Below are 112,725 nucleotides of genomic sequence, written 5' to 3' on the forward strand. Positions count from 1 at the left end.
CTTAAATTCACTGTGTAGCCCAAGCTAGCCTTAAATTCACTGTGTAGCCCAAGCTGACATTGAACTTGCCATCCTCCCGTCTCCAACCTCCTTCTTGCTGGGGTTACAGGTGTGTACCTGGTCTATGCAGAGTTGGAATCAAACTCAGGGCTTCACACTTGGTAGGCAAGCATCCTACTAACTGAGCCACATCCCTAGCCCCTCCTTTAAAGTTTCTGTTTGCTTATTTTATGTAGAGCTCTGAATTAAAGCTATAGCGTACTATCACTGAGCTAAATTCCCAACTCAGAATTTTCCAAGTATCCAGGTATCAAAAGTAGAGGTCGGTCAAGGTCATCGTGACTAGTTAGTGAGTTGGAGGCCAACCTGGGCTACATGAGACCTCATCTCCAAAACCAAAAAATAGTATAAGTAATAGACACTCCTTCTAAATGGGATATGCACCCTTGGAGAGAGTCTCGCTCCCCAGCTTGACTGCAGACAGACCCTTGTGATGTGTCAGAGTAAGTAATGGCTTACCAGCTTTGCAGCTGACCTGGGCCTTGGATCAGTGGCTCTCTCCCTGATGGTGGCCATGTAACAGTTGGCACCAAGGGCCGAGGAACATGCCAGGCTTCCTAGGGCAAGATGGAGGTCTCACGCACTTCTGTGGGAAGCCTCAGGGCTGGCTGCACATGAGGAGATGGGGTGGCAGATGGGGTCTGAACTGCCCCCAAAGGAAAGGAAGCACTGATGCCTAGCAGCTCAGCAGGGTCCGACCCTCAAGGGCAGACTCCTGGGGGGGGGGGGTCACAAGTGTGTCTGGCAAGGTCTCTCTGGCCTTGATACAGCAGCTGTGTCTGTGATTGAGATGCCGAGTGTCATGTCTAGGCCAGTGGCCGCTAGGATGCTGAGATGTTTAGACTGGAATGATTACTTTCTCACTCTGCTTTCTCTCTGCCTTGCCAGGGTGACACCTCTGGAGACTTCATGAAGGCTTTGCTTGCTCTGTGTGGCGGAGAGGACTAAAGCTCCTGACCTCAGAGGGCCCCCTCTGCCAAGCAGTGGCCAACTGCACCAGCCGCCGCCATGACCTGACCAAGCCATTGCTCCAGCTTCAGGGTCTAAGGAAGACGAAAGGGGTGGGGTTGGACTGTCCATCCAGCTGGGGCACTCTCTAGCCATTGAGGGTCCCAGGCGGTCCCTTCTGTTATCCCTCCCACTCATGGCTAAGTGGCTGGTGAACCACGGCCATATACTGCATTCAACTCTGATCCCCTCTACCTACTCCTCCGCCCGCCCTGGTTTCCATCCCTCCACATAATCCCTGCCTGACCTGAGCTTTGTCACATCTCAAAACATACCAAACCTCTGTCTATGAAATGAGTGACGTGTGTGCTTTAAAGGGCGGGCTGTGGTACCTGGTGCCAGGCAAGCAGTCTGGGATAATAGAGATGACAGATTAATTTGACTGACGGGTGATCATCCCCAGCTGTCACCGTCCAATCTGATAAAAGTACCAAGCTAGGAATTTCCACATCCAGGTTTCATTTTGTATCTATGACACCCTTGGCCTCAGACCTTGGGCCCACCCCTTCCCTTCTCTAGACTCAGTTTTGTTATCTACAAAACAAGACACTAAAATAGCTTTGGCTCCCCTTCTAACACTGACCTAGACTGAGCGGGCATCTCAGCCCCTTGAACTGTATTCATTCTTTTAAAAGGGAAGAAACAGGGCTATGGAGATGGGTCACTTAAGCAAGCCCCGCATAAGCATATGAGGACCTGAATTCAATCTCTAGAACCCATATAGGCCAGGCATGGCGACACACCCCTTTAATCTCGGCACTAAGGAGGCAGGGAGGCAAGCAGATCTCTGCGAGTTCAAGGCCAGCTTGGTCTATATATTGAGTTCAGACCAGGCAGGGATCTATGGCAAGATCCTGTGTGAGAGCAAACATACAAAACCAAAAAAGAGAATATGTATTTATAACCCCAGTATTGGGAAGATGGCGACAGGGAGATCCATGGGACTTAGTGGCCAGCCAGTCAGACAGGCTAAATCACTGAGTTCTGGGTTCAGTGAGACCCTGCCTCAGAAATAAGTCGGATGGCTCCTTGGGAATGACACCCCAAGGCCCCCACACATGTTCACTACCCCCTAACACACACACAAAAGAAAACTCAGAGGCATGCAGTCATTTGCAGCAGGAGCCTCTGTGTGCAACCTACATTTCCCTTTAAGGCTACGTGTTTCACCTGCTTGTGAGTGAGTTCTGTCTTCTCCTCCTCCTGCTTCTAGGGAACCGGCCTCAAGCCTGGGAAGTCCCAGCCTCTCTGTGACTTAGGTTTCCCAACCCTTGCTGCCTGGACCCCCATCATAACCAACCCCACACTTCTCTGATCTCCTCAAGGGCACAGTAGATTGTCTTCTGGAGAGGCAAGTGGAGGTGGGCCATGAGGCTCCATGGCAGCTCCTCTGTCCATCTTCCCACAGCCCCTTGCTATGGAGACGGAGGTAACCTGATCCTCCTGCCTCTGCTTCTGAGTGGTGGATTGCAGGCGTGGATCACCAACTCCCATAAGCTACATACAGTTGGACTTCCTGTTGTGCTGCTCTGCGCTTGGATCTGAGATTTTCCAGGGCCTGTGATGGGAGACTGTCCGCTGGGTAGAGGGTGTGGCCCCGCCCGCTCAGCGGGGCCGTCCCTCAGATGGCCCCGCCCATCAGATGGCCCTGCCCCCTCAGCGGGCCCATCCAGATTATTGCACTTATTTATGGTAGAAGCTGTCCATGGAGACAGTTGGGAGATCCTGGGTCTGGTCATTCCCTCACTGGGGGGCCTTGTAGCTGTTATTCACTGACTTCACTGGGCTTCAGTTTCCCCATTTGTATAGCAAAGGGTTGGACATGATGGATGAGAGGAGGCCTCAAGCTATGGGGATCAGGAGTGAAAACAGCTAAGCCCCCTGTTTACATGGAGGGGGGCACGTTTCTGACGCCTCTGCATTTAATTTCCCTTCTGTCTCCAGATGAAGTGAATCTCCCTTCACTGATTGCTCACAGGAGGGAGGAAGGATTTCAGAGTTTATAGGCTGAGGACATTGGGACAGAAATGGGGGTTGGCTTCCAGACCCAGAGGGCCTGAAACGTTAGGATTTTTCTTAGATTCAAGGAAAGTCTTTAAGGCTGGTGGGGTGGGGGAGTTATCCTTGTGCTTGGAGAACAAGCCATATCTTTTCTCCCTTGCTTCCCTCCCTCCTTCCTTCCTTCCTTCCTTCCTTCCTTCCTTCCTTCTTTCCTTCCTTCCTTCCTTCTGAGTCTGGATCTCACAATGTAGTCCAGGCTGACCTCAAACTTGGTATGGAGACAGAGATAACCTGATCCTCCTGCCTCTGCTTCTGAGTGGTGGATTGCAGGCACGGACCACCAACTCCCACAAGCTATACTTGGTTTCTTTTTGTACAGAGGTCAGCCATTATGAATCTGAAACAGCTTGTTCATCAATTCATCATTCATTCATTCATTCATTCATTCATTCGCATGTACTTACTGATACCTGCTGTGTGGTAGGTGCTAGAGCTATGAACAGTGATGGTTCTAATCCTTACAGGGCATCAATGAATGCCTCTTCCACCTGATTCTCTCCATGAGAGCATTAGAGATTGCTCTCATGGACCCAAGTTCAAGACACAAAATTGATAGGGGTTAAATTAAAGGAGAATGACAACCGTTCAAGCCACCCCTGTCTCATAGTGGGAGATGGGGAGGATTGCTTTAAGGTTCTAGGTGCAGAAGGGCCTCAGAAATTCTCACCTCCCTCAGTGACAGGTGAGGTGACCATCACTTGTACAGAAAGGAAATACTTGGCCATCACAGCAGGTAGAACGGGAACCCCACAGTCCCTCATCGGTCTGGGGTCCTAATAAACTTCCGTAGCCTCAAGCATCTGGGTCACCCTTGGAGATGGGCTTCAAGGCTGGACTCACCTCCCCTCTAATTCCTCACTGCTCTTTTTTGTTGTTTGTTTTTATTTTATGTGTTGAGGTTGTGCCTACATGTCTGTGTGTGCATCACATATATGCCTGGTACCTACAGAGACCAGAGAGGACATTGGATCCCCTGGAGCTGAAGTTACTGTGTATGAAGAACCAAATCCAGGTCCTCTGCAAGAGCCATACGTGCTGTCTCTCTAGCCCATTTGTTTTTTAAAACAGGGTCTTATGTAGCACAGGCTAGCCTCAAACTCTCTATGTACATAACTTAAGAATGACCTTGAACTTCCCATCCTCCTGCCTCTGCCTCCCAAGTGCAGGCGGGTCCCACCATATGCAGTTTATGGCATGCTAGAGCTGGAACCCAGAGCTTTATGTCTGCAAGGCAAGCACTCTGCCAACTAACTGGCATGTCTACATCCCTGGACCACGCATTCTCCCTTCAGGAAAGTGTTTTGCGGAAGCCGTGGTCTTTGGGACCAAAAGGAAACACCTGAAGGAAGTGGCAGCTTGGAAGGGGCTTGCCCTGACCAGAGCAGAGTCCGGTATCTGCTCACACTTCTGCTAACAGACAGCAGTGAGGTAGCTGCTGGCCGCTTTGGAATTCCTGATGTTTTCTTGTCCCAGCCCAGTTGGGGCCAGAGTTGAAGCCACAACAAATCCCGCTGGAGAATCTTTACCCGAGCCGCCATGGCTTTCTTTGCAGGACTCACCTGTTACATACAGTAAGACAACTGAAGTAAGTTTCTGATTGGTAGGATGGCTTGCCTGAAGACTGCATCACAGCAGGACTGCCAGAGAAGACTTCCTCATTTCACATGGAGGTAGGCTGCAGAAATTCTAGCTATACCACAGCTTCCATCTTGGGCTGCAGGCGTGGGTTCAAGTCCCAGTCAACCATTAGCAAGAGCAAATTCATTGACCTTCCTATGCTGTGTTTGCCTTCTCTCAGGGAAGGGGGGCAGCGAAGGTGTGTCTACCTCAGAGTATGTAATTAAAGCAATGTGTGAACATCTCCGGGAGTATTGTCCATGCCAGAACACCAACTCCACGACATCAGCTCCTCACTGCTAATAATTGACGTGCTCAGAGGGAGCCTCAACAGCTCCTGGTGTCTACTGAGTTCCTCCCAACTCCAGTGCTTCTCAACTTGTGGTTCGAGACCCCTTTGACAAACCTCTTATCTCCAAAAATATTACAATTCAGATTACAAAAATATTACAATTCAGATTCATAACAATAGCAAAATTACAGTTATGAAGTAGCAACATAAAAATAATTTTATGGGGCCGGAGAGATGGCTCAGCAGTTAAGAACACTGACTGGTCTTCCAAAGGTCCTGAGTTCAAATCCCAGCAACCACATGGTGGCTCACAACCATCCGTAATGAGGTCTGATGCCCTCTTCTGGTGTGTCTGAAGACAGCTACAGTGTACTTACATATAATAATAAATAAATCTAAAAAAAATAATAATTTTATGGTGGGTGAGGAGGTGTCACCATAACATGAGGAACTGCATTAAGGGATCATAGCATTAGGAAGGTTGAGAACCGCTGTGTTACACTGGGCCCCACCCTCAGAGAGCTGAGTGGAGAAAAAGTATTACTATAGAGAGACTGGCAGTATAGCTCAGTGATTGGAATGTTGACCTGGAACGCACAAAATGCCTGAGTTCAATCCCCAGGAAGTTGGAGGCAGACCTGGGTTCAGAGTCCAGGATTGGAGAGATGTTTCAGTCAGTGAAGTGCTTGCCACACTAGCATGAGGACCTGAGATCAGATCCCCGGCACCCACATTAAAAAAAGAAAAAAGACTGCCGGGCGTGTTGGCGTACACCTTTAATCCCAGCACTCGGGAGGCAGAGACAAGCAGATTTCTGAGTTCAAGGCCAGCCTGGTCTACAGAGTGAGTTCTAGGACAGCCAGGGCTACACAGAGAAACCCTGTCTAAAAAAAGAAAAGAAAAAGAAGAAGAAGAAGAAGAAGAAGAAGAAGAAGAAGAAGAAGAAGAAGAAGAAGAAGAAGAAGAAAGACAGGCAATCAGACAGACAGACAGACAGAAGGTGGACAGACAGACATAGAGAAAGAAAAGCCTGGTGTAGCAATGTGAGGGTTGGAGGTGGAGACTGGGGCATCCCTGGGGCTGGTTGGCTGGTCTGGCTGGATCTGTGAGTTCCATATTCAGCAAGAGCCTCTGTCTCATGTAAGATGGGAAGAGACTGAAGCAGCAAACCCTGTCTCAAAAAGGGGTTGGGGGTGGGGGTTTGGAGTGGAGGTGGGAAGCAAATGAGAGGGAGGGGTGAGGAGAAGAAAGACACACCCTGCTATGAATTCAGGAAGAGATGGAGACAGGAAGCCAAGAATCACTCTACCTGGAACCTAGAGGTGGGCCAGGGTTGGGGGGAGTGGGTGAGGTGGGCAGGAGGGGCTTTTGAAGGCAGAGCATGAGGCTAGAGTCCTCATAGAGGTCATACCACAACCTGTGTAAGGACAAGTCCTAACTATCAGGCAGTGGGCCCCTCCCCCAGGCCCAGCTGTTCTCAGAGCTTCCAGCACATGCATTTCCTCTTGTGAATGGTCCCACCCCTTCCTCTCAGCTATCACCATCTGTCAGCGATGCTGCCAGCTAGAGTAAAATCCCCTCCCTGGCACCCAGCATAAGAGCCCTGGACTTTGACCTGGGAGGGCCCGGAAAAAAAAACAAAACAATAAACAAAAAAAGCAAAAATCCAGGGGAAGAGGAAAGGGACACTCCAATTCCCGCACGTTCCCATATATACCCAAGTCCCAATCCTCACAGGGCATACAGAAAGCCAGGTCACTGCCAGTCATGCCACCCAGGGACAGACCAAAGAGAGCCAGAGTCAGATGCATGCTGTTCCTGAGCACGCAGGCTATGAGAAGACAGAACCTACTGGCACGCTTAGCTCATTGTTGACCACATAAAGAAAAAAAAAATGAATTGATTAGGCCCACAAGCACACCAGAAGTACATCATCCCTGGCCACATGGGAAACACCTAGCCTAGCCCTCCAAAGTTGTTTCACACACACACACACACACACACTGGCACGCTCATCCACCCTTTCCTTGCTGTACCATCTTAGTGAACCATGTACAACTTCTGATCCTGAGGATCTGCCTTATTGTGTGCAAGTTCTACGGAGAGACACTTAGGCTCCCTGAGGTGCCCAGTAGCTGGGGATTGCTCTCTGTCCTCCCAGGCCAGCCCCCTGGGGAGCCAGGTGGTGTGTGGGCCCAAACCTAAGAAAGGAATGAAGACCTGGATAGGGTCTCCCTTCCCAAGGAGGCCTAAGACCTCAGGTGAGAGACTTACAGAGACCAGAAAGATGCTCCCATTGTAGACACTATGTCAGAAGTGTTCCAGGAGGGGTTAACAGTGTCTACCAGGCTTTGAAAGCTCCCACGAGGCCTATAAAATAGAACACGCTGGGATTTGCCCAAGGTGAGTCAAGGTCACTACCTGCCTCATGCCTCCGCTGTTCCCAAGATAAAGTTCCCCAGTGAGTGAGATGAAAACCTAAAATGAAACTGCTAAGCCTTCTCGGACTCTGAGCCTCATTTCTGTCACCTTCGTCAGCAGTGGCAGCAAGTCTATAGTCATGCTTATCATCATGGCCACTCTCCCCGTGGTCTCCGAGGAAGTATAGTAGGATACACTTTAGCTTAGGCAAGGACTGGATTCCCGAATGAGCCTCAGCACCCCTCCCTGCCCTCCTCCCCAGTCTTCTACCCAGGGAAGATGCTACAAAGACAATGAGGTGAAGCTTTCCAAAGAGCCTCGCAGGGTGCTGGACCCCTAGGGATAGCCGGGCCCTATACCCTCTCCAACTTTCCCAGGAGTCCCTCTTCTCTCTCTCTCTCTCTCTCTCTCTCTCTCTCTCTCTCTCTCTCTCTCTCTCTCTCCCATTCTGAAGTCCAGGCTTATGGGAGCTGGTTATTTACATAGACATGCGACCTCGTTGGGGAATTTCCCCAGACACCAGGCTTCCTTTCTGAGGTTAGGCCACCTCATTGCACTGCTCCTTCCTCTCCCATGTACCCCAGCCACCCTCAGGCTGCAGCCCCTGACATCTGGCAGGTGTAGGTCCCTGGCACACAGATTTAGTCTCAGTCTTTGACCTTGGAACGTGCCCCAAGAACCTGGGGCAAAGATATCAAGGTACTACACACGTGAAAAGAAAATGAAAGGAGTAGGGACAGGAGCCCCAGCTACCTCCTCAACAGCTCCCTGCCTCACCCTGGGTCCTCACCTTCCCCTTCATGAGCCTCAGCCCTTCTGCCCAGTGAGAACGTTGGTAAAGATCACTCTGATTCTTTGTTCGGACCTGATGGGCTAAGAAGTCACTTCCTTTGGCAGCACAGCCTTGCAACATCTGTTCTTGGATCCTCCTCCTTTAACAAAACATCTTTCAACACACCCCCTTTGTGTCTGTTTCCTTGGAAAGCACCACTTTGCAAAACTCATCCCTGAATCCCAGTTTTCAAATCCCGACAGGATTACGCATACCCCGTTTCCTCGAAATGACTTTGAGGTTTAGTTTTTCCTTTATATATCCAGTCTCTGACCTCGATCTGAGATGGTACTTCCCGAGTACAAAAAGTGAACAAAGATGGGAGATCAGGGTACTTCAACCACGAGTTTCTGGGACTCCTGCATCAGAATAAACAATTAAAGGGGTGCTTCCAGAGCTGGGGGTGTGGCTCAGTTCATTGGCTACTTGCTCAGCATTCATGAAGTCTTTGGCTGGATCCCAGCACTGCCTAAACCAGGTGAGCCAGGTGATTCATATACTTGCAATCCCGGCATTTAAGATGTCAAGACAGGAAGACCAGGAGTTGAAGGTCATTTTGGCTATGTGCAGAGAATTCAAGAATTCAAAGCCAGCCTGGAATACAAAAGACTCTGTCAGACAGAGAGAGTGAAAGAGAGAGAGAGAGAGAGAGAGAGAGAGAGAGAGAGAGAGAGAGAGAGAGAGAGAGAGAGAGAGGAGACAGAGAGAGCAATGAAAGAGAGTTGCTATTAACTCCCCACGAACCACAGGTCTAGATAATCTAGAAGAATGTTGAAGCTGAGCAGCCCCCTAACCAATCATCTCTTTTATGAACTCCACCCCATTATGTTCTATGTATGCACATATACTACATAGACTACTATACTATTCCTAGGTTTCTTTCTCTTTCTTTCTTTCTCTTACTCTTTCTTTCTCTCTTTTTCTTTCTTTCTTTTTTTCTTTACGAGACAGGGTTTCTCTGTGTAACCCTAGCTGTCCTGAAACTCACTCTGTAGACCAGGCTGGCCTCGAACTCAGAAATCTGCCTGTCTCTGCCTCCCGAGTGCTGGGATTAAAAGTGTGTGCCACCACTGCCCGGCTATTCCTAGATTTCTCTCTCTCTCTCTCTCTCTCTCTCTCTCTCTTTCTTTAAAGATTCATTTATTTATTGTATGTTAGTACACTGTAGCTGTCTTCAGACACACCAAAAGAGGGCATCAGATCTCATTATGGATGGTTGTGAGGCACCATGTGGTTGCTGGGATTTGAACTCAGGACTTTTTGGAAGAGCAGTCAGTGCTCTTAACTGCTGAGCCATCTCTCTAGCCCCTACTCCTAGGTTTCTAAAAACATCAAGAAACCTTTTGGGGGGGGGGGGGAGAAAGGTGAGAGACAGAGAGTGGCTCGGTCATGGGTGAGTCAGACACAACTGTAGGTCTGGCACGTAGCAGGTTCACGGGTGCATGCAGACTCAACTCGGATTTGGATATCTGTCCATCTGTTCAGAGTCTGGAAAAGTTTGCTTGCAGCTCCCCAGGGCAGCTCCAGGTGGAGGGGGGAATACTATGTGGATTTGAGTGGTGGCTCTGTCCCTAGCCAGACTTCTTTCTCAAGACACACCTGATGCCTTCTCCATCTCTCTCTCTAAGGCACCTACTGAATCAGCTCACTTCCAACCTCAACAATGTCTCAGTAAGGCTATAGATGTAGCACAGTTGGTACTGTGCTTGCCTCTCCTGCATGAGGCTCTGGGTCCTGTCCCAAGTGCTGCATGAAACTGGATGTGAGAAAAATAAATAAAACTGGGGATGGTGGTGTATGCCTGAACCCCCAGCCTTGTAGGCAAGAGGATTGGATCACAAATTCATTATCTCCCACTACATAGTGAGTTTTGGGGCCAGCATGGGCTATTTAGATTCTTATCTCAGGAGACAGACCTGTTCTTTATGTAAATGAGAGCCAACCCAACTAGGAAGCAGGTCCCCTTTGGGACTGTTTGCTCTCCATCACTATTGAGTATAGATGGGACTTGGGCACCGGACCAGTGAGTATCAGCGAGTGTATGATTCCATTCTAGAAATTGAGATCCCAGTTCTGATAAGAATTTTAGCTGGACATGGCTAATCCCAGCACAAAGAAGACAGAGGCCGGTGGATTTCTGTAAGTTCGAGACCTTTCTGATCTATATAGTGAGTTCTAGGACAGCCAGAGTCACACAGTGAGACCCTGTCTCAAAAATAAATAAATAAGCCGGGCGTGGTGGCACACGCCTTTAATCCCAGCACTCAGGAGGCAGAGGCAGGCGGATTTCTGAGTTCGAGGCCAGCCTGGTCTGCAAAGTGAGTTCCAGGACAGCCAGGATTATACAAAGAAACCCTGTCTCAAAAAAACAAAAATAAATAAATAATAAACAAACAAACAAACAAACAAACAGGTTTGACAGCTGCTGCAAGTCTTTTCAAAGCTTTGGATCTATGGTTGGGCAACTCCGCCAAGCAAGAACCACTCTTGTTCTCCATGGCTACATGGCTGCTTGACTCAGTTTGGTTCTTGGTTGTTGTGATAAAACACTTTCTAGAAGCAGCTCAGAGAGGAAATGGTTTATTTGGCTTACATACTCGGATTGATCACAGTCCCTCATTGAGGGAAGTCAGGGCAGGAACCTAGAGACAGGAACTGAAGCAAAGAACATGAAGAACTGCTACTTTCTGGCTTGCTCCTCATGGCCTGACACTTTGTTTTCGTACACCACCCAGGACCACCTGCCCAAGGGTGGCAGTATCCACAAGGAGCTGAGCCTTCCCACATCAATCATCAATCAAGAAAATGCCCCGTAGATATGCCCCCGTAGCCCTGTCCCATAGAGGCAAATCCTCAGCCGACGTTCCCTTCCCCTAGAAAATCTCCTAAGACTCTGGTGGTTTGTGTCAAGTTGACTACCTATGTATAAATAGACAATTCTCACTCTGAGATTTGAAAACTCATCTCAGAAAGCTTGGGTCTCTCAAACTCTCCTAATCCCCAGGTGGCCCCTAGCATCATACTTAAAGTTCTCCTTCTAGGCTCTACTGGGCAGAGTCTGATTCAGTGGGTTTCTGGAAAGGCGGAGAAACCTGCCTAACGCCAGGTTCAGTGCTAAGGGCAGGAGTAGCTCTGTCTTTCAGGAACTTTCAACAGAACTGGTGACCAAGCGAGCACTAATACATGAGCCTGCGGGGACATTAGATATTTAAACTAACCCCAAACTACTACCATCTCATCTCACAACACACACCACATTCATTCAGTCTGTCTCCAAGGGTTCCCTACAGTCTTAGTAATGCCAGCATTATCTGACGTTCTAATGCAAACTCAGGAACTCAAGGCAAACCCTTAGCTATGAGCCCCTGAGAATCAAAGAGAACATTACATGCCTTCCATTCCAGTATACAGTAACAAGGAGCAGGCGTTCTCATGTCACCGTGTGTTAGCTAGATGTCTGGTAAGTTCTCTCTTCTGAAGGAAAAGTAATCTTTCAATAAATATACTGCTCTACAGAGTGAGTTCCAGGACAGCCAGGGCTATACGGAGAAACCCTGTCTCGAAAAACAAAACAAAACAAAAACAAAAAAAACCCCTTTACAATCCTAGTCTGGGCTAAGAGGAGTCTGGGCAACAGCTGAGGTACCCTCAAAGCTTCTTTCCTAGTACCCCAGTACAAAGTGTCTAGCTCTTTTGTTTGTTTGTTTGTTTGTTTGTTTGTTTGTTTGTTAAGACAAGGTTTCCCTGTGTAGCCCTGATTGTCCCTGGAACTCACTCTGTAGACCAGGCTGGCCTCCATCTCAGAGATCTGCCTGCCTCTGCCTCCTGAGTGATGGGATTAAAGACATGCACCACCACTTCGGGGCAGTTCTAGCTCTTTGTAATGGTGTCATTCTTTTCAGAAACAACTTCCTTAGCCCCAACTTTACATGTTTTTTTCTGTCTAAACTACAACTTCTAAAAGTCTTTCTGCCCTATTTGTCACCATAAACTTGGCTAAAAGCAGCTAGCAATAACCGCACCATAGCCTGAATGCTGAGTTCTGTCACATACCTGAGTCAACCCATCATCTTTACACTCAGCCTCATTTGAAGTCTCAGGACTTGTGTGGGTAAAATGTAGAAAAGTCTTTTTTCAGATGTTATATGAATTGCCTGTTGCAGGATCACAAAGTGAACTGCAAGATTGTATTATTTACTGGGGGAAAAACCCAAAACAACAACCTGTCTCCTGTTGTGGTGTGGCTCAGCCCTTAGCACACACCTTTAATCCCAAACAATGAAGATAAAGCTAGTTTGTAGAAGGAAGAAGGAAGCACCCCTGTTTAAAGTGATGTCTAATTGAGTGGCAGACAAGGTGACGAATCAGAGAAAGATTTGACAGAATTGAACCTGCACTACTCTCATAACAGAGAGGAGTTTGAGACAGAACAGCTGAGCTGAACCAGCCACCAAAATTCAGAAAGAGCTAGAAAGGCTGAGCTTGCTCAGCAGCAAGCTTTGGAGGCTCAAAACATTCCAAGCCTAGATAAAATTGTATGGAGGCTAGAAACTTCCAGGAATAGGCCTAGATTAGCAGACAGAGGCAGTAAGTCTCAGAAACGGTCATTACCACAAGATAATAAATAATACTTCTACAATGGCCTCTAATCTAGTCCACAACAGAGACCTCACTCCTGTCTGAAACCTCATGAGGCTGGCCCTCACTGTGTTCCCATCAGTATTCGGGATTTCTGGGCTTCATCAGGATCATTCATGAAGCTCTGCTGATAACATCCTAGGCTTTCTTTAGCCTACATCCCTGACCTCTCCTGCATTCTTTCTGCAAAGGTTCCAAAGGTGTAAGGACCACACTTAAGCTTATAGTACACATCCACTCTCCTCTGGGATTAATTTCTATTATTTTTCTTCATACCTGACATGAACAACTTAAGGGAGGAAGAACTTCGTTCTGAAGGTGATCTCAGATTTTTGTTTTGGTTTGCTTTTGGTTTTTTTGAGACAGAGTTTCTCTGTGTACCCCTGACTGTCCCTGGAACTCACTCTGTAGACTGGGCTGCCCTTGAACTCAGTGATTTGCCTGTCTCTGCCTCCCAAGTACTGGAAAAAGGCATGCACATCTGTGCCGGGCTGATTTCAGAACTTTAGTTCATAGTCCTTGACTCTGTTAGTTCTGGGCCTGTGGTGAGGCAGAGCATTTTGGAGGAAAAAGCATGTGGAGAAGGCAGTTCACCTCACTGCAGACTAGAAGCAGGGAACCACAGGACAGAGGGACAGATGGACCAGGTTTGACCTTCAAAGTCACACCCAAATGTGATCTACTTCCTCCAACTAGGCTCCACCTCCTCAGATTCTTCTAAAATAGTGCCACTGGACACCAAGCACTCAACAAACAAGCCTGTATGAGTATCTTATACATTCAAACTGGGTTTATTAAATGTATCCTGCTGTCTGTCTGTCTGTCTGTCTGTCTGTATGTATGTATGTATGTTTTGAGGCAGGGCCTTATTATGCAGAGCTGGCTAGCCTGGAACTCACAGAGATCTGCCTGCCCCCACCATCCGAGTGCTAAGATTAAAGGTGGGCACCACCACACCTGGATATTTTGGTTATTAATTATGTGTGTACATGTGTGTCTGTGTGGTATGTATACTTGAGTGCAGGTGCCAGGGAGGCCAGGGGAGAGTGTTATTGCATCCCTAGGAGCTGGAGTTACAGTGGTTGTGATACGAGTGGGGGCTGGGATCTGAGTATGAGTCCTTTGTAAGAGCAGCAAGTGTTCTTAACTAGGGAGCGTTTCTCCAGATCTTCATCTGTCTTTTGAGTTCTATCATGTCCTACCTCCCAGTGAGGATAGAAGACATTATAGCCAGCCCTTGGTGTCCATGGGGGATCACTTACCTGCTTAGACATTAAAATGCAGGGACTCACAGTGTTTGCTCATAGTCTACGCCACGCATCCTCCCGGGTACCAAAACCACCCTGGGTTCCCGATTATACCTAGCATGGGGTCAATGTTATGTAAAAGGTTGTCACACAGTACTGTGGTAGGATGACAGACAAATCTGCATGGGTGCCGCAGACAAGCAAATTTTCTTCCTGCATAGTTTTCATTTGAATTTATTTGAATCCACAGGTGCAGAATCCATGGATACTAACTATGGATGGATACTAACTATACACTGGAGCTGTGCCTCTTGTTCGTGGGTGTCTTTGACCCTCTAGAAGCCTCAGAAGGGTTCTTACTAGAGTTCTTAGGAGGTGTTTGAGAAACAAGGCTCATCACTTCATAGCAAGAATCCTTGGGCTGGAGAGGTGGCTCAGGGGTTAAGAGCGCCATCTGCTCTGCCAGAGGTCCTGAGTTCAATTCCCAGCAACCCCATGGTGGCTCACAACCATCTGTAATGAGATCTGATGCCCTCTTCTGGCACGCCGGCATACATGCAGATAGAGCACTCACACACATATACATAAAATAAATAAATCTTAGAAGAGAGAGAGAAACCTCAGAGTAGTGACACTGAGGCAGCTTTTTGTTTGTGTTTGTTTACTTTTAACTTGCAAAGTCTGGAGCCAGCCTGAAGAAGCCCGTGGGGGGAAGCTGTCTAGTATGACAGCGTGGTGCCAAATAGAGGTTTTTATATTCCTGATTGCATTTCTCTGCCCCCTGAATTCCTCACTGGCAGAGTTCTTCAAGGAAGTACTATCTCTCCTGTATCTAGTGTTACCCCCTCTCTAAATCCCCTATCCTACAGGTTCAGGACATAAAACTTTATCTCATGTATACCCTGGATTTCCAGAGTCCCTCCTTTTCTGATATGTGGCCAGGGTCCTGTAGCAGAGGCCCCTGCATGTAATTTTTCCAACCTAGGATGAACCGAGAGTGTCTACCCAGTTAGGGAAGACAGGAGCCTAGGGCTGTTAGCGATTTGTGATTCACTAATAAGCTTTCAATGCACCTCATACTAGAAATGGACCATAATGAATTCTTTTTCACAGAGGCACATGAAATAATTCATTTAAAAGAGTCTAAAAGCCAGACGTGGTGGCGCACGCCTTTAATCTCAGCACTCGGGAGGCAGAGGCAGGTGGATTTCTGAGTTCGAGGTCAGCCTGGTCTACAGAGTGAGTTCCAGGATAGCCAGGGCTACACAGAGAAACCCTGTCTCAAAAAAACAAAACAAAACAAAACAAAACAGTATAAAGCTGGACATAGTGGCACTTGCCTGTAATCCCAGCTCTTAGGAGGTGGACTAAGAAGATCAGGAGCCAAGGCTATCCTTGGCACACAGGGAGCTGAAGGTCAGCCTGGACTAGGTGAGACTCTATTGAGTGGGGGAAGGAGCCACTAGTGATAGTGTTTCCATCTTGCTTTTTCTTTCTGTACATTTTCAGACGTCCCTGGGTGTCTGAGTGGAATGTCCCTCCATTTGTGGGTATCTAGCCTGATTCCTACACATTATAGAAAAGAAAAGCTGAGGACCCAAGAGGGGAAGGGACGTGCCTGGGGCCACATGTCAAAGCCAGGATTCAAACTCAGTTCTGGTCCTCAGCCCAAGCACAGCCTGAAAGGGGTGGAGAAAATTCAGGCTGGAAAGAGGGAAGTGGTGTGGGTGGAGATTGGGAAGCTGACCCGCATGTCAGCACTGAGGGACTATACTAATCTCCCGCACAGTGCAAGCCAAGAGCCCAGGGTGGTTCAGCTCCTTGAATTTCCCAGTCCTTTCCTGGATAGGCACTCGATAGGCAGGCTCAGGTGGATAGGCACTTGATAGGCAGGCTCAGGTTCCTCATTATGTGGCTGTGTCTTACCAGAACACTGAGGCCAGGTGACACATGTTTTTATTCCCTGTTGATGAGAAATTCTATGCCCAGGGAAATCTACTGTTCTCTCTCTGGTCTAGCAGGACTTCTTGGGATGTTAAAATTATCTGGACAGCCTATTATAGTAGCTACTTCTATGTGAACCTTCTTGTTGCTGTTTTGAGGGGATTTTTGTTGTTGTTGTTGTTGCTCTTTGTTTGATTTTTTAAAAAGATTTTACTTTATTTTTAAATGTGTGTGCGCACGTGTGCATGTGTGTTTGCATTCATACATGTTCACACATGTCTTTGGAGGCCAGAGCTGTCGAATCCGTCTAGGTCTGGAGTTACACACAATTGTAAGCTTCCCCTAACAAGGAAGATGGGAACTAAGCTCTTGTCTTCTACAAGAGCAATGGATGCTCTAACCGCTGAGCCTTCTCTCATCCCTTTGTTTATTTATTTTTTAAAGATTTATTTATTACTATAAATAAGTACACTGTAGTTGTCTTCAGACACACCAGAAGAGGGCATCATAAGAGATCTCATTACAGATGGTTGTGAGACACCATGTGGTTGGTGGGATTTGAACTCAGGACCTCTGGAAGAGCAGGCTGTACTCTTAACTGCTGAGCCATCTCTCCAGCCCCCTTGTTTATTTTTTGAGATAGGATCTCACTAGGTAGCCAGACTGATCTCAAACTCACTTCTGCCTCAGCCTCCCCCGTGCTGGGTTTACAGATTCGCACCACCCAGCCCTGTTCTTGACAGTGCCCAGTGCCTTGAGGAAGAGAGTATGATGTGGGATTGAGCACTGGACTAAGAGTCTGGAAGGCCCCAAGTTACTCAGGGAGAAGTCACTTCCTCTGTCTGGCCTTCACTTCCTGCTGCAATGGAAGTGAAGTGATGCAATAGTCAGAGGCTCTCCCATCCTTCCCTGGGCAATCCCAACCTCAAGCGCACAGAAGCCACTAAGAAGAGAATTCAGCAAACTCTGTCCCAGCTCACCTTCCCTGTGCCTGGCCTTGGCCATGGGCTGTGTGCAAGCTCTGTGCCTATATCTTCAGTTCTCCCTTCTTCAAACTCCATGTCACACTTGGGACGAGTGGTTGCCAGTATTTTGTGCAGACACTTCTCAGTACAGAGTCTATTCCCTTTGTGGTGAACACCCTGTTTTGTGTTCTTCCTTGATTTCTTTCAGGTCTCAGCTGAGAAGTCACTTCCTGCAGGAAGGCTGCCCAGGCTCCCAAATCCCAACTAGACATCTGCCCTGGTACCTACAGCTCCCTGCAATATTTTTTTCTGACAAAACACATCTTTTCCAGTGTTTACTGTAACTATCTGATCATATGCCACAGTCTCCAGAACAGTGCCATCCAACAGCACCCTCTGTAATGATGCAGGGGATGGACAGACTTGTAGGTACCGTCCAATAATACCATCTGCAATGGTGCAGGGGATGGACAGACTTGTAGGCCCATGTGGTAGTCAGAAACTGAAGACCAGACAGGAGAAATGACTTCTAAGTGAATTTAGTTAGGGGTTCCTGACTCCCAGTCTAGTACTCTTTTCTACACCATACCCTCTTCCTCATGGCACTGACTACTCTTCAAGGGCAGCTGTCATCCTGGCTATACATCACAATGAAAGGTGCCTAATACTATTAAGGAACTGAATTAGTGTGTGTGTGTGTGTGTGTGTGTGTGTGTGTAGGACATGAGCATATATGTGTACATGTGTGTGTGTGTGTGTGTGTGTGTGTGTGTGTGTGTAGGACATGAGCCTATGTGTGTACATGTATGTGGAGCCCAGCAGTGAACCTCAGGTGTTACTCCTTAGGTGACAACCATCTTGTGTTTTATGACAGGTTCTCTCACTGCCTCAGGCTCATCAGTTTAGCTAGACTGGCTGACCCACAGATCCCAGACATCCTGTCTCTGCCTCCCCAGCACTGGGCTGTGTGTGTACTACACCAGACTTTTAAATTTGGGTGCTGGGGCTCAAAATCAGTGAGCACTTTACCCACTGAGCTATTTCCTCATCTCCTCAATTATTGCTTTTATTTAAGTTTAGTTAATTTACATTTGATCCACCATATGTGGATAATGGTCACTCAATTGGATAGGACAGTCCTGAACTAGGGATAATCAAGAAAGCCTCTCTTACCCAGGTGGCCTCTTCCTATCTCCTCAGACATTTTTGAGGCAGGTAGTGAATGGCAGTGGGTAACTTTATGTATGTAGTCAGTGGTTTACAAGGGATGTCTGCAAAGCATCTTTTGGCTTCTGGTACAGTTGCAGAAAGCAGACAGAGCAAGACTCAGTTTCCCACTTTGCAGTGGGTGTGACAGTGAGTGAGATGGGGGTGGGTGACACGTGCATGTGTGAGCAGTCATTGTTGTGACAAAAGACTGACAAACAGCATCTTAGAGGAGGGGTTTATGTTGGCTCCCAGTTTGAGGTGACACAGTCCACTCTGGTAGGAAGGCCTGGCAGTGTGGGAGTGGCTCCAAGTTGTAGTGGCAAGTGCATTCGGCAGCTTGCTCACATCTAGTGGATCAGGAAGAGCAGAGAAAGCAGAAAACAGTGCTTGAACAACCCTCTCCTGATCCCCCACTTTTCATTCAGTCTGGACAGTGCTGTCCACATTCAAGGTGGGTCTCCCTCTTTTGGAAAACCTCTCTGGAAAAGGCCTTACTGGCACACCCCAGGTGTATCTCCTCGAGACTTCTAAATCCAGTGAAGTTGATCATAGAGAATAACCATCACACAAGGCTCAGGAGGAAGTGTCGTGTTCAGACTGCAGCTGGCAGGTTCAGAATGGGCCAAGGGTTTCCAAGTGTGGCTGGACATCCAAGTGAGACTCAGCAAGACTCAGCATCTGGGGAAGAATGAGAAACTTTTCCTCCTCTGGAGAGGATGCTTGGGAGCAGATGAGGCAGGAACAAGGCAGGAGGATGTGAGCAGGATGCCTGGAGATTTTCCCCAAGGCCACGCACATTGGAATCCCCTACTTTGGACAAAAGAGGAAACATATATCTCCAGGCTATCCCAGCAGGGCAGCCCAGGTGGCCTGTGCCCTTGTATCTGCCTTTGCTTGATTCCCAGCCCAGCTCAGGAGCCAGCAGGCTCTCAGCTCTTCTCCAGAGCCCCCTCCCCTTCCTGGAATCTACCACAAGTGACAGGCAGCCTGGGGAGCAACAGGTGGAGGCTGGCAAAGGGCCCTCTGCTCTGCCAGAGGGCGAGATGGGGCCTCAGCTCAGCCTTGTGGGGCTGCCTGGTGGCTGGCTTCTCCATCATGGGGGAATTCCCCTCCTGCCTCAGAGTCAGCTCCGCCCAGCCCTCCTTCCTGCAGAAGCTCAGAAAGCCCAGCAGCCTTCACAGGGACACAGGGAGGCATGGCCGCACTCACTGGGCACATCTTCAGATCATCTCGTGCATTCTCGGATGAGTGACCTGGGCTGAAGGTAGGTGTGACAAGGTAGATTCCAGGAGCATCACACGGTAATGCCAAGGCCACCAGACCTTCCCAGCTGTGTGTCAGTAACTGCTTGGCCTCCTCTTCTCTGCCAGCTGGGGTCTTTTGCTCACCAACCTAGCTTGGTGGGCCCACCTAGGGCCTTGAATTCTATGCCTTTGTTCTTTTCTGAGCCTCCTTTGCCCTCTGACCTCTGTCTCTCTCCCTCGTACTTGTTCTGACCAATCTTCTCTCCGAATGTCTGCAACTTTTTCAAAGGAAAGAAAAGAGAGACTTTCTCTTTTTCTGTACTATCCCTCTCTCTGAAGGATGAGGGAGACTTTTCTCTTTCTTGTTCCCATATTTTCTGTGTGTGAGAGGACATGTTTGCATTTGTGTCAGGCTCCCAGGAGCAGGTACATATATCGGTCCATGGGAGTGTTTATGTTTGTGGATGGTCTGGGTGTCTGTCTGTCTCTGTGTGAATGTGAATTTTGAGGGGGATGGTGTGGGATGAGCTGGGCAGTTTGGAATTCTAAACCCAAACAAGGAACGTAGGTGGAAACCCATCTTGCTCCCTGGGGGACACAATAGCTGTTGAGCCCCTCCTCAGCACTGGAATGAAGGAGCCCCTCCCCTGTCTCCATACTTCTTTGCTCTGAGGCCCACTGGCTCCTTCTGAGGGTGAACCTTTCACCGAGAACTTGAGGCCCTGGGAGTGGGGCCAAGGGCTGGCAGATGGTGGGGACTTCTTTTTTAATCATAAGCAGTCCAGTTTTTCCGAAGCTGGTCAGAGGGCCAGCCTAGGGAAGTCCCTGGCTGGGGGAGGTAAGGGCCAGAGGCTGGATCTGACTTTTGACAGTGACCTCTGGACTGCAGAATGAGGGAGGAATGTGGCAAGATTCTAGAAGACATGAGAAGGTATGGGGTAGATTGAGAGAGAAATGCTCTTGGGGCCTGGTAGGGCTTCCCAGGATTGGGAAATGTTCTGGTCCTATGGGTCTGCCTCCCATAGGGACTAATCTCTTCCCACTTCCAGGAAGATGATGAGGAGCAAGCTAGGATCCCAGTTTGGAGCCAGCTTGATACTCTGACCTGGAGTCAGGCGGGCCAGAGGGAGAGAAGCCAGAGGAGAGACCCAGGACTCCTCGAGACCGTGGGAGGGGCCTGGCAGGACCAGTGTATGAGGAGCTGGGAATTTCCCTGGTGTCATTGTCCTAGAAACCAGAGAATAACAAGCAGGTTAGGGACACAGGAGAAAGAGCCGGGGAGGAGAAAGAGGAGGATAAGGCTGGCGAAGAAGCCAGCAGCTGTGGCCAGAGGCCACCTCCTCAGACAGCTCTCAGTGAGATCCAGGCAAAGTGAACCCCAGCAGTAGGCCTGAGATCCCCTGAGAGAGGAAGATCCACACTCCCTTCTGCCCCAGACCACAGTGACCATGCTTCTTAACACGAGGCTCATTTCTCTCTGTGTGTGCCACAAACTGGCCCTGCTGTTGTCCCCATAGCCTTGCTTAGAAGATAGGTTACAGACCAGGAGTGAGTGTCAGGGCCAGAATCAAAGTCCAGACTTCAGGAGGTGGGAGGTGTCCTGGGAAGAGGGCAAGTTGTGAATGCAAAGGCTTTCCTTCCTCTTGAGAAGATGACTGGGGGATGAAGAGATGGCTCAGGGGGTTAAGGAGCTTGTTGCTAAGTCTGACAACCGAGTTTAACCCCTGGGACTCAAGTAGTAAGAGATACAGGATTCCTACATACGGTCTTCTGAGCTCCATTACATGTGCTGTGACATGTGCTAGGGAGACATACACACATGATACACACTTGTAATAAATAAATAAATAAATAAAAATAAATGTAAAAGATGATGTATGAACACAGAAAAAAAAAAAAAAACTGTGGCCTTCATAGCCTAGGAAGGTAGGTAGAATTAAAAATGCCTTTTTAGGCTGAGGGGAGCTGAAACTACAGACTCAGTTCATTTAGTGCCATTTTTGTTGTTGTTGTTATTTGTGTATGATTTGATGAGGAGGGGTTGTTTTGAGACAGAGTCTCATGTAGTCCAGGCTGGCTCTGGATTCTTGGTCCTGCTACTTCTGCCTCTGTAGAACTGAAGATTGGGACAGTCATCCAGCTGAACTGCCATCTTTTCCTTTTCTTTCTTCTTTCTTCTGGATGGGTCTCATGTATTCCAGGCTAGCCCCAAATTCCCTATGGAACTGAGCCTGACCTTGAGTTTCTGATCCTCTAGCCTCCACCCATTGACTGTGGGGATTACAAATGTGTGCCATCACAGGCTGTTCTCTGAGGTACTAGAGATCGAATCCGGGTCTTGAGTAGGGTGGGCCAGCACCCTCTGTAATCATCACCAGCACTCAAATCCCATTTCAGTCAGGGTCACATGTTTGACATTCCTTATCTCTGTTAACCATCACCCAAATCTCTCTTTCTGATAATCACACACCCAAGAGCAGAAAGTACCTAGATCCACACAGGGTTTTGTGTTCCGAGGTTGCCTCAGGCTGAGAGTCCAGGAAGAGATCCAGGATTGCTAAGTGCTCCCACCCCCACCTCTCAGGTCCTCTCTCCCCCAGCCCAGGCTCCTTATCTTCCATTCTAAGACAATAAGGCTCATACTTCTTTGATTCAAAATTCTATTTCCAGCCTGGGAATGAACCTTAGCTCAGTAGGCAGAGGGTAGCTTATCACACACGAAGCTAAGTCCCCAGGAGAGTTGAAAGGAGATGTGGGGCTACATCCCAGAACTCAGGACAGGGAGTCATGAAAACCAGAAGTTGAATGTCTTCCTCAGTGACTTTGAGGCCAACCTGGGCTACATGAAACCCTGGCTCAAAAAAGTAAAGAAGGGGTGACAGAATAGCTCAGTCAGTAAAGTGGAGGACTTGAGTTTGACCTCCAGAGCCCACATAAGAAAAAGCCAATTGCAGTGATCCACACTTTAGTCCCAGCACATGGGTGGAGGATTAGGGGGAGTGGAGATAGAGATGAGTGAATCCCCAGGGCTTGCTGGCACCAGCCTAGTCTAATTGGTGAGCCAAAGGTCCTAGCAAGAAACCTTGTCTCAAAATACAAGGCTACTGAGTAATGACACTCAGGTTGACCTCTGGCCCACACACACCTGTGTGCTGCCCCACATACATATGCATACTCGAGTACACACACACACACAGAGGCAAACAGCTGTGCTTTTCATCAGTTGGGGTGTGTATCAAAAGAGAGATGCATGGGAGCCCAGGCACTGGCATCAGTATTAACCTAAAATTCAGGGTCATACCTGCCAGAAAATAACTAGACTTGCACTGGCCCTAAGAGCAGCTCCATCCACAAACAGAAGTCATCTTTCTTCCCTCTTGCTCATATTTCAATAGCAAGTTTCATTATTTATTTTGAATAAGACTGGGGGTTTGATAATTTCTGAAGACCATTTTGAGACTGGCATTCTGAGTTCTGTGTCCTGTTAGCTGGTGAGATGTGGTGATTCGATGCATAAGAGCCTGACCTGGCTCTATATGAACTTCTGAGAACATCCATCTACCCGATCTTCACAGACTGGATGGGAGATGAATTGTGTACAAGTGCAGGCCTAGCACACACTCCACGTTCTCCCTCTCCCTCTCTCTTTGTGTGTATTGTTCTGATTGTATGCCCATATGTGTGGGTGGATACACACGTGCCTAGAGTCCAAAAGAGGACATCATGTACCCTGATTTATCATGGTCTGCCTTCTTCCTTTGAAACAGGGTCTCTTACTGAACCTGGAGCTAGGCCAGTTAAGCCACAGCAATCCTCCTGCCTCCACCCTCCCCACCCCAACAACATACACACAGTTACACCTGGCTTTTTATGAGTGCTGCTGTATTCACACCAGGCCCTCACTCTTCTGCAGCAAGGGTTCTTCCACTCCAGTCCTTTCTCCGCCCCTTCATGTTATCTTTTAAATGCTTTAATAGCACAGCCTCCACTTCCTCCTTCTGCCACGTGATTAGGCACTGTCTTTTCAAGGTATGTTTTTAGAAGTGTGCCCTTGGCTCCTCTGGAGCCTCCCTAGTAGAGGTGGTAGAGGAGGGAGTGGCAGAAAGAATGGGAGGCTGTCTGCTTCAACACAAAGCAAAACAAAACCCAGGCAATGTGGCTCTCCTCCCGGGTGGGGCCTTTTTAAGGGTGCTTGTTGACACTCTAGAGGAGTAAGTGGTTGCCACCTACTTGAGTCACCCAGGCTCCCAACTTGGAAACTCCCTTCCAGGCTACAGGGTGACAGAGGATGGCAGGCTAGGGCCACCTGCCTCTCACCAGATCCATGTCCCAAATCTAGGGGATGGAATCAGAGAAGGCAACGTTGCTGGGTTTAGCAGTGAGGTCTAGCGATTCATGTAACCCACATCTGGCATTTTTCAGATGCCTACTGTGTTCTGAGGATCTGTCTATATCATATTCGTCTTCACAAACACTTGAGGGGGAGTTATACTTTTTTTTGTTGTTTGTTTGTTTTTGTTTTTTTTTTTTTTTTTTGAGACAGGGTTTCTCTGTATAGCCCTGGCTGTCCTGGCACTCACTTTGTAGACCAGGCTGACCTCGAACTCAGAAATCCGCCTGCCTCTGCCTCCCGAGTGCTGGGATTAAAGGCGTGCGCCACCACGCCCGGCCCCGGGGGAGTTATACTTATCCTCATTTTTTTTTTTCAGAGCTTCTGTAACTGAGAAAGATGCGGAGGTAAAACTTGATTGAGTTCCCTTAGCATGCAAGCTGGAAGCCCTGCCTTCACTCTCCTGTGTTACAGAAACGGGGCAGTGGTGGCGCATGTCTGTAATCCCAGCACATGGGAGGTAGGGGCAGGAAAGTTAAGAGTTCAAAGTCAACCTAAATAGAAAGTTTGAGGCCAGGGAAGGAGAGGGAGAGAGAGAGAGAGAGAGAGAGAGAGAGAGAGAGAGAGAGAGAGAGAGAGAGAGAGAGAGAGCAATCGAGAGAGAGAGAGCAATCGAGAGAGAGCAATCCTGACTTCTGATAAAAGGTAGACAGGACCGGGAACCAAGGACCTGTGTTCTGGTTTTGGTTGTGTCAATGTGTGTGGCCTTGAGCAATGCTTAGGTTTCCGCCATCTCAGATGGCACAGTGTTCTGGAGTGAAACCAAGTCTTACAGGGGCAAGAAGGGTAATGACCTCGAATGGATGAATGCATGACTGGAACTGATAAGAAAGTTCTGGATGTGATGCCAGCCTGGTCTACAAAGAGAGTTCCAGGACAGCCAGGGATACACAGAAAAACCCTGTCTTGAAAAAAAAAAAACCAAAACAACAACAACTTATCATCAAGTGAGATGTCCTCACTTGAAGCTCAGGCAGGAGGATGGAGGTCTAGACCAGTTTGGGCTACATGGTGAGGCCCCTCACCCACCCACCTCAAGAGAATCATCCACTTGTAGCAATCAATTTTCTCCTCCTTTCTTGTGGGTCCCAGGGATTGAACTCAGGTCCTCAGGTTGATCACCAAGCACCTTTACCTAACTCTGCCTCATCTCACTGGGCCCTAGGTAATGTTTTAATGTGGTGGTGTGGTCCTCTTGCCTCTGCCTCCTGAGTGCCAGGGTTAAAGGCTACAGAGAAATCAAGGGCATTTGGGAGAATGAGATGCCCAACTTTCTGAGGTCAAATATCTTATAAAACAGTATGTAATCAGAATGGAAAATATTGGAGACTTTTTTTTTTAAAGGAAATCTCAGTGCTGGGTAGTGGATTAAGCGAAGAGCTGGAAGAAGATTAGGAAGTGAAAATTCCAGGAAGAGGTGAATTGGGAAGTGTGGGGAAGAGAGACTGAGAGACACAGAACTTTGGCGAGTTGAGGGGAGGGACCAAGGACCCACTTCCTCCTGCAGCCTGCCGTGAGGGTGATTGTTCAGCCTCTCTTGCTGTGCCTGGTCTTCCTCCAATCAGGGTTAAGGTATATGCACACGTCTTTCCATAATGTGATCTAGAATGTTGTTTTGAAAATCTGCCAGCTCCTTCGAGGTAACTGGGACACAGGTGGCACTGAACAGAGGGTCCCTGGGGAAGACATATACTTACGTAGGTCCCTATTCACATCCCAGTTGATAGTCTCTCTATGTAAAATGAGGGCATGTATGAAATAGTACCCTAGATCCTCATTGCCAGTCCTTAAAATGGAAGACCTGTCAGCGTTTTCAACAATTTCACTGACAGGAAAAGTTTCAGTCTTCCTCCTAAAAACGTACTGTCCTCCCTGTTTAAAGAGCTGGCCTTTATTCCAAGGTCAAGGCTTTCCAACTTTCAAAATCATGTGTGTTCACGTTTGTGGAACCCAGAGGTCAATGTTAGGTGGATTTCTTTCTTACCCAGAGGTCAATGTTAGGTGGATTTCTTTCTTTCTTTCTTTCTTTCTTTTTTTTTTTTTTTTTTTTTTTTTTTTTTTTCCGAGACAGGGTTTCTCTGTATAGCCGTGGCTGTCCTGGAACTCACTCTGTAGACCAGGCTGGCCTTGAATTCAGAAATCTGCCTGCCTCTGCCTCCCAAGTGCTGGGATTAAAGGCGTGCACCACCACGCCCGGCTAGGTGGATTTCTTAAATGCTTTCCACTATACTTCGTGAGCCAGGGTCAATCTCTCTCTCTCTCTCTCTCTCTCTCTCTCTCTCTCTCTCACACACACACACACACACACACACACACACACACGCATGTGTGCAAGACGTGTGTGTGTGTACGTGTGTGTGTGTGTGTGTATGAATCTTTCTGGTGGGATGGGGTGGCTGGGTGTGGGGGTGGGACAGCAGGTCCTGCAGCTGGGAACTAAAACAGAGCCGGCTCTTGCTTCGCTGCGGACGCTCAGTGCTGTCTCGCTGGGAGGTCCTCACCTTGCCCGGAGGCCCCCTAGGTTTGAGCCCTCAGTCGCTCCACCCAGAGGAGCCACTGCGGCTGTTTACCTCGCAGACCCCGCCCCGGCGCCCAGCGCGCAGCGCTATTGGACAGATGGTACATCGGTCTCCGGGGACTTTCCCAGGGGCGTGGCGTGGCCCTGGCATTTCCTGGTACCGACCGGAGCTTAGATTCCGCGAGTCTGGCCCTGGCCCCGAAGCTCTCGTCCTAGGGTGAGCGGAGCCGCTGCGGGGGATGGGCGGACGGGAGGAGACCGGGGCCTGCGCGGGGCGCGTGGCCTAGTAGCTGGAGTCGCGGCACAGTGAGTTGTCGCCATCGCCAGGCTTGGGGGACTCCCGGCCGGAGGAGCCAGACAGGCGCGCATGCGCACCTCCTGCGGCGCTAGCTAGGGACGGGCTTGCTGACTTCAATGAGCAAAGTTTTGGGTAGCGGTGTGCAGACGTCGAAATGACGAAAATCATCACCAAGCCCACGCTTATTGGTCGATTTCCAAATAGTCTTGTTTTGAGACAAGGTTTCTCTGTGGAACACTGCTTCGCTATATAGAGCAGGTTGATCTCGAACTCACAGAGACCCTACTGCTTTAGCATCCCGAGTGCGAGGGTAAAGAGCGTGTAGCCAAATGCTGATCTAATCCATCTGTGACATTCATTCTAAGCATGACCGTTACTTTTTGTTTGTTTGTTTGTTTGTTTGTTTTTCAAGACAGGGTTTTTCTGTATAGCCCTGGCTGTCCTGGAACTAACTTTGTAGACCAGGCTGGCCTCGAACTCAGAAATCCGCCTGCCTCTGCCTCCCGAGTGCTGGGATTAAAGGCGTGCGCCACCACGCCCGGCTTACTTTTTTTTTTTTTTCAAATTATATTTGTTTATTGTTTGCAAGTAATAAGGTTGCCGACAGCTTGCCTGGTTGCTTCCACCTGTGGGTTCACGGAATCGAACTCAGGTCCTCGGGCTCAGTGGCCAGCGTCTTTACTGGCCATCTGGCCAGCCTTTCTCCATGAATGTTACTTTATATTTTCACCTCTCAAGTGAGGAAACCCAGGTATTGGGGATTGGTCTGGTGCTGTGTATACAAATGCTAAAATCTGAACCCCAAGATCTGGTTATTTCCCAGACTTGTGTTAACCTTGCTCTCCAATTTAAAGCTATTGGTTGAATAAAAGTGGCAACAGATAATTACTGGTTCAAAGAGAGGTAGGCGCACCTTCAGGGGTCGCAGGTAGGGACCTAGACGAGAAGAGGAGGAAAAGAGAAAGCAGGAGGTCTCCATTAGACATGATGGACCGGGAGCATGTGTCAAGTAAAATGCCCCTGAAGGACAGACTGATGGAGCAGAAATAAGCTGAGACTCAAAACAACAAGTACTTGAGGAGTGCAGCTGGGAATTAGCCTGTCTAGCTTTAGACAAATAGATCAGGGGCTAATTCGACCAATAATTGTGCTGAAGCTGATTGGATACATCTGTTTAATCTTAAATTATTCAGTCTTAATTATTGGGGGCTGGTCGGGTCAAATTAAGAACTAATAGAGTTTTTGATAACATTTAAAGCAACACCAAGCAACTTGCAGATTGGAATCACATAACTAGTGAATTGCAAAGTCAGGATTCCAACCTGGTAGTTGGCTGCAAAGCCCCCTGTTCCATCCCCACTAAGCTTGTTTTGCAAGGGGCATTAGTGCACACGGGTGATGGGTAGATACAGTGAGTTTCTGGGAATAATTTAGGAGTGGTTCTTTTTTCTACTTTGGGCTGTGTTTAACAGCCGTGCACCGTGGGACGGTTCTATGTCTGTGTGAGATCACGTGTGTGGAAGTGGATTGTGCTGTGCCTGTATTCATCTTGTACCCGGCAGTGGGTGGGAATTTGGTGCTGTCTCTGAGGAACTGTTTTGGTAAAGGGGAGGGAGGGACTTTCGTGGATGAAGCAAAAGTCTCTGCAGCAGCCGTCCCCACGCCCTTGCTGAATGGCAGTGTGGGAACCATGTGGATTCCCGATGCATCATTTTGATTTCACAGTCAGTCAGAGTGGGATTTGATCAGCTCTTACTCACGGTGCCAACAATGAGGGGTGTGGTAGAGGGGAATTCACACTTGTGAGTGGACCGTCGGAGGAGGACTCACAGAATTGTTTTTTGGTCCTTGAGGGAGGACATTGTGTTGGGAGAGTGGAATATTCACACTAGCTAAGCAGGCTCAGCGTTCCTTTTTATCTAGTAAACGGCCTGTAAAACTCACGCATAGTGATAATTCTAGGAACCTTACGGTGAGAAGTTATGGATTCTGACCTTTAAAACTGCTCTTCATGTTGTGGTGACTCCTAACCATAAATTTTGTTTGTTTGTTTGTTTTTGGTTTTTTGAGACAGGGTTTCTCTGTGTAGCCCTGGCTGTCCTGAAACTCACTATGTAGACCAGGCTGGCCTGGAACTCAGAAATCCGCCTGCCTCTGTCTCCCTTCCAAGTGCTGGGATTAAAGGTGTGTGCCACCACTGCCTAGCCTGAAAAGTTTTTTAAATGTGTAGTTTTTACATTCAGAAATTACTCTTTTGCGGGTTGTTTTTTTTTTTTTTTTGAGACTGAGTTTCTTAGTCCAGGCTGACCTTAACCCTGCAGCTGTCTGTGCCTACTGGCACTACAGGGGTGTTCCACCATGCCTGGTGTCCTTTATTCTTTCTGACCTGATAGTGTCTCATATTTTAGCTGGACCCTCTGTCCGATTTCAGTTTTACATGTATTCATTTGTACTTGGAGGTGAGCGTGTGCCAGGGTGTCCGTGCCCGAGTGGAAGTCAGAGGACCACTCTCACTAGTTGTCTTTTTCCTTCTATCATACCAGTTTCTGGACTTGAACTCAGGTTGTTGTGACAAACACCTCTACTCTCTGAGCTATCTGGCCAGTTCTAAATTGTTATTTTGTTTTATTTTGTAATAGGGTTCTTTATAGCCCAGGCTGGCCTTCAAAACTTCTGATCCTCCTGCATCAGTTTGAGTGCTGGCATTAGAGGCATGCACCACTATGCCTGGTTTATAGGGTACTGGGGGGTTGAACCCAGAGCTTCATTTATGCTAGGCAAGCCCTGTACCAAGTAAAGTACACCCCTAGTTCCAAGGGCCATGTTCTGCTGCTGGCTTAGTCATGACTGTGTCCTGGGAAAATAGTTAGGTGTTAGTCCTCTGTGGACACATTTAATCTTGACCCTCTGGGAGCAACAGATGGGAGCATTCAGTATTTTTATTTATCTGGTCATGTTGTCCCCTCCACGTGGGTGACCTACGGGTGTGGGTGCCTGTCCCTGGATGCCCGTAGCAGCTCCCTTGGGGCCCCAGGAAGCCATGGGTCTGACTCATTCCTTCACCCCCAGTGCTGTGTCTCTGGCCCGGATGTCCCGGCTGGGTCAGACGGACCTGGTTTGAGTATGGTGGTGCTCTGAAGGGTTATTTGTGTGCCCCCGTCCCCTGGGTGCTGGCTCCCTTCTGTGCCCACTGTGATTTGGCAGGCCCTGCTACCTGCTTTTTCCCAGCCGTGTGTGTTCTCAGCCTGTTCTCACGCTGAGCCCTTATGCCTGCCATCCCAAATGCCCTGACTGGTTTCTAGCCCTTCCCATGGCTGCTTTTCCCTTATCTGTCAAGTCTCAGCTCAAATGTCACCTCCTGAGAGGGGGCCTTCCCTGCTCTTCCTATGCAAAAACACACCCCTCTCACTTTCTGTCATGCTACTACTTTGTTCATTCATTTATCATGATCTAAAGTAGATTTATTTGTGAGCCAAGTATGGTGATGCAGGCACTTACTCCCTGCACTCAGGAGACAGAGGAAGGCAGATCTCTCTGACTTCAAGGCCCGCCTGATCTCCAATCGTGAGTTCTAGGATGGATCGCAGGAGGAAGTGTTTCAGCTGCCTTCAGCTGGGTGGTGGTCAGGCTGTATCTGTATGTGAGAGCTTGTTTTTGCCTTCCAGGGCTCCTCTTGGCTGGGAGCTCTTCCTGACAGTTATCAGGAGCCAGGGGACAGGCTAGCCACCGTGGATGTGGCTTGGGTATAAGGTCATTCAGGAGCACCTGATTGATTACGAGGGATTTCCAGAAGTAAGTGATGTGGGCCCTGGAGAGATGGAAGGTACAGAGTAAGACCTAGGCCTTTTAGGGGGCTGGATGGACACAGCAGATAGTGTGTAAGGTTGTGCTTAGTTGGGGAGCTGTTAACTGGGCTGGGCAAGACCCCCCAAAGATCCCAGGCATGGGAATGTCTGGACACTCAGATGGCTGGGCTGCAGCCGAGCTGGTGGGTTTCAGTGCTAACCGTGAGGCTAGAACTGTCTTCTATACCCCTGTGACTGACAGCTACTAGTGCGGACCAGGTAGGTTCTGCACACAGCTCCAAGGGATGGCAGTGTCACCCCTCAGCATTGTGGGAGATCTGTCTGCATACTGGCTGAGGCTGTTAGAGTCTTAGTCCCAGGCGGCAAGTGACCCCACTTCCCAGGCCTCTGGATAACTCACCTCAAACCCTTTCCTGACCTGTGTTCTGTGCCAAGCCCTCTCTGCGTTGGTCCTTTGCTCTGTCCCAGATGTTGGGTGTAGGGTATGGCTCAGTTAGTGGAGTGCTTACCTACCATGAGTGAACTTGGGTTCTAGTCCCAGTATCACATAAGTCAGGTGTGTTGGGGAACACCTATGATCCCAGCACTAAGAAGGTGGTGACGGGAGCCAGAAGTTCATGATCGCTCTTTGCTAATGTTTTGAGTTTAGGGCCAGCCCCTGTCTCAAAAATCCAAACTAAATGAATTCTTCAAATGGTAAAACCCAGCCATTGGAAACCCCCCCCCCCCCACTTGTCCATTCATTGGGTGGTCTCCATTGACTCCAGCTGGGCCAGGCCTTTCTGTGCCCTCTGTTGATAGCTCTGGCTTGCCCCCTCTGCTCCCTGTCTACCTTGAACCCAGGAGGGGTGTCATGTCTCCAGCTATAGACAGACCTAGGCAGCCACCAGGCTGTTGGAGGAAATTAGTTCTCTGTGTTCTTCCCGTGACCTCCACAGAATGATCACACCGGAGACTGGAAAGGGTGACTGCTGAGGACTGTCTGTGTTCTTTCTGATGGCTGTCCCTGAAGGGCTGGCTACCGTTCCCTCACTAACCTTGTCTCCAGGCTATTCCCTGAGCCCTGGGGCACTTTGTCTGCTAAGCACAAGGGTGGACACAACAAGACCTCAGCCTTGGCAGGCAAGTGGGGATGAGGGAGTGCTGGCTCTGGGGCCCAGTCACTGGACCCTGAGATTATTCTTGTAGGATGGAGGAGGCCCTGATTCAAGGGCCTGTAGTTCCCTCTGCCCTGAACTTCACCTGGCTAGCCTTGGCTCACTGCCAGTCACTGTTTTTTGAGACAGGCTCTCTCTTCCTGGCCTAGGACTCACCAGTTAGGCTACACTGGCTGGTTAGTCAGTTCTGGGAATTTCCCTGCGTCCACCGCCTCAGCTCTTGGATTATAGAGTGTCCCCAGGCTGGCCTTGCATTCATGCTGGAACTGCAGGTGTGAGCCACTATGTTTGGCTTCTGGCTTTTTAAATTTATTATTACATTTATTGTGTATCTGTGTGAAGGTCAGGGGACAACTTATAAAGGAATGGGTTCTCTCCTATCATATGGGGTCCTGATGTCAAACTCCAGTTGTCAGTTTAGGGAACAAGCACCCCCTTCAGCCACCTCATTACTCCCCCGACCCCTGCCCCGCCATCTCTAAATGTGTGTTCCGGGGCTCAAACGTAGGCTTTTGTGCTCGTGTGGTAAGCTCTTTACTGACTGAGCTATTTCCCCAGTGTTCTCTTGTATTTCTCCAACTTTAATGTGAATGTGAGCATTCCTGACCAGTGTGTAACTTTGTTTTGGATGCTGTCAGTGTGTTCTGAGATGTCACACTGTCCAGTTCTAACATGACTTGCATATGAAAGCGTCATCCACGTCTGTACCTGCTTTATTCCCTGAGACATCTCCACAGTGTATCGACTCATTCCCCGCTTTGGGGGATCATTCGCTGCCCTTTGAGATGAGCATCTGAGAATCTTCCTGACTTAGCCTTACTCTTTCTAGCCCCTTTGTAGCCACTGTGGCTCCAGCTTGGGTTTCACAGTAAGGTTCACAGACAGCTCTTTGGCTCCTGTTTGGTTCACAGAGTCAGGCTTGACTCTGTAAAATTCTCTTCCCACCATATTTGGTATAAGGAGAGTTCTCAAAACCTAGCATCTTCCCCTGAGAGGGGAGTTACAGGGTTGCATAAAATACTGTGGCACACCCTTAATCCCAGCTCTTGGGAGGCAGGGGCAGGCAGATTTCTGAGTTTGAAGCCAGCCTGGTCTACAGAGTGAGTTCCAGGACAGCCAGGGCTATACAGAGAAACTGTCTTGAAAAACCAAAGAGAAAGAAAGAAAAAGTAAAAGAAAAAGAAAAAGAGGGAGGAAGTTAGTTGTGGCATTTGGGCTCTGAGAGATAGGCTACCCTCTTGTCCTTCCTCTTGTCCTGACGTTGGCCTCTCAGCTGATGGTCAAGGCCACCCTGGCTCAGTGATGCCTAGTGTCAGTTCTGGGCTTTAGCTGAGAGGAGGAATGTGGGTATGAAGGACAGTGGGTGTGGTAGATAGACTGCCAATCAACCCTTTGAGGCCTGCTGGTGACAGGAGCTTTGGGACTGTGAAGTGATACTGTGATTTAAGCCCCACTTTGATCCTGGAGGACTAGTCTTGGGTTAGGCCTTGCCCTCTGGACTTGGCTTTCTGGGTGCCGGGATCGTGTTGGGTGTGAGCACCCAAGCTTTGTGCTTGTTCCTGGCCTGGGGTACATACAGGCAGTCTAGATTTTCTCTTCCCCTTTTTGGCCTCTGTAAGTACCTGCACTTGTGAGGTAGAGACCAAAGGGTCAGGGGTTTAAGCCATCCTTGGCTACTGTCTCAGTCAGGGTTTCTATTCTTGCACAAACATCATGACCAAGAAGCAAGTGGGGAGGAAAGGGTTTATTCAGCTTACACTTCCATACTGCTGTTCATCACCAAGGATGTCAGAACTGGAACTCAAGCAGGTCAGAAAGCAGGAGCTGATGCAGAGGCTACGGAGGGATGTTCTTTACTGGCTTGCCTCCCCTGGCTTGCTCACCCTGCTCTCTTATAGAACCAAGACTATCAGTCCAAAGATGGTCCCACCCACAAGGGGCCTTTCCCCCTTGATCACTAATTGAGAAAATGCCTTATGTACAGCTGGATCTCATGGAGCTCCTTTCTCTGTGATAACTCCAGCCTGTGTCAAGTTGACACACAAAACCGACCAGTACCGCTACATAGCAAATAAGAGAACAGACTGTGTCTCAAAGACCAAAAAAAGGAAAGATGGATGAGCTCTGCCTAAGGTGAAAGTTGTCCCCTCTGCCCGACCTATTGTATAGGAGTCTAGATCTGCCCTACAGACTTGAGAAGACAGCAGCCCTCAGCTGGGCCTCATCTAGAGTTGTTAACCAAGGGGGTTTGGCATGTATTCTTCTGCCCTATTTGTTGTGTATATTCAGGGTATGTGCCCTGTCACACAAGATGTACACTTGGCTTTTCATTTTATGTGCATTTTTCTGTGTCTTCACAAAGCAGTGAATGTCATGGATTTGATTGCTATATAGTGTTCCACAGATTGATGGCACCTTAGTCTATTTACCAATATCCTTTTGATGGCCACTCAGGATATTTTTGCTCTTATGAAGCATACACCAGTCCCACTTTTCATCCAGCCCCTATTGGGGCTGGTGCAGAAATCTCTAGAAGCCTTGATAGAGGTGGGTTGTGCTCTGCACACTGGAGAAGGGAAATAGCCTCCAGCTTTGCTTCTCTATGAGAGGGCTTGATTCCTGATTCTCAGCATGGCCTGCAGACACACAGGCTGGTTGGTGACATCATTGATAAAGGTCACTGTCATCCTGAGATCACTTGAAGGAGCACAGGTCTTGCCACTGCTCCATAGTCACTTGTGATTGCCTTGGTCCTGTGGTAAGACAGCATAGCACAGTGGGAGCACATGTGGAGAGGTGGAGAGCAGAGTCACCCACCTACTCAGCCAGAATGAGGCACCCTGGGAACAAGCTTTGTAACATGTAGGGCCCTGGGAGACAGTCACTATCCAACTATAGCAGCTACTTTTTTTTCTATAGGAGACCCAACTGTTAAGAAACACATGTGAATACCAGGGCTCTGTCAACAAATATGCATATACATATACGAATGAAAGTGTGGAAGCAAAAATCCCTGTGTTCACGAGGCAACACCTGAGTGTTGTGTCCAGTCCTGGGCTGGCTGCAGCTAGGGTAGTCGATTGGCAGGTGGTAGGGCAATGCCAGGAACAAGACCTGGTCAGCCACCAGGGAAGCCTTGAGCTTCTAGACCTTACTAGCTATGGCTAGCATGAGAAAAGTGACATCTTGTTCCTTACCCTTGGGACCTGAGACAAACAGGCCATTGGGAGCAGTGCAGGCATCGTTGTGCCAAGTGCCAAATTCTCTCTCTCTCTCTCTCTCTCTCTCTCTTTCTCTTTTTTTTCTTTTTCTTTTTTTTTTTTTTTTTTTTTTTGTAAGTTGGAAAGCAACTTTATTTGTTCTAGGGCATTGGCCAGAGTCCCCTTAGAACTTCTGAAACTGCATTTTGGTACCAGCAGCCTTGGTGACCTAGAGAACATTGAATGGACACTCCAACAGTGACAATGTCTCCGATCTGTACATCCCTGAAACAGGGAGGCAGATGCTCAGACATGTTCTTGTGACGCTTCTCAAAGTGATTATATTTTCGGATGTAATGGTGATAGTCCCGGTGGAAGACAATGGTCCTTTGCATCTTCATCTTCGTCACGACACCAGACAAGATCCGACCTCACAATAGGCTGTGTGTCCTCAGACAGATGACTTAACTCCTCTGAGTCTGCCCCTGCAGTTGTTTAGCCAGGTGGATTGGCCTCCTTGTTGGAAAGCAGGGATAAGCATAGTCAACTCTGGGTGAGGTAATGTGTGTCAAGGTTCAGCCAGGACCTGGTACATGGTAATGCTGAACTAGTCATTTCGTGTCATTAATTCACCCTTCTGAGCATCCTCGAGAATGTCATTGTTACCCAACTGAGTCCCAGCTCGGGTGTCAGGCAGTGTGACATGGGTACAGTAAGAACTCCTTCTGTAGTGTAGCACAGAAGAGGGGAGAGGCCTGGGGAGGGATATGTGCTGTGCTAGAGGGACACAGTCCCCAGCTTCAGCTGGAACCCTGCCTGTCTTGTAGAAACTGGGCCTGTGAACAGCCATCAGCCCAAGGCCTGTGCTTCCCTGAATAAATTCATGGCCAGACTGATGAGTCTAGAATCCCTCAGGCTGTAGAGGATGACCTGGGGATTGATGACAGCTCTGTTAAGGCCAGAAAGGTGGGCTGCAGCAGTAGTAATCCTGGATTGTTAGAACTAGAAAGGACCTTTGAAAATGTCCAGTCCAGACAAGCATGATGGAACATGCCTAGGATCCAGCACTAGAGAAATGGAGGCAGTCACATCAAGTCCAGCGTTGTCCTTGGCTGGATGTGGTTGTATCCCAGGACTCAGAAGCACAGAGAGGTCTGAGTTTGAGGCTAGCCATGTAGTAAGATGCCATCTCAAAAAACTAAGAACAACTGGGGATATCACTGAGCAACAGAGTACTCAGCTAGCACGTGGGTTCCATCCCCAGCACCACAGTCCATAAATAAATAGCAGGGGCCTGGGGGAGAAGCAGAGTAAAGTGCTTGGTCCATAAATGTGAAAGGGACTGAGTTTGGGCTGGAGAGATGGCTCAGTGGTTAAGAGCATTGACTGCTCTTCCAGAGATCCTGAGTTCAATTCCCAGCAAACACATGGTGGTTCTTAACCATCTGTAATGAGATCTGATGCCATCTTCTAGTGTGTCTGAAGACAGCTACAGTATACTCATATAAATCAAATAAATAGACAAGAAGAAGAAGAAGAAGAAGAACAACAACAACATTAACATTATCATCGTCATCATCCCTGGGCATTTCTTGGCTACCCAGCCTAGCCAAATCATTGAACCTGAGGGTCCCAGTGAGAGACCCTGCTCAAAAAAGATGGTAGATGTCTCCTGAGCAATGACACACAGGCAAAATAAAAATAAAAGCCAACCAAGGATGGAGTGTCAGGGGTGGGTCTTAGGTCATTGCACATAGTGGAGGGAGGGCCCTCTTGCCCTTTTACTGAATGCCTGCAGTGTGCCACATACTGTGCTGGCTCCCACCTGCTCCCTGCTCGCTGTATTGGATGGTTCATTGTGAAGCATGTTTCTTGTTGAGTAAATCATGTTTAGGAAATAAAGTCTAAAATGAGAACTCACCTCAGTGCACAGAGGCACTGTCTAATGTCTTCACCTTAGCCTAGGTAGGTTTTCTTTATTGCTTTCTTTTTAAAGATTTATTTATTTATTTTATGTATATGGGTACACTGTAGCTGTACAGATAGTTATAAGCTTTCATGTGGTTGTTGGGAATTGAATTTTAGGACCTCTGCTTGCTCCGGTCAACCCTGCTTGCTCAGTCCCTGCTTGTTCTGGCCCAAAGATTTACTTATTATTATACATAGTACACTGTAGCTGTCTTCAGACACACCAGAAGTGGCCATCAGATCTCATTACAGGTAATTGTGAGCCACCATGTGGTTGCTGGGATTTGAACTCAGGACCTTTGGAAGAGCAGTCAGTGCTCTTACCCACTGAGCCATCTTGCCAGCCCCTCCCTGGGTAGGTTTTCATATTCCTCTTTTGCAGATGAGCAGCAGAGGCTCAGAATGAATGAGTGACTGGCCCAGCATCCCATAGCTTCAGGGTGGACAGAGTTGGGCCTGGTATGGGTGAGGCCTCAGGGTGCATTGTAATATACAAGACTGTGCCAGTGTGTGGCCTGTTCATTTCACCTTTCCTGGTCCTAGGTGGAACCTTCTTCATGATTCTACGGCTGTACATCTCTGCTCCTTGGCCTGCTCTAAGTCATGAGGCTTGGGTCACTCCCAACCTTTGGCCATTGGACAGCATCCACATTTATCTAGTTAGCCAGCGACTCTAAGTCTCATTCAGGCTTCCTCCTCTTGCATAAGAGGACTGGAGTCCAAGGTCATATCACCAAGGAGGGAGCAGGCAGCTTCTGTTCTGAACTTTCTTTCTCCCTATGTTCTGACCACACCCACTGGCATGTCTTATAACTCTGCCTCTGCTGGGGACATAGAACTTTGCTACCATAAAGTGATGTCCTGGGGCTGTTCCCTTGGAGCCAGGTGACTGTGCTGTCTCCAGGCCTCTCCCCTGATACAGCCAGAAACCAGAGACAATAGTGAGGCTTAAGCCCCCAAACTGGGCTTGGTAATCTTGTCTCTCACCTATGCCTTCTTCCCAGGGCTTTTGGGACAGTCAGGTGAAAAAACAATGCCTGAGATGTAGTACTTTATAAATGCTAGTGGCTATGCAAATTAGCATGACTTTGGAGTCAGGGAACTCTTCCCTGTAGTCCAGTACCCTGTTGTTCATGGTGCCTGATCCCACCTTCTCAGCCACGACTATGGCAATGCAGACTCAGACAGTCAGGGGCTGAATGTGAATTTAATGTGGTTCTGACCCTTCCAGCTCTCCTGGAAGTGGGTCAGGGATGGGTGGGGGTCCACTCTCCTGCCCCAAGCACACCCCTAGCTGCTCCCCAGCCATAGTGAGTTCAAAATCACAGCATCCCTTCATCTGCATGCTTGGTATTGTTGGTTGATCAGTGAGTGTAGGTCATTTTCTGTCCTCAAACCGGACTTCTCTAGTTCCATCATGTAGCCCTGGATCTAGTCCAGGGAAAGGCATGAAGAGCTGCTTACTCTCAGCAGCACAAGGCCTGCTTAGGTCTGCTGGCTGCATGTCTACCAGTGTCTGTCTCTGTTTTGGGCAAGGTGTTGGTGTCTCCCTGTAGGAAGGTCCCTTGCTGAATGGTGGCTTCTGTATAGGTGGCTTCCTCCTACTGTGCTCTGGTGAATGGAGAGTTTGGGGGTTTGGTCTGATGGTGTGTATACAAATGCTAAATTCTGACCCCCAAGATCTAACTGTTCCCAGATGAGGGAATTCTCACGTACACCAGCCTTTGTTGTATAAACCTTGCTCCCCAATTTAAAACTATTGGTTAAATAAAAGTGGCTACAGCTAATTACTGGGGAAAATAGAAGTAGGTGGAACTTCTGTTATTGGGCTTGTGGTGGCAGGGAGGGATGGACAGATGGACAGAATGGAAGAACTGTGGATAGAATGGGAGAACAGGAGAAGAAGAGGTTGCCATAAGGAGATGGAGACTCGAGAGTCTAAGTTATGGGACAGTTTGGTCACTTTCTGTGTGACTTTGTCAGTAGGTAGAAACTTCAGCGAAGCAGGGACCAAGCCCACGTTTGTGCCAGGCTCCTTCAGAAAGCAGCAAGGGCTGAGGTCCGATATACATCCATGTCAAGGCCCAGAGCCTGAAGGGAGCCTGGCCCTTCCCCCACCTCTTGTCTTCCCCCCAAGGCCATGGTGGGGGTCATCGCCCTGTCCAGTCTCCCATGAACCCTTGCTTGTCAGTCCCTGCATGCCAGTGTGCCACCTGGCCTTGGCTGGGTGTCTCTGAGAGACAGTAGCAGAGATCTTAGAGGTGTTGGGTTAGCACTCTGGCACTGTGCACAGCAGTGATGGCTGGTCTGGCTGGGTGCTTTAAACACGGCCTCTTGGGAGGTAGGGTAAGTCCCTCCGGCTCTGGGCCTTGAAATGGATGTGTATTGAACCTCTACATTTAACTGCTTTCCGAAGGAGCCTGGCACAAATGTGGGCTTGGTCTCCTCTTCCCTGTAGCTTCCGTCTACTGAAAAAGTCACACAGAAAGTGACCAAACTGTCCTATAACTTTGACTCTGAGTCCGCTGTGGACCCTAAGGGGTGGGGGCTGGGAACTAGGCCACCTGCAGCTACTTGCCACTCAGGATGTATCCAGCCTCCATTTCTTCATTTGTGAACTCTGTACCTCCCTTTGGGATGACCCTCCATCCTGTTCTGATGACTGGAAAAGCCTATTTCTGCCCAGGAAGCTATTAGGCTAATGGACAGATGCTGGCTCCAGCCGGGTGCAGTCACATGGTGACAAGCATAGGTGAGCAGAGAGCATGCTGGGTGGAGGTCTGAGCGCCCAGCTGTCTGCTGGTCCTGCCTGGCTCTTCACCTACACTGCCTCCTTTTGCTAAGGGTACATCAGTGCATCTGCAGTGCATGCTGAACTTTCGAGTTAAAAAAAAAGTCCAACCTAGCCAGCGATATGTGGGTGTGTGGGCAGCTAGCTGTCCTTTACTTCACAGGGCCCAGCAGGGTGTGGGTATCACTTGCAGTGGGTGTTCAGCTCTTGTTTGTCAGCCTTGGGGTGGGGGTGGGGCACTTGTTATAGCTTTGTTTTTCCTTCTGGCCAAGTGTGTTCTTCCAACACTCTTGGTGAAGGGGGTCTGCTGGCTTTGGGGCTGTGGTGTGGCTATGTTGATAGTGGTATACAAGGCTTTCATTCCATCTCCAGCATAGAAGGTTCTTAACACTGAAGGAAACAGCTAGAGCGACAGTTCTTAACATACAGATTTTAACCCCTTTGGGGGCAGTCATGTCAAATGACCTTTCACAGGGGTCACAGGTACTCTGTATATCAGATATTTACATTATGATTCATAACAGTAGAAAATTACAGTTGAGAAGTAGCAACAAAAATAATTTTATGGCCGGACGTGGTGGCGCACGCCTTTAATCCCAGCACTTGGGAGGCAGAGGCAGGTGGATTTCTGAGTTCGAGGCCAGCCTGGTCTACAGAGTGAGTTTCAAGACAGCCAGGGCTACACAGAGAAACCCTGTCTCGAAAAAACAAAAAACAAACAAACAAAATTTATGGTTAGGAGTCACCACAACATGAAGACCAGTATTAAAGGTCACACCATTAGGAAGGTTGAGAACCACTGAGCAAGAAGCTATTTGATGGTCTGGGCCTACCTTACAAATGAGTTTGGACTCTGCCACTCTGGCCTGTATTGTGGGAGCTATGGGTTGCCATCATGTATATCTAACAAGGGTGACCCTTGCAGGCAGAGCTCTGCATCTGATGCCTGCTTGCTGGCCTCTGTTGTTGATTTATAAAATGAGCATTTCTGGGTTGCTGGGCACCCAACAGAATGCATCAAAGACAAACATGCAGGTAATGAATGGCGGTGACATCACTGTCATTAACCCTGCTGCATGCCTGTCTTTAATGGACAGTGAGAAGGTCATCATGGCCATTGAGGCTCCTGTCTGAAGCAGTTTTTACTGAGGGCTGATGATGTTGGGATCTCAGTACCCCCAAATCTATGGTTTCTCCATAGATTAACTCTCTTTGGAGTTAATGCTCAGCACCCCAGACTGGTGCCCAGCACCCAGATCGGTATTCTGTACCCAGACTACTACTTAGCACCCAACTTAGACCCGGCCTTGTCTAACCCCAGAAGTTGTGGTGGAATGAATGGACGAAGGCTGCTCAGGACCAGGAGACTGCAGTGTTTGCAGGATGGCTTCAAGTGAAATGAAGCAAATAAACAATAGCTTAAGGCAGAAAGTGTGCCACACGGTGGTTTGCTGGGAAACTCTCCTGCTTAGAACCAGATGGGACAGAGCAGTCCTGACCTGCGACCTGAGGAGGAGGTTGGCTGTATTATACCCTAGCTGGGGTTTCCTCCTCACCTTAGAGATCATTGTTTGAGTTTCAGGCTTTCATTCCCCCTCCAGGAGAGGAACAGGGCCTCATAACCAGTTCATGACCAAGCCACTTAAATGCTGTATGTTTGGGGTGTTCATTACTGGTATTGTGATGGGCATTATGAAGGACCAAGCAGGCAGGAACTCGGGCCTCTCATGACTCTTTCTCAGATTCTTTCTCACACCCAACACTTGGTTTTACTGCCATTGCAAATGAGCCACAGTGCAGTACACCACCTAAAAGAAGTGGCTGCTGCTCTGGTTGCACTAATAGAAGCAGGACATAGGAGGTGTCTGCTGTACTGTGCAATACTGCGGTTAGACCAGGCTATGTGAGTTATTCTGCTCTGGGTCATGGGGAGTACTTTTTAGAGCCTTGGCAGACTAGAGCATCATCCCCAGATGACCTAAGGGCCTGGCCAGCCCTCTGATGTCTGCCGTTGTCCCTACAGCTAGCCGGCCATCACGGCAGGGGTTGAGCCACCCTCATGGAAGGGAGAGGACCCTACCGGATCTACGACCCAGGGGGCAGCACGCCTCTGGGAGAGGTGTCCGCAGCTTTTGAACGTCTAGTGGAGGAGAATACTCGGCTGAAGGGAAAAATGCAAGGGATAAAGATGTTAGGTAAAGCAGACCATGACCCTCCCTATGTTGGCCCTCTTCCCACAGCCTGCAATGCCAGCCCCCTCACAAAGGCGGGCGGGTACCTCTGCCCGTCACGCTGCTGTCCCTGTGACCCAGCGTTGGGTCCTGGCATTTGTGTGCAGTTCTGTAGCCTGGTGATGGCATCCCCAGCCCTGACTTCTCCCTCTCCAAAGGGTGTCCTTGAGGGATCAGGAGGAAAACATGAATGGGAAGAGGAGCAGAAGGCCCAGTTTGTAGATCTGGAACTAGAATGATCTCCTGTTGGAGAAATGAAGTGTGCAAGATAAGGAGAGCCAATGTACAGGGCAGCCCCAGTACCCAGGGCTTGGATGCCAGGCCAGGAGCAGAGCTGGCTCAGAGCTCAGTGCAGCAGGGCCCTTGGCCTTGTTCCTCCAGCTTCCGCTCAAGCTATCCCCATTGTCCAGCCCAACCCTCCCCCGTCCTTGCTCACCCCCCCCCCCCCCCGACCGCTGCACTGCATGCTTCCCCTTGGTGCAGGGCCTTCACTGACTTCCTCACTCTTCTCACACTGTATCTGGAGGTCACTTTCTTTGTGTTCAGCCTTGGCGTGGAAGGCCTGGCACCCTGGCTTTCCAAGCGTTTTCCCCTGCTTGGCAGAACCCACTTGCTTTGGCAGTCGGTGGGAGTTGGGAGTTTTCCTTTCTCTTGCTGCAGAAGGGAAACTGAGACTTAGAATGCAGGCTGTCCCTTGAGAACCCTTTGCCTTCTGCAGGGGCGATGGGAGTGGCCAGATGTGGAGAGGGGTGGACAGGGATAGGAGGCCAGAGGTGGGAGGTTTCCTTAGGTCCCACTGCCAGACTCTTCTTATGTTGACCTGTTTGGCACAGGCTTGGACTGCACACAGCCACTGCAAGAATGAAGTCAGTCCGTAGCCAGGTTTAGGGCAGGGATGGGGAGAGCCGCGTTGGGCTGGATAAATCCTGTGCTTCTCCGCCTTGTCTCTAGGGGAGCTTCTGGGGGAGTCTCAGATGGAGGCGTCCAGACTCCGGCAGAAGGCAGAGGAGCTGGTCAAGGACAGTGAGCTGCCACCACCAACATCTGCTCCCTCCTTGGTCTCCTTTGATCACCTGGCTGAGCTCACAGGTACCAGAAGAGTCCAGAACCCCTGCCTTCTCTGAATACGGCCTGCCCAGGCCCTGAACACCACAGGGCCTACCCATTCCCATGCAGACCTTTTCCCTGTATACATCTTTTGGTTACAGCATCCATAGAAAGTCAGATCTTCTAGGGACCGCAGAAGACTGCAGTGACTCAGCACTGCTGGTGCTCTGGCAGGCATTAGTGATCTATCACAGTGATCCACGGCACCTAAGACAAACCTTAGGGTTTTATCAACATGGAATCCACAACTGCTATGTGGCAGGCCCAGCCCCACCAGGCATGGGAGTTGAAAGTCCTCTGTCCCCTTCCTCCCTTCTGTTTTATAATCAGGAAGACTGAGGCCCAGAGAAGAGTCTGTCCTTGCCTGTGAGCTTTTATCCGTGCCTATGAGGTCTGCGTAAGGAGAGGGTGACAGTGACCAGAGTTCGTTTCCAGTCCAGGGCAAGGTCTGGAACCAAGAGGTCTCCCACACCAGACTTGAGCACTTCCCGCTGCTAGTCCTCAGGACTCATCCCAGGCCCCTGTGAGAGCATCCTTTCTGAGAGTCATGGTACTTACTGGACAGATGAGAAAGGTAGATGTGTCAGAGCCCGTGGCACCGTTGTCAGTGCGGCGTTCTTGAACTCACTGGCCCAGTGCCATGGAGAGATAATTCTGCAGCAGTGGCCTCCAGTAGTAAGGAAATGAGTGCATTTGAGTCCAGGTTTTGTTGTTGTTGTTGTTGTTGTTGTTTTGTTTTGTTTTGTTTTGTTTGTTTGTTTGTTTTTTCTCGAGACAGGATTTTTCTGTGTAGCCCTAGCTGTCCTGGAACTCACTTTGTAGACCAGGCTGGCCTCGAACTCAGAGATCCACCTGCCTCTGCCTCCCGAGTGCTGCACGCCCGGCATTGAGTCCAGGTTTTACAGTTGCTAGCAGAGTGACTAGTCAAGTTGATGACCTTGCCAGACCCTGGTTTCCTTTCTTTAAAACAGGAATGCTACGAGGCTGCCATGAGAACACCGTAGGGAGTTAAGGCTCAGTGGGTAGAAAGCCCACCTAGCGTGCATGTATTCAGCTGCTCGGAGTAAACTGCACGGTGGCACATGTCTGTAACCCTGGAGTTGGGAGTTGGTAGCAGGGAGATAAGGAGTCCGATGTCATCCTCAGCTGCGTGCTGAGTCTGGGGCCAGCCTCTGAGCTGCATGAAGCCAAGTTTGAGGTCAGCATATGTTACATGAGCCTCTCTCAAAACCCGAAAGAAAGCACTTGGTTAATTGAGAATTCTTTCTAGATCCCTGAGACAGAGAACCATGACCACCTTGGAGTTTTCCTAGTAAGGTCTGCAAAGAGGTCTCTGCCCAGGCTCTGGCCTCCATTACCCAGGCCAGGCATTTCACATGACTTCTTGTCTTAAAGGGACAGCCTCCCTTTTCTCTAAACCAAGAGAGAACTCAGTCAGAGGGCTTCCATCTTCCTGTGGGCTGGGTTCAGGCGTCTTCCCTTCTAGGTTTCTTTAGCCACAGTCTTGATTTTCCAGGACAGGATACAAAGGTCCAGGTACATCCTGCTACCAGCACTGCCGCCACCGCCGCCACCACCACGGGAAACTCCATGGAGAAGCCTGAGCCAGCCTCCAAACCTCCATCCAATGTAAGTTGCATTTGGAGCTGTGACTGGTTACCTAAAGCTCTTCCCACCACACATCAATCTGGAGCGCTGGGATGGGACCGCTTGCCATTTTGAGGTGAAAGTCATGGTTCTCATGACCAGGAAGGTCCTGATCAAACAAGGAGTTTTCTCTCATTTCCTGAGCTATCTAACGTGACCATGCTCACTAACCGGGCACAGACACACAAGATGCTCAGAAACCATGCGCTGCAGGCTCAATGGAGAAGTGTAGCCTGGCATCATATGGCCAGGTCCTTCAGATGGTCAGAAGGTGGGCCTTTTCCAAGCTGAGACCACAGATGGGGTCATGGTGGCTCTGACTGGTGGCCAGCTGGGCTGGTTTCTCCCATCTGTTCTATCCCATCCAGGACAGGGAAAGCAGGTCAGGAGGGTGTTTTTGTTTTGGGGTTTTTTTGGTGGGGTATGAAGGAAGAGGTACATGCATGGAGTGTGTGCTGGTGAGGACAGAGGAGGACATCAGGCCTCCTGCTTTACTGCTCCTTGCTTTATCCCGTACATCTCTTCACTGAACCCAGAGCTTGCCATCTCCAGATAAGCCAGCACCCCAGGGATCCTCTTGTCTCTGTCCACTCCCGTGCTGAGTTAGGGATGCCCAGCTGCTGTTTATATGGGTGCTGGGAAATCCCAAGTTAGGTCTTCCTGCTGGTGTAGCAAATGCTCCACCCACTGAGCCATCTCCCCAGCCCCAGTCACGGCCACATTTAAGGCTCTCTTAGAGCCAGGTTCAGATGAACTCTGGGCCCCTCAGCTGATTGAACAGCCAGTGAAGTCTGCGCCTTGGTTGGTGACACATTGCAGAGCGTCCTTAGTGTTCTCAGGTCAGTCCTCTCCTGGGATGACCTCTGGAGTTGGTGAGGCTGGTGTAGGGCCTCCCTTGGTGGTGGCTGTAGTAGCTGCTGTCAGCCAGGGTGACTAGAGGCACCTGAGCCCAGGAGATAGCTTGGTTGCTTTGGCAGGATCTGCCAGCTTGTGCAGAGTCTTGGCTTATGTGTTGACTCTGAACTTGGTTTCCTCATCCGTTCTAACACACACACATACACACACACACACACACACTGAGCAAATAAATAATACTGGTTCAAGGTTGGCTCTACCCACACCCCTGTTTCACTGATAAATAATGGTCATGGAGGGGTATGACCTCAGATCACAAGGAGGGTGATGGCAGTCGGTGGTTCTTGGGTGATCTCATATGAATAGTGTGTGACTATTGCCTCTAGGAACTGCACTGTTAGCCCTTCTGTCTTCCTTGGGGGCAGGGTCCATTTCTCATGGGCAGCTGCTAACTTCCTTCTACCTAGGGCGCCTCCTCTGACTTTGAAGTGGTCCCTACTGAGGAGCAGAATTCACCCGAAACTGGCAGCCACCCTAAGAGCATGATGGTGAGCAGACAGGCACCCCTGCCCCTGCCCCCGCCCCCGCCCCAGCACATCCTTTTCTTTCCTCTCTGTCTGTCACCTGCCCCTTCGTGACAGGCCACTCATATCCCTTGGGTCCCCTGTAGTTACATGGGGGACACAGAGGGGCTATAGCATGGGGTGCTTCTTACTCTCATATGCAAATCCCCTGCTGGTGACTTCCCCAGCTTGGGGCACACAGGCACCCCACTGTTGTGAAAGCCTGGGCCACTTGCCAGTCAGTCCCACTGGCCTCTGGACCAATCACCTTTCTGTCAGTTACAGTGACTCAGCCTCTTGGGTCTGTAGGTGTGGAAAGGGTCGGCCTGGTGCTGATGGGAGGGGTGGGAGTGATTTACCCTTTTGTGCTTGTCCTTGGCTCCTCCCAGGGGCAGATGGGCCGGAGGTTACACTTTCTGTTCACATGTGGGGTGCACGAGTTTCTCCAGCTTCGGAGGGGCTGCTCAAATCCACATTCCTACCTTGCAGTGTTTAACTTTAGTCCAACCGTGCAGTCCTTCTGTTCTTTCTTAAAATGCCAGACTTGGAGAGCTATTGTGAAAGATCTTTAAGATTTGTCAGAGACCTTAAAGTCCTGTCTTTTCCTCATCCCTCCCTCCTTCCTTCCCTCCCATTTAATGTTTGCTTTATTCTCTTCTGTTTTGTTTTGTTTTTGTGTGAGACAAGCCTCTTGCCTCTTCTCCTAAGTCCATACCATGAAGCATGCCCCACTGTAGACCATTAAACTGTTGGTATGCCAGCTCTACTTGGCCTTCCCTTCACCTGCAAACACCACCCCATCTCACACCAGCATTTAACCTTCAGTGCTGAGAGGATCGCCCTGTCAGGATGCTCTGTGTTTTTTCTCCTGGCACCATATGCATCTTGTCCTGTTCTGTCCCTGAGGACTGAGACGTGACTGAGAGCAGGCGAGGTTCCCTAGCTCAGAAAGGTTTCAGCGTGCAGTCATGGGCTGATAACTTACCTTTTCCATTAAAGTCTGTCTACGCCAGCTCAGGAGTACAACCAACTCCTGCTGGAAGCTTGTAGGCTACTTGGAGAAACCTGAGGCATTCGAAGCACTTGATACACCTCCAGAGATCAGCCCTGGCCACTCCTAGTCCTTTGTGGTAGGGACAGGATGCGCGATTGGAGACTGATTCTGCTTCTTTTTTTTTTTTAATTAGAATGTGATGCTGATAGGAAACAGGCCGAGCATCCCAGTGCCCAGAGCTCACTAGCAGGTCCTAGAGCCCTGGGTTACAGTGAGAAAATCCCACTCTGCCATGTACTGACTGGGCTGCTATGAGCAAGTTCTCTGTCAGGATACATCATTGTCTCAGCCTGAGGGAACTGTAGCTCCCTGGGGCTCTGCTCTCTGATTCCCTGAAGTACTGGGGTTTGGGAGGAATCTGCTGGGTGATTCCTTGCCTGAACTCTTGGGGGTTGTGGTTGGGGGTAGGAAGTGGGTGGGGGGAACTGCTGGGTGAGTCTCTGAACTATTTTAGAGGAAGGGATCCACAGGTGATGAAGTGTGTGAACATTTGGGGTAGATCAGGATATATAGAAATGAGGTCCACAGAACCCTGGGGTCTTGCAGGGGGCCTTGGGCAGGAGAAGGTTGGGAGGCCTAGCTAACCCCTGTCTATGAGCCAGGATTGAAAGGTCCCACTGAGATCCTTAGGACTGATGTGGGTATGACCAGGGCTGTGGCTTCAGTAGCAGTGTTCTAGAGAGAATGGAGAGAGCAGTACTGAACTAACTACTCTGCCCAGGCTGTTCTCTCTTAAATTACTAGGTTGGGGTTCTCTGCAGTATTAGAGCTGTGATTCTTAGAACCATGGTGTTTGGTCCTCTCCCAGGCACAGCCCCCTATGGAGAGCCTCCCTGAGCTCAGGAAGCAGTGCATTACAGTTAGAGACACCCTCTCTGCCTTCCCTCCTGTCAGTTTTGCTGTGCAATGAAGGACGGAAGTGATATACATACACATACTGCTGAAGGATGCCCAGCCTGGGGGAGGGCGAACTGACTATCCTCGGGCACTCAGTAAGACTCAGCGTAGGAGGAAGATAGCCTTGGTGGTGTTAGGCCAGCCAGTGGCCTGGAAGTCCTAGGTCCTGCCCTGTGAGTCAGCTCCAGATAGGGAACCTGTGTAACTGGAAATTTTCTCTGGGCTGAACAGAGGCCACAGGGGAAACTGAGTCATGAAGAATGGGGAAGCAATAGAAGAATCGGCTGGCATTGCCGCCTTAGGCTTGGTGAAGATCATGCTCTTGCTCCCACAGGAGCTGGGGCCCCCACCCCCAGGGGACGGCAACCTGAAGCTCCACCTGCAGCGCCTGGAGACCACCCTGAGTGTGTGTGCAGAGGAGCCAGACCACAGCCAGCTCTTCACCCACCTGGGCCGCATGGCCCTCGAGTTCAACAGGTTGGCCTCCAAAGTGCATAAAAATGAGCAGCGCACCTCCATCCTGCAGGTGAGGCCAGCAAGAATCTCCCCGCGCCTCCTGCCCTGCTGTAGGACCTAGGGGTTAGCTATGGGGACTTCTGAAGGCTGGATTTTAGGCCTGTTTGGAGCTTTTTGTTCACAGTGGTGACTGCAGTAAGGAATTTATGGGAAGGTGTGTAGAAAAAGAAGGAAATGAGGAAATGGGAGGTGGGCCTTGCAGATTCACAGTGAGTGTCCTGGGGAGTGAGGCCTGGTGGGCTGGGTATGGCATTCTTTGTTCTTGTTTGTTTTCTTTTTTTTTTTTTTTTTTTTTTTTTTTAAGACCTGAGTCTCGAGCCGGGCGTGGTGGCGCACGCCTTTAATCCCAGCACTCGGGAGGCAGAGGCAGGCGGATTTCTGAGTTCGAGGCCAGCCTGGTCTACAAAGTGAGTGCCAGGACAGCCAGGGCTACACAGAGAAACCCTGTCTCAAAAACCAAAAAAAAAAAAAAAGACCTGAGTCTCACTTTGTATCCCCAGCTAGCCTGGAATTTACCATGTAGACTAGACTGGCCTTGAATCAGAGTTCTGCCTGCCTCTGCCTCCTGGGCACCCCCTGTGGCCTGCTTTGCTGTCACTGCAGCTCTTTGTATGTTCTGTCCCCAGCAGGAAGTGTTTTGAGACAATCTCACTCATAGCAACCTCAGACTCACAGCATCCTCCTGCCTCAACCTCCTAAGTGCAGGGATTCTAGACATGAGCCACTTTACCCAGCTTTAATTTGTCATATTTAAAATCTCAGACCCTTAGCCACGCTCCCTCCCTCCCTGCCTCCTTTCTCAAATCCCTCTTAGAAGGCTCCCTGTGCTGGGAGAACGGTTGATCCTCATTACTGTATGGTCTTGAACAAGTCACCAATCTCCTGTCCTGTAAGGATTTGAACTACCAGTGACCCCCTCCTGGGACACTGCATCAAAGGAGGCCTTTGTGTAATCTAAAACCCAGTGCTCGGAGATGGGTGACTGTTAGCTTTGTTTTGATGATGCTCATCTACTCTGGGTGGGCCATCTTAACTGCGAGGGCTTTGCAGTTAAGTATGATCCGCTTACATTAATTGGTAACCATTTCAAAGATGATGAACATGAGGCTGCCTGAGGCCCTGCTCAGGATTTGAGTACCCCTTCCTTCTGGGTAGAGCTCTCACATTAAGGCTCCCTGCTTCTGGGTAGGCCCTTCTCCTTCTGTGCCAGTTGGTCTGTGGTCTCAGTTGTGCCAGTAGACCTTGATGAAAGGAGGGAATCCACGGCATGTAACCTTGAGCAGGTGAGTTCTGCTCTGCACGTATGACCAGGAGTACACAGGGCATCCTCTCACTGGAGACTGGAGAGGCAGTATGTGGTGGAGAGCCTACAGAGCCAGGTTCAGGGAGGGGACCTCTTTGAGAGGCCACCAAGGCTTTGGAGTTCCCACCCGAGCCCTGAGAGAGAATAGCTGACATGGCCCCAGGGCTGGGATCACTCTGAGCACCGACCTTTTGTCACTCACATGCAGATAGATCTTTGTTCCCTGATGTCCCCAGGCTCTTACATCAGTCTCCTGTTTATTCCTTTCTTGGTTCTTAACAGTTTGCAACAATTCTGTTTTATTGGGTAGTGGTAGTTTGTTTGGTTAGTTTGTCTTGCTACTAAGTGCTGTCTTCACAGGGAAACCGTACCCACCATTTTGCTCCAGTGCCTGGCACTTCATACATAGTTGGTGAGAGAATGAGTGAGCATGCCAGGAGTGGAGGCTCTACCCATAATGCCTGCTCTAGGGGATCTCAAGTTCAAGGCCATCTTGGACTGTGTAGCTAGACTCCGTCTCAAAGACCAACACGAAGCCAGACAGTGGACTCATGCCTGTGGTCCCAGCATTTAGGAGATAGAGGCAGGTAGATCTCGAGGCCAGCCTGGTCTATGAAGTGAGTTCCAGGACAGCCAGAGATGCACAGAGGAGCCCTGTCTTGAAAACAAAGCAAAACAATAACAACAGAAAGACAAAGTTGGAGAGATGACTGGCTGCTTTTGCAGAGGATGGGGGTTTGGTGCCTAATGCCCACACAGCATCCCTCTCACAACCTTCTCTAACTACAGTTCCAGGGGATCTGATGCCCTCTTCTGGCCTCTGTGGACACTGCACGCATGGTGCAGGAAAAACATTATACATAAAATAAAAACAAACCAGTCTTTCCAGTGGGCTCACAGGTGTGCTCTTAGACTCTCTGATAGAGGGGGTGGTGATCTTTGGCTGCTGCTGATCTTGTCCAGCATCTGGTTTGTACCCAGGGCATTTACCTAGAGGTCCCAAGAATAGTCTAACAAGTGAACTGTCATTGTGGCCTTCCCTTAGGGCAGGAGCAGGACAGTCTTGTTCCCTGGTGTCCCCGCCCAGGGCCACAGCCTCTCTCTGTTTCTCAGCCTCTGGGCAGAGGAAGCTGGGTTCCGTTCCTCCTCATTGCATCTCTGATATGTTTCTTGGTTCACTCAACAAACATTACAGACTCATACCTGCAGTCCCAGCACTTAGGAGACCGAGGCAAGAGGATTGCTGGGCATTCAGTGTTGAGGGATATAGTAACTTTCAGGCCCAATTGGGGTACAGGGTAGGACCTCACCTAAAAAAGAAAAAAATTAAATATTTTTTTAGATCAAATGTGGCACAGGGCCACCCGCTGGGCATTGAAAAACAATAACAATTTTTCGACTTTTTCAGCCTTCAACCCAGAGTTCAACAACTGCAATGCAAGGCTGTTCTTCCATCCACCCAAGCTAGTCAGAAAGGAAGCCAGCAGTTCTGGAGTCTCCCTGTGTGACATGACACAATTCCCCTCATACTCTATGTAGCAGTGAATGTGGGACATCTACCTTGGTTAGGGAAAGAGATGAGATGTGAGCCTCGGAGGACTGCCAAGGAGGAAGAGTCTAGGCAGGGATGGCTGTTAAGGGAAGAGGAAGGATTGTCATTGAAAGGACCAGGACCCAGCTCTGAGTCTCCATCAGGCATCCTTACCACTGGCTCCCATGGAAGCTTGGGAGATGGACCTAGTGGCTGTAGCTCGAGCCCCCCTGTCAGCATGCCTTGGGATGTGCCCCTTCTAATCCTCACCGCTGTCTGTTCATCTACCCCACAGACTTTATGTGAGCAGCTGCGCCAGGAGAATGAGGCCCTGAAGGCCAAGCTGGACAAGGGCCTGGAACAGCGGGATCTGGCTGCTGAGAGGCTGCGGTAAGTCCAGGCCACTGGAGACTGGCAGAGGGATAGGGCAGGAGAATAATGTAACACACTGGTTCCTGGAATGAAGCCACATCTGAGAGCTCTGTTCTGACAGCAGATCTCATGGCCCTTCTCCTTGGCTTCTGGTATTTTCTCCCTTGCACTGTGTTTATCTTGGGGATGGGAGTGTAGACAGCATTGAAAGCTGCCTTCCCCTGGAGACAACTGCTGACATTTGTGTAGGAGCTGGCTCAGGATTCTCCTGCCCCCTGGTGGTCACCATCATTCCCTGCTCACTCTTCCTGGGATCTTTGGAAGTCCCTCTGGACTGAGACCTGTGGGAAGACATACAGGTTTACCCCAGCCTCTCTGTCCTTGGCAAGACTGAGTTTGGGTGTCTTAGATGAGCCGTAGGGTCTACTTGTCACCAAGGATCTCTGACCACCAAGGACCAATGCCTCTTGTTTCTAGGGAAACAGGAATATGTGAGTGCTGGATCTCAAAGGGCCTTTGCCATCCGATCATGCAGACTAACTCGCATTATGCGAAGGGAGATGGTCCCTGAGAGAGGCAGGGACTTCCTAAGAGTCTCTCACTACACTGGTGTGGTGGCGCACACCTTTAATCTCAGCACTTGGGAGGCAGAGGCAGGCAGATTTCTGAGTTCGAGGCCAGCCTGGTCTACAGAGTGAGTTCCAGGACAGCCAGGGCTACACAGAGAAACCCTGTCTCGGGGGAAAAAAGGGATACCCAGGTCGAAGGAAAGGAATCGGAGTCCTTGCTGAGTGGCCTGAGAAAAGCCATTTGACTCTGTGGTGTTTCTGTAATTAAATGGAAGCTGAGGGGCTGTGTCCACTCTGCAAACATCCTGAGTACCCAGCACTGCCTACCTCTTGAACTTTCACTTATTATTTCTGCTTGCTTTGTTTGGAACGGTCTCATTCCATAGCCCAGGGAACTCACTGCATAGCTCAGGCCGCCTCAGACTCCATAGTCCAGCTTCTGCCTCCCAAATGAACGTTGGAGTCATAGGTGTGCGTACCCACACTCAACTTTGCTGGTAGCCGTTCCTGCTGTAAACAATAAAGGAGGTCTCACCCAAAGCAGCGCCTGTATTCAACACTCGAGAACCATGAGAGCAGATCCAGTGGGATTGAGTCCCTGGTGGGTGGGAGGATGGTTCCATCAACCCCGGCTCTGAGCCAGGAGCTTGCTCTTTCCATGTTAAAGAGAGGGGGTGCCAGGTGCCGGTGAGTGAGCATGACCTACGGCACCACCCAGGCCCTGTCTACGTCAGCTGAACCAGGACACTTGACTATAACGGGAGGGAGGGGCGGAGCTTTCTTAGAGAACAAGATCATAGGACCGGAAGGTGCCAGGTGTGGAGACAGCCTACAGATGGGGGAAACTCTGCTGTTAAGGATTCCCATGCAGCCTGCACACCTTCTGGGTGGCTTACAGACACCCTTTTGGTCTGGTCGCCCTCCCCAGGCAGTGCTGCGGTGCAGTGCCTGTGACAGCAGGTCCTTGGCTTTGCAAGTGTCTTAACCCAGGGCTGACATTTTGACATCCCCACTTGTCTCTTATTCAGGGAGGAAAACACGGAGCTCAAGAAACTGTTGATGAACAGCAGCTGCAAAGAGGCACTCTGTGGGCAGCCCAGCTCCCCAAAGCCAGAGGGTGCTGGCAAGAAGGGCGTGGCTGGACAGCAGCAGGTGAGTATCCCAAGCTTCTCAAGCCCAGGATCTGCTCCGCTCCTCGCTGAGTGAGCACATCTCCTCCTACACACATTCTGCCTTCACCCCACGTGGAGTGTCCCATTCTCTGAGACACGTGCTCAGAGCTATTGGCCGTCAAATCACATGGCTCTGCAGCCCACCCTGGCTGCTTGCTTCTCCCGCTTGCTGACTTGGATTGCCCAGCGGCTGCTCATGGGAGCTGGGTGTCAGTGTTTTGCTCATTCTGGGTACTAACACCTTGTCAAAGTCTCCTTCCCAAAAGTCAGTTTAGTCTCTAACGTGTCAGGACTCCTATGGGGATTGTATTAAGCTTGCGAGATTGCAACTTAGAGCCTCTGCATGGAGAGGAAGACTAGTCTGGGGATGCCTCAGCACTGGCCCACACCCCCACACCTCCAGGCCCAGCCCTGCCACACAGTGAAGGCCAAGTGTGCCTTGCTCCACTCTCACCGTCCCCCAGGCTCCTGTAACCCAGTTGTTAGCAGAGCATACTTTTACCTCCTCAAGTGAGTTGCAGTCAGTTGCAACGTAAGCCCTAGTGCCAGCTTTCTATGCACTATAGTAACTACCTTGGTCACTCACTCCCCACCCCGGGCAGTGATGGACTTTCCCTGCAAAGCTATGGGCTCACTTGGGCTCTTTTGCCTGAAGGGATGTCTCTTCCATGTGCAGGGCCAGCAGGAGACTTGGAGAGGTCATGTGCCATCATACAATTAAGATTCTTCTATCACCTCTCAAGCAGATGTGGGGGTGGCCTGCTGAACAGCAAAGCCTTCTTGCTCTGCCTCTTGCTAGCATTGTTGTTCACTGTGGTAGCCATGGTTGGTCTGAAACACACTGGGTAGATCAGGCTGGCCGCCAGCTCACAGAGAACCTCCTGCCTCTGTTAGGATTAAAACTAAGTGACACAGCCTTTAGCTGTCGCTGTTGACAGTGAGCTTCCTGGGGCAGGCATCTGCCATTTCTGAGGCCACCTTATCAGATAGATAACCTCTCTTCTCCAGGTGGCATGGTATGTTTACAGGACATAGCCTGTAGGGGGCACCAGAGGCTCACAAGCTCTGCTTCCAGCTTCTGCCCAGCCTGTGGTAGGGCATAGAGAGTGGATGGGGCCAGTGCAGAACAGCTTCTGGTCTGAGCAGACACTGGCGACAGTCACTGCACGTGCACTTCTTGCCTTGTCCTGTGGTTCTCACCTCAACACCTCAATTGTTTAGTTTTAAAACATTTTATTTTGAGGTAACTTTAAACTGAGGCAGAAATAGTGTGGAGTTGTGTTCCCGTACTCCCTCCGTCTCCCCTGGCTGGCTTCCATAACCGCAGACCTACCTCACCAAGCATCTTACATAACTGTGGTTCTTACCAGACTGGGCACTGCCGTCAGCACTGCAGCGCTGTCCAGATGTACCCAGCCTTCACTCCCTCCCTTTCTGCCTTCCAGAATTGAATCCAGGATCCCACGTGGGATTCCTATCACAGCTCCTTAGTCTCTGCATTTCGGCGACGTGGCTCAGCTGTCCTGGTTTCCATGACCTTGGCATTTTTGAGTTATGCTGGCCGGTTGTTTTGCAGAATAGGTTTGGGTTTAGATTAGATTGTGGTTGCAGAATTTGGAAAGAATCTCAGAGATGGCATGCTGTGTACACACATCTGCACATGCGGGCTCTCAGCACATGTGTCTGGGCTCGTGATGTTTGCCAGCCTCCATCACACTTTTACGTTGTTTATTTTATGTTGGGGGTTGCATGCGTGTATGGAGGTCAGAGGACAGTTCTCTCCTTCCCCCATAGGCTCTGGAGATTGCACTCAGCTCATCAGGCTTAGAGACAATCATGTTCACTCACTGAGCCACCTCACTGGCTCCTCACAACTTCCACACCTTTTAGGTTAGGGGATCCGGAGTTGTTATGGGGGTTGACCAGCAGTGCCTCAGAGTTAAAAGTGGGGAAGATGGCTGTGGAAAGAGCTGGTGAGAGGATGTGAGGCTGGCAGGCACAGTATGCATCAGCAAAGGGGAATGTTCTTCATGGGCTTCCAGAAGGAGGAGGTCATGGCTGAGACATGGCTGCTGGGTGGGAGGAGCAGGGAGATTGGAGACAAGGGACTGGGGCCCTAGGAGAGCACTGGGCTGGGGAACGAAGTTTTATCTGACACCTTGGTGAAGGCTCTGTCTCTCCCTAGGCCAGTATGATGGCGAGTAAAGTCCCTGAAGGGGGGGCCTTTGGAGCAGCTGAGAAGAAGGTGAAGTTGCTAGAGCAGCAACGCATGGAGGTAGGTGGCCAAACTGGGAGGTCAGGGAATACCCTTCTCCCCTCCTGGGACTACAGGGACGAAGGCCCCACCTGGCTCTCTGGTTCCTGTTGGTCCTAGATCACCTTAGAGAGTTATTGTGGAAACCAACCATTGAACCATCTGCCCATGGGATGGATGTCTGTCCTCTCTGGATCAACCACAGGGATCACTGAGGATACTGAGTTTGTGGCACAGGCTGAAATTATTTGGGAACCTTAGGGAGCTGGAGAGATGGCTCAGTGGTAATGGTGCACGCAGAGGACCTGGGCTCAGTTCCCAGGACTCTCACATACCAGCTCACCACTGCCTGTAACTCCAGCTCCAGAGAGTCTAACCCCTTTTTCTGCCCTCCACGGGCATCCACACTCACCACATATAGATGCAGACCCATATTATAAGGTAAGCTGGACACAAGAGAGGTGGTGGTCAGTCTTGCCAGTCGGCATTGGAGACACATGCTGCAGTGGGAGTGGCTAACAGTGAAGGAAGCGCCCACACCCTTGACAGCAGCATTCTCTGTCTCCCAAGCCCCTCCCCACCTCCAGCCCAGGCCACTAGACTGTCCTTGTCCCTCCTCTGAGCCTCTTCACACAGTTGGGGCCATTCCACCCCTCTTCACACACATCTGAAGTCTTACTTACATTCATATTCTAGATTGACTGATCTCTCAGAAGGAAAAGAATGTTCATTATGTAATGAACCAAGAGTCTCCCTCCAGATGGCTGCCGCTGACATCAGCTCACTGTGTTCCCTTGGGGTTGTTTGGTTTTCCTTTTTTCTAAAAGTGGCACTAGGAACTGAACCTGGGGCCTCACTGAGCTGCCTCTGCGACCCTTGAACTCAGCCTTCTTCCCTCAGCCCCCTAAGTAGCTGAGGTTACAGACATGTAAACCCTCTATTCAGGTTTTTCTTAATGCAGAAAAAAAAAAAAGACTTACTGCTTTTCAGATAAGTTTTTCTCTTTTAAAATTGTCTCAGGAAGTCTGTTCAGATCTATAGCATAAGCCAGTTCTCCCGTGTTTAAGTACTTTTGTCATTGGTAGTAATCTGGAGTCTGAATATCTTCTCCCATCTCCTGTCCTTTTATTTATGGTGATGTAGAGTTGTTTTTCTTTCCTGAGTAACTGCTGTGTCAAGAGTATGGCTTATAATTAGCATTATCTTAAGGCTGAAAGGATGTACTAAGTGACTTATTAATGGCTGCGTGTGATCTGTTTATGATGTGCTGTAAGCCATAGCCTACACTAAGCTGACACACACAGAAGGAGGGTTTATTTTTACTTTTGGTTTTGTTTTGAAACAGAGCCTCTTTATGTAGCCTTGGCTGTTCTGGAACTCACTATGTAGATTAGGCTAGCCTCAAACTCACAGAGATCCTTCTGCCTTGCTTCCTGAGTGCTGGAATTAAACGTGTAGCCACCATGTCTGGCTGATTAGCCTTTAAGTATGTTTGAACACTTGGCTAAAGTGTTTCTCTTCTTTTTTCTTTGTATACCAGGGTTTGTTTTTTTTTTTTGTCTGTGTGCTCATTTTTTTGGTTTGTTTTTGTTCTTGTTTTGTTGTTGTTGGGGTTTTTTTGTTTTTGTTTTGTTGTTTCTTGTTTGTTTGTTTGTTTTTTCTTCCTATACCAGAGATTGAACATTCTCTTGTACATTCTTGACAAACACTCTCCTACAGATACACTCTCCTGCCTCAGCCCCTGGTTCAGTATTTCCATTGGTTAAATTTTCAGAGTAGAATACTTTGTGTTAAAGTCAGTGAACACCTGGGATTGTCACACCCTTTCAAAGAGCCCTCTGAAGAGCCATGTTTGTGCCTCACAGTAACTCTCTCCAGGCTTCAGTGTTCCCTGTGGCTTGCCTAGCAAGGATGAAGTGCAGCTGGAGATCAAGGTGGAGCAGCAGGGAGCACCTGACCAGTGGGGGACTGAGGCAGCTCAGATGGCAGCTTTATTAACCTGTGCTTTGGGTGCCTGGGAAGCCAGGGCACTTGGGTATCTGGCTGTCCTTCCTTCCTCCCTAGAGTTTCTAACCCCAGTTTCTGCCCACAGCTGCTGGAAGTGAACAAGCAGTGGGACCAGCATTTCCGGTCCATGAAGCAGCAGTGTGAGCAGAAGGTGATGGAGTTCCCGGGCACTGAGCCTAGGATGGCTCGGGGAGGCGGGCTGAGAGGCCTGTGACCAGGCTGAGATGGGGACGGTGGAGGGGCAGCGGGTGCCTGCTCCTCTCCTGTCCTCACACTCCCTCCCTACCCCTCCTCCAGATCACGGAGCTTCGCCAGAAGCTGGTGGACCTGCAGAAACAGGTTACTGAGCTGGAGGCCGAACGGGAGCAGAAGCAGCGTGACTTTGACCGGAAACTCCTCCTGGCCAAATCGAAGATCGAGATGGAAGAGGCAAGTGTGGCCAGCCATGACGTCTTTGAGGTTCCAGGCTCCTGCCAGAGTCCCCGGGATCCGTGAGCCAGGGTCACGGTCGAGCGTTCCGTGACCTCTGGTGGGCATCACATCTCTAGGGACCAGAGTTATAGATGGTTGTGAGCCCACCGTGGGAGTCCTAGGAATTAAACCCAAGTTCTCTGAAAGAGCAGCCAATGTCCTTGGCCACTGAGCTATCTCTCCAGCCCCTGGGCAGTTAAAATCTTAAGTCCTAAGAACTATACAAAGAATACATAATATACAAACATACACAAAAGCATAGTAGGCTCACATCTGTAATCCCAGCACACAGGAGACCGAGGCAGGAGAATAGAGAATTACAAGCCAGCCTGTGCTGTATAGCAAGACCTTGCTGGAGCTGGCACTCAGTTGGTAAAGTGCTTGTCTAGTACTTGAGGCCCTGGATTCAATCCCTTGTGCTTCATAAACCAGGCACAGGAGTATGTAGAGAGAAGTGAAGAAGTTCAAGGCTATCCTTAGCTGCATAGTGAGTTTGAAGCCAGCCTGTGCTATATGAAACTGTTAAAATAAAATAAAAAGACACTGTCCTGATACAGAAAGACAAAAGCAGGCCTCAATGGGGTGAAGTGCTGATCAAATTTCAGAGTAGTATAGGGCCTAAAACAGGGGGAGTTAGTTTATCTAGTGATCTCAGCCTGCCCCAGCCACTGTACTAGATAGAATCAGGGAAAACCAGCTTGCCCTGGCTGAAGAAGAGATGCTGAGCGACCAGGCAGAGGTTCATAAGTAAAAGTGTGTTCTACAACAGAGAAGGGGCAGAGATCAGAGACTAAGCAGAAGGGACCTCATTCTGGTTGTGCTGTGGAGCAAAGCTCTTAAAAACAAACAAACAAACAAAAGGCCTCTGCTTTGTCATGTGTGACTGGTGCCAGCCACAGCCCTCCAGAGTCCTGAAGCAGCTGACAGACAGACAGACAGACTGCCTGACTCCCAGACCTTTGGGATTTTAGTGACAGTGCTACTTCTTGCTTGTCATGGCAGCTGCATGCGACTGCTTTGCCTAGCTTTAAAGCAGATATTTCCAACACAGATTGCATCTCAGAGACCCTTCTGCCAGCATGTGATACCCAGGCCGTGTCTAAGCACAGCCTCCGCCTATGTCTCCCCCTTCCCTTGAGGATGGGCAGTAGAGACACTGCACTTGGTTCTGAGTGCACCATCATGGCACTCACAGCCAGAGTCCTCTGTGGTCTCTCTTCCTCACTCCTGTCTACAAGGGAGACAAACCCCTGGACCCTGACAGATCAGTCCTCTCCATTGGTTAAGTCTGCCCTTGCCGATGGGAACTCTGTGATCAAGAGCATTCCTTGCTCTCCAGGCCTAAGCAGAAGCCGGAACATCACCCATTTGTCCTGGCCCAGGCTGCCCTGAACCACCTCTGACTAGAAACCACTTACCCATTGGTGTGTAGAATGTTGACTAAAGGTCACACAGGAAGGGATGAGCACTGATCCACTTCGGTCAGTCCCCTGATCCACAGGGCACAATACAGACAAGCTAACACTTTCTTGGAATACTTCCCCAGCCCCTCCCCAGACCCTGGTCCTCTGGGAGGTAATTTCAGTTGAATTTTATTTATTTTTAGATGTATTTATTTTATGTGTATGAGTATTTTGCTTTCATGTATGTATGAATACCCCCTGAGTGCTTGGTCCCATGGAGGCCAGAAGAAGGCATCAGATCCTTTGGGACTGGACTTTTGGATGTTTGTGAGCTGTCATGTTAATGCTAAGAATTGAACTCAGGTCCTCTTCATGAGCAACGATAGCTTTTGACTATTGAGCCATCTCCAGCTCCCAGACCTTAAAAACATATCTGCTGACAATACAGTTGTTGGTTTTTGTTTTGTTTTGTTTTTGTTTTTGTTTTTTGTTTTTAGATGTGCCTGCTCCTAATGCTACAGTGCCATCCACTGTTTTAATTTTTATTTATTTTTGAGGCAGGTGCCTTGCTATGTAGCCTAGATGGCCTGGAACTCACTATGTAGACCAGGCTGGGCTCTAACTCAGAGGTCCACCTGACCCCGCCTCCAGACTCAGCCCAACCACAGTTTTAAACTGAGAATCATGGTGTAGGCCTGCAGTCCCAGGTTCTGGGAAGGCGGAGGCAGGAGGATTGCCAAGGCTCAGGGCCTCCCTGGACTACAGAATGAGCTAAAGCTTGCTTAGGTAATTTAGTATGACCTTGTCCTGAAATATAAAGAAAGAGTGGGGGCTGAGGGGTTGGGGCCATAGCTCCGTGGTAGGACAGTTGCTCAGCGAGTGTGGAACTCAGCCCCTGGAGAAGTGAATGATCACTTCCTGCCTGGCGAATAGCATTTACCACTGCCACCCCGTTTAGTTTCCACTCAGGGAAGGGTATTTGGGCCAGTGACATGGCTCAGGGGATAAAAGCACGTGCTGCCTGGGACCCACGTAGAAGGAGAGAACCGACTCTCACAAGTTGTCATCTGACACTGACAGACAGACAGACAGATAGAAAGAAAGAAAGTAAAAAGCAAAAAACTCTTCCTTTGAAGTAAATGGAATGGAGATGGAGACCTTAAATTCTGCTCCCTGTGTGGTCTCCAGGATGTCACCGTACACACATTGGCTTCTCACTGAGCCAAGGAGTTTGCTTGATTCCCCTTCACCATTCCAGCTGCAGCTGTGTGGTGCAGCCTGGAAGCTTCCACCCATCAGCTGTGGTGACCTTTTACTCTGGGTGCCTCCCTGGAGAACTTTCTGTCCTGCTTACCCTATGAGCACAGTCTCTTCTATGCACAGATATCTGAGGCCCTTAAGAGACTGTGGTATTCCTCACTCTTCTGAGAGAATTTCACACAGACAACATATACACTCCGGTTTTTTTTTTTTTTTTTTTGGACTCCGCTCTCATGAAATCCCTCTGTGACTTTCGTTAAGATCCCATTAGCCCCAATATTGAGGACGCTTGCTTAAGAGGGCCTGTGTGGGGCCCAGAGTCTCTGCCAGTCAGTGAGGAAGCTGGTATCAGAGTTGAGGGCCTTCTTCACTACCAGGAGTGGAAGAGACAGACATACGGACTCTGAAAGACACCGATGTCTTCCCAGGTCATTTGCAGAAAAGCAGTATGAGATGGTTGCTGAGAAAGAGGGAAAGCCAGGGTATAGGTTAGGCAGTCCTGGCCTCCAGGAGTGTCCCTGCTTACCAGCCCCGAACTCCCTGCAGACCGACAAGGAGCAGCTGACAGCAGAGGCCAAGGAACTGCGCCAGAAGGTCAAGTACCTACAGGATCAGCTGAGCCCGCTCACGAGGCAAGGAGAATACCAGGAGAAGGAGATCCAGCGGCTTAATAAGGTGGGCACTAGGACCCCTCCCCCAGGTGGGGGGATGGCTGCTGGGAGCTCAGCTACAGAGCCCATTCCTCTGCTGTCACCTCCAGCTGAAGAGAGGTGACACCTGGTGAGAGGGCTTAGAGGCACCATTCCTCTCTTCCCTGCCCCCACACACCCAGCCCTGGGAGGAGTTTGGACTCACTCCTGCTTCCCATGTGGTCTTTGTACATGTGCCCCCCTCTGAGGCCCCACTATCTCCTGGCAGTGCCTAGCCTACCCAAGCTTGAATGTCACTTGCTCAGCAAAGCCATCCCTGGATCTCTCTATGATGGTCCCATTCTGTGGTCCTAAGGTAGCAATAGTTTTTTCTTGTTCTTGCTAAAATAGGCTGTCCTGTTTAGGCCACACATGCGCGCGCACGCGCACACTTCTTAAAGGCAGTGCAAGAGACCTGTCACTGGGAGTCCCTGATGTCTAGGGGCTAAAGTCCAGGTGGTAATGAATGGCCATCCCTGAGATGGCCAGAGCTGTAAAGTATCATGTGACTGGGGTTGGTGGAAACCAGTGAAGGATTCTCAGGAGATGGGAGCTTTCTGTAGGCAAGAAGCAAAGAAATGAGAGCACACTATTTTGTCTTTTGTTTGTTGGGTTTCTCTCTCTCTCTCTTTTTTTTAAGATTTATTTATTTATTTTATGTATGTGAGTGCACTGTAGCTGCACAGATATTTGTGAACCTTCATGTGGTGACTGAGAATTGAATTTAGGACCTCTGTTCGCTCCAGTCGGCCCCACTTGCTCCGGCCCAAAGATTTAGTCATTATTATATCTAAGTACACTGTAGCTGTCTTCAGACAGACCAGAAGAGGATGTCAGATCTCATTACAGATGGTTGTGAACCACCATGTGGTTGCTGGGAATTGAACTCAGGACCTCTGGAATAGTAGCCGGTGTTCTTAACCCCTGAGCCACCTCTCCAGCCTTTGTTTGGGTTTCTTTCTGGTTTTGGTTTTGGTTTTTGAGACAGGATTTTTCTGTGTAGCCCTGGCTGGCCTGGAACTCATTCTTATAGACCAGGCTGCTTCTGCCTCCTAAGTGTTGGGATTAAAGGTGGGCGCCGCTACCTCCCAGTCCCTCCCCACGCCCCAGCGTTGGCTGTGGCTGGTCTGCAGAGTTGGTTGGTAAAATAAACTAAGTGGAAATTGCAGTTCATGTGACTAGAGACAAGATGGGTTGCTGAGGCCAAGTATCCTGCAGAAGCTGGCAGAGAATGCAGCTTCTCTCAGAAAGCTAGGCTTCTTTCTAGGTCTTGGGTGTGAGGACTTGAGCCGGGCCTGTGCATGAAGATCTCAGGCTAGCCTGCAGGTTAAGAACACAGCTGGGTTGGAATCCTTGTGTTTGCTCACTAGCTGTGCAGTCTCCTTTAGTGTTTCTGCTGCTTCAGTAAATCACCATGACCAAAAGCAACGGGGGGTGGGGGGGGGGGGTAGGGGGGGGTAGGCTTTGTTTCATTCCCAGTCCATCACTGAGGGAGGCAGGGCAAGGCAGGAACCTGCAGGCAGGAACTGCAGCAGCAGCCATGGAAGAATCCTACTTGCTTACACACTTGCTTTCCATGGCTAACTCAGCCTTTCTTACACACTCCAGGACTACCAGCTGAGGGGGGTGGCACCACCCTCAGAAAGATGAGCCTCGCCATCTCAGTCACTAAGCAAGAACATGCCTCAAAGGCTTGCCTGTTGACCAGTTTGGTTGAGGCATTTCTCAATTGAGGTTCCTCTTCTCAAAGTGATTCTGGCTTGTGTCAAGTTGACAAAACAAAAACGAACACAAACCAAGACAGTCATAGTCTCTGGCCCTCAGTTTTCAAGTGGGTAAAATGAGCATGAGGTCCTTTATCCTGCAGGATGATGAAGAGACTTCAATGCAGTGGCCCATTCAGTGCAGCAGTAGTGAGTGAGGCAGGTTAAGGACCGCTGCTGCTGGGTTACAGTATTGATGGAAAGAGGCTCTCTGCGAGTGGTCTTCAGATGGGTCTGACTTGTAGGGACGCCTGCTGATGGTCCTGCCTCTTCTTTCCTGATTCCAGGCCCTGGAGGAGGCCCTCAGCATCCAGGCCTCTCCATCATCTCCGCCTGCAGCTTTTGGGAGTCCAGAAGGCGTTGGGGGCCATCTGAGGAAGCAGGAACTGGTGACACAGAATGAGTTGCTGAAACAGCAGGTGAGGCTCGAGAGCTGATGCATTCCCAGGAGCAGCTGACCAGTGTGCCAGCTCTGCTCTCCACTCTCTATGGACATCGTCATTATTGTTGTTAACATTGTTACTTATACAGTGTTCTGTCTGCATATATGCCTGCAGCCAGAAGAGGGCGCCGGCTCTCATTACAGATGATTGTGAGCCACCATGTAGTTGCTGGGAATTGAACTCAGGACCTCTAGAAGAGCACTATTCTTAACCTCTGAGCCATCTCTCCAGCCCATGTTTGTACTTTATAATTGTAAGCCAGTAACCCCTTTCTCAAAGAATTATTTATTTATTATATGTAAGTACACTGAAGCTGTCTTCAGACACTCCAGAAGAGGGCATCTGATCTTATTACAGATGGTTGTGAGCCACCGTGTGTTTGCTGGGAGTTGAACTCAGGACCTTCGGAAGAGCAGTCAGTGCTCTTAACCACTGATCCAGCTCTCCAGCCAATAACCCCTTTCTCAAAGTCCAGAGCATAAGATAAAAGAACACGGAATTGTTCTGGTAAAGTTGGATTTGGAGCTTGAGGTGCCCTACTCAAATCTCCAATGCCCCCAGCTCTCTCCCCACAGCCAGTGCGAAACATGGATGCGGGGCCTGAGCGTGCAGCCTCTAGCCGACTTCCACACCCCTCACATCCCCATCTCCTCCAGGTAAAGATCTTTGAAGAGGACTTCCAGAGGGAGCGGAGTGACCGTGAACGCATGAACGAAGAGAAGGAGGAGCTGAAGAAGCAAGTAGAGAAGTTGCAGGCCCAGGTCACCCTGACTAATGCCCAGGTGAGAGCGCCACCCTGACCTTAGGGCTTAGAGGATCCTGGGAACTTGCTGGACTCTGTCCAGCTCTACCCCTATGGTTCTCTTCTGACCTCTGCCAGTCCCTTGTCCTCTGACCTCTGTATAATGTCGAGGTCTAGGTAAGGAGGTCTAGCTCTGACTCATCAGTGCTGACGGGACCTTGAGTATCGCTGTGTCATACAGTAGATGAGCCTACGGGGTAAATCAGTAGAGTAGAATGAAAAGACGCTTTCAGGAACACACATAACAGCCCTCCTGACCTGTGTTTGGGCCCCACAGCTAACAGCACAGCTTCTGCTGTGCCCCAGTCCCCTTCCTGGAACTTCCCACGCTTGAGTGGTACCCTGGGCCTCAGCCATCTGTCTAGGGTTTACTTTGTATTTCATCAATGGTGAGGCCTTAGTGCTACACCTGGCCCTGAACTACAGGTACCATGAGGCCTCTTTTCCCTCCTCCTTCAGCTCAAAACTTTCAAAGAGGAGGAGAAGGCCAAGGAAGCCCTCAAACAGCAGAAGAGGAAAGCAAAGGTGAGCAGCTGGAGGGTGTGGGCAGCATGCCCCCTGACCACCTGCAGGGGGAGGGGGTTGTGCTGGTATTGTGCCAGTGAAGTGCCACCAGAGCATTCCTTGTTAACTGTCATTATCAGTCGTCTATGACCAGGTCCCAGGTCCTCTGCCTGTATCCTGGCCTGCCTTCCCTTCTGAGAGCTAAGGTTCCGGCTACAGGGCAACAAGGTGGATGCCACTGGGGGTTGGCAGACCAGAGGCAGATACGAGTCTTTCTTGCAGGCTTCGGGAGAGCGCTACCACGTGGAACCCCACCCTGAGCACGTCTGCGGCGCCTATCCCTATGCCTACCCGCCCATGCCAGCCATGGTACCTCACCATGCCTACAAGGACTGGTCCCAGATCCGATACCCTCCACCCCCTGTGCCCATGGAGCACCCGCCCCCACACCCCAACTCTCGCCTCTTCCATCTGGTGAGTCTTGTGTCCCTCCTTTCTGCAGACTCTGTCTAGTGAGATGGTAAGAAACTGCTGTCCAGTGGTTTCTGAGACAGGGTGGTTGTGGGCCGGTATCTAGGCCTGGCCCTGGGCTGCTCTCCTAGCAGCTCAGTACCACTGGTGTCAAAGGGAGAAGGCCTGGTAGGACTGCCACCAGGTCTCCAGCTGGGTACCATCAGCTGCCAAGTCAGCTCTGACCTTCCCCATGCTTCTCTCCCCTCCCCCTGCCTTCTTCTTCCTTTCTCTCTGGTCTTCCTGCTTTTTCTCCTCTTATTTTGGCTCCTCTCCTTTCCTCATATTTTTCTCTCACTTTCGATAGTTGTTGTCACCTGTCCCTTCTGCAGTCTCTATAATAGCCCCACTTCTGATGTACCCAGCTCTTCCCTCAGTGGGTACAGACGCCTCCTGTGTCTTATACTTTCTCCCTTATACACACTTTTTCTTTTTTTCTTTCCTTTTTCTTTTCTTTCTTTCTTTCTTTTTTTTTTTTTTTTTTTTTTTTTTTTTTTTTTTTTGGTTATTCAAGGCAGGGTTTTTCTGTGTAGTCCTGGCTGTCCTGGAACTCACTGTGTAGACCAGGCTGGCCTTGAACTCAGAAATTAGCCTGTCTCTACCTCCCAAGTGCTGGGACTAAAGGTGTATGCCACCACGCCTGGCTCCTTATAGACACTTTTAAGCATTGGTATAGATACTGTGCTTAGGAGTTTAGCTTAAGCTAGATGTAGTGGTGGTTCATGCCCAAAATCCCAGCACAGCTGAAGGAAGATGATTGCTTGAAAGTTTGGGGCCAGCCTAAGCAACATAGTGAGATAGTCCAGCCTGGGCTATAGAGTGAGGCACTATCTCAGAGAACAAAAGAGGGAAGCAGTCACAACTTCAAAAGCTACACTTCTCGTGGCCACTTTTCTTAGCTGAATGAGATATAACCCTTAGGGTTTGGCACTTTGTTTCTGTGCATTTAGGACTGTTCTGGCTGTGGCTCTGGAGTGTGGCTGTGGATTTTCCTTTTTTGTTGTTTTGTTTTGTCTGTCTGTCTGTTTTCTGAGACAGTTTTTCTGTATAGCCCTGGCTGACCTGTAACTCACTCAGTAGATCAGACTAACCAAAATTCAGAAATCTGAATGCCTCTTCCTCCAGAGTTCTGGGACCAAAGGCGTGCAACACCATGCCCGGCTCAGTTGTGAATTCTTTAACACCCATCTTGTTGCAGCCGGAGTACACCTGGCGTCCACCCTGTGCAGGGATTCGGAGTCAGAGCTCTCAAGTGATGGACCCGCCCCCAGACAGGCCTGCAGAGCCAGGTGAGTGTGGTCCCCCATGTAGAAAGGACTTTTACCTGACAGCATTGATGCTGCTTGCAGAAACTGTCTTTTTTGTGAGCTTGGTGACACAGAGGACCTGGAATAGTATTGAGAGAGGAAAGTTATTGACTGAAGGGTGGGATAATTGGAAGGAGTAGGCACTACCATGTTAGTGCTGTGCTGGGAGCCAGCACCGCTTACAGCTCACATGTGGAAACAGACATGGTCCTGTCCTAATGAGGGGACAGAAGTGAATTTCAGGACTCACATAAACAGATGGGTTGCACTTGCCCAGAAAAGGAGCAAGTTTCTGTGAGAGGTCAAAGGGCCTGACCTAGAGTAGGGCCAAGCTGAGAAGCCAAAGGGGTAGAGATACTTTCACAGAGAAAAATGAGAGCCACAAAGACATTGTGTGTTAGCAGCTTTCTGTGTCAGCTTCCAGGATGAAAGATGTGGCTCAAAGTTTTACCGATTTCAGTCACTGGGCCCCATCACTTTGAGCCTATGGCTGTCCAGAGCATCATGCCAGGAGAGCACAGCAGAGGTGACCACCCCTTGATGGCCAGGAAGCAAAACAAGAAAGAGAAGGAGGAACTGGGAGAACCTATAGTCTCTGCAGGGGCATACTTGTAATGACACAACTTTCTTTCACTCTGCCCCACCTCCTTGGGGTTCACAGGCTGGTGACAAAGGCATTTGGGGACATTCTGCCTCTGGCTCCTAGACTCATTCTATCGCACAGTACAGAGTGTATGTAGGCTATCTCCCCACAGTCCCCATGATCATGACTATTCTAAAACTGCTTAAAAGTCCAGTCTCTTAAGGCTCAAGGCAGACTCATCTGTGAGCCCTTACAGAAACCAAAAGGAGTCAGGCATGGTGGCACACACTATATTCCCATCACTTGGGAAGTGGAGGAGGCAAGAGATCAGGGATCCCAGGTCATCCCTTGACTACATAGCAAGTTTAAGGTTAGCCTGGGCTATGACCCTGTCTCAAAATAAAAGATTCAAAGAGAAGGTTCCATACTTGAGTATACAGTGTTGGGCCAGACACAGTAAATATCCCTGTTTCAGAAGGGAGAGTGGCAGCCGGGCGTGGTGGCGCACGCCTTTAATCCCAGCACTCGGGAGGCAGAGGCAGGCGGATTTCTGAGTTCGAGGCCAGCCTGGTCTACAAAGTGAGTTCCAGGACAGCCAGGGCTACACAGAGAAACCCTGTCTCGAAAAAACCAAAAAACAAAACAAAACAAACAGAAGGGAGAGTGGCATGGTAAAGAAGGATCAGACCGGAGTGACACTAAAACCCAGAAAAGCAAACAGAAGTTCCACAGCTCTGGCCTGGCACCTTGGCTAGCTATGCATGTTGCCCATGGCTCCCCATGACCCCCGTTCTACACTCCTGGCATTTTTAACTTCCTGGAGTCTCCAGTACAGCATAGACTTCATCCTTGCAGTTTCGCCTACTGTTCTCTCTGGGGTTGCTCAGTGGGACTTGGACCCTGCCATACATACTCTTGCCTCCAATCCCCAGGCCTTCCTTTGAAATCTGGGTGGAAGCCATGACCCCATAACACTTGGCGTTATGCATGCCTGCCAAACCACCATCATGTGGGCAGTGCCAACATCTACTGCCAGTTAGAACTGTGCAGCTCTAATGCAGTGGGTCAGGACCTCCGAGTACCTTTGACCTGAACATGGCCAAGAAATCTCCTGGAAGTGGTTCTCCAGGCAGTCCCTCCTGAAGGCACACTGGTGCTCTCAGGTCAGGTCAGAGGGCTTTATATTTCTAGGTCTTTTGGCCTGGAACTCTATGTAATAAACCAAGTTGGACTTAAACTTGTGGTGATCCTCCTGCCTCTCCCTTTCCAGGACTAAAATTATGGATGGGAGTTGGCCCACCTTACTTTGGGTCTTCCTATTATGAGGAATCCCTCAACACATCTAATTATCTCTTGCAAAGTGCTTTGCTGCTTTTTTAAAATTTTGTTTTGGTTATGTGGGTATGTAGGTGGGTGTATGCATACATGAGTGCCGGTGCCTGTGGCAGTCGGGTATCAGAGACCCTTTGAGCAGGGTTACAGGTGACTCAGCCACCTGGCATCTCTCTCTCTCTCTCTCTTGTTTGTTTGTTTGTTTGTCAAGACAGGGTTTCTCTGTGTAGCTCTGGTTGTCCTGGAACTCACTCATTCACTTTGTAAAGCAGGCTGCCCCCGAATTCAGAGATCCACCTGCCTCTGTCTCCTGAATGCTGAGATTAAAGGTGTGAGCCACCCTGCCAGGCCAGAGGCAGTTCTTATGAAGGGAAGCTAGGATTAAAGGCACGTCCTCCCTGGCATATGCTTGATGCTTCTTTCCCAGCCAAGCTACAGTAGTTTTAACTTATCTGCACTGCCATCGCTCCCGATCTTAGAGTAAACCTGGCTGAAGGCAATCAGCAGTAGTCAAGACAGTGCCAGACACTGTGACCTTGACATTGACGCCACCCACTTGTTACACTCCACACAGGTCTCAGGAAACTGGCTAGAGTGGCCAGTTTCCAATAGGGTCTCCATGTCTACCCAAGACCTCAGGAGCCTGGCCTTACTACAGACACACCAGTCAGTATGGAGCTATTCTGAAACCTCACTATAGTCACTGTTCAGTTTTGTCTACTACTCTCTAAGCAGTTTCTGGGGCCCTGAGGGATGTCACCGACTCCATGATGATGGAGTCCTCCATGGTCAGCCGTTTCCTTGGTTGGCAGTTTTCAGTCTGACTTAACTTTCCATCCCTGGGCCCAGGCACCCAAGATAATCTACTGATACAAAAGAAAGATGTATTTTAGACTCAGAACTTCCAAGGTTTCAGCCCATGGTCACTTGGCCCTCTGGTGGTACTGCCTCAGAAACAAGGAAGAGAGGTCTGGAGTTCAGCATCCCCTTCAAGGGTACTTGCTCAGTGACTTTGATTTATCCCATGGGGCCTTGCCTCCTAACTGTTTAATTATGAGAGCACTGTGGGCTAGCTGGTGACTAAGCTCTTAAATGTCTCTCTTGGAAAACATTTAATGCCAGGAAGTTGGTGGTGGTGCACACTTTTAATCCCACCACTCAGGAGGCAGAGACAGGAGGATCTCTAAGTTTGAGACCAGCCTGGTCTACAGAGTGAGTTCCAGGACAGCCAGGGCTACACAGAGAAACCCTGTCTCAGAAAAAAAAAAATCTTTTAAGATTCAAGTCATGGTGTATTAATAGGAGTGAAGGAAGGTGGCTGCATCTGAGGGAGCCTGAGATGAAGGAGGGAGAGACTGGGGCAAGGCAGGCAAGAGTTGGCAGAGGTCTCCACAGTGTAGGGCCTTTGCAGAATGTGGTAGGAGGGTCTGAATCTTGAGAGTAGTGTAAATTCCTTAGATGTTTTAAAACACAGTAACATGACCAGATTGGAACTTTAGAAAACTCCATCTGGCCACGGAGTCTGCCATTTAAAGGCTCCGGAGCTGCAAGCTTGTCAGGAATCGTGAGCCCGGGAGACTCTGGGAATGCCACCTTGGAAAGTGGATGGGTAGGTACAACAGAGAGACATTTCCTCAGAGGGTCTTTGAAGTCCTTTGGGGCTATCTTAGTGGGTGGCAGAGGGTGGCACGGTAGGCAGAGCTGACCCCTTTTCCCAGTGCTTACTTGAGGATTTGGAGACTGATGAACTGAGTTCAAATCCCAGCTCCAGAACATTATAAATCTGGGATTTGGGACAGATTTTTATACCTCTTTGTCCTAGCTCCCTCTTCTGTTATGGAGGTGACAAATGGTCTCCTCCTCAGGGCTAGGTACAGATTGCATGGTGAATGTCCTAGACACAGCCTGGTACTCCATAGCATACAATACCTAGCTGTTTACACTGGTGGGGAGGCCTGACTTGGCATTCATGCAAGTGTGCGAGACTGACCAGACCACATGATCTTGAAGCTTCAAAACTTTTGTTTATCTAGAGTCTGCAGACAATGACTGTGATGGGCCCCAGTGAGGCTGCAGTGGGTCATTTGGTTCCACCTTCATCTTTCAGAGCCAGCTGACCTCAGATTGCCAAAAGTGTGAAGGCCATGTGCATGTTCTGTGTGACCCAAACCTTGGCAGAGGAGAGGCTGGGGTGGGCAGCTGGCTCACACCCCCAGCCAAGCCTCGAACTGTTGACAAGACCAGGGAGAATCCACCCATGGGGCGCCCACCAGGTTCTTATGGATGTAACCAGGAGAAGCTCAACACCCTGCCTCTTGCCAAGACAAGGAAGCCTCACCTGGCTTTGACCTGCCATTCGTTACTGCATCCATTCCATCCTAAGAATGAGGTGCAACAAGACCCGATTCTCACAGAACCTCAAAGACTTGGTTCCAGGCTCTCCAGAGACCACACCCAACTCATGTGCATGTGCCATTTTTTGCTTCAAGCTCAGTAGCAGGACCTGTCCCGAGCCCCCTGCTCCTTGCCCCTCTGTGAGGAGTTACGGAGAGGGCTTTGTCTCTAGAGCAGAAGAGAATGATGGGATGGCCTGATGCTGTCATGCTCTCCATTGCACCTGTGGCAGCCTCCTGAGAGCCACCAAGATCTGGGATGAAGGCCACACCAGCCATGTCTGCTGAAGGGCCCCAGACTGAAGATGACTCCGGCCTCCACAGTTAGATGTTTATGGTGCCAGAGGCCTATATTAAGGTAGCTGTCTGTTGCTAGGCAGCCGTTTGCACAAATCTTGGACATAAATCCAACTTGAGGATCAACATTTTGTGACTGGCTAATTCTTTTATCCCCTCGTGGCCATGGGGTATTATTTCCCTGGTTCTGGTCCTCCTTCAGATCCCTTTCCTGCACAGCCCTGAGAATGCTGCTAGCATCTTAGGGGCACCCAAGCATGGTGGGAAGATCCAAAGGACTTGGGTAAGCTTTAGTTGCCATCCTTCAGAAACGACACCCTCTCTCAGCCCGCAATGCCCTGGGGAAGGTGGGTGAGGATGAGCCGATGGGAACTGGGTCACAGACTCTAGAAGCTGAGCAGGGCTGCAGTGTGGACTGCAGAGGTCCACCCTGTGTACCTCCCTTCCTTCACCCTCCCTTGTCTCCAGTCCCCCACGACGCATTGAGAAAATTCCAAGTAGGCTGAACTGCTGCAGAAAGACCTTTACTGGGCAGATGGGGGTGTTGAGATGCCAGTGGACAGAGCGAGAGGATAGCATGTCCTCTAGAGGTGCGGGGGTAGTGTCCCTGCCTGGGAGCCTAAGCCTGAATGCACTAAGGGCTGGCACCACAGACGGGCTCAGGGGAGGCCCGCCCACAAGGGCTTCGGGCCCCTCCTTCATGGAGACACCACCCCTGACCTGGGGTACACGGCCATCGCGCTCACAGTTGTCTCGGCTGGTCTCAGGAGCACTGTGGGATGGGCTTGGGGGCTCAGGAGGGTCTTTCAGGAAGGACGAAGGAGACTGGTGGTGTGTAGTGTGGGCATGTGGGAGATGCTGGCCCCAAGAATGATGTTCAGGTTTGAGCAGAACCATTGGACCTAGAACTTGTGTTTCCTTTGGGCTCATTTGGAACAGAAAGCTGAAAAAAATATGAGGGTGTTGTGCCAATCCGTGAACACAGATGGGCCATCCCTGGGTTTCAAGCAGGCAGATACGTGGCTGTGTAGCCATGCACACACTGGGACAATTGTCACGTGTCCACAGTGGTTCAGACACACAGTTGTGCCAGGCTTGTCTTTTATGTAATAAGAAAGAGAATCTGCGGTGGGTGTCGAATGACTGGGAATGTGGCTTCCTTCCTGAAGAGCCCCTCCCCAGCCCTTGCATGATGGGCAGGGGGTGGGGGTAGGGTGGGGGCACCGGTTACTTCCCCCTGGCGCTCAGGGCTGCCTGCCGCCTCATGTAAGACAGAATGTCCATCTTGACGTTGCTGACTGTGGTCCGGTGGTACCAGCGCATAACCGGTATGCCATCTGGACCCACCAGGAACTTCTCAAAGTTCCAGCGGATGTCATGGATCTTCATGGGTTCCCAAAAGAGGCGGCCAGGTGAGCCCAGGAGTTCTGCAGTGGGAGGGCAGGAGTTCTGGAGCAGGGGTAAGAGGGGCGTTAGTCTGACTTGAGGCTCCTCCTGACCTCCCCTCCCCTCCAGGGAGAAAACTGTCTGGCACTGAGGGAAGGGCCCAGTTGGGGAACAAGAACACTTGACTGTCCGTCCATCTCTCTGCTGACTGGAAGGCTGTAGGCCCCTCAGATGCCCCTGTGGGCCCTGTCTTGATGGGACTGTGGGTCTGCCAAGCCCTCTCATGGGACTACTAGACCAATGCCAAGACATTCCTGTGGGCCAGGGCCTGAGCAGCCAAGGGGAGCTTCCTCCACATTCCCCACTCTCACCTTCAGGAAAGTGTAGAACTTCTGCTCTTTCTCCCCGTTCACGTCTCCTTTCTCAAAGAGCTGGAAATTAGGCACAAAGCCCCCACCTGGTCGAACATACCTGGGAGGAGTGTACTTGGGTGAGTCCAGAGCAGCACACATAGCTCAGAACTAAGATGAAGAGACTTGAGGGGAGGGGGCTGGGAATCTCCTTTATCAAGCGCACGACTTGCATGGACATACATAGGCCTGGTGTGTATCTGCCATCTCAGCCCCTCTCTATACCCACCCACGTCTCTACCCTTCAATGTGCTGCCCAGCCAGTTACCCACAGCCTCCTGTTTCCTGTACCCTCCCCCTCATTCCATTAAACCCCAAACTGGGGTGAGGATGGGGGAGCAGAGTAACTGAGTGGCTGACGTGGAGACAGTCAACCAATATCTGCAGCCTCTGAGCCTCTGCCCCATAGAGGCCGCAGTCTCCAGCCACAAGAACTCACTTGAGACTGGGGAGTATCTCCGAGTTCTCGCCTGGCTCCTGTTTGCCAAATTGGTTGGAAGGGAAGCCCAGAATGACCAAGCCAAATGGCCCAAGTTCTTCTTGTAGTGCATTCAGTTCTTGATGAGGGAGAGAGAAGAGAACAGGTGAAGAACCTGAGTCAACACCCTCCAGTCTGGGGGCAGTGGGGGTTTGGGAGAGAAGTCAGGAATATGCTTCTGTATATCGGTAGTCACGCCCACTGCCTGGGTCAGTGAGCTGAGGACTCTTATCAGCCCCTGGGCAGGTGGCTGAGGACTTTCTTGGGGGTGGTTGGAGGGCAGTATTCACATCCCTCTCATCTGGGAATTCAGGAGCCCAGGGGAGGCCCTGACCAGCGCCCCAGTTCCCTTGGCACCCCTGGAATTAGAGGCAGTGCCATCACCCAGCCCAGGAACTCTGCAGGTGCCAGCCAAGTGGCCTAGGTCTGCTTGGCCCCAAAGTGTTTACCCTTGGGGCCATCAGGCTTTGGCCCTTAGGCTTCTGTTTGCCCTCGCTGAGAAGAAAAGACAGGATAGAGACATTAAGGAGACATGGTTCCAGTCAGATACCAGGTTCAGCCATTGCCAGCCTTGTGGTCCTAGTTGTTTATACACACTGACCCTAGGTGCCCTTTCCTGGATGAATACTGAGTCAAGAGCAGGGCTGAACTAGTCTGTCTTTAACATTTGCTTGAGAATGGACTGTTGAGCTGGGCAGTGGTGGCATACGCCTTTGATCTCAGCATTTAGGAGGCAAGCAGACCTGAGTTTGAGGCCAGCCTGGTCTACAGAGCAAGTCTGAGGACAGCCAGGACTCCCCAGAAACCCTGTCATGAGAAAATAAACAACCAAAAGAATGAACTGTTGGATGCCACCACTTCAGGATCCCATCCTTCTTCCCCATCAATCTCCTCCAGAGCTTCAAGCTAGCGGGAAGCCAAGAGACGGGCTCATACGAGTGGGGCTTAGGGGGAGAGAGGCATTCTCAGCCAGAGTGAGCTGCAGCTACCTCTGTCATTTCTTACTGCAGACAAGGGAAGCAAGCAGGCACACGGTCAAGGTATCTGAGGTGCCCTAGGGTGAAGAAAGGTAGCTGGGAACTTGCTAGAGTACAGACAAAGACCATCACACCTCAGGCTTATGTAATTCTCTCCAGAAAGTATGAAATCCAATGGAGCTGGGATACAAACCTGGGCCTGTCCATCACCACCACCCTTTCCCCCTTGTACCTCACAGGATTAAAGTGTCCCCAAAAGACAGAGTTAGTAGCAAGTCCTGAGGGAGCTCTTACCAAGGTATTGGTCTGTCAGACCTCAGTAGCTGGCTACGTTGACAAAGAGGATATATTTGCCTGCATACTGCTTAAAAGGAATGTATTCCTCCCCATCGATGGTGAGGGCTCCATACTCGTAGATGGTACCGCTCATACCGCCATGGCAGTCTGTCTGGAAGAGAAGGTGGAAGAAGGGAGCTGTTAGAGTGGACACATTTAGGACATTTCTCCACCTTCCCATCATGGATGGTTGCCAGCAGGGAGAGAGTGACTTACCCAGGACAACAAAAACTGGAACTGGACTAAATCTGAGGTCTCCTAATTCCTCATCTCCCTTAACTGAGATATTTGAAGACCCAGTAAGCACTCATTATTTGCATTCATCGCTTACTGAGTGCTGTGGAACTCTGAAGTTAGCAGAAACCACTTTCGTATTTCCTAGGCAGTTGGGTTAGGTTGGTCTGAGAGGCACAGTTGGGTGGCTGCTACCGAAGTCCAGACAAGCATGAGGAAGCCTGGGCTAGGTGACCAGGAAGGAGACACTGGACAGAAAGGATGTGTCAAGATGTTGGGAATGAGTCAGAGTTTGAGGAAGCAGGGATGTGGGAACAGGGCCCCAGAGGATGGAACAGTTTGTCACAAGGCCTCACTGTGACACCCAGAGTGAAGACACAGTGGGTATTAACCCATACACCCTCCTGTCTGTCCAGCTGACACACCACAGGCTACCTCCAGGAGAATGAGGGAAGGAGCATAGGGCACAGTGGGGTGTGCCAGAGTACCCAGGTTCCCCTCAAGCCCTGCCACCAGCTCAGTGCTATCTTGATCATTTCTCCTCCCCAGCCTCCCTATCACGCTGGACTAGCTATTTTTAACTGAAACAGGAAGAAAGGGACCCATCCCCACCCCACCTCACCCCCAACAGGGACAGCAAAACTCCAGGGCTCCTCTTGAAGTGGGAGAGCCTCATGGGAAGGTACTCTTCCCTCTGGGTCTAGAAAACTTGCTGCCCAATCAAGGCCTTCAGCCTCACTGGGTGAAGGAGCCATCCAGGCAGCAGGGCAGGTGCCTCAGTGGGGTACAGTGGAATGCCTCTATCACTGCAGGCCTGGCTAGCCAGCCGAGTGAGCCTGGCTGCCTTTGCTGGGTCATCCCTGACAGCTGACAGCTCTCCTGGCTGGGGTGCAAAGTCCCTGCTTTCTGGGAGTCTAATACTGTGAGTGTTGGACTGAATGCTCAGCTGGACAGCCCTGCCCCAGGCTTCTGAAGCCCCAGCTGAGACCTCTTCCACCCTAAAAGGCAAACAGCATCAGGCTTGGGGTCACACATCAGTAATGCCAGCATCAAAGGCTGGAGCAGGAGGTGGAAAGTTTAGGGCTAGCCTGGGCTACGTAGGGATACCTTGCCTCAACAAGAGCAACATAGTAAAAACAGCGAGATACAACTCCTGCTACCTCCCTGCATGGTGCTTCACCTTCCTACCAAGCTGAATCTCAGATGTGGGGAGGAGATCCCAGAGGCTCACTGAATAACGGGATACACCGGTGGGTCCAGCTTCTCCAGATAGTCTTAAGGAAGGGGACACGAGGAGACCCTTGAGTAAGACTCGGTTATCTTTACCGGCTGTGTGGCCCTGAGCTAACCATTTTAATCCTTTGGGCTTTGGTCTGAGAGGTTAATTCCATTTGCCTCTCAAAGTGTGTTGTCCGTTGCTGTTTTGTTTGGCTGTGTGTCTAGCCAGTTACATGTGGAAGCCAAAGAAGAAAATCGTGAGAGTTTCTCTATTAAATTATTTCATTACATTTATTCACTTATTTGGGGGAGGATGTCACAGCATGTGGAGATCAAAGGACAGCTTGGAAGACCCAGTGTGTTCCTACGTGTGGATTCTAGGAATCAAACTCAGGTCTCAAGCTTGGTTGCAAGCATCATCACCCCTGAGCCATGTTGCTGACCCTGTCAGCTGTGCTCAGTGTTTGACTATGCTGGTGATGAGCTCTTGAATCTGCCAGTCTCTGCCCCACCACCTCACCATTGTTGGCACGTGTGTGGCCATACCTGGCTTTTTCATGGATGCTGGGGATTTGAACTCAGGTCCTCTTGCTTCCATAACAATGATTTTACTCATCGAATTGTCATCCCAACATTCAAAATGACTTTGAGAAACTACTGACAGATTAAAACAGGCTTGGGCCAGCAGGACATGGAGATTACCTGCAGCAAGGGCAACGGCCTGTAAGGATCATAGTACAGAGAGGCCTTATTTGTGTGCTAGCTACCCTAAGAAATGAATAATGACAACTGCCATGCTTTCTATGGGAGGAGAATAGGGCTCATGCTGGGGGCCCAGGCTAGCATAGGTCGGAGGGTGGTCTTGATAAATGAGCCATAGATTATACTCACCAACTGAGTCGTCCCCCCCCCCCATCTCCGCCCCCCAGCTTCCTTCCTCTGGGTTCATAGAATCCCACAGCCCTGTTCCTCCACCAGGGAGGCCAGAGAAGAATACTGAAAGGGAATGAGGAACAAAAGGGGTGGGGCTGGGGGGAATACACTGAGCTAAGCTTCCTGGATGCCTAGGGCTACTACTGGTCCATGTCTTCCCTATTCCATCTTCCTACACCCATTGGTGAGATGTTGGGAGCATGACAGGTCTGAGAGGTTGGAGATGGCAGCTGGACCCAGCTGGGCCTCTGGCAGTATGTGACCATCCCTCCCCCGTCTCAGAATTCCAGCCTGTCAACTGTAAGATGGAGTGGGATTCAGGCCACTTAAGGCCTTTCAGCCTTGACGTCAGGCTATGCTCCCATGATGCTCTCTGCCTTGTGCAGTCACCTAGAAACCAGTGGTTACTAGGATGCCACGTCAGCAGCTGGTAGTCCACAGCTCTGCAAAGCCTTCTGCAGCTGTAAACTGGACCAGACAGAGGCTTTCCCTGTCCTTGCCCCTCCCTTTGAGTCAAGAGGACATCTTTCAGTGGCTTTATCACACTGGGTCTGCACATGTCCCCTCCTTGTTCCCTTGTTCTGAAGTTGGATCAAGGCAAGCGGTTGAATCCCAGAAGCCAGAGCTGTAACATGTTAACTCCAAGGACCTGGGAGCCCAGATGGCCATGCCTGGGCTGTGAGGAGCCACAGCCAGAAGCTTCAGCTAGTTATAAGATAACACCACACCCTAAGACTTTTCTAGACTGCTCTCTCTCTCTCTCTTCCCTTTGAACTCACCCATCTCTCCTTCATTCCATGGACAGCACAAGGCCAGTGTGCTTTCCTGCAGCCTCCTTAGGACAGGATTCAACCCCCACCCAAGCAGTTCCCACACTAAAGGCACAGGGCTAGTGCCCCAGTTCCCCCCCACCCCATCTCCACACCCCCTAATCTCTCTCTCTCTCTCTCTCTCTCTCCCTCCCTCCCTCCCTCTCTCTCTCTCTCTCTCTCTCTCTCTCTCTCTCTCTCTCTCTCTCTCTCTCTCTCTCTCTCTCTGACATACAAGATCTTAGAAGGAAGACCCTGAGGATTTTAGAAACTCAAAGCTAGAGCCTACCCAGTTTTGTGCCCATGCATGCAAGTGTGCAGGGGTGCATGGTGTGTATGGTGTGTGTGAAGTTGGGGACCACAGTCTCTTTCTTTGGGTTCATGCTTTCTGCATTCTCACCCTAGGGAAGAGGAGAGGCCTGCAGAGCCCACCCAGCACAGGCCTGACCAAGAAGATAAGCATGCCGGGGCATCTGCCCTCAGCCTCGCCATTTCTATTCCAGCTCAGGGTACCAAGGCTAGACTAGGATAGATGAAGCTCCAGAAGACTTCCTGGCCTGGGCTGGCTTCTCTAGCTACAGTGTCTGCTCCATGCATGGCAGGCCAGTGAGCTGTGAATAGAGGGCAACTGCAGGTTTCCATAGCCTTCCAGCCATCCTCTCCAGGTACACCCTGCTGATGGAGAAACTGAGGTCCAGAAAGGGATGCGCCCCCAAATCAAAATTCTTCCTGTCACAGATCTCTGCCTCCAGCGCCCTGGGATGAGTGAAGAGACCATCGGCCCACCCTCTTCCCCAGCAATTTTTTTTTTCAGGATTGTGGCCACCAGCGACCCCAAGATGACAGTGGAAGAAAATATATAAACTCGGGAAAGACTGCCCTCCTGGGTTAGTACTGCCCTCTGAAGCACGCGGGTCTGTGTTGGAAGAGCGCAGAGACCAAGGGTCACAAGTGGGGTTCTCGGTGCCTCTGGGGAAGCAGTGGCTCTCCCAGTCGCGCAGTGGACACCTGGGTGCCATGGACTCTTCCTGAGCCCCGGAGGTTCACTCACCTTGGACTTCTCTTGTCCCCGGCCCGGCGGAACAAACCCGGCCAGGAGCAGGGACAGAAGGCAGGATGCCCGGAGGATCCGGGCCATGGCGGGCTGGGGCGCGTCTTGGGATTGCCACCGTCCGTCTGAGGTGTCCGAAGCGCTCAGCCACATTTCAAGCCCTCCACTGTGGCCAATCCGCAGCCAGGCCGGGGGCTTCCTAGCCAATGGCAACGCGGTTAGGATTTAAAGGGCAAGACATACCCGCCCCTTTTTCCTCCTCTCCCCAGACCGGGGCGACGGTGACACAAGCCTAGGAGGAAGAGAAGGGAGCGGGCTGCTTGGGAAGAACAGGAGATGAGATGGGCGCGGCCAAGGATCTAGACAACACCCAGGACACAGCATTTTTTCCCAAGCTCTGAAAACCTAGGGCCCCGAGGACTTAACATAGAACCCGTTAGTGCAAATAATAAGCAGTGTGTGAGCCAGGTGTAGAAACTCACGCCTGTAATTGCAGAATCCAAAAAGCTGAAGCAGGAGGATTGCGTAGGTTCAGTGCAATCTACAGCCTTAGCTACAGACTGAGACTCTGCGCCAACTGGGGAATGTAGCTTAGTGGTACAGCACTTGACCAGCTCGCATGAGGTCAGAGGTTTATTCAATCCCCAGTATCAGCAAGCTAGAGGAATCTGTGAACGTGATTTTGAATTCGGTTAGGTTGTGGGTGAAAGTTCAGGTGAGTAGGAACCAGAAAATACACCACCACCTTTTTTTTTAAATTAGCACATAAAAATTATGTGTCTATCACTGTGGTCTTAAACTCATTATTTCCCCTCTCTGAGCCTTAGTTTCCTCCGCTATAATGATGGGATTGGTTGATGAGCTCTAAGGTCTCCCAGGCTCCGGCTATGTGATGTGCTTCTAAGTGGTAGACCTAGTCCAGGAGTCTCTTGAGTGTACACAACAGGTGTTTAAATATTTGTTGAATCAATCATTAAATCATCAGATTTGTTTGTGCTTTCATATAAGGTCAGGCCAGGCATCTCTAGATTGAGAGCTTCCCGGCTTAATCCAGTCTGCAATAGGGGTTTAGTGCATCCTGCCTTGCTACCACAGTGGACTGGAGAGCTGTTAGGACAGTCCTGGGCTGCACATCAGAACCACTGTGTTGAGCCTCTGCCTTCAGACTCATTGCAGAAGGGATTCGAAGGCCCCTGACCCCAGTCTTGGTCGTGTGAGTCCTAGATTAGGTGGCCTTCTAAAAAGTTCCTGACTCAGAGATGCCTCGAGGTACCATGCTTTTACTATGATTTAGGAAGTTAATGTGACCCATGGAATTTGAAATTTTCTGCACTCATAAGGCCTGGCTCCGTGGTGGGGCTGGTGAGATGGCTCAGCAGGTAAAAGCCCTCACAATCCTGTGTAATAAAAGGGCTTGCAACTGACTTGAGTTTAATCTCCAGAACCAAGGGTGGAAGGAAGGAACGAACTGGTTTCTGAGAGTTGACTTCTAACCTCCAGCACAACAATAATAAATAAATGAATAAACTCATTGTGTTGAAGTAGAAAGAACTTGGAGGCCAGGAAGCCCTTATACCATGGAGGCATGTGACTGGCTGACACAGTAAGTTCTTTTTTTTTTTTTTCTTAAAGATTGATTTATTATATGTAAATACACTGTAGCTGTCTTCAGACACACCAGAAGAGGGCATCAGATCTCATTACGGATTGTGAGCCACCATGTGGTTGCTGGGACTTGAACTCAGGACCTTTGGAAGAGCAGTTAGTGCTCTTAACCACTGAGCCATCTCCCCAGCCCCACAGTAAGTTCTTAATTGATATCACTATTCTAAAACCTTAAGTCCCTGAGGCCTAGCAACCTTGTAGTCCTTTATGAAAATTCCTGCAGTAAATTTGTGGCAGATAACCTACCAGAAGACAGTCTCTGGTCCATGTTGTTCTGTTGCCCTTTTTCTGTATCCTCTAAGAGTGACCCACTCACAATACTCAGGCTTTGGGTTTTGAATGACTGTGTCCATGAGCAGTGCTTGGTTGCATTGGTTTTGGTTTGGTTTGGTTTGGTTTTGTCAACTTGACACAAACTGGAGTCATCTGGGAAGACAGAGTCACAGTTGAGGATTGCCTCTATCAGATTGGCCTGTGGGAGCATTTTCTTGATTGATAATTGATGTAGAAGAGTCCAGGCCACTATGGGTGGTCTTCATGTGTATAAGAAAGCAAACTGCTGCTTGGATATAGTGGCACAGCCTTTAATCCCAGCACTTGGGAGACAGAGGAAAAAGTAAGTACATCTCTGTGAGTTCAAGGCCAGCCTGGTCTACAAAGTAAGGATTCTGAGGTGGCTAAGGTGACTAAGGAGGCTGAGGTCGTGGGTGGCAAGTTCAAGACCAATCTGAGGAGCAAGCTCCAGGTCAGGCTGTACTGTACATAGCAAGACCCTCTTACAAAAACAAAATGGGGGAACAAAGAAGCTTCCCCTCAAATAACCAATGGCTGGAACTACAAAGTAAAACTTTATGTAAAACAAAAATGCCGGCCGGGCGTGGTGGCGCACGCCTTTAATCCCAGCACTCGGGAGGCAGAGGCAGGCGGATTTCTGAGTTCGAGGCCAGCCTGGTCTACAAAGTGAGCTCCAGGACAGCCAGGGCTATACAGAGAAACCCTGTCTCGTAAAAACCAAAAAAAAAAAAAAAAAAACCAAAAATGCCTTCCTTAAATTCAACCAGGCAAAGAGATGAGCCTGAAAGCTAGTGGTATAACCTGTGACCCCATTACTTTGGGGCACCATGGGGGAAGGAGAATGACAAGTTCAAGGTCAGCCTGGGTAACTTAGTGAATGAATGTCTGTCTTAAGCTTTAAGAAAGAAATACAGCTGGGCAGTGGTGGCGCACGCCTTTAATCCTAGCATTTGGGAGGCAGAGGCGGGCAGATTTCTGAGTTCAAGGCCAGCCTGGTCTACAAAGTGAGTTCCAGGACAGCCAGAGCTGTACAGAGAAACACTGTCTCGAAAAACCAAAGAAAAGAAAAGAAAAGAAAAGAAAAGGAAAGAAAAGAAAAGGAAAGAAAGAAAGAAAGATAGAATGGGGGAATGTAGCTCAGTGTGCAGAGTGCTTGCCCCACACCACTGAGCCCTGAGACCAGCTCCAGCACCACATAAATGGCAGGAGATCATATGCTCGAGACCAGCCTGAGCCTGTCTGAAGAAGCGGGGGTTGGGGGTGGGGATAAACAACTGGATTAGATGTGAAGGTTCACACCTGTAATCCCAGCACCTGGGAGGCTGAAGCAGAAGAATTACTGCATGAGGCCAACCTGTTCTTCAGAGAGAGTTCCAGGACAGTCCTGTATACAGTGAGAGCCTGTCTAGAGGACAGAGACATTGAGGGGGGACAGAGACAGAGAGAGTAAGAGAGACAGGGGGGTGGGCAGCCTCTGAAGCTGATCTGGTAGGTTTGTTCCTGAGAGATGATCTCCACGGGGCAGCTTCCATTTGTCCTCAGGTCAAAGTTCAAATTCTTTTCAGTGACTCAGAACCTGCCTACTTTATCTTCTGGCCTCTCTTCCAGTTCTGTCTTGCTCAGATGGACAGAATGGTTTCTGGTCCCAGCCTATAGCTCAGCCTCACCTGCAGCCTTTCTCTGTTGGCTCCTATCTGCCCCACCACCCACCTCCCCTCTTAACCTAATTTTCTTCTGCCAGGTCAGGACTCTGCTAACATCACTTTCTGAGCACTGCTCAGATCCACTGGGTTTGGTTTGGTTTGAGGTTTTGGGAGTTCTCTGAGTTGTTTGTTTGTGTTTGAGATACTGTCTCACTCTATAGCCCTGACTGTCCTGGAACTCACTATGTAGTCTAGGCTGGCCTCCAACTCACAGAGATGTTCCTGTTTCTGCCTCCTGAGTGCTGGGATTAAAGTTTGTGCCACCACACCTGACCCCTGGTTTTATTAGTTCCTAGAACACTCAATACTCTCTACCTCAACTCTAGTACACTTTTTGTTTTTGAGCATAGGGTAGTAGATTTATTAAGGAAAAGTTTAAGAAAAAAAAACTCCTATGGGAGATTTTTTTTTCTTTCTTTCTTTCCTTTTCTTTTTCAAATTTGTTACAGTCTTTTGTTTTAAAAGTTTAACCTTCATTTATTTGGAGGCATGGCACATGTGCCACTGCACATAGCTGTGTGTGCCCAGCTACCATAATTTCTTGATTTTGTTCATTGTCTACTTACTTATTTATCTTGAAACAACTCCCATCCCATTGTCATGTCCTGCTTATTTTTTACACTGAATTATAAGGTCTACAAAAATCTTCATTTGCAGCAGTTCAAATGAGACATGATACATATTAGCTTGGCAAATATCTATTGTACAGTATCAAATGAAACATACTGTGGCACCCAGCGTGAGCAAGAATGGCTGGTAGCCTTTGATAACTATGTGAGCCCCATAAGACTAGTCAGATGCTATGTGAGACCGGAGGCCTGCAGGCTGTTCTGAGGAAGCCTCCAAGAGGCTTGCAGAGGTGGGAGAGGTGACCTGCAGTAAGCTGTGGGAAGGGGTTGGTGGATACAGCCCTCCTGGAGCTTTCGAGAGAGCATTAGTAGGTTTTATCTCCTGCCTGAGAACGTGGTCTCCTTTGTTTCATCCCAGAGAGTTGAGCACCCAGTATCTCTTATCTCCTCCATTAAAAAGACTTTTAAGAGGGCTGGAGAGATATTGCAGAGGCTAAGAGCACTGGGTGTTCTTCCAGGATTGGGGTTAATTCTCAACAGCCACATGGCAGCTCATTACTGCCTATGACTCCAGTTCCAGGGCATCCGATGCCCACTTCTGGTTTCTGTAGGTACCAGGCATGTGAGTGGCACAAACAGCCATGCACATAAACTAGATACAGGAAACTAAAACAGAACTTAAATTCTTTTCTTGCCAAGAACTGTGGTGTACACTTTTATCCCAGCACTGTAGAGGAAGAGGAAGGGAGATCTCTGAGAGGGTTCAAGGCCACCATGGTCGATGTAGTAAGTTCCAGGATAGTCAGAGCTACATAGAAAAAAACGTGTCTCAAACAAAACAACAACAAAATATAATTACACGTATTTCTTTTTTCTTTCTACCATGCTGCTCCCCAAGGTGAACATTGTAAGATCAGGTTTGGCAACAAGCCCCTTTACTCCCTGAGATGTCTCGTTGACCCTAGCTCTCCAATTGGTTGGTAAACAAGGACTAGAGATAGTGGAACAAGAGATTTTTTTCTAAGTGCTGATGCGTTGTGTTCTCAAGGAAGACAGAACATGAGTTAATGAACAAAAAGGGCCATAAAAGCCAGAACACTGAACAGCTCCCCACTGCTGAATAAGAGCTTTAGGTTTGGAGGTCAGTGATGGGGTCAGCCAGCCCAACTTAAGCTCCCAGACAGGGGTGGCAGTGGGGGGAGGCCCAACCTGCATCGCTCTGTACTGTGTGATCTGTTTTGCAATCAAGAAGAATTTGCAGAACTCAGGTGGGGCCTTGGAGCTTCTGGTTCCCAGAATCATTGGCAGATGGAATCTTAGAGTCAGCTCAGAGGCTGTCAGTCAAGAGTCTGGTGAGGGAGAGAGAGCTTTTCAGGAGTTAAGAATGTGTACTGCCCTTGCAGAGGACCGGACTTCAGTTCCTAGTACCTGTGTTGGGCAGCCCAAAACCAACAGTTCCAGGGCATCTGAGTCTTCAGGCACACATGTGCATACACACCGAAATCTATACACATAACTAAAAATAATAAAAAATGAGAGAGGAGGGAAAGAAGGGGGAGGGAGGGAGGATAGAGCCTGCTCCTTCCAGAGAGCACCTTCCAGATCCTAAGCCTCTCCTTTCTCATCTGTGGGACAGGGAACTGAACATAACAGTTGTCTGCCTAGGGGTGATGTCTAAACTACTAACCATCAGTCATTCAATAGCCTATACACAGGCTGACGTGGATTTATTACATTTTTTTGGTAGCCTAGGCTGGCCTTGAACTTGATATATAGTTAAGGGTGATACCTCCCTGTACTGTAAATTACCAAACTTGGCCTCCTTGGCCCTGGGAACAAAACGTGGGGCTTCAAACATTTTAGACAAACTGAGAGCTTTGTCCTCAGCCCCAGCTTAACTTTTTGAAAAGACCTTGGGACCTCATGAGAAAGGTTGCATTGACATTGCCATCTCATAGATGACTCGAATACACAGAGAGGCTAAAGAACTGTTCATGGCATGCAGTTGGTAAAGAGGCAGAACCAGGTCTGAAGCAGACATGCTGTCTTCAGAGCTCTTGCCAATAACCTCTGGGCCTGTGCCACCTAAAGTGGTAGTTATTGGCCATGTGGCTTTACCGGGCACCTTGGAATGTGCCCAGTCCAAATTGGTAAGTGCCAAGAGTATGTAAAGTACACACTGTTTTTGAAGAGTTGTTCTTTAAACAAACAAACAAACAAACAAACAGGCAAATGACTGGTTGTCATAGCTCAGCAGTGGGGTGCTTAGTATGTATGAAGCCCTCAGTACAGGGCGAAAAAGCAAAATAAGCCAGACATGGTGGCTCATACCAGTTATCCCAGCTATTGGGAGATGGAGGCAGGGGGATTAAGAGTTCATGGTCATTCTTGGGTGTATATATGGCTTGAGGCCAGTGTGGGCTACATAAATCTGTGTCTCAAAAAATGTATATTACACATGTTGAAATAATATTTTATCTTATTTTATTTTATTTTTGGCTTTTTGAGACAGGGTTTCTCCATGTAGCCCTAGCTGTCCTGGAACCACTCAATAGACCAGGCTAACCCTGAATTCAGAGCTCCACCTGCTTCTGCCTCCCGAGTAGAAATAATATTTTAATGTGTCACGTTAAAGGATAAATATAAGTTTAAAAGCTTGCCAAACATGGAGAGTCAAGGCTTTGAATCCCAAACTTTCGAAGCTAAGATAAGAGAATTGTCACATTTGAACCTGTCTATAAATAATGAGATCCTGTCTCAAAACAACACCAGAGGGTTACAGAAGAGCTATAAAATCCCCTGCAATTAGAGTTATAGTATGAGCTGCCATGCCTCAGAAAGACAGAAAGGCTGTCTCTGTGCTGAAGAGACAATTCAGTGGTTAAGGGCACTGACTGTTCTTCTGGGGAACCAGGGTTTGATTCCCAACACCAACACGGAGGCTCACAACCATCTGTAACTCTAAATCCAGAGGACCCAACACCTCTTCTGATCTCCATGGGTACCAGGCATGTATGTGGTACACATACATACACTCAGTCACACACATAAAAATAAATATTATTTTTAATTTTAGAATAACAACAGGCCAGTGACAGGGCTCATCAGGTAAAGGTGCCTGCTGTACAAGCCTGGTAACCTTGTTTGATCCCAAGAACCCACAAAGCAGGCAGGGGCAGCACACGCCTTTAATCCTAGCACTCAAAAGGCAGAGGCAAGCAGATCTCTGTGAGTTTGAGGCCAGCCTGGTCTACCCAAGTGAGTTCTAGGACAGCCAGAGCTACACAGAGAAACCCTGTCTCCAAAAAAATAAAAGATGAAAGGAGAAAACAGACTCCATGAAGTTGACCTCACACCACATGGGTGCCATGAAGCACTCGCCCACACCTCTCTATCTCTCACCGGTGCACACACACTTCATACATGCACACATTTGCGCATGCGCACACATATCATAAACAACACACACTTATAAGAAATTTTAATTTTTTTAAATTAAATAAATTATTTAATTTTACCTGCCAGGAGTATTGTGTCCATCTATAAATCCCAATTACTCAAGATGTTGAGGTAAAAAGATTACAAGGTTGGGGTTAACCTGGCCAACCCACCAAGGCCCTGTCTCAATAATAATAACAATAAAAGGGGCAGCGATGTAACTCGGGGGTAGCGTACTTGCCTAGTAAGCACAAAGTCCTGAAAAGAAAATGACCTTAAAGAAAAAAAAAAAAAACAAACCCGTAGATATTGCCAAATGTAGTAGCACCTGGCATCTGTAACCCCAGATCTTAGGGAGTTGAAACAGGGGGGTTGCCATGAGTTTGAGGCCAGCCAGTGTTCCATAGTGAGTACCAGTCACTCATGGCTATACGGCAAGGTGTGTTCCAGAAAGAAATTATTTCAGGGGGTCTATAGCAGATTTTAAAATTGTGATTTGTATTGGCCAGCACTGGTTTATTTATCTATAAAGGACTGTCATGCGGTTTGGGGTGGGAAGACTTCCTGATAGAGGCTAAGGCCATGTCTTGGTTCATTCATTTACTCTGAGGAGCCACAGAGCCTAGCATATGACATGATTTAACCCATTGAAAAGCTGTAAAATCAGCTGACAGAGAGGGAGCCTGGGACAAGGTCCAGAGGAAGCCAGACGTAAGCCCTGAAAGTCCTCTCCCAGCTGAGTCTCACGGGACAGCTTCAGTCCTCTACCTAGCGAGTGTAAGGACCGACCCTGTGAGCTGCTGTTTCACAGGGATACTCCTTAGAGACTTGGTGCCTGCCGTGAGTTTTTATTAGGGACTCATCATGAAAGCACCCTCCACTAAACACATCAACATTTTAGACTGTTGGATGTTCCACATAAACTTAACTGTTTGTACAGCCACACTAATCCATTCCAAGGCTGAAGAATTCTGTTGAATAAAAGTTTCCAAAAGCCAGAAGGAATGAACAGGGCAGGCCTTTGTAGGGAGAGCAGTCTGAGTCCTGCTGTGTCAGCTCTTCCAGGTGCTGGCCCAGCAGCTATGGGTTCCGTCAAGTTTCTCTGAAACACATCTGTCTTAGGCTGTGTAGACATCTTATGATAAAGCACCATGCATGAGCTAAGTGGCTTGGAGTCAGCAGAAGCCTTTGTCCCTCAGTTCCGGAGGCTGGGATGTGGAAGATCAAGCTGACAAAAGAGGCAGTGTCTAGGAGGCCTGCTTTCCCAGAGGTGGCTGGCTTCTCAGGGTAGCTTCAGTGATGATGAGTGAAGCCTGTTTTATATGGGCACTAATCTCACTCAAGGCGGCCCAACCCTCCCAACTGAAGCATCTTCCCAAAGCATTGTCCTTATAATCCTATGAAGCATTAGGATTTCAACAGACCGCAGTAAGAGTTAGAGAGGTCACCACCCCCCCCCCCCCAGAGCTCACACAGCTGGAAGGGTTATAAAAGGGAGAGGGGCTGGAGATATGGCTCCTAGGACAAAAGCATTTATCTCAAAGCTTAACAAGGTGAATGCAACCCTCAGAACCTACAGAAAAGTGGGAGGAGAGAACTGATTACCAAAAATGGCTCCACACACATGCTGTGGTACACACACACTCACACATGTTCATCATATACACACACAATCATAATAAATAAATAGAAAGTTAAAAGAGCAAGAGAAATGTCCCTTATGACAGTCTTGTTCTCAACCCTCTCGTATGGGTGATATTTTTTTAGTATCTCACTGCAAGTACAGTCATCTGTGGACTGGACTGTAGTGAGTTGGCCTGATGCTGCTTGTATTCAGATACTAATTTGGGCCCCCAAAACTGGTTGCCCCAGAAAGGAGAGAGTCTTCACATAGACACTAGCCAAGTGAACCGGCTGCCACTTAATTGTAATTGGTAAATAAAGATGCTGGGCAGAAGAGCCATAGCTGAGGTTTAGGTTTGGCAGGCTTAGGGTCGGAGGTGGACCATGCACATGGAGGAAAAACATGCAGGAACAGAGGGGAGGAGAAGCCACCATAGGTTAAGGGTCAAAAGAGCTTGCCGCTGAGGGCTGTCCAATTGGAGTTAAGAGCAGCCCAGATGGACCATAGTAAATAGTCAGTGATAACTCAGGGTTAGCGATAGGAAAGTAGATTTTAACAGAATGAAGGGTAGGCAGCTGCCCAGGCTATTGTGCTGTCTAAGGCATATTAAAAATATAAAGAATGTGTGTGTGTTTTATCTGGGAACTCGATAACCAAAGATGAGGTAGAAACCCTAGGCGATGATTTTAATAATTTTTACAACACTGTACACCTAGGCTGGAGAAGGTTCCAAGCTTTCAACCAAAATATCCCTTCCCTTCTTCCGATTTGTCCACGTCACTGAAACCTATGACTCAAGTAGCTACCCTCCCCCTTTCTTATATGGTTTCTAGGTTAGGCTTCACCTAGGTTTCAACAACTATCTTCACAAACAGTCAAGACCAGCGGGGCACCTGCATGCAAACGCAGAGGGAGAACTACCCAAGGGGCTGAGCCACCTGCTCCATCTCTTGCATTTCTCTTAGCATAGGTTGCTGCCAACAAATGGCCAGGTCAGGCCCACCTCACTTGTATCTTACCCTCTTTCCAACTCAGACCCTGGTCTGGGCAGGTCTACTTAAGAAAGTTCCAAACCAGGCAGTGGAGGCGCAAGCCTTTAATACCAGCACTTGGAAAGCAGAGACAGGTGAACCTCTGAGTTTGAGGCTAGCCTGGTCTACAGAGTGAGTTCCAGGACGGCCTGAGCTACACAGAGAAACTCTGTCTTGAAAAACTAAAATCAAAAGAAAAGTTCGAGCCGGGCGTGGTGGCGCACGCCTTTAATCCCAGCACTCGGGAGGCAGAGGCAGGCGGATTTCTGAGTTCGAGGCCAGCCTGGTCTACAAAGTGAGTGCCAGGACAGCCAGGGCTACACAGAGAAACCCTGTCTCGAAAAACCAAAAAAAAAAAAAAAAAAAAAAAGAAAAGTTCGGACAGATCCAGAACTTTCACCCTAGCTCAGGAAGAAAGATAATTAGTCCACTCTCACTAAGCCTCGGGTTTACCTCACCTTGAAAAAACAAAACTGGGCTCCTGTGCTGTCCCCTGCCAGTCTGTCTAGGGGCATTTTCTTTCTCCTGGGCTGGCTGATGTCCTGAGAGCAAATGGCTGATAATCCACAGAGGCTGCCTCTACTCAGTAGAAGGTGGGTCAGAGCCCAAAGGACTGTGAGTAAATCATGTTTTTCCTTCCTTCCTTCCTTCCTTCCTTCCTTCCTTCCTTCCTTCCTACCTCCCTTCCTTCCCTCTTTCCTCCCTTCCTTCCTTCCTTCCTCCCTCCCTTCTTTCCTCCCTTCCTTCCTTCCTTCCTTCCTCCCTTCTTTTCTTCCTTCCTTCCTCCCTCCTTTCCTTCCTTCCTTCTTTCTTTCCTTCCTTCCTTCCTTCCTTCCTTCCTCCCTCCTTTCCTTCCTTCCTTCTTTCTTTCCTTCCTTCCTTCCTTCCTCCCTCCCTCCCTTCCCTCTTTCCTCCCTTCTTTCCTCCCTCCCTTCTTTCCTCCCTTCCTTCTTTCCTCCCTCCCTTCTTTCCTTCCTTCCTTCCTCCCTCCTTTCCTTCCTTCCTTCCTTCCTTCCTTCCTTCCTTCCTTTCTTCCCTCCCTCCCTCCCTTCCTTCTTTCCTTTTCTTCCTTCCTTCCTTCCTTCCTCCCTCCCTCCCTCCGTCCGTCCCTCCCTTCCTTCCTTCCTTTCTTCCTTTCTTCCTTCCTTCCTTTACTCCCTTCCTCCCTCCCTTCCTCTCCTTTCTTCCTTTTTAAATTCTGTCACCCTCAAATGGATATTTCAAAAAATATTCTGTTTTAAATTGTATTCATTCACTCATTCATTCCTTCCTTTTTACCACAGTAACTGAGTGTAGGCCAGAGAGCAGCTTTCAGGACTTGGTTCTTTCCTGCCACCATTTGGGTCGCAGGGATTGAACTTAGCAGCAAGCCCCCATTTACCTGCTGAGATATCTTACCCATCCAGCTGTCTTGAATTTTAAGTGAAATAGGACTGCTAACTTCTTCTTTTTTTTTTTTTAAGATTTTATTTATTGATTATATGTAAGTACACTGTAGCTGTCTTCAGACACTCCAGAAGAGGGAGTCAGATCTCCAGATCTCGTTACGGATGGTTGTGAGCCACCATGTGGTTGCTGGGATTTGAACTCCGGACCTTCGGAAGAGCAGTCGGGTGCTCTTACCCACTGAGCCATCTCACCATCCCAGACTGCTAACTTCTAAGCATACATGTTACTGCCCTAACCTCTCCCACAGAGGCTCATGACTACTTTTAACTCTAGTTCCAGTGGATCAGATGCCTTCTTCTGGCCTTCTTTGACACCAGGCATATCCTGGTATACGGACATACGTGCAAGCAAAACATCCACACACATAAAAATAAAATAAATCTTCAAATAAATAAAGTGGAGCGAGGTTGAGGAAGATGCTAAAGTCGACCTCTGCTCCGACCCACATGCAGGCAAGTTCCTTCACACACATGTCTACACACAAACATATACCCATGCATCTCCCCACAGCACTCATAATGTACACAAAATAATAATTAAAAAAAAAAAATCAGGGAGATGGCCCAGTGGATCTTACTGCTCTTGCAGAGGATCAAAGTTCAGTTCTCAGCACCCACATCAGGGGACTCAGCCCTCTATAACACCAATTAAAGAGGATTGATGTCCTCTGGCCATATGTGGTGCAATGAGCTCAGGCACACACACATATATACATATAAAAGAAATAAAAATCTTAAGACAAAACAGCAACAACAGCAAACCAAAACCAAAACCAAAACCAAAACCAGAGGTTTCTGGAGCCAGGGTGCCTTCCCAGGGCTTTCACCTCTGCTCTTGGAGCCCCAGAGGACACAGGCTGAGGCTGCAGTATGAAGCTGGAAATGCATCAGTCACTAAAGAACCCAGCTTTGTGGCTGTGCCTTCCCCTGGGCTCTGGTGACAGATGTTTACACAGCTGCCTTCCCTGTTCCTGAGTTCTGATCCCTGCCTAGCGTGGCCCCAGCCCCTGTCTTGCTACTGGTGTTGAGTAAACATTCCTCTGCCTTAGTTTCCCTGTCTTCAGGTGAGTTAATGATACTTTTCTTTTACTTGTGACATTGGGTTCTGAGAGTCAGTTTCAGTTAGTAATAGTAATGAGTAGGGTGGTGTCGCTTCTTGCTCAGTAAAGTCTGAACACTGCCAATTTGATTCCCATCACACCCATTTCAGATGTGGAAACTGAGGCACAGAGGGTCAAGGGAATGCTTTAATTCACAAACATGTCACCCTATTGTTAAGAAGTTGATGGACAGCCTAAGTTCTTTCTGATCCCAGGGTCAGCTCTGTGAGGCACTGACTATTACAGTCTTGCTTTAAATGAGCATTCTGAAGGTCCAAGACAGAGGGTGCCCAAGGTCACACGGCAAGGCTCAGTGTGTTCCCATCAGGAGCACCACACACGTGGGGAAAAAAATTAACCTTTTTTTCTCGGGTCCTTTTCTTCCTTCTTCCTGAAACTGCATTCCTGTCCCCACTTCCCTAAATCCAACCCTGAGAACAGTGTCTTGGTCTCTCAGCTGGAGCTGTCTATATAGCTAAGGATGACCTGCATGTCCAATACACCTCTGCTCACCTTTCAAGTGCTGGGTTGTAGGTGGGCATCAGCATGCCTGGCTTATGTGGTATTGGGAAATTCAGGTCTTCATGCACTCTAGGCGAGAACTCTGCTGAGCTACATGGCTGGCCCTCACATTCTAACAAGACATCTCACTCGTCCGTCTATCTGATATCCATCCATCCATCCATTTTTGTGGTACTGGAGATTGTCACAATCTCTACAGTGCTAGGCAAGCACTCTCACTGAGCTCCACCCCCAGCCCTATATTAGCAGATACTATTTGAGATGGTCTGTTTCTCTTGGGATCTTCCTAATGTTTTCTCTGCTTTGGATCATGGTATAGGAGTGGCATTGGGATATCTGGGTCCTTGACACAACCCACTCTTAATTCTCTCTCCAGGCTATTTTCTTACCTGAAGGTGATGATAGGAACCTGGACTAGGTGACCTGTGCCAACTTCTGATTTAAGCCCACCTATGCTGAGGCCAGCTGACCTGGAAGGGCATGGCTTGGAGATTCTCTGGAGCAGAGTTTCTGTCCTCCTGGATCGGCTTAATCCCCCTGCCCCCAGTGCCACATTTCTTCAAGCAGCCTCTGTCTCAGGTTTAGTTCCTATTCTAGAATGTTTCTCTGTCCTTTGACCTTTCTCCGGCCCTGGCTCAGAAAGGCTCCTAGAGTAAATTGGTCAACATAGGCTCACTCCGAAACAAGAAACAGTCCTCACACTGACATCCCATGCTTAAATAACACATACTTTCTCCTCCAAACTCTCTTCTTCCTTCCTTCTTTCTCTAGTTTGAGTCAGGGTACTAGCTGCCTTGAACTCACTATGCAGCCTTGGATAAATTTGAACTCCTGATCTTCCTGCCTGAACCTCTCTAATGCTAGGGTTACAGGTTGTACCACCAGACACACAGATCAAACTGTTTTCAGAGACCTGAAAAGTAAAAACTAAACGAGGCTTATTTTACAGTTGTGGGAAGTAAGGCTATTGGAGCTGCAGTGAACTGGCCCAATGTGCTCATGAGCCACTAAGCTAATAATATAGATGACCTAGGAGGTGATGCTGCTCCTCCTGTCCCTCCAGTCCCTTCATTTCCCACATATTTATTGGGCTGGCTGTTGTAAGACCTGGGCTGGGCACTAAGGATGTGGTAGCGAACATAGCAGATACAGTAGCTGCCTTCACAAGAGGAAGATTATACTAAATATAAGTCCCATGACTCTCCTCCTCCTCTTCTTCCTCCTCCTCCTTTTCCTCCTCTTCTTCTTCTTCCTCCTTTTCCTCCTTCTTTCTTCTGTATTGGAGACTGTTCCCAGAGTCTCCCATGTGGAAGGGTAGGTGTTCTAGCTCTGAGACACATCTACCCCTGAGCTATGCCCACCCCCAGCGGTGTGTGGGGGGGGAGACGGGGTCTCATACAGCCTAGGCTGGCCTCCAATTCACTATCTAGCCAAGGATGACCTTAAACTCTGATCTTCCTGTCTACATTTCTCAAATGCTGGTTTGGGGTATGCACCACTGCACCACTGCACTTGGCTCCCAGCCCTGTTTATTTGTGTGTTTGTTTGTTTTGCCTATTTGTTTAGGCAAGGTCTCTTGATGTAGCTGTGGATATCTTTAAATTCACTATGTAGAAGAGGGTAGCCTCGAACACCCAGAGATCCACTTACTGCCTCTGCCTCTTCATCTTCAGAGCGGGGATTAAAGGCATATGCCAACATGCCTGACTCCCAGCCTTTTGTAAAAACTGTTTTGTGACAAGGTCTCATATTATCTAGCCTAGACTTGACCTCAAAGTCCTACCTCTCCTGCCTCAGATGCCCTGGTTACAGGTATGCCCCAGTCTCAACCTGTGCTTCTAGTGTGTTTGCTTGCTACAGGATTTCATGATCAGGCTGTGTATACAAAACTGGTCTTGGACTATTCATCCTTCTGCCTCCACTTCCCCAGTCTTTGTTTCGTGCTGTGTCTAAAAGATAAATTGCTACCAGCTATACAGTTTGCTTATCTGATAGGAAAGTTTTGTCAAATGAGAAAATCATAATGATTTGGTCTCATGATCTTAATTGGTTTTGTTTTCTACTCTAGAATTAGACAACACTTCATTCCATGAAATAAGGCATTCTGGTGAACTAAGAGGGGGGAGCTGGGTTTTATGAACAAGGAATGGCTGAGAAAGCAGAAACAAAGGCCAAGAGTGGGCTGGTGCTAGGAGACTCTCCTTCTGAGGAGAGCATGGAGACCGGGCTGGTACGCTGACTGGTTAGCACCACTTCTGTTTGTAAGGATCAGGCAAGGGGCCTCCTTATTACACAGACTGAAAATGGCCTGTTTAGTACGGTCTTCCTGCCTCAGCCTCCCTGAGACATAGGATCTCAGGCATGTGCCTCTTCACCTAGCTATCTGCCTCCTGGTTGATTGATTTATTTGTTTATTCATTTTTTCTTTATCCATCCATCTATCTGTCTGTCTATCTATCTATCTATCTATCTATCTATCTATCTATCTATCTATCTATCTGTGGTCATCTGAGACAGGGTCTCACTATGCTGCTCTATAAAGAAATATTTTTAAAGATTTGTTTTACTCTACACGTATGAATGTTTTGCCTATATGTATGTGTCTGTGTACCATGTGTGTGTCTGGTGCCCATAGAGACCAGGAGAGGGCATCAGATCCCAAGGCACTGGACTTAGATAGTTGTGGGCTGCCATGTGGGTGCTGGGAACCCAGGTCTTCTGTGAGAGCAGCCAATGCTCTTAACTTCTGAACCCTTTGTCCAGCACCGGCTTTCTGATGTCTTAGCCATTCTTCTCAGCCTGAGACACCATTTTGTTGTGGCCCAGGTCTGAAACTTCATCTAAAACGAAGAGCTTTTATTGTTCATTTTTTTGGTGCCTCCTTCCCTGTGTCTCTCACCATCTTTCGGTCTTTCGTGTTCCTCTGTCCAAATCAAGGTGCTTAGCTATGTACAGTGTTACACATCAATAACCCAGCACTCTGGAGACTGAGATGGAAAAATCACGGCAGGCTCAAGGCCAGCCTGGGCTATAGGCTAAGTTCCAGGATAGCCCTTGTATCAGAACAAAACAAACAAATCAAGGTCTGCCCAAAGTCTGGGAGGATCAGAGCCATGGGCCAACAGCTTTACTGTTGGATTCTGCCCCTCCTTGTCTGCCCTCAGGAATAGTTGCAGCTTCCTGCATAGGCAGTGGGGACAAATGGCTCAGAGGTAGGGTCCCTAGAGGACAGGACCTGCTTTCATACAGGGTCTTGTCTCTCTCCTGGTGAGTTATGGGAAGGTTGAGAAGATGCCCAGGAGTCCAGGCTGGCCCATTGCTTTTCTCTGCTGAGCCATCTCCCTTATACAAATATAAAATGTATGCAGGACATGGCAGGACTCAAGCCTCAAGGTGTGGCATAGAAACACTGGTTCTGGCTTCTTAGAATAGTGGATCTCCTGTCTGGTGGTTTCACCATGAGCCAAGCATTTTCTCATGTCTATATAAAAAAAGGGGGTTTTGTAGTGGCCAAGATGATACATTACATGGGGACTGCCATGGTTTGATCTGGAATGTCCCCAATGGTCACAAGTTTTGAACACTTAGTCCCTAGCTAATGGTGCTATTTTGGGAGGTTCTGGAAGCTTTAGAAAGCAGAATCTGTTTGAAAGAAGTGGATGGCTGGGAATGTCTGCTTCCTGGTTGACCATAAAGTGAGCACCTGCGCTCTGCAACTGTCTCACCACCATGAGGTTCTGCCCAAGTGCTTGAGACCTTAGTGACCCTGGACTGACTGGAGGGAAGGGGAGAGTTTGGGAATATTTATTTGTTTGTGACAGTGTCCCTAATGTAGCCCTGCCTAGCCTGGTGCTTATTATATAACCCGTGCTAGTCTTGAACTCACAAAACTCTGCCTGACTTTACCTCCTAAATGCTGGGTGCTGATTTACAATTAAGGAAGCAGGCATAGAGAGGTTCAGTAAACCTGGCTTCTTGGTAATGGGGATGGGATCTGTCCTAGTTAGCTTTAACTGTCCATCAAGTTGACACAGACTGAGAGAACTGATCTGAGAAGGAGCCTCAGTTGAAGAATTTTCTAGATCAAATTGGCCTGTGGCCATACCTGTGGAGGATTGTCTTGATCTTTGATGCAGGAGAGCCCAGCCCACTGTGGGCAGCACCACCCCTAGGCAGGAGGGCCTGTGTTGTGTAAGAAAGTTAGTTAGACCCTCAGAGTGAAGCATCAAGCAGCCATCCTCCTTGATTTCTGCTTCAAGTTCCTGCTTGAGTTCTTGCCCTGACAGCACTCATTGTTGGATCATCAACTGAAGTATCAGCCAAACAAACCATTTCTTTCCTTAATTTGCTTTTGTTAGAGTGCTTCTTCATTGTTGCAGTTTGAGACCACCAGCAGAGACCACCTGAACTCTTATCAAGTTTTAATTAGTCAAATTTTGTTAAAGCTGCAACTAAGCACAGTCTCCTTGGGTGGATTTGAGACTGCAACTTTTTAAAGGCTAAGTCTGCTCCTGGGGACCTTCACTTCTGCTGGCGTGGGAGAACATCCTAGGCCAGTGTTTTGTATTATCTTATCAGTCTCAGGATGCTCACAGGGCTGGCCTCAGCCCTCTAAGATGGAGTCCTCAGCTACTATATCATAACAGAAGAAGAACAGGCTTCCATCTTGGAGAGCTCACTTTGTGCCCTGCACTTCTAGTCCAGACAACGGAGGGGACTTGCCTGCCATTCACACGGTAATTTCTCACCCTTAAGGCAATGGAAGAGCCAGACAGAAGTCCAGAAGAAGCCAACAAGCAAAGTATCTATGCCCTCCTGTTCTACACTGTTCCTCCACCCCAACCTACCCTCCAGATGATAGGATCAGTTTATTAAAAAGCAGAGAGCCCTAGGGCATGGCCTTGTGGGAAACTGCCAAGGCCGACCTGACCCCATCAGAATCAGTTGTCTTGAGCTTGAAGCCTGGCTTTTTGGTCCATCGCCCAAGGCAGTAAAAGCGCAATCAGCTTAACAAGGCCAGCAGTGGCAATGGGGACAAGTTTGGAGAAGACATGCGGGGAAGGGAAAGGATTTCTCCTTAGAGGGAAGGTTAGGGTGGGAGTTAATAGGAGAACCAAGAAAACTGAAGCTCAGAAAGATCAATCGCTCACTCAGAGGTACCAGGTGCAGGTCCTCTGGAAAGGCATCCTTGTCCACTAGAGAAGACGGGGTGCAGGGAGGGGGACGGGCAGGAGAGTGGAGAGAGAGAGGCGGACTGGAAAAAGGAGGAAAATGTGTGGTTCCTGGTGCTCTGCCCAGCAAGGGCCGTGTGCTCAGAGCTGTCCCCTCCCAGGAGGCTCACTGGAGAAGGGGCGGGTGTTTATGAAGAGCCTGACTCCAGGAGCAGCATGACCTCCTGGCCTGTCCCTGCTGGTTGCTGCCCCGTGACTGCTCCTGGCTATAAACAGCCTGTTTATTAAACCGCAGGAAATTGGCCCCTCCACCACTTGAGCAACTTGAGAGAACAGGAGGTTCCTGGTCAAGAATTTCCAAACTGGGAGGGCCGGCTGCTGGGAGCCTATGGTGCTCAAAGACCTGGCTTGAAAGGGCTTTGGGGAGAGTGCCCTCCGTCCGCTTCTCTTGCAGCCTTGCTTAGGGCTTCCCAAACCCTGGAGGCCCTCAAGAGTCAGAGGTGGCCCCTTAAAGGTCATTACATTGACTTACCTCCTTATTTGGTCTAATAGCACTATAGTCACATCAAATGAGAAGAGAGATTTTAAAGGCACTTGGAGGGAGGCAAGAAGAGCTAGCGCCTGAAAGGTGCTTGTCTTGCAAGCTTGAAGACCAGAGTTCAATCCCTAGAGTCTAGAATTCTCTCTCTCTCTCTCTCTCTCTCTCTCTCTCTCTCTCTCTCTCTCTCTCTCTCTAAAAGCTGGGGGGCGGGGAGGGGCAGGTTGTAGAGATGTCTCAGCAGTTAAGAACACTTCCTGTTCCTGTTCTTGCAGAGAATCTAGGTTCAGTTCCCAGTACACACAGGGCAACTCAAACTGTCTCTAACTCCAGCTCCAGGGGATCCTCAATGCCCTCTTCTGCGTTCGGTAGGCACCAGGCACTTACGTAGTGCACATACCTTCATGCACACAAAATGACAAAAAAAAAAAGATGGGTGTGTGGCCCACATCTGCAGTCCCAACACTGAAGAGGCAGAGACAGGCAGATCCCTGGGGCTCACTGGCCATTAGCCCAGCCATCTTGAAGAGTTCATCCAGGCCTTGCTTCAAAACAAGGGAGGGCTGGCAAGACAGCTCAGTGGGTAAAGGCACTGGTTGCCACGGATCTGAGGAGAGCTTGATTCCCAACCCATATGTCGAAAGGAGAGAACTGACTTGTGGATATTGTCTTCTGACCTGCATCATGGTCTCGTGTACATGGATCAGGGCACTCCCCTCCAAAAAAAAAAAAATACAACTAAATATATAATTGTTTAAAAGAAAAAGACGTGAACAACACTTGGGTTGTCTTCTGACTTTCATTCTTTTTTTTTTTTTTTTTTGTTTTGTTTTGTTTTGTTTTTGTTTTTTTGGTTTTTCGAGACAGGGTTTCTCTTTATAGCTCTGGCTGTCCTGGAGCTCACTTTGTAGACCAGGCTGGCCTCGAACTCAGAAATCCGCCTGCCTCTGCCTCCCGAGTGCTGGGACTAAAGGCGTGCGCCACCACGCCCGGCTGTCTTCTGACTTTCACACAGCTCGGTGCAAATGTATAACACCACACACACACACACACACACACACACACACACAGCACAGGACCTGAGTCCTGTCTGGTTCAGCCCATCACTTACTTCTCCCCATAGCCAATCACTCAGGACAGAATCACTTAGGAGATGAGTGCATTGCCACGTAGCAATGTCCTTAATGTCCTTACCTTATGGCTTTGTGTGACCTCAAGGCATTCCACCACACCAAGCTTCTCCGTTACACGCTGCTTGTGCTCCTGTCCCTGGAGGAGTCCCTGAGATGCTGGGATTGACATGAAACCCGGTACCTCTGCCGAACCGTTGAGATTTGGCAGATCTATGCTGGGTATCCTTTGAGAAACCGCATAAAAGTGCTCCCAAGGAACCCACCAACTTTAAAATTGGTTGACACTGCTATAAAGAAAGTCAGGCTAACAAAACAAAACCATAAAAGTATGAAGTGAATTTGTTTGATCAAAGTTTCACCAGACACATGGTCTTTAATATCAAAGACCAGAGACTCCAGGATAGCTGTCTGTGTTTGTACTGGGATTGCCCCTGGGGGTGTGACTCGGTTGGTACAGTGCATGCATAAGACCCTGGGTTTGATCCTCAGAACCTGATAAAAATGGATGGTGGTACTCACGTGCTCTAGGGAGACAGAGGCAAGAGGATCTCTGAGTTCAAGGCCAGCCTGGTTCTAAATATCCAGTTCCAGGACAGCCAGGGCTACACAGAGAAACCCTGTCTCGAAAAATCAAACACAAAACCAAACAATAACGACAAAAATGATTTATTGGTTTTTAAAAAGTGATTGGAAGGCAGACTTGGTGGCTCAGGCCTGTAACCTGAGGCTCAGGAGGCAGAGGCAGTGTAATAGTAAATTCAAGCACAGACTGGACTGCATGGTGAGAAGAAAAAGAGGGGAGCTGGGCTAAGAATTGTTTTGAACAGGGATGGCAGATTGCTGGAACTGGAAGGGTGGAATGGGAGGACGTGGGAAACCACAGGGGAAAACGCTGGGGAGTGAGTTTCTGGGAAAGGGAGGGCATGTCTAAACCCGAGAATTAGACGGAAAATCAGGATATTTACCACTTGGGAAAAGAACAGCACAAACAGCGTCTCTAATTCCATGGTGAGTGGTGAGACGTGACCTCCCAAGGACACAGGCATTGCGCCATAATTGAAAGGTGCTGAAAGCCAGCCTTTCGAAGCACTCATCCTGCTGGCTGGCCAGTGTCTCTGGAGTGTTGTGGTTCCCTCACCCCACCCCCTACATTCCAGAGACTTCTAGATGCATTTACACGTGCAATAGGCCCCTGTCTTTTCCATTCTTTCTACATTCTATCAAACCTCATCTTTAAAAAAAAAAAAACAATCTCTCTCTCTCTCTCTCTCTCTCTCTCTCTCTCTCTCTCTCTCTGTGTGTGTGTGTGTGTGTGTGTGTGTGTGTGTGTGTGTGTGTACATTTGCCACATCTGAGATCTGAGGACCACTTGTGAAACTCAGTTCTTCCTTCCACCAAGGGTGCCACATAACCTTATTTATCTTTTCTTTATTTGTGTTGTTTTGGTTTCATTTGTTTTTGTTTGTTCTGTTTTGAAAGGAGAATGCTAAAGCACAGGGTGGCTATGGACCTGTCATCCTCCTGCCTCTGCCTTCCAAGCGCTGAGGTTACAAGCTTGTACCACCATGCCTGGTTCCCCGGTTCCCCTTGCTGAACCTGTTTGGTTGTGGTTTTCTTTTGAGGCAGGGTCTCACCATTATAGCCCCGGCTAACGTGGAACTCAGTAGACCAGGCTGAACGCATAGAAGTCTACCTGCTTCTAACTCCTGAGTGTTGGGATTAAAGGTGTGCACCACCAAAATGGAACAGCATCTCTTAGAGCCCAGGCTAGCCTTGAACTCATAATGCTGCTAAGGATGATCTTTAATTCTTTAACGTCCTGCCTCTGTGTCTCAGGAGCTGGGAGAGCAGATATATGCCTGGCTCTCCTGGCTGAATCTGATTTTTTTTTTTTTTTTTTGAGACAGGGTTTCTCTGTGTAGCCTGGCTGTTCTAGAGCTTGCTCTGTAAACCAAGCTGTCCTAGAACTCAGAAATCAAAGGCCTGTCCCACCATGCCCAGCTTCCTGATGAGGTTTTTTTTTTTAAAGATTTATTTATTACTATATCTAAGTACACTGTAGCTGTCTTCAGACACACCAGAAGAGGGTGTCAGATCTCATTACAGATGGTTGTGAGCCACCATGTGGTTGCTGGAATTTGAACTCAGGATCTTTGAAAGAGCACTCAGTGCTCTTACCCAGGGAGCCATCTCTTCAGCCCCCTTGATGAGTCTTCAGTAAAAGTTTTACCTGGCTAGTTCCCTGGGTCATTTAACTTTTGGTTCAGGTACCATGCCTAAACTACCAGCTGCCACTGTGAGTGAGTCTAACGCACATCCTCTTGGCTGCCTATCAAGGAGACCTTAGTCACAGGCATCTCTTCTGTCTTCCCTGACAGCTAATGAGATTCGGGACCCCGGGGAAGCTTGTCCTAGCAATGCCCTTTGGCTTTCGTTGCTTTTGTAGTTATCTTTGGCTAGGATTATTTTAACAACCCCCTAACAGGTGCTTCTGTTCCATGACACAGTGCACCAGATTAATCTTTTACAGCACCCATGATGTCATTTACTTCAGTTGCAAACAAAATACAGAGGAATGCTCTTGTTTGCCTGGTTTTCCTGCTGCGCTCGGCCTGTGCCACCAGACCTGGGAGTACTGTTTCCTCAGACTCCTCCCCTGCCTAGGCACACTGACCCCCGAAATCTGTGCTTGCTCTGTGTCCACAGCCACAATCTTTTGTGGGCCTGGGAAATCCATATTAAGGTGTGAGTTCTGAATGGTATATAGCTCAGTCAGCTCCATGCTTGCTCAGAGTGTTTAAAGTTGTCTTTGTCCATGTTTGCCAAAGTTGTCATGCCTTGCCCAACAAGACATGAGCCAAGTGAGGTACCACACACCTGCAATTCTAGTACTTGGAAAGTGGAGGCAGGAGGAGTAGAAGTTACAGGTCATCTCTATAATAAGTTTCAAACCAGCCTTGGCTACATGAGATCCTATCTCAAGAAAAAAAAAATGATTCTAATATTTTGCCACAAAAGCCTAGTCATCACCCCTCCCTTTTTGTCTCCTTTTTCCCTTCCTTCTTTCCCTCCCTCCCTCCCTCCCTATCACCGTTTGTTCCTCCAAGCCTCATACATGCTAGACAATCCCTCTATCACTCAACAATATCTTCATCATTTTTGCCCAAGCAGGCTTTGAACTTGTAGTGCTCCTGCCCCAGCCTTCTTGGTAGCTGGGGCTTTAAGCCTGCCAATACAAGTTTTTTTCTTTTAAGGTTTTAATTTTTATTCTTGTGTGTGTATGTGTGTGTGTGTGTGTGTCTGTCTGTCTGTCTGTCTTTTATGATGCCTTTGGGTGCCTGCCTAAGAAGGATTTGAATCCCTTGGAGCTAGGGTTATAGGAGGCTGTGAGCCACTAGACACGGATGCTGAGAACTGAACTGAGGACCTCTAGAAGAGCAGCAAGCATTTCAGCCACTTGCTAGCTTTGGTACAATTTCTTAACCATACTGACTAGCAGCTTTCTTCCCTGTAAAACAGAGCGTGACACTTCTATGTCTCAGTAGTGTCTGTCACCGGCCACACACCCCTTAGCTCTTGTTATCTTCCCTCTTTGATAACACCGTGCACAGCATCACCAGCAGCTTGAAGGCAGAGTGAGTTTCCTGCCTTCTTGGGCCCTTGTTTATTCTGCTGTGTAACCACTATTTGTGGATGAATTTTTGTCTATTTGTGGATGAATCCGTCCTCACACCTGATAATGACTGAGGGATGGCAATCTTCTTATTTATTCCTGTATGCTCCAAAGTGTCCCTGGTACTGTGCCTAGAAGTGAATTAAATGCAGGTAGAAGGCAACATTACATCCTGGAGTCCATACCCTACACTTACTCTGCCATCTCCAGTTTTCTTATCCATATAAAGGAGATAATATTAATGTTTTTAAAATGAGACATCATTCCACTGTGTGGTCCCAGACCAGGCTGGCCTCAAACACACAGAGACCTGCCCCCTTCTGCCTCCTTAATGCTGGGATTAAAAGCCTGAAGCCAACACTCCCAGTGAGGATGTTACTATTAATGGCTGCCCACAGGGTCAGGGTAAGCTGTGTACGTGCATGGGCTTCCTCTAACGTTTAAGAAATCTTAGCATGGTTGCTTGCTGCCTCCTTGTGGAGAAAGTTCAAATCATTATGAAATTTTCCTGTGGTGACCTAGCAGACATATAACTCAGCACCGAAAACAAACCAAGCCTCAAATGAGAATCTGGGCCAAACAGATCGTCTGACTACAGTGAAATAGATATCTATAGCATAATACCAAGAAGAGATTTCCTTATAAATGACAACACATTAATAAAAATGAAAGGTTGACAGGCTAAATGTTGGTGTTAGATGATGAAATTCAGTTCATTTCACTTTCTTTTCTTTTCTTTTCTTTTTTTTTTTTTTTTTTTGGTTTTTCAAGACAGGGTTTCTCTGTATAGCCCTGGCTGTCCTGGAACTCACTCTGTAGACCAGGCTGGCCTTGAACTCAGAAATCTGCCTGCCTCTGCATCCCGAGTGCTGGGATTAAAGGCGTGTGCCACCATGCCTGGCTCTTTTTCTTTCTGATTTCTTACTGGTGTTTCATTTTTGAGAAAGGGTCTCACCGTGGCTGATCTTAAACTTGCTACGTAGCCCAGGCTAGTCTTAAGCTTGCAGCATTTCTGCCTCAACTTCCTTTTTATATCTATCTGTCTTGATTCTCTAGAGGAACAGAACTCACTCGTGTGGGTATGCATGGGTGTGACATATTGGAATGGTTTACCAGCTGTGGTCCAGCTAGTCTAACAATGGCTGTCTACCAATCAAAGGTCCAAGAATTCAGTAGTTGTTTGGTCCATGAGACTTGATGTGTCAGCTGGTCTTCAGTATATGCCAGACTCCTGAAGAAGTAGCCTCTAATGCCAGTAAAAGAATGGACTTGCCATTGACAGCAAGCAAGCAAACGAGAACAGCTTCCTTCTTCCATGTTCTTTATATAGACTGCCAGCAAAGGATGTGGCCCAGATTTCCCACCTCAAAAGATCTGGGTTAAGTCCGGCCCTGGTGGCACATGCTTTTTTTTTTTTTTTTTTTAAAGATTTATTTATTGTTACTCAGATGCACCTGAAAGGGAATCAGATCTCATTATAGGTGGTTGTGAGTCACCATGTGGTTGCTGGGATTTGAACTCAGGATCTTCCGAAGAGCAGTCAGTGCTTTTAACTGCTGAGCCATCTTGCCAACCCTGGCTCATGCTTTTAATCCCAGTACTTGGAAGGCAGAGGCAGGCGGATTTCTGAGTTCGAGGCTAGCCTGGTCTACAGAGTGAGTTTCAGGACAGTCAGGGCTATACTGAGAAACTCTGTCTCGAAAAACCAAAGAGTGGGTCTTCCCATTTTTAATGATTTAGTTAATAAGAATCCCAAATGCTTGGGTTTAGGTTACTCCAGATGCAGTCAAGGTGAATAGCCACCATGAACAGTAGTGACTCTGAATGTAAACTGTATATCAGGTGATATTATTGATCTGTTAATTTGCCTAAAAAGAAAACTGCTGTGGGGACATCAAGATGGCTTCCTGGGGAGAGCCACTGGCCACTAAGCCTGATGACCTGAGTTCAGTTCTCAGGACCTACGTGATAGGAGGGAACTGACCCCATGTGGAATGCATGATACAGCATATATGTGCATGCACACATACAAATAAAATGTAATAAAGTATCTTTTAAGCCAAGTGGTGGTGACATACACCATCAGTCCCAGCACTTGGAAGGCAGAGGCAGGTGGATCTCTGTAACTTTGAGGCTAACCTGTTCCACAGAGTGATTTCCAGAACAGCCAAGGCTGCACAGAGAAGCCCTGTCTCAAAAAACAAACAAAAAACCAACCAACCAAACAAACAAACAAACAAACGAACAAAAAACGTAGGGCCTGGAGAGACAGCTCAGTTCTAAAGGACATTTGCCAAGGCAGAAGACCCAAGTTTGATTTTCAGTATTCACAGAGCAGCTCACAACCATCTGCAACTCCAATTCCTGGAGATCTAAATGGCTGTTCTGGCCTCTGTGGGCAGCAGGCATACACATGGTGAATTTACATGCACATAGGAAAATGCCCATACACATGAACTAAATAAGTTTAAAGACCTTTTAAAGGTTTGTTGTTGTTTTGTTTTTTGTTTGTTTGGTTTTGGGTTTTTTTTGAGACAGGGTTTCTCTGTGTAGCCCTGGCTATCCTGGAACTCACTCTGTAGACCAGGCTGGCCTTGAACTCAGAAATCCGCCTGCCTCTACCTCCCAAGTGCTAGGATTAAAGGCGTGTGCCACCACTGCCTGGCTAAAGATCACTTTTAAAAAGAGAAAACGGTTGTAGGTTTACTGAGAAATGTCCTTGTCTTGGGGCTCATGCTAAAGTATTTAGGGCAAGGGTACACATAGACAGTAGTGTCATTCCCCGATGCTCCAAACTCAACCCTCAGAAACCACAAATCTATTTTCTGTCTTTATGGATATCTTTATATTCTGGACAGTTGGTTTAGTAAATGCATGTTTACATTTAATAACATGACAGAGCATGTTACTTCTTACGACTGACTTCATCCATTTAGCATCCAAATCAGCAATTTTGTTCTTTTTATTGCTAATAAAATTCCATTATTGGGGTACACTATTTTTGATTATTGATCACTTAAATGCACTTGTGACATTGTGAAGGGACAGAGAGATGGCTCAGTGGTTAAGAGAACTTGCTGCTCTTCCAGATGACCTGAGTTCAAATCCTATTACCCATGTCTGGCAGCTCACATTTGTAACTCCAGAACCAGGACATTCAATGCCTCATTCTGGCCTCTGCAGACTCTCATATACATGTGAGTATACCTAGACAGGCAGACAGGCATACAGGCATACACACACACACACACACACACACACACACACACACATCTTTAAAGTGTTTAAAGGCATTCATGATTTGTTTGTGCACTTGGTCATTCTAGATAATGTTGCTCTAGACATTCCAGGACAGGTTTTTATGGAACATGTGTGTGCTAGTTAGATTTTTGTCACATGACAAATTCTCGATAAAATCAAGTTAAAGGAAGAAAGACTGGTTTTGCTCGCCTTTCAGGGCTCTGGTGCACTACTACTTTGGGTTTAAGGTGAGGCAGAGAATCAGGGCATCAGCAAAGTGTGGCAGAGGACATCTAATGGCAGCCAGGAAGTGGAGACCAAGCCTCCCAAGTGCTGGGATTATATGACATCACTGCCTGGCTTAAAAATGATTTTTAAAAGTTTTAGGTTCACAGAAAAATTGAAGGTAAAATCTGTCCCTTGTCCCATGTATGTAGAATTCCCCCATTATTGGTGACCCCACAATGGTTCCTTCAATACACTAATGCATCTGCTTTGACGTACCACAGTCCCACAAAGTTCAGGGTCTGGATTCACTCCTATTTTCATTTCTCTTAACTTTATGCTTACAAATGGATGTGCTTATATGTGTTTAGTCAGTTGGCAATATGGTTACTGTATGCTTACTCTTATTGTTGGTGTTTGTTGTGTGAGTCAGGGCCATGTACATTCCATGGGTTGTGATGTATGTGTTCTTAAATCAACCCACCCTGATATTTTCACAGTATTTTCAATGCCCTAAAACACTTTGGCCATTTGCCCATTTTTAAATTTGTAGGGTTTTTTTTCAATGTTTATAAGACAAAATTTAATGAAAATCAGTCAGTGGGTATATATAATCCATCCATGGTGCTAGCCATGTGCAACTGTTACAGAAATGTAAACCAGCGGATGGTGAAGAAAATATTACATATTGTCATCATCTGATTCATCTTCTTCCTTCAAAGATTCCTTGGCATATCTCTCTGCTTCCTCTCTTATGTGTTTGGGAACAATTTCATGTCTTCCTTTAGTAAATTCACCAACCCAGCTGAGCTCTAGTTTAAAAGCTTTATACTTAGCCGGGCGTGGTGGCGCACGCCTTTAATCCCAGCACTCGGGAGGCAGAGGCAGGCGGATTTCTGAGTTCGAGGCCAGCCTGGTCTACAAAGTGAGTTCCAGGACAGCCAGGGCTACACAGAGAAACCCTGTCTCGAAAAACCAAAAAAAAAAAAAAAAAAAAAAAAAGCTTTATCCTTAACTTCATCGTGTACTATGTAAATTATTTTTGCAACTTCTTTAACTATGTCACCGCAAGTCATTTCCTTCATCTGAAGCTTTTCTGTGTCTGTCTTTGCAGCTTGCCTGGCTTTGCCAATCACACAGCCCCAGTAGCCATATGAAGCGCCTGATGGGTCGATCATATAGAGCTGTGCACCATCATTTGCACTGTAAGACCCCAACATGAAACTGCAGCCAAAAGGTCTAACAGCACTGTAGAGTGTATAGGCGTGCACACACATGGCCACTCTGTCTGCGAGATGTTTTAGAGGAATGTTATAGCCAAAGTTAGACCTAAAGTTGGATGCTTCTTCTCCTGCTATGTCTGCTAGTGAACGAGCATCTGCCAACAAACCTGCAACTGCCATTCCAATGTCGATCAACATTAAAAAGACATTTATTGGAGCCTTCTTCATAAAGTTTAGAAAGGACTAGTTTTTCTATCCCAAATACAACACCATCTTTACATCTGATCCCAATAGCTGTACTACTGTTTTCATGGCATATTCAACTTGGAAAACTCTTCCATCAGGAGAGAACATAGAGGCTGACAAGTCATACCCAGTGTGGATGGAGCTCATGATGCTGACCAGTTTTTTGTTTAAAAAAGAAACATTGTTGTTTTCTTTTTATTGAATATTTTCTTTATTCATATTTCAAATGTTATCCCCTTCCCTGCTGCCAGAAACCACCTACCCCATCCCTCATTCCCCTGCTTCTATAAGGGTATTCCCCCACCCACCCACTCCCGCCTCCTTGCCCTCACCATTCCCCTACACTGGGGTATCAAGCCATCACAGGACCAAGGACCTCTTCTCCCATTGATGCCTTACAAGGCCATGCTCTGCTATATATGCGGCTGGAGCCATGGGTCCCTCCATGTGTTGTTTTTTTCAAGACAAGGTTTCTTTGCTTAATAGCCTTGGCTGTCCTGGAACTCCTGTGTAGACCAGTCTGGTCTTGAACTCAGAGATCCTCCTGCCTCTGCCTCCTAAGTGCTGAGACTAAAGGTGTGTGCCACCACTGCCTGGCTTTTAAAATATTTTTTAGATTTTCTTAAAATTTTTATGTATATGCATGTTTTACCTGCATATGCATCTGTGTGAATGCCTGGTACTATGGAGACCAGAAGGGGGCACCATCCTAAACAACTGGAGTTACTGACAGTTGTGAGCTGAACCCAAGTCTTCTGCAAGGACAACCTGTGCTCTTATCTGCTGAACCGCCTCTCCAAACGCTGTGTTGTTTTTATTCTTTTCATCCCTTCCCTTCTTCTTTGAGACAGCATCTCCATATGTAGTCCAAGCTGGCCTTGAATTCTCAATCCTCCTGCCTCAGCCTTCAAAGTGCTGAAAGTAGAGATGTGCAGGCATGGGACACAGTGGCTAGTTATGATTCCCTGATAGATGTGCAGGCATGGGACACAGTGGCTAGTTTTAATTCCCTAATAGATGTGCAGGCATGGGACACAGTGTCTAGTTATGATTCCCTGATAGATGTGCAGGCATGGGACACAGTGGCTAGTTACGGTCTCCTGATAGCTAAAGGTTTACCAGTTTATCAGACACTCACGTAATCTGAGGGGTTAGATGAAGCAACAACTCCCACCAAGAAAATTCCTGACACCAGCCTCGGGCCTCCACACGCATGCACACACATGAACACACACATGCTACCTACTGCAGAAAGTCATGAGGCCTCTGGTCTCTCTCCCCCTAGCCCTCTTCCTCCCTCTCTCCCCACAAAGGCGGTCTGTCAGCCAAATTCTCTAGCACAATTCATTCCAAATATTTAGCTGCCGCCCTTTCCTGATCAATGCTTTAGCTTTCTAGCAGACTCTATACATGTGTTGATTAAGCAAACAGCACTTGGCAGCACTGAGAACCCACAACTGTGTTGGACTTGCCACTTTTGCAGATCTTCCATTGCTGGGGTGTGTTTTGCAAAATGTCTTACAAAGGCATGCTTTCAATCCTAGCAGACTGCCTTGGCAGAAGCAGGTGGATCTCGGTGAGTTGGAGACCAGCTTAGTCTACAGAGTGAATTCCAGGACAGCCTAGGCTACACAGAGAAACCCTGTCTCAAAACAAAACAAAACATTATTACAAAGTTGTTCAGCAGAGTCACAGAAAGTCCCTGGATTTTAAATTGACAAGTGAGCTAATTAATATTTAGAATTGTGATATTGTCACTGTGAAGATTTCAGCAATACGAAATTGATTTGGTGGCACACACCTATAATCCCAGCACTTACATAAAGGCAGGAAGACCAGAGGTTTAGGTCATCCATCCTCAACTATGTATTGAGTTGAAGGCCAACCCCATATGAGTTCTTGTCTCAAAAAAACAAAGAAAGCTAGGTATGTGGTTCATACAGCTAACCCCTGAACTTAGGAAGTGGAGACAGAAGGATCAGAAAGTCATGTCATCCTTGCTACACAGCAAGTTTTGGCCATCCTGAGCTACATAAGACCCTGTCACAAAACACAATTTCAGCAATATTAGGAATAATAATAAAAGTTGGATATGGTGGTGAATGCCTATACACTTTGTCGTCCGAGATAGGATCCAGAATTCAGGGCTAACCTGGGTTGCACAGTGGGAAACGACATACAGGGGCTGGAAAGATGGCTCAGTGGGTTAAAGCACTTGTTACATCAGCATAACGTCGTGTGTTTAAATCCCCTGCACTCAGGCAAGACCAGAGGTAGCCTCTTGTGCTTGTAACCAGAGCTGTGAATGGTGGAGACAAGATCTTGGGGTTTGCTGGCCTTAAGTTTAGCTCTAGGTCGAGAGATCCTGTCTCAAGGGATTAAGGCAGAGAGTGACAGAGCAGGACACATGCCCTCCAAGCACGTGCACAAATGCCTGCACCCCTATACACACCCACACACAATATATGTACACATACAACCTGAGCAACAAAACAGCAGTCAGGCCAGGTATGGTGGTGAACACCTTTAATCCTAGCACTTGGGAGGCAGAGGCAGGTGAGTCTGTGAGTTCCAAGATAGCCAGGACTACACTAGAAACCCTGTCTCTCTTGGCATAACCTTTATAGAATACTGTGGTGATTGCATTTGGAAGCTCAATGCCATGCCCTTAATTGACACAAATGAGTTACTCCTCTCCTTTGCTGTTTTTCACAGGCTCTGACTCTGAAACTCCACTACCCTTGATGTTCACTAGATTCTCCTTGCCTTAATCCCAAACCAGTACAATCAGCCAGTCTCCATTCTTTACCAGGCCATCTCACTTTCTAGGATTCCACTAACTTGTCAGTTACCTTTGTGAAACAATGCTTAATGAATAGCTCACAGGTTAATTCAGGGAATAAGCAGGAATAAAAACAAGTTATGCAGAAAAACTGCCAGAGAGCCAGTGAGCAGAACACTCCGCTATTACCAAACAAAGGACCCAGCCTGCACTGTTGTCTTCCCTGGCATTCAGCACTGGATCCGAGGGTTCACAACACAGACATCATTGTGCCTGCCAACTGGAAGCTGCTGCCACGGACACCAGGATGAAGTGTCCACTGTCCTTGTTCCTGTGTCATTAGTTTCAGATTCAAAATCCCAGATAAGTGCATCTGATTGGCAGAGCCTGAGTCAAGGGCTTGCATCCCAGCTGGGCAAAGCAGCAAGTTCTTACTGGTCTCCTCAGCAGCTTCTTTTAGGGGCAAGGACTCTCTCAAATAGGAGGGGGTTCAGAAGCTACAAGTGTCCCGTACATTTATGCTGCTCTAGGCAGATGCCTCATGATGTAATACTTAAGTACAAGTTTGTTTTTGCACCAAAACAAGTCTCTTTTCTAAACTGCAATAAAACTGAAGTCGGCCCAGTGGGAAAGAGCACTTGCGACTCTCAGAGGACAAGAGTTGGGTTCCCAGCACCCACGTGGCAGCTCAAAACCACTTGTAACTCCAGCCCCACAGGGATCCCATGTCAGTGTGATTTGCTCACAGGGACTGCTAGTTACTGACAGTTCTGTTGTCAGCCCAGGCTTTTCCAGTGGGGTCTAGAAGTTCCTCAGCCACAGCTGCTGGCTTCCCCCAAGCAAGCAACATAGCTTGTTCCAGATGCTGTAAAGTGCCATTAACTGAGTGGCTTCTGGCATCAACTCCTCATAGTTCAGTACCGTGTAAGGGCTGGCTCCTTGGGTCACACATGGGAGTCTTCAGACTCGTCTTCACATGGCAAAGGAGCTACACAAAGCCTTTTGTTAGGTCAGAATCCAGTTATTTCTCTCTGTCACTTAGCAAAAGCCCCTTCTCCCTACAGCATCATAGCAGAGGTAAGGAATTTGTTGGATATAAATGTTCATCTACAGCAGAAGGCATCCCAGAGACCACAGTGTAGACCAGATCACCCTTTAAGACCTAACCTCAGAACTCTTACCTTCCTTCCTTCTGCCATACTGATAATCTCTCAGGCCAGCCCACATCTGAATACACAATGGGAAGACCAGACGAGATTCTTGTGGGCTATCCTGGAGACTGGATGCCACATGAAGTGTGGGTGTCTGTCCCAGGACAATTGAAGGCAGAGGTCCTGGGCAGGAGGAGGACAATGAGTGTTATCTACCAGCTGTATTAATGCTGGCTCGGTTCATCTGGATGGGAAGTGTTCCTGAAGAAAGCAGACTCTTCCCTCGTGCTCCCTGCTTCATTCTCAACCATGCCATAGATCCTTCCAAAACTCTTCCCCAACATAGAACAGAAAGCCAGGAAAATGACAGGGGAGAGGAAAAACCATGAAAGGCACTTTAAAAGATGCGTTATCTATACAAATGTTTTAAATACAACATAAAATGGAAAAAGAAAGTGTTTCATGTAAAGGCCAGTTTTCCTAATCTATCCAGAAACACTCAAGGCCAGGAGGTAGAATAATCCCAACCCTTGGGAGGCAGGAAAATCACCTATGTGTTAGAGGCCAGCCTGGTCTACATAGTGAGCTTCAAGCTAACCAGGGTTAGCCTGAATTA

The 112,725-nt window shown here is 48.7% G+C and overlaps 4 protein-coding genes across 9 annotated transcripts in view; 2 read left to right on the plus strand and 2 right to left on the minus strand.

Moving 5' to 3' along the window:
• The window catches only part of Anxa6 (annexin A6), a 53,075-nt gene extending 51,713 nt beyond the window's left edge, over window positions 1-1,362 (plus strand). For both annotated transcript variants that reach the window (XM_021175546.2, XM_021175547.2), the window contains one exon: window positions 949-1,362. In XM_021175546.2, the coding sequence (XP_021031205.1) occupies window positions 949-1,008 (60 nt within the window). In that variant the 3' untranslated portion in view covers window positions 1,009-1,362. The remainder of the gene's footprint in view (window positions 1-948) is intronic.
• An 18,089-nt stretch (window positions 1,363-19,451) lies between these two features.
• On the plus strand, window positions 19,452-71,627 carry Tnip1 (TNFAIP3 interacting protein 1). Of its 5 annotated transcripts, none has more exons than XM_021175682.3 (18): window positions 19,464-19,558; window positions 41,690-41,861; window positions 42,849-42,986; window positions 44,521-44,633; window positions 45,974-46,054; window positions 48,355-48,546; window positions 51,666-51,760; window positions 53,340-53,463; window positions 55,669-55,758; window positions 57,830-57,895; window positions 58,042-58,173; window positions 61,425-61,553; window positions 63,618-63,749; window positions 64,430-64,555; window positions 65,035-65,100; window positions 65,362-65,553; window positions 66,788-66,878; window positions 70,845-71,627. In XM_021175682.3, exons 2-18 carry the CDS (start codon window positions 41,726-41,728, stop codon window positions 70,877-70,879), a joined length of 1,938 nt encoding a protein of 645 aa, XP_021031341.1. In that variant the 5' UTR covers window positions 19,464-19,558; window positions 41,690-41,725; the 3' UTR covers window positions 70,880-71,627. The 5 variants fall into 5 exon arrangements, with proteins under 5 accessions (XP_085686136.1, XP_021031341.1, XP_085686133.1 ...); XM_085830007.1 differs by lacking the exon at window positions 19,464-19,558 and adding an exon at window positions 26,539-26,663; XM_085830008.1 differs by lacking the exon at window positions 19,464-19,558 and adding an exon at window positions 26,541-26,663 and having other exon boundaries at window positions 70,919-71,627.
• Window positions 71,628-72,009: 382 nt separating this feature from the next.
• Window positions 72,010-79,532, minus strand: Gpx3 (glutathione peroxidase 3). The gene is made up of 5 exons (XM_021177231.3): window positions 79,334-79,532; window positions 75,047-75,200; window positions 73,737-73,854; window positions 73,259-73,358; window positions 72,010-72,950 (listed from the first exon to the last, which is right to left on the minus strand). Exons 1-5 carry the CDS (start codon window positions 79,484-79,486, stop codon window positions 72,729-72,731), a joined length of 747 nt encoding a protein of 248 aa, XP_021032890.2. The 5' UTR covers window positions 79,487-79,532; the 3' UTR covers window positions 72,010-72,728.
• A 27,798-nt stretch (window positions 79,533-107,330) lies between these two features.
• Window positions 107,331-108,325, minus strand: LOC110306036 (proteasome subunit alpha type-3-like). The gene is made up of 2 exons (XM_085829294.1): window positions 107,712-108,325; window positions 107,331-107,538 (listed from the first exon to the last, which is right to left on the minus strand). The coding sequence occupies exons 1-2, from the start codon at window positions 108,156-108,158 to the stop codon at window positions 107,389-107,391; spliced, it is 597 nt and encodes a 198-aa protein (XP_085685420.1). The 5' UTR covers window positions 108,159-108,325; the 3' UTR covers window positions 107,331-107,388.
• Between the last annotated feature and the right edge of the window lie 4,400 nt (window positions 108,326-112,725).

Source organism: Mus caroli, unplaced genomic scaffold (genome assembly GCF_978045245.1).
Source record: "Mus caroli unplaced genomic scaffold, Mus_caroli_1 scaffold_13, whole genome shotgun sequence".
In the NCBI taxonomy this organism is placed as follows: Eukaryota; Metazoa; Chordata; class Mammalia; order Rodentia; family Muridae; genus Mus; species Mus caroli.

Excerpts from the sequence above, each read along its gene's own strand:
- Tnip1 (XM_021175682.3), top strand. The coding sequence starts at position 41,726 with ATGGAAGGGAGAGGACCCTACCGGATCTACGACCCAGGGGGCAGCACG. Across the intron at positions 55,759-57,829 it reads TAGAGCAGCAACGCATGGAG|CTGCTGGAAGTGAACAAGCA; the intron begins GTAGGTGGCCAA and ends TTCTGCCCACAG. Across the intron at positions 63,750-64,429 it reads ATGAGTTGCTGAAACAGCAG|GTAAAGATCTTTGAAGAGGA; the intron begins GTGAGGCTCGAG and ends CATCTCCTCCAG.
- LOC110306036 (XM_085829294.1), bottom strand. The coding sequence starts at position 108,158 with ATGAAGAAGGCTCCAATAAATGTCTTTTTAATGTTGATCGACATTGGA. Across the intron at positions 107,539-107,711 it reads ACGATGAAGTTAAGGATAAA|TATAAAGCTTTTAAACTAGA; the intron begins GCTTTTTTTTTT and ends CGCCCGGCTAAG.